The 144,179-nt window shown below is 39.3% G+C and overlaps 6 protein-coding genes across 24 annotated transcripts in view; 4 read left to right on the top strand and 2 right to left on the bottom strand.

Annotated features, from left to right (window-relative positions):
* The first annotated feature begins 9,925 nt into the window (after window positions 1–9,925).
* LOC111271260 (uncharacterized) lies at window positions 9,926–18,056 on the top strand. 6 transcript variants are annotated; one of them, XM_022851941.2, is made up of 14 exons: window positions 9,926–10,006; window positions 11,469–11,600; window positions 11,822–11,956; window positions 12,243–12,406; window positions 12,531–12,678; window positions 12,904–13,023; window positions 13,287–13,376; window positions 13,623–13,758; window positions 14,116–14,285; window positions 14,497–14,544; window positions 14,755–14,892; window positions 15,139–15,324; window positions 17,153–17,278; window positions 17,512–18,056. In XM_022851941.2, the coding sequence occupies exons 1-14, from the start codon at window positions 9,941–9,943 to the stop codon at window positions 17,887–17,889; spliced, it is 2,037 nt and encodes a 678-aa protein (XP_022707676.1). In that variant the 5' UTR covers window positions 9,926–9,940; the 3' UTR covers window positions 17,890–18,056. The 6 variants fall into 6 exon arrangements, with proteins under 6 accessions (XP_022707676.1, XP_022707675.1, XP_086828973.1 ...); XM_022851940.2 differs by having other exon boundaries at window positions 17,150–17,278; XM_086972847.1 differs by lacking the exon at window positions 9,926–10,006 and adding an exon at window positions 10,468–10,484 and having other exon boundaries at window positions 17,150–17,278.
* A 3,292-nt stretch (window positions 18,057–21,348) lies between these two features.
* On the bottom strand, window positions 21,349–30,321 carry LOC111271261 (vacuolar protein sorting-associated protein 4B). 4 transcript variants are annotated; one of them, XM_022851946.2, is made up of 10 exons: window positions 30,234–30,321; window positions 29,882–29,952; window positions 29,067–29,244; window positions 28,636–28,696; window positions 24,438–24,843; window positions 24,020–24,147; window positions 23,447–23,534; window positions 22,799–23,070; window positions 22,073–22,324; window positions 21,349–21,546 (listed from the first exon to the last, which is right to left on the bottom strand). In XM_022851946.2, exons 4-10 carry the CDS (start codon window positions 28,684–28,686, stop codon window positions 21,436–21,438), a joined length of 1,308 nt encoding a protein of 435 aa, XP_022707681.1. In that variant the 5' UTR covers window positions 28,687–28,696; window positions 29,067–29,244; window positions 29,882–29,952; window positions 30,234–30,321; the 3' UTR covers window positions 21,349–21,435. The 4 variants fall into 4 exon arrangements, with proteins under 4 accessions (XP_022707681.1, XP_022707683.1, XP_022707680.1 ...); XM_022851948.2 differs by lacking the exon at window positions 29,067–29,244; XM_022851945.2 differs by lacking the exons at window positions 29,882–29,952; window positions 30,234–30,321 and having other exon boundaries at window positions 29,067–29,368.
* Window positions 30,322–40,271: 9,950 nt separating this feature from the next.
* Window positions 40,272–63,463, top strand: LOC111271266 (very long chain fatty acid elongase 7). Of its 7 annotated transcripts, none has more exons than XM_022851969.2 (4): window positions 40,272–40,585; window positions 57,704–57,846; window positions 58,596–58,758; window positions 61,550–63,463. In XM_022851969.2, the coding sequence occupies exons 2-4, from the start codon at window positions 57,718–57,720 to the stop codon at window positions 62,029–62,031; spliced, it is 774 nt and encodes a 257-aa protein (XP_022707704.1). In that variant the 5' UTR covers window positions 40,272–40,585; window positions 57,704–57,717; the 3' UTR covers window positions 62,032–63,463. The 7 variants fall into 7 exon arrangements, with proteins under 7 accessions (XP_022707704.1, XP_022707703.1, XP_022707701.1 ...); XM_022851968.2 differs by having other exon boundaries at window positions 40,272–40,599; XM_022851966.2 differs by having other exon boundaries at window positions 40,272–40,706.
* Window positions 63,464–77,745: 14,282 nt separating this feature from the next.
* On the top strand, window positions 77,746–112,421 carry LOC111271264 (uncharacterized). 2 transcript variants are annotated; one of them, XM_022851958.2, is made up of 6 exons: window positions 77,746–78,438; window positions 107,789–107,918; window positions 110,432–110,574; window positions 110,837–110,949; window positions 111,175–111,260; window positions 111,621–112,421. In XM_022851958.2, exons 1-6 carry the CDS (start codon window positions 78,369–78,371, stop codon window positions 111,892–111,894), a joined length of 816 nt encoding a protein of 271 aa, XP_022707693.1. In that variant the 5' UTR covers window positions 77,746–78,368; the 3' UTR covers window positions 111,895–112,421. The 2 variants fall into 2 exon arrangements, with proteins under 2 accessions (XP_022707693.1, XP_022707695.1); XM_022851960.2 differs by lacking the exon at window positions 77,746–78,438 and adding an exon at window positions 103,725–104,303.
* Window positions 112,422–123,786: 11,365 nt separating this feature from the next.
* LOC111271265 (uncharacterized) lies at window positions 123,787–127,869 on the top strand. Of its 2 annotated transcripts, none has more exons than XM_022851962.2 (4): window positions 123,787–124,001; window positions 124,323–124,889; window positions 125,646–125,871; window positions 126,473–127,869. In XM_022851962.2, the coding sequence occupies exons 2-4, from the start codon at window positions 124,433–124,435 to the stop codon at window positions 126,579–126,581; spliced, it is 792 nt and encodes a 263-aa protein (XP_022707697.1). In that variant the 5' UTR covers window positions 123,787–124,001; window positions 124,323–124,432; the 3' UTR covers window positions 126,582–127,869. The 2 variants fall into 2 exon arrangements, with proteins under 2 accessions (XP_022707697.1, XP_022707696.1); XM_022851961.2 differs by having other exon boundaries at window positions 124,273–124,889.
* Window positions 127,870–134,313: 6,444 nt separating this feature from the next.
* Window positions 134,314–144,179, bottom strand: part of NUCB1 (Nucleobindin 1) — a 15,196-nt gene continuing 5,330 nt past the window's right edge. The window contains exons 5-11 of one of the 3 annotated variants that reach the window (XM_022851954.2): window positions 144,142–144,179; window positions 142,715–142,806; window positions 141,627–141,815; window positions 140,342–140,530; window positions 138,137–138,358; window positions 137,681–137,776; window positions 134,314–137,522 (exon numbers count right to left, since the gene is read on the bottom strand). The exon at window positions 144,142–144,179 is cut by the window's right edge and continues 7 nt beyond it. In XM_022851954.2, coding sequence (XP_022707689.1) covers window positions 136,860–137,522; window positions 137,681–137,776; window positions 138,137–138,358; window positions 140,342–140,530; window positions 141,627–141,815; window positions 142,715–142,806; window positions 144,142–144,179 — 1,489 coding nt within the window. In that variant the 3' untranslated portion in view covers window positions 134,314–136,859. The remainder of the gene's footprint in view (window positions 137,523–137,680; window positions 137,777–138,136; window positions 138,359–140,341; window positions 140,531–141,626; window positions 141,816–142,714; window positions 142,807–144,141) is intronic. The other 2 variants (XM_086972848.1, XM_022851956.2) reach the window with 2 other exon arrangements.

Raw genomic sequence — 144,179 nt, 5'->3', positions numbered from 1 at the left:
CGCTGTCGATACGCTTCAATATATAAAACGAAGAAAAGAATAATTGCCGATCTAACGATCAATTGATCGGTCTGAAACTGATATGCTAAAGAGTATATACAGATGCTTTAAAAGTGATAATGATTTTTAAATGAGGATCGCTGTTTAATCCGCGTGTGTTGTCATGCTTAGTGAGATGTTGCGATCTTCACAGCATCATATAAGCCCATCTACAGAGCTTCGCGATCGAGGGCGGAAGATCATGCATACAATAGTAACCCTACTGGAACTAGATACGGTCAAACAGAATCTGTTGTTGGGCGTCAAGTACGAAACGGTCACGTCCAACCATTGCATTAATTAGCATCGTCTCGTTAACGAACACGAAATATCCATTCTATTGAACTATGTTCAGAGTGGTGTTTGATAGAATTCGCAAAATATTAGAAATATTGTCAAGCGAAACACTCATTGTGCTCGCTTGCTAACGGTTGGGAGATAGCAATTTCATGCAACAGATCTGCATTATGGATAATGAGAATGGACGCATGATAACATGTATTAGTTTACATGCTCGTACAGCAGGATGTGATAAAGGGCTGCCTGTCTGGACTTTCTGCACAAAAATCATCGTTCACAAAAATAAGCCGGCACTTTTTTAAAACGCTTTATTTTTTCGCACATGTACAACCCAGCTAAAGCTAGATTTCTTGTGCATCAAATCGGCAAACATGGCTTCGAAAGTCCTTTCATCCGCTGTCGACGGTCGCGCATTTCGGGGTGACAACGGGTGTTTTCACCAGAAAAAAATAGCCGCCGGCATCAAAGACAAGCTCGGCTCGTCCGTCCATCAGTACGTTAAATAAAACGGGACATCAACAATTAGAAGCGAAATTCGGGCGGCCAAGCAAGCGATTGTGCTACAACATCGACAATCTATTCAGCAAACGCGTCGGAAACAGCCGCCTGCGTCCACTGTCAAGATTAGACCAGATCAGCGTTAGCAAATAGAAGCTTCGATGCTTCGCCAAGCAGAAGACTCTACCAGCACCATGTCGTCGTTGCTTCAGAGCTCCGGATTTTCGTCACTGGCGTCTCTACAAGACCACGGCGCGAGTAGCGACTATCTTCAATCTTCGCGCAATGTAATTATCGTGATCGGTTATTGACCCCTGTTTGGTCTTGTTTCTAATTTGCTTACGACCAGGCCTTGCGACTAGCAATGACGAAGGCGCAGATTGTTAATACGGTGATCACTATCGTAGGGGTTGAATTCTGTTTTGGAGACGTTACTAGAAGATTCTCCGACTTTACGCAAGCGCTTGCGTATAAGATTTTCAAAAACCCGTGCAATTAAGGCATAAACATAAGTATGTGCATACAGAAATCATCAGCTTTCAAAACCACCCAGTAATGGGAGTTCCGAACCGCCACATATATATAAACAACGTGAGCGGTTTTCCCACAAGATTTGTAAGATCCGTCGTTCAACTCTGCCGCAGAATCACATGGTACAGTGGTACGTACAACTGTTGACCGATACGCTGACTGATATCGGATGGACGCATCCATTATATTGATAAATCATTCTATGATCTGGTTAAGATGACCGCTTTTTCTAGCCATGTAATTACACAAAAGGCATATTTTAGATCCGAGCATCAAAAGCAATCGACGTTTGTTTCCTGCAATCTAGGTACTTTTCACCCTATGGAAATTTGCACCTTTGCCGAATGCACGTAATTGATGATTGTCTTTCTACAGCCCTTCAGAACAGCTTCTACGAAGCATTGCGACATTTAACTAGGTTTTCACGCCCTCGGGGCACAGAGGGCGTCTAGGTTCGCACAACGCCGTAGACATTCGGCAAGAAGAATGCTGTAGAAAAGGAAAAGTATATTGAATAGTCTAACATGATGCAAAATGGAACACCACTTGTTCCGCATAGTAATTCTAGTTGTACGGACGAATGCACCATAGGGACGTTACTGAGAATAGAAATACGTTTACAGCTCTTCACAGAAACGGAAAACGCCAGTAAGCATCAAACATACTGACATCATTACGTATAACGTACATAAAATACTTACTGTCATAATAACCATAATACGGTCGTAAAACAAATTCGTAAACGGACCATTGTAACAAGGCCAAAAAAAGATCAACTTTGCTTCTTAAAACGTATACACGACAGCTTCAAACAGCGTAAATTGAAACGTGTGCTGAATAGTATGCGTGAAGGTAGATTTCTGCTTGGTGGAAGGGAAGAGAAGGCCCATGACTACATTGCTGACATTATCAGGACCCTGCCAGGTTTTCATGGGTGGCCTTTTTGTTGGACGAAGTGAATAGCGGTCGCTGGGTGTCACCGTATACAGTTGGATTAAGCTGCTATAATCTATCAGAAAACATAACAATTTAACAAAGAAATCGTGAAGTTATTAACCGTGATATGCGAAATTTGACAGAAAAAAGAAAGGGTTTAATAGTGGATATTTCGACAATAGAATGAATAATCGGTCTCGTTTTTAAACGACCCTACATGGAATATATATATTTTTTCGCTACAAATCCCTTTCGAAGCAACGTACACATAAATGCAAAGTTCGTCAATCTTGCCATAAATGAATATTCTGTCAATACGAACCCCGGCACGGTCAGCGCGGACATAACTATAAGCCAACGATACACTCGAATTTTAATAAGCAGCTATACAGACCGATAAGATTTCCGTTGGCGAAACGCCACGTCTAAGTTTCGTGCTAACATGACTCTGCTTTTTATGTGCTCGTACTCGGCAGCATATGGACGGGAAGTCAGACCCAAGCTATTGCATAAACAATGAACTTATGCTTATGAAAATAACCTTACATTTTACACTGAAGACCATTACAGAGATTAGTTACATAACGCCAACTTTTTTCAGTGTAAGTACAAATATTCGAATATGTCCTGCAAGCGAGTATCGCGTCATGTCGCGTCGCCGTCTACAGCTCGAGCAACGATGCTACCATACGATCCACGTCGTCAGCAACACGATTGTTCTCTTATTGTTAAAGAAATAAACACTCGAATGGCGGTAAAGGACCGTCTACATTACCTTAGCAACCTCTCAATGTTCGCTATAAACTCTTTACGTCTATAGCCAAGTGTGACGTCGACCAGATGGCTGTTGGCCGTGACGACAGGCCACGAAGCTTGCGCGCCAATTATCACCTACTGACAATCCGTCAGTCTGTCGCACTGAGTCTTTTCGGTGAGGTCGTACGGCCAGAATGGCTTCAGGCAATCGACGTCTTCAACAGTTGATAGGACAGCTGCAAAGGCAGCAGGTACCTACTTCTGATAAGCTTCACCCCCGTATAGGAAAGTGTCGTTACAAGATGTATTCCATAATATAGAAATAATTTCTAAAAAAAATACTAGCTTGAGACCCGTAAAGCACAATTAATATGTAAGATTAAATGCGCGTCATTTTATTGCTTCTGTTGTTCTCTTCTTTCGCAAGAGATGCCGTTTCCTAAAGGTGGCAAAGCAAAGGTTACTGTATTATGAAAACTATACCGTAGAATCTAACAAGTACGCTCAATTAGAAATGCAGCAGATTGTAAACCTACATTTATGGAGAACATCTATGTAACGTTTGGTAGACAAGGCTTCGCACCGCTGAAGTTAGCTATAATTTTAGGTGGGTGTTTCGATATGGGAGTGGAATATGGGAGTGTTTACTATACGATTAAAACAGACTATCTAGCCTATAATAGCTAGTTAGGTCAGTCTAGTAGTACAGATTGAACATCAGAAATCAATCGAGAAATTCTTTTCAACGTCTATTAGACTGTCTTAAATTTTATGACACGATGATATGGTTCTCTAAGCATTTCTCTAAATACTGTCTATGTAAGAAACGATTTTATTGAGTTCAAAAAAGTTTCATTAAGCTTTTTTTTTTGAGAGAGAGAAAGCCGGTATCTACTAATAAAAGCAATACGTTATTAAAGTATATATGTGTTAAAAGCGGAATATACGGATTGACATTTTAGTGATATCTCTCTAAATGCATTCGTATTGTAAGAGTTGGAATAGCAGAATTGGTTTTTTTTGTGACGTTCCATAGAACATCGCCCTTACGTTTGGCCATGCCTACATAAATACGTGTCAATAAATAATGAATAAATAAAATGAGTTACTCTTTTTCGATGGAATAAATATTTTCTATGACGAACGTGGTTAGTGTTTGTATATGGTGCGTGCAGCCTGACTAGGCCGAACTCTATGGGACTACGAAGACCTACATTGAAGATGGTGGTAGAACAACGGCACTGAAGTTGAGTCTGGCGAAGCATGGTGATTTCTTAGCTCTGTGTAGCGGACCCGCTTCAACATTGCGATATTATTTCTACTTTTGCGGCGAAACAACTCCGATATAGGAGGGTAATCGAAGCTAGGCTGGCGGTTGTTGTCCTAATAGACAATAGAAGTTTACTACACTGCTACACTGCTAGATAGAGAAGTATTGCCCCATAGCCTGTTGATTATGTTCGAGTTTTAATAATGAATTTCGTTATGGTCCATGTTCAACTGCAGTTCAGTTGAAAAAAAATATTCCGTTTTTAAATTGCCTGATTTTGAACCATCTCATTAGACATAAGGCATCGCTATTACATTTCTACTCTTGCAGTGAAAAGCAACGGTATTGGTGCGTCCTAATCGCTACGCAGCTACTGGCTGCCTTGGCTCAAGATCCAAAAATCAATCCTGCACGCTCTGAAGGAAAGGCTAAATCTGTGTCGAAGTATGCCTCTATTCGCGATGTAGCAAGGAAGCTAGGAACAGCCGCACACATCGTTGTCCACTAGACGCTGTTTTATCCGACAACGGCCGCCTGACATCGACACAACAAGAACTAGCCCATCTAATCTAGGAAACCTTTTCATGCCTTATTTTCCATGGCACATATGCTTCCAATATCTTCGCGCTAGAACGCCCTCCCCGCCAAGATTTAAACACCTTGGATTATCCTAAGCTTACAGTCCATGATGTTTCAAATGCATATATAAATCTATATATGTGTTTGTAGAATCATTAACAATGCCCAACGAAGTAATATAACGAATTGAAGAGAGAAAAAACATTGCCAACCCATAAATTACGCCGACTCAAAATACATTTCTTATTGTCCCTTTGCTTTCATGGGGCCTTAACGAAAAAAACGGATTTGAGTAGAAACGCTATTTTACGGATTGACCGTGAAGTCAAGTGGATACAAGTGGTTTGTTTGATTGGCATACGCAGAGCAATATCCCTATTCAATATTCTAACGAAAAGAATCGGACCCGAAATAGATCGGCGGCTTAGGATTATACTGACCATTACGGACCGTTCTGAGAACCACTTTGGCTTTAGGAAACAAAGTCTGTACGTATAGCTATTGACACTGTATTACAGCGAAGATACGATTGCCGGTCCGTATAAAACAATAGGGGTTTCTATTACCCGTCTTGTTTATCGTAAAAATGCTTCTAATAGCTTGTCTTAGCGCACGGTTTTCGGATGTTTAGATTAATACCATAATGCTTAGTTAAACTACTGTCGTACATTTTTTACATAAGTAAAGTGTAGTAAACATAGTCTTTGCTATGACGGGTGAGGCTTTTAAGGTATCTATTCCGTAGTTGATACTCTTAGGCTAAAAGACCGTTTTCGGTAGATAGGGTCAATCGCTTATGTCGACAACTTCGCTCTCACAAAACGAGCGCGAACTGCTGAAGTGTTACAACGCAGCATAAGCCACACACCCCCTAGAAATCTATCACTGAGTGAACGGACAGGGCCAATTCTATCTTTCTTTCTCAATACTAGTTAGAAGAAGGAGGACCATCACAGTAAATACGGCAGCGTATCTTCGAGTATAACTGGACCAAAGCATTAGAGGAAACTATTACATGAGGCAGGCCGTGGTAGAAGTCAGCTAGGCTTTTGCGGAAATCGCCAGGATTGGCCAGTCATCTCTAAACTTGGTCTAAAAAAAGGATTTCTAATGGTGGTTACGTAACCCATAGAGCTTTTTCGGGTACTAAAACGGATTTCTTTGAAACCTTCGATCAGCACCACTGAAAAGGTATTTTGAGGCACACAAAGGATGGCGGTTCTCAAAATCACTCAAGCGTACCGCACTGTTCGCATTAACACTTTATTTTCCGGGACCGTAAGGCAAAAAGGGGAAGAAAGCTTTGGCACTTATATGTGGAAAAACTACCCTTAGAACATGACAAGACAGGTGACCTGAATTCACATTGTTGTATTAGAGGCAGCAATCAGGCATTTTGCGGATCAAGAACAATACTACCCTCCGAACCCAGGCGCACTACAATGCTAGAGCTGATGTCAGGCTGTCTTCATAAATGATAACTCGATAAAGGTATACAGAAAAGGAGTGATGGGTTTCGTAAAGTATATCTATGGCTTTACAGAAAATTGGAAGAAGGATGGGGTCTGGGCGCAAGAAGTCTTATAGAAAAAGGAAAGCCAGCAGAGTGTTGGCTGATCAGATTGGGGCGACGTAGACGAGGCTTTGAAGTCGGGTTTGCAGAAAAACAGGGGGGCTAATGCCTTCCGGCTGGGACTAAGCTTCTCTGCGAAGAGAAGAGCTCGACCACAATGATATCGAAACAAAAATACGCTAGCACTTGCCACTCCCTTCTGTGTGCTTGAAATACGATTGATGGAAGAACGAATCGGGGTTGTTTAAAGTGAAGCTTAAACGCAGCCAGTGCCTTAGTTAACAACCATCTCGAATGACTAAGTACAACGCTTGAGAAAACCACCTTTCGTACAGATGTATCATTCGTGTTCACGTACCTCTCCAGCCCAAATTTTAATTCGCTAGGTTACTATGTACTGAGTGTTAGTTAAGGAAAATCAAACGAGTGTCGCCATGACAACGTCAAGTCGTTTACTCGTGTTACCGCCAAAAAGCTATTCGTCTGCATCTGCAAAAGGAACAGCCTCTGGCCGGTTTTAGCCCCTAATTGAAGTTCTAATGACAGTGAATGATAATTATATTAAGTAAAACGGTACCGTACAAAAGTGGTACCTTTACCATATGCAAAAAGTGTCATTTCGCTGGAGTATTTGTCTGTACAGCCAAAATGCAACACGAAAGTTCCTGTACTATATGAAACCACTGTATAAAGTTGTCAATCAGATGAACGTCTAATAATAAAATTGATTCAATCAGTTTTATGTTTTATTCGAATTTGTCGCATGCCAAGCGGTAGCGAACGCGTTTGTAACTTGTTCTTTTCCAAGTTGTTCTAATATCAAAGTTAACATTTTTAATGGGATAAAAAATAGAAGAAAGGAAATTACACAAAAATTCATTTTCGTTAAGTCATTCTTTTGATTTATCAGCCACTCCGCTAATTTTAAAATTCAATATATTGCTTACTATACCACTTGTCTCTATTACTACTGCATGTGCATTGATACATACTACATGCAAGTGGAACACACAAAAACAAACAAAACAAAAAAAGGAATACCACACAGAACGGTACGTCGCTGAGTAAATCTTACCAGTAGATAGATAATATTGTTAAAATTGTCGGCAACCTACAGACCAAGCAATCCTTCGCAGTACAATGCTCGCTGAATACTGCGTATCTAGCTATTTTGGTTTCTCACGACGTTTCCTACGATCTACCCTTTTTTTACGAGTTTTGTAGAAGATGTCGCTCCGTCATGGTAATAAATAAATTATGAAATAAAAAAAAAGGTCAGAAATAGATGATAACGGATAATTAAGTGAAATTCAAAGAAATAGCCTACTAAGTCACCTATTTGAATCACCGCAAAATGTACCCTACTCATGTATCACTATCGATCCCACCCAATATGATTTCACTTAGTATGGAATACGAGATAGTAAATTTTAACTTTCCAATTTTGTGTTTTGTCACCATGATAATTTTATTCTCGACGGAAATATGTACCATTATAACGTAGATGTCGAGTTATTTATTCCGCTGTTGTAGACGTCTGGAATACGAGAGTTTTCTGAAGTTTCGAAAGGCGACCCCGGCTTCAGGTCGAGATTTGAAAACCTTTTTTTCTTAGTTAAAAAATATATCATCGTTCTTTTTTCATAGCTTTCAACATATACACTACATACGCTGATATTACGCCCTAAAATATTCTGCTAGGATAGTGTTATGGGAATTATTTGGGATGCTATTATGCATGCTCCTGTTATAAGCGTGTAGCACCGTTAAATCTGTCTTAAACAGTCCGCTACCCTAACATATGTACAATGAATACTCTTCAACTGTAAAGAAACCTGTTTTCAATTTGCCGAAAGACATTTGGGCCACCCTGTGGCCGCAGTTTACAAATATTAACTTTCCAAACTCATAATAGTATTTCAACTATACTTTGGTAGACAATAGCCTGGCACATAAGTGCTATTAAAGCCATTAGATTGGTTTTTAGCTTTTAAATCTGAGAATTGGTTTACCCGAACATAAGTTTTTTTTACCGCCCAAGCTTTCTCGTCCGGACAGATGTACACAGCAGAACTAGTTGACATCGCAGACACTGTTTTCGAGATTAAAAACAATTATATGTTGACAACGTATAATTATTGTGAAGTGAAAAATACGCTGAAGGTTTCCCTATTTCACAATGGAATATAAACAAATACTGGTCACAAAACAATCGCCAATAAAATATACATAAAAAAAAATGTATGATATACGTGTAACGAACCTGCATACCTAATGATATTATGCTACCTACTGACACGTTATTGGCAGACTCGCGAGAAGTTGAAGCTATCTAGAAAAGGGGACCTATTTCCTTGCTCTCCGAAGTTCCCGAAGTAATGGGTACATCTATGCAGCAACTTATTAGGTAAACGGAAAATCGTGATTTAGCTTGTATCAGCTCAGCTAGCTAAAATCGATAAGACTTTCTCTTATAGCTATGTTCACTGCGAAATTAGAGTTGTGCATGGCGCCGCCCATGCCCTTCTCATATTCCCAGTTTTGAAGGAGGCGGAATCCTGCAAAACAAAAAAAAAAAACAAGACAAGAAGAAAAATTTCGCACTTTATCTTCACTTCTTAAGAAGCGTATAAAGCAATTTGTGAGCCTTTTTCATTAACTTTACAGGATGACGGCTTCTAAAATAGATTTCAGCGGCAGCTATTCTGCTGCTGAGATCAATATCGAATTATTATAAATTTGCGTTAGTTTTCGGTTTCTGTCCCAGGCATGTTGAGTCACCCCGGACATTAACGCTAAGGTACGTGCTTATTCAGGAGGACGTTCACAGCATAACTGGGCCCATTTTAGTCCGCAACGGAACCTACAAGAAGCAGACTCACATTGCGATTTCGATGTAAAGTTATTATGTTCCTTCCTATCGATTGTTCTATTTGCGAGTTGTGTTGGAATTATGTTGATTTTTCGTCAGCAGATCTATGAAGCAACAATATGTGGTAGTTACCAGTTACCAACGCATACCTTTGAATCAGCAATGCTTACATGCTCACTATTACCATAGCAAAGGACTTAAAGAGATACGCCTTAGTCACTAAGACAACGCTGCCCTCAAGGAAAGCTTGGTCGCTCGATGAACACGGAAAGCGTATATACTCTCGATTTAGGAGCGACGGAGCAAGAACTGGCAGATACGAACAATGACGTACATCAACCTAATTTATCGAATCCACGATAAGCGCAAATCCGTCGTGATGGTCTTGGGTGATTTGGAACAGAGAGTAACTTTATGAATGACAGCTGCGATCAGCACTCGCTACTTTCCCTAATTAATGTTAACTAGATGTTGACTAGAGATCCAAGCTAACAGACATTAAAGCTTAAAAACGTTTTAAATTGAAGAATTAGTCGAAAGCCATCTCCGTGTAAACAACTACACCTATGGAAATTCAACCCTACACATGACCTCCGTCAACGTGTTTGCTAAATGTGTGTGTCCAAATCGTTTAGGTAAAGAAAGAGAAAAGGTGAGATTTAGACTGCCACCGATAATGAACGTGGCAAATTACGGAGCCATTAATTGGCTACGAATGCAATGTATGTTTGATTCCGTGAAGCCATTAACTTTCGCTGTTGTGAATCCATATATCTTTTACCTCCTTTTTTTGTTAAGTCTCAACTTCAGCCCATGGGCGCAAACTTAACCTATAGGCCACTTGAGCTATTAGTCATCTGTAATATAATATAATTATTATCCATTAGCCGTACAAGAATTTCGTAAAATATTAGATATTTTCTTTTGTCGTGTTGCTAGATATTACGCCACTACTATTTTAGATCCCACCTCTGACATTACATTTTTAGTACTTCAGTGCGCGCTTAGATTCGAGGCTAGATGTAGCACGGTGTCTTACAACTAAATGACACAACGATGAGTTAGAAATTGTTTTTCGTAATTGAAAGGACTGTGTTCGAAATCGCGCCCACTCGGCCTGACCTGCTGAGGTGTTCAATGTTTTGTTTACCCAAAAAGATAATCAGAGTAAACTAGTGCACAATTTCGAATTTTTGTAAATTGATGATCTGATCTCATCTCCGTTTCTATGAGGTGATACGTGACAGGAACGGAAAATTTGAAGGATTGCAAACAAGTTAATGAATGTCTGAAACAAGAATCCTTTTAAAACTCAAGTGCAAATGATGTGTCTTATACTTTCCAGTATACAGTTGGTGTAAAGCACAGTGTTAAGCTCCATGGAAGATGTTTAATTCTAACAAAGCTGGCCTAGGGGAAGTCGATAAGGCAATGATAATCAAATAATTATGATCGCTTGCGAATGAGGCTTCTCTATGTTAAGTTGGTCAACGAATAGTAAAGAAGAACATATAAACATTTTTAAAGATTTGTGACGGAAATCTGAAGCTCTGCACTTTCTCTTATCCATTTTGACTGTTTCTAATGTATTTTGCCTATCTGGGAACTGGTTATCAATTTTACAATCTTAGAAACAGAACAGCGACATTATCTAGTTATCATAAACAATTACGAACTCTGTGGTGATAGTGAAAATCGTAATTCGTTATTATAATTAATCTTTTCATTTTTGTTTCAATCAGCAGTATACTTGCCTACATCAGCGTCGTTCATAGTAAACTTGAAGAAAGCAGACAATCTTGTAATTCGTAAAATATATCGCGACAAAAAATAAAAAGAAAGCAACTACAACAACTGTTTATTATGCGTGAAATTTTCTAAATGGGTATAGCGGGACAAATGCACGGGTCGTTTTTTTCCTTCTTTTTTTCTTTGTCAGATGCACAGAGAGGAGATGTCGTTGGCGTTCTTTGGCACGATGGTCACTTGAAAAAAAACGAGTAACTGACCCATAAAAGTCCCTGGTTTTTAATCGTCTCCGTATAACCCAACTCAGCCGTTTTTGTTACGCTAATAGAAATATTAACAGCCAAAGATGGTGGATTATATGATAGGCTAATGTGAATCGTATCATCGAAGAGGCATCGCGAGGAACTCCGTTTTGGGAGCATCAGAAACGACGAGATGAACGGCACACAGAGCGCATTCGGAAGACGTTGCAGAAGCTCGCAGCAGCATCTCCAAAGGTAGACGGTGAACGGAAAATTCAGTTATTTTTTTGAGTATAAATATTTTTAAGGATGTGTTTATCTAAACATTCTGCAGTTTGTAGCTGTGATTCAGACAGCCGAGCTTAGTTTGAAAACCCAAAGATATTTTGCGCTCTGTCTCAAGACATATATGCTACACATCTTGCGTAAAAGGAATCTTTCGTTTACAACATCTTGTCTTTACTTGATGTCGGTAGGAATTAGCAGACGCCAAGCAATGGACTGTGTCAACTCTTCAGCGTTTAGATGCTGCTTTCCAAAAAAGTGGAGACAAGGAGAGCCTTCGCCATGTGGTGCATGTCGATATGGATGCTTTCTATGCCAGCGTCGAAGTAAGCAAACTCAGACTAGGATACTTGCTAAATTCAAGTAAAAATGGAGAGATTTGGGTACGGCACAAACAAAAGACACAAAAAACCATTTTGTCCTTTCTTTATCAAGCGAAGATAATTTATTACACACATCTATTATTTCTGTTACTCTAAGTCATATCGGTGCAATTACATAGCGTACTAAATAAACCGAAAATGCAACCATTCGAAGTTCTTTACCGTTATATGGACGTCTGTACTTCATCACGTGTATCTGTTCTCATATATATTAATGCAACGGTGCTAGGAACGTGACGACCCCCGGCTCCGCGGGCTTCCAATGGCGGTAGGGAGCACTTCAATGCTGTCAACATCGAACTACGTTGCACGAAAGTTTGGCGTTCGTGCTGGCCTGCCAGGATTTATAGCGAGGAAACTTTGTCCCCAGCTCGTTATTGTGCCGATTAATCCGTGAGTCTTTAGCCGAAAGCACTACCTAACAACATTTTTTAGTCATTACAATTAAATGACCTTGCAGACAGCTTTATAGGTAGAAGTGTATCGTTAACTATTTGCTTCTATTGTGCTGTTTAAGGGACAAATACGAGCAGGCAAGTTTCGAAGTCATGAACATTTTATCCAAATTTGATCCCAGCCTAACTGTGTTCGGTCTGGATGAAGCTGCCCTAGATATCACCGACTACTGTCAATCGGTTTCAGAAACCGGAATTTCACCAGATGAGGTACCTAATTACATCGATTTATATATCCCAATTTACTTAGCCAAACTAGATTCTACAGGTGTAGCGTTGATTTTTTTTGTTATTTATCTATGCTATGGCTATTAGGCACTCCTAAACGTGAACACAAGCAACAGTCAGCGTTGTTTTACGTTTGTTTGTAATAATGTATAAAAGCTATCTACGACCAGATTCGAACTCTAAGAGTATATTTTATATTGGTTACAGGCTGTCAATAGGCTGCGGGCTGCGGTGCGCGAAAAGACGGGACTGACCTGTAGTGCAGGAATTGCACCGAATGGATTACTCGCCAAAATCTGTGCTGATGTCAACAAACCTGATGGACAGGTATGTATTTATACGTTCGCTATATTTTCTGTACAAAAAATTTTCATTAGTGTAAATTATTGCACTAAATAACCGATACTTCTGACCGATCTAAGTCAAATTGCTGACACGAATTGGATTTACTTGAGCCAATTTTTGCTTTATATCAAAAACGAGATAAAATTGCGCATGCTTTATTTATGTATATTATAGGGCCTTGTGTTATTTTTATAAATTCAGACATTTCTAATACTTAACCCCGTAAACGTTTTCGGGTTTTTCAGTTCCGCTTGGATACACTGGAAAATATTAACAAATTTTTAACTCCTTTGAAAGTCCGCAAAATACCGGGGATCGGCCAAGTGCAAGAAAAGGTGACTCTTCGTTGTATCTGCAGTTGCAGATTGCTTTATATAATATATGTGAACCTTTATGTTCAATCCATCTATATTGCACTTAAATAGTAGTCATTCGAGTTATTAGATGAGGCACTTCACGACCAATGTCTATTGGAACAACGAGGGCACAGCTCTACTTCGCAATGTACCACACATCCAGTCTTGCTAAAAATGCTAAACATAGGTACGTTGCACTAATAATGTACCTTTTCTATGTTCCAGATCTTGTCAGCCCTTGGCATTGAATCATGTGGAGACCTGCTGGAAAATGGCGAGCGACTTTTACTTGCGCTTGGGGAACGTTCAGCTGAAGCGTATCTCAGGGCTGCCAAGGGAATTGGTTCCAGTTATAGACAAGGTATAAGTCAAATCTGAAGAAAAGTGTCATGGGTTTTTTTGTACTACATCACCGACGGCAGTTGGGCGAACGTATGGCCATTTTCTTCTCTAGGAAATGTATTATAGTGTAATCCGTCGTGCATGCTGATTCCGTAAAAGGGAAACGCTTAATGTTCCGGTTGTGTTTATTTCACCGCTGGCTGTTGGAACGTTCTGCTTTTGATCTAATTTGAACTACTAATATAGAATTGAAAATGCACGCCGACTTTTTGGACCTATATTTGATCGAAATGATAATCAAGTGGCATTACTTGCTCAGCAGTATGTCATTTGCAGTGGATTACCCAGTATTCGATTTTGGTAATATATTTTGTAGATGAGAGAGCTTCTGGCCATGGTCGCAGTCGAAAATCGAAAAGTGCTGAAGCAACGTTTCATGACACTGCAGACCCGGAATATCTTGCTGATGTGGTCAGGCAATTATGTGTACGACTTTCGGAAGAATTGATTACAGCAAATCTTCGTGGACGACTTGTGACAGTCAAGGTTGGTGGAGTAAATTCTGTGTGCAAGTAAACACAATTCCTTCTTTCAACTGGTTGTTCTTAGTTGACAAAAATCATATCGATTGTAGTTGTACTATCAGCGTGGATAAGCCAAGTACTTTTGTACTAAGTGACATATTAATTTTCAAAAAAATATTCACTACATCATCTGTATGGTTACGATTTGATGATGCCTTGTCTTTGTATTTCAGCTAAAGACGGCGTCATTTGATTTGTTCAGCCACTCTGTCGCACTTGAGGTGAGACAAAATGTGATATGCCTTACATAAAAATGAACCTTAGCCGCTGCATTGAAAAAAATAAGGTCTTAATTTAGGCAGAATCTAGGTATAGGGAGATTAACTGCATCTGGTTCGTGAGCGTAGGAATCAACATGACACAGCGAATTATGAAACGTTTACCTTTCACTGTTATGTTAAAATCAGCCTTATCTGTTTATGTTAATTTAGATTGCAACAAATAGCGAATCAGCGATAACGAACCACTCTCTGCGAATTCTCCGATACGCACTCGATCGGCGGAAAGGCCAGGCGCTGCGTCTGCTTGGCGTAAAAATGTCAAATTTTGAAGATGAGCGCCGTGATTTTGTAGGTTCCACTCACACATTACGAATTCATCTGTGCCGTAGACTTCAAAACATGTTCAAAATAATTTGCTGGGTCCAGTCTTTATCGAAAGGTGGCAAAGCTGCATCTCGAGCAGCTTTAATAACTAGCAATAGCTATCGAAATATATCAGCTGTCTATTATTTGGTTGCTTATAGGTTTAAGTTAACAATCAGTATTTTAACTACGTGTGTACTTCATGTGTGTATATGTGGCTATTACATGCAGTATTCGACTGGACGTCAGACAACATTGAGTCAAATTCTGGCAAAAGACGGGTTGATTTCTAAAACCAACAATTCCAGTAATGCGTATGCTGGAGCCCGTACGAGTGATCGTTCTATAGACGAGGAAAATAGCCGTTCTTCTATCAGCGTTATTTCGGAGTCGAATGAAAAGCATGGACATAATACCGTAAGAATTTACCATGAAATTGTACCACAAACATATCGAGAAATAATTGCCTGTATGGACAAGCGCTAGCCCTTGCTGAATGGTTCATTGCGCCATATTTACTGAATACACGTTGCCATAAGTTGTGTTAAGTATTCTGTGGCTAAGTTAAACTTTAATGAATTTAATTATTTGAATAGAAAAAGATCTTTAGTTTTCATAATACTTGTGGCCCATGTGATGACAATCGGGAACCCTTAACGTCTTTTCAGGTGTCCTAAATAGAAAGCAAATGAATAATTAATGAAACTAAATGTGTTGTATACATAATACCTGTTTGTCTAAGTTCTGAAGTAGATATCAAGACTGGAAATATCAATAATGTTAAAGTTATCTTTGAACACAACTTTGCTTCAATTGACTGACAAAGTCATTTTCGGTTGGTGACTCTAAGTAAAAATTGTTACTGACTAAGATCATCTCACTTTTTAAAACTTTTCTTTTTGAGCACTGAAATGTCGAAAAAGTATTGATCCTTTTAAACCAGTATTGAACCAAATATGTTTTTTTTTTAATATTAAAATAACCAACTACGCGCCATTTTAAGCTATGACCTTTTGCCGTTTGTCCCGATGGTTACCCGGTAATAAATCGTGACAAATGATTTTTGCGTTCTTTCGTTTAAACTGTAAATTAACGCGATTAAGGGACTTTTCTAGAAACTTAGACAGATAATACAAGATTCGGGCTATACGTATAGTAATACTAAAGAAATATTAAATATAGTAGAATTGGCCATCTAAGTTTTCTCAATTTTTCCGGGTAGCTAAAGGTGTATATGGTCTGGCATTGCCATGGTGTAAGACGACGCTTTTCCTATTCATTGCTTTCGGTTAGTTGTTGCTAGTTGTTGGCAGTAGGGTCTCGAATCAATCGTCTTGCCTTATTATACGCAATTACTTTCCGATCCCACCAAAGACATAGCTACCTCCTTTAGTGTCAGTCTCGGCTTTGCGACCGATTATAGAGTACGTTTTTTTAATTTGCATGATATATTGTGGTGTGTGTGTGTATGACCAATTTTTCCAATCCGTGATCAATTTTTCTAGGCACAGCTTGATTTCGTCCAATTTTTTTGGGTTTTATAGAATTTTGAAGATGGAAATACAACCGAGTAAACTCCTTTATGTAGACTTACTTAAGCATCGAGCTTCTTTTTTTCTAGTCAGTTTTCTTCAAATGGTGTAAAACTATTTGGTGTTGAATGTCTGATTTTTTAGAATTACAATGACTCCTCAAATATAGGTCTTGCTCAGTTTTGGCAATAATTTAATTAACTTATCTTGTTAGCCATTACGAATAGCATACTTTGTATGTAACAAAACTCTTAACCGTATCTTTCAATAACGCGTTAACTGTTTATAAACATTTTTATGGGCCTTGGCGCTATTTGTGCTCTTATCGTAACGAAATTTCACCTTCAACGTGCTCTACCTTAGGTTATAATAAAGATATTCTTCTAAAAATTGTAATCTTAACACTGTTATTGTGTCTTTAACATAAGTGACAGATGACACCCGACGCGTGATATATACGATATAGATATAGGTGACTGTGGTCAACAGTTTCTTGTTCGGTTGTGTGCTTTTTATCATTTTGATAAAGTTATTGATAATCTATTATAATCTAATTATACGAAAATTGATAAATTTTTATAACAAATTGAAGTTTTCGCAACACTTAAATCTCAATAGCTGAATTTCATTAACAAACACTGTACATAGACTCAATTCAGTTATTCGTATACCTAGATACGACGTATCACTCACTTTGTTAATACTTTTAGCAGCCTTCGGGGTCGGACAACAAAATACATTTGAAGAACAGTTCGAAATCCACCGACGTGATACCTTTGACAAGTCAATCGAATATCAATGATCGGAGTAGATGCACTGACGTTCCTAGTACAGATGAGGTAAGAAACACCGGTAAAAAAATTCGGTATTTGTTCTTTTTGCAGATATAAGATAAATAGTTAATCTTTTTCTCCAAGATTATATTTTGGAGCTTGTCATAAACCAAGAAAAATCCACAGCCTATTCAAGCTATTTTGTTGTATCAAGTAAATGCATTTCCTTCCTAACTAATACTTGAGAAACATGCATAGTTGTATTTTAACAAGCAGTGCCTATTGCTAATTATTCTCAGTGCCAAACGTATGTTAAATCTGGCGAAGTTGTCGAAAATCGACCTGAAACAGTTCCTAGCCAAAGGTCTAAATCAACCAATACTGAAACCCTCATCGAAGAAACCTATTGTCCGATTTGTGCTGTCATCATGCGTGGCGTATCCGAGCGGCACGTAAATCGGCACGTCGATGAATGCTTGCAGCGTGAACAGAAACACGAACGTGACATGAATTTTAGCTGTAAAGTTAATTGCGCAGGAGTCCGCAAAACAAACAACAAGAAATCCGGTTCCAAAGGCCCAACTAAGCGAAAAGGAACCGCAGACAGGACAAAAAGTCCAGCTCGAGGGGCTAAGCAACTGACTAACGGTTCTATTACAGCGTTTCTCAAACGTTAATTCAAATGTTTGTATGGAAGCGCCAAATCTTTCAATGAACCTATATCATATATGTATTTACACTATTTGTATAACATTCATAGAGTTATACAGAGTATAATGTTGGCATCTTTTAAATATGTACATATCGTGACAAGTTCATAATAAACTTCAATGCACATTGATAAGTTTTTGATAAAGTTGATGAAATTGGTAAATTAGGTGTCAGGCGATGCTATGTGTGACTTACTAACCCTTTGATATGATTTTGTTACATTAACCTATGAAATATTTACTAATGCTAGCCTTACAGTGTTTACAAACGCAACTGTCCTCTAGCTGATGATATCCTAATAACCCAGAGAACTAGTGCCATGTACTACAAACCTAGCAGTAATGTGGCAATGCGCTTATCTACTCTATTGGTCTGTTTTTGGCTGCTGTCAGTTACAGCAAGGGTTATAAAGAACTTTTTTTTTCGTTTACTTCCCAGCTGTGGTCACTTTCTGGAAAATAAAACGTTTGGCAGATTTCTTTTACGATCAATAAGCAGCCGGGCAGCAGACACAAAAGATTGGTTCCGTCGCGTGAAGACCGAACACGGATCTCATAAATGCCGACCTGATCTTGATAAAATTCGTTAGATCTAGGCTGGTAACGTTTTTCCTGATAATCTAAGTTCCTGGCTAAGTGGTCATTGGAGCAATTCTTAGAGCCAATAATTTAAGAGCATTGTCGACTAGTGCTTTGTGTGGTTGTTGAATCATGGCTACCGCGATAATTTTCTGACTCTTTTGTTAACGTGCAATAGCAAAAAATCTGTTGTCGTTGTTGTGGTTAATGCGGGGTATGTAAAAGACTTAACTGTTTCGAGAGTTTCACAGTCCACGCGAAACGAGTCACTTTCGCGAAGCCTTCCCCTCCAGAATTTCGTGGCTTCCGCCGGCCCGTTATCCATTTAGAGCTCAATGTCCACGACGTAGCCCTTCAGACTTAATAACGCCTACTTAAGATAAAATCTCTTCTTGCTATTAATTGTCATAAAATACCAGTTTTAGGAAGGCGTGTCAATGCTTGATGTGGAGGGCTAGGGTATTCATCGGAAGCGAGAAATGCATGGGATCAAGGTAGTCCCCTTGGTCAAGTCCAGCCGGCTGGTAACGTGTAATCGTAATTCAGGCGTCGTATTAGAGTGCTCTACACGCGGCTACAGATGCAGCTCTTTTTGTAAATCCTCTCTAAGGTTTGTGATTTTTCGAGTCATCCTTGGCTTTGCTAATTACAGCTATCATGCACTCTCTCCAGATTTCTGGGGTTTTCCGTGCCGCCAACCATGCACTAAATAGGTTTACCCAATAAGGTGAGAACGCTATGGCTTTTTTATATGCTCATTAAACATCCCGTGAGATACGCACGTTTTCTTGTTGGCAAGTTGTCTGAGACTAAGGTCGCCCTGCAGGGCTGCGATATTTTCGAGATCTTCGATTAGTCAACATGAGTGGTAGTGTGATACTTCGACTGAAATCGTGTTGCTTGAGCTTAAAATATCATAGAAATGCGTTTGAAGTCTCTTCGGGTTGACGGGGTGTCGTACAACGAAGTTGCGAAGCCACATGCGTGAGGATTGGGCAGTATCTTGTAGAAGTTCCATTTCACGCTTCATTTCGAAATTCTGATTCGCATCGTTGAGTACCGAGTGATCTTTGCGACGAATGGTTTGGGACCGGCCAAAAGGCTATGGCCCAGAATATAAAATCTTCTTTTCGCCAACGAGCATCCTGTATTTCAGAATGGCCTGGTGTCTGGACCTTTTAGGGGGGCACACACTTTATTAAACTTCGTGCTTAGACACCTATAATGCGTATTGACATTTAGATTTACCATGTAACGAAAGATAGCGCTGTCGAGTGTAATGGCGTCTCATTTCTCCTCCCCAACTTGTTTTTCCAACAAGTTTTTCCTTGATGTTGAGAGTTACTTCCACTCTGACCCATAGATGTCGTTTCAAAAAACGATCTTTCATAAGATTCCCTTTCGGCCCACCATGCCGCATGTCCTCCTATTAATATCGGTGGCAAATGAACTAATTACAGGCGCTTGTACTGATCGAATAAAGGTTAGTCATTTTGAGTCAATCGTCGCCCACTAGCCGAAACCTCTCTAGACTTGCAGAGATGCGACCAACCTTTCGTTGGTCGGCTCTAACGGTCAAGTCGCCGGCGAATACGGTCGGCTTTCCAGTTTCTTCGGCAGCTTGTGATACGTTTTTTTTTCTTTTTATATGTGCCTATCTTCAGGTCCGAAGGCGCAACGTGGGCCTCTGGCAGCGTGCATGGTACGACGGCTTATGTGTCCGCCACTATTACGCACCACTTGCCCTATTTAGTGGTTTACGCCTAGTTAAGCTCTTCACTGCGCACGATCACCATATAAATATTTATTTCGAAGTTGACCGAAGTTGAGCGGCAGATTCGCATCGTGTTTTTCAACTGTGCGAGTGCTCAGTGTACGACCTTTTTTCTAAAGCAAAATTTTCAATTTGAATTGTTGACGAAGGCTAGTAATATTAATCACAGCCATCGTCAGATGACATATTTCAGGGCATACTCGGTTTTGGAGCAACTGTGCGATGAATCGAGAGTGTTTCAAATTGTTCGATGTTGCCGATGCTACGCCAAAGTCGCCGCCTGGTTTCGGAGAGAAACTTAGCGCTCTGCCACAACGGCTACAGATCTCTGTTCTCCCTGGGGGGATAAAAGTACTGATTATACGTAGTTGTCAAATAAGGTGGGATTGCTTAATATATAATGATTGTGGTTGGTAATAAATTTGGTAAAAATATTTCTTTCATCAGGTTTGTGATAAAATTCAACCGAAGACTGTATTCGGCAAACGACTAGGTTTCGTCAAAAAAGAAATTTTCTTCCAGACTGGTGACTGGCCGCAGTAAAAATAATCTATTTGTTTTGAATTTGCAAAATGCAAATTAAAAACGGAAGTCCAATTAGATCCATACACCCATAGACCCAACTTTATCCAGTATCAAGATTATTTATATGATAGAGTAGCGTACGTTATTTGTACTTGCAAATCTGACTTCTACACCCCGTTAATTATACGTTGACATTGTCCAGTTGCTTTAGTTTTAGTAATAGCCATTAATGATAATCATTACAAACAGTTCAGGGATTGCCGCGTTGTACATATTTGTAGAGACGAAGATAAAAATTGTACTAAAATGTAGGAGACTAGGCAATTTTTTGTAGAAAGTTGGGTGCATATGCTTAGTAGTTCCTGTATAGCTACCTCGTATGGTGTATATAACGTTAGATCGAATAAATAACAATTTAAAGAAAATTATTAAACGAAACGATTACGTAAAGTCTTTAAACCCCACCCAATTTATTAGCTAAATACATAATAATAAAATAAAAAATTTAGTGCTTCTATAGATAGCCCTGAAAATGTAGCACGGAAAAATGAGCATAATAATATTATAATTATTTATTCATTTTACCAACGATATGAACATGGATTCCAGTGCACTCCATTTGTCACAGGCGCGTGCTAACCCGCCTGACCAAACTTATCCATGAATTGTCTATACTTCTTAATATCTGATGCATCCACCGATGGCTTGGATTTATTGAAACATAACTGCATGTCTGCCATTGTGAGCTGCAACAAAAAAGTATTTTTTATTTTACATTTTTTAGTGCTACGTTCGATATGGATCGGATCGTTGTGTTTTTCCTTCGCAACATTAGTTTTAACATATATATATTGTTGTTAGCATTTATTAGATATGAAATATACTTGCAGAACAGATTTGGCGTTAATTAAATAAAGCTAAATAATATGTAGCGTGTAAAACAACAAGTTTTGTCGTACTTTAAGCGGAAACGCGTGTCCATAGGTCTCCACCAACAATACAGGTATCATAAGGTAAAATAACGAAATGCGCATGCTCAAACAGAACTATAGCATGGCCGAATGCAACGTCTCGCCTACTATTCTTTGAAAATTCAATGATTCGCGATGCCAGTGCACTATTTAGTTATATTCATTAATATCTTGAAAACACTTTAGGTTACTTTCAGTGATACATTGGCTGGCTATTTATTTTCCACAATGTTAACTATTTGGCGGTGATCTAAACGAGAGAATCAAAAACAAGCGCACATGTTTTCTATATCGCACTTACTACTGGAGGCAGCAACTTATTCTTCGGTACATCCATAAAGGTCATTTTTATAGCTCCCCTGCTGCAGGAGCTGCATGGGGTGAACAGGTCGTTTGCGATCACGGTGCATTCCATTCGAGATGGTCCGCTAACCTTTTTAAAATGTGTTGCCGCTTGCACTTTCTTAATGGGCTGTAATAAGGCGTCTGCCACTACTACCGATATGTCGTCACCTGAGTAGTCTTTAGACATCCTTCCAAGTGCCTTAAAGTCCTAAAAAGTATCATTATATGTCATAAATGAGGCGTTCCGGTAAAGCAGTGTTTCTCGGGTGCTAGCGTGAAATCTAACAATGGTGTTGTTAGCATAAGTACAGTTTTAATATTGAATTACGAAGCGAATCTTCAATTAATAGTGAGGTTCAATAGGGTACGGTGAATATACTTGCCAACCATCTTATAACAAACGAACTTCTGAAAATATAATAGTTGAGAGCTTTCCATAGCTCAAAGGTAAAATCTACTAGTACAAGTGAGAATAGGAAGGGTACGCGTCCACTGGAAATTACAGGCTCGCATGAACACATTTATCAAAGCAGAAGCAACTGAATAGTATTATTAAATCTTTTTCGTTTGCCTTGTTCGTTAGTACAGTATTATAACGAATAATAGGTATATTTAAAACAGATAATTATAATATCATACTGAAAATGTCTAAGCGATATAATAAAAATCGAACCCTGCTTACATCTTTAGTGAGCGTATGCTTGACAGTGCCGACGTGAATCTCAAACAGAGCTGTTCGTGCAGCCGCATCGGGCAGAGGTATGTATATTCGCTTCTGGAAGCGTCTGCGAATGGCTGGGTCGAGAGCCCAGGGTATGTTGGTGGCGGCCAGAACAAGGACGTCATCGTTGTTATTGTTAACACCCTGCATTTGAATTAGCAACTCCGTTTTGATGCGTTTTGTCGGTTCCGCCTCGTTCTCTGAACGTGATGAGGCCAATGAGTCTATTTCGTCTAAAAGCACAGCACAACATACATATAAGAAACTACACACTAGAATGATATATAAAGAAAAAAAAAGTGATTCAAGCATATAAAATATTAACAAATCTGCTTACTAGCAATATAACCTTTCACGAAATAGATTTTATTGTTGTTTTGTAAGTACATGGTCGAATGACCGCATTTAGCTTTGGCAACAAAAAAACGAATCAAAAAAATAATTAGTTAATATAGTTAAATGACGCTGAACTTCGATTAACGCGCTCACAAACAACGGGTTTTATCTACCAACACTCAGGCTTATTCAAATTATAATATTATATATACAGGAATATGAGGTTTAATTGTGGACGACGAAGCCAATGGGACGAATTATTCTATGTCTTACCGATGAAAATAATAGCTGGCTTCAGTTTGCGCGCTAGCTCAAAGAGACTTCGTACAAGTTTCTCGGATTCTCCTAGCCATTTACTTACCTGTAATTTCAGTATTCCTTCATTCAATAAACCGTTAAATTTTGAACATTGTGACGAAGAGAGTAGACAAATTAAAGGTCAGAGAAAGTATGTAGATATGATTTCAGGATTTTTCAAAAAGACTGCAAAGACGACCATATATATATATATATATATATATGTTTTGAATCTAAATTTACACGAGATGAGATATCGATATACTCTTTCGTAAAAATGATATTTCGATTCTAAAACGTGTATCGAACGCTAAGTCCCATTTGAACATAGACAGTTCTTCGAAAGCCATGGTTAGCCCACGTTCAGTGACTCGATGAAACAAAGCCAGTATGTCATTTAGCTGTAAAACCTGCCTTTCAAAGGCTTGATATATATTCGAACGAAGCCAATATTAGGGCAGATATAAAATTAAACAGTAATAATAATACTAACGCTTATTGTGGACTTGGTTTTCGTAAAATTATTGAATTGCTTATCTTGAAACGTACAAGGTCAGAGCCAGAGACTGATATCATGATTGATTCGCGTGCCTCGGTGGCTACAGCTTTCGCCAAATAAGATTTGCCCGTACCGGGTGGACCAAACAACAAGATTCCCTTCCAGGGCTTGACACTACCTAAAAAAAAAAATCTTTGCTTATATTTTTTTTTATTGATTGTTAGCTTGAGACATAGTAGCAATGTAGTATTCTATAGTTACAACAAGTAATGCTTGATGAAAACAATAGGAATATGTCCTGTCACCTGATAAGCAGTACTGTTTACGATCGATAAGATGTTTACTTTATCCTTTCTTAACCGGCCCTAATGGCCCATAACGCATTGAGAAAACTCCGAAGCTGAGTATAATATAGACGAGCTGATTGGCGGGGTATGGTCAGTGCCTAATAACTAGAATACAAAGTACCTGTGAATAGTTCAGGGAAAAGCTTCGGCATAATCACAGCTTCTTTGAGCGCTTCTTTGGCTGCTTCTAGGCCAGCTACATCACTCCACTTCACATTTAGCCTTTCAGTGACTATAGCTCCTTCAAGCTGGGCCATTAGTTTGTTTATCTCCGGATTGTTGCTCTTCACGACCCTACTATCGCCTTCACCGTTCATTCTTTCAGGCATTCTACTACCCCGTGTACCTCGAAGGTGCTTCTTTAGCTGCTCTGCTCGACCAAGATACTCCGTGATTTTAACACGAAGAATTTTTCTCTCATTCTCGTTTGATGGTTCGTATCGAAGCGCGTGCATGAAATATTCCAAGCTCTGCGTATACAAGCGGAAAGCTTCGGCGTAATTTTTGGCATGATCCTCTCTCACAGCCTAAAACCACAGATCAAAGATGATATTCGCGAGTCAAAAATGATTTTCTGCAATATTACTGAAGGCCTTGGTTCTTCTTAAAATGTGTCAATAGTAAGGACGCGAAGAATCCAAAAACAGATTAAAGAAAACAACAACAAACAGCTCGATTCCGAAAGAGAAATGAGATGAAGCTTCCTGAAAACCGAAGAACATGTTCAGGCTTGTCGAACTGGAAATATACGACATAAATATCAATACTAAGGTATGGGCAATATAATAAAGCATAGAGGAGAAGCCTCTATTCTGTACAACTTTTTTACCGAGGAAGCCACAAACAGTAAATATGCCTATAGATTATTTATTAAACATATAATATATCCTGTATCGTTGCTGAAGCAAACGCAAATGTTGTTTGTTTACTTTGAAGCTCATTTTGAATATTAAAATATGTTAAGTACCTTCTCGAAATCCCGTACTCAATCAAAACTCCAATTCACTGTACTGTGTTTGAGATCACACTTAATAGATACATCGCCCCAATATCTCGTTAAATTTAGAATTAAAAGTAAAATATTGAGAACATAGACGAAAATGAGGCTACGCGGGTCAGAGACTGCTGCATTTCTTCTAGTAAGAAAACAATATCTTTGAATTGTCAAGCATTCAGAATTATTTAGGTGTCCGCAACTCAGGACGTTACTGCAGTGTGCTCCACGTAATTCCACTCTTTAAGCGATATTTTCGAAGGGTAAGGCTATATATAGGACATTTTAACAAACTTTTTTTTTAGTGATTTAAAGTTATCAACTCTTCTTCTACCTTTTTAAAAGTAAATGAAAGCAAGTTACGTTTAAGGAAAATTATTACATCGAGTTATAGTCCCAAGCACTATAAGGACAGAATGGGGTGGGGTCATGTAGGCCTCTATACTTTGAGCATGTTGCGTCGATGCTAATTTCATAGAGAAATTCGAATAAATAATTTTAAAGTAAAACATAGCTTGTAAATGTCTCCTTGACAGATTACCGGCCTGAAGAGCGGCTTATATCTTTCCTGGAGCATTTTGGGCGCTATAACTACCATCAAAACTATGAGATTCGTTCGGTTTAGCTAGATTTAACCTGGATGGAGTGCGTATTTATGTAGAGATATGTCAAGCTAAAGGCATCATATTTTTGTTGTACTGCGTACAATTTTTGTTCACGACGCGTCACGTAAGGTCACTTTTAAAAAAGATTTAATGGCGTGACACATCGTTCAAAAAAAAACAATATTGTCGACATACGCATCACGTTGATAATAATCACGATTATGGATCTGAGTCACAGTCACGACAGTTACATCTGCATTGGCTTCAATGGATGGTACGCGCATTACCACTATTCCTCACCGCTTCTCAAAGAAAATGCAATTCGTGGATGTGTCAGTATTTAGGCCATTGAAAACATGGCTTTATATGGTACAGTAGAACTTCAGGTGAGCCTATGTTGAACGAACAATAATAATAAAAACAAACTTTGGCCTGCTTAATTTAACAGTAAATGATTGTACAAGAGTATCGTTTTTTCTAGCCATAGTCGCAGCCCTCTCTAAGAAGAAAAGTATGTCCTTTTTAATGACCGACTTCTTTGCAGGGAGTCATTAATCCTTCATATAGCCGCACCCCCTCCTAAAATCCAACGCATCTGTGTCATATATGATGAGCGAACTTTTCATTAGAACGGTCATAAGATTGGCTCGACCAACACTTGCGATCCTTTCCATTTTCTTCAGCACTTGGTAGGCTGTATAGCCTTATGCCATCTACGTATATTTTCTAAGTGATTACCTTTGGTATTGCAATAAATGACTATGCCCAAGTTTTTGGAAACCATTATTAATCGGTACGCGAAAGTAACAATCTTATTATCTAGCCAAGAGAACGTAAACCGATTTATGAATGTTTTCATAAATATCAATTTATATATACATACGCACCGGACATGTACATTCGAGAGAAATGGAGATGATTTACGTCGCTTCCTAATGGGCTAGAAAACATTTGTATTAAGTTTTTTTTTGCATGTCTACAAGGTGATTCCTCACGGGTGTGTTTATTATAATGTAATTGTATTACGCTTTCACCATGACTTCGGGTCTAGGCTAAAACGCTCATAAGTTCTACTTTCTTTTCCAAACTATGAGTAACTTTTTAACACTTACTGTGAGTAGAGTGGTATTGACCCGTGTGTTCTTGTAAAAAATACTCTCGAATACGGTCGATAAAAAGAACGTTAGCGGCTTTGGCTTGCGGAATAATAACACCGAAATTTCGAAATATTCAAAGCTTCCGCAAGCGAAAAATTTCAAAAGATACAAAAGTGTAAAAACAATCAATTGCTGGGGCTTATTTAGGCGCCTAACTGGCAATGAACAACTCTCTTTCGCAATCAACTGTCAAGTTCTATATAAACATTTTTGAATTATCAATTAAAATGAGAATTTTTTTTTCTAAATCCTGATTTCATTCGAGTTTTTACCATAAATAGTTCGAATTTTACGTCCACCGCCATTAGACCGTCCAATAAATGGCCGGCTCCCACCGCAAAACGAAGTTTGTCCGTGCTCGGATTTGTACCCACTCTCTGAAGTGACGTTACCCGCTACGTCATCACCAAAACATCACCAGCAGTTTTCTTCTGTATCAGATCAAGTATAATACTATAAATCAAATATATCCTGACTACAATATGCTAGATATGCAACGAATTACCGACATTAACCGTTGACTCTTTTTGTATACAAGCTTAGAGAATGATACAATTCTCAAATTTTACGGTTTTTTGAATTTACAGTATTTTGAGGAACTGGGGTGTTATGTTGTACCTATCTAGTGGCAGTAAACTTCACTTAAGGCTCCGTATCCTGTTTATTTTTTTAATATATGTAAATACTATTTGGATATCAGGCTGCACCTTAAACTTCACATGTAATAAAACTATGAAAGCGCCATTTTTAAGATGATTATGACATATGAACTTTGTAACTAACAAAAATCAGAAATGAAGCAAATCCTGGAGAAAAAGTAGTCAGGGCAGAGAGAACTGAACTCCCGACTTTCTAACTCCAAACCATATGCGCTACCACACTGCATTATGCCCTGTGTCTTTCAATAACCGTTCTATATAATTTAATATAATCTTTCAAGTATAAAATATAGCTAAACATTAGATTCTTTTCTCTCTATTTAATATCTAAAACGTGAAGAAGAAATAAAGATTAAAAGATAACTCACCGTTATTGCTATGTCCTGTTTTCTTATCATTAGCTATTTTTTTAAAGCGTAGTCTGAGAAGCGGTCACGTAATTATTCAGTTCAGAAATTGTTATTGTCGTTGTAAAAAAAAATGCTGTCAAAAATATACAAACGATATCAGCGTGGGAATTAATAGAGAGAATAATTAATAAAAGCGATGGTAAACAAGGTAGGTTTAGCTTTTGGGAAAATGGTTATCGGGATTCGGGTTTTTTGATCAACGTAGCGCCTGATAAATAGAAAGGCACTATAGATCATGGTGACATTTACTTGATAATAATAAACTGAAGTCTTACTTCATGACAGTCTATAATAATATTTCCGAAATGATACATTATCGGAACTACTACATCTTACAGCACTAGCGTTCATATATTTCTAAATCTACGTAGTTAACAACAATTTCAGTTAAAGTGAATGCATATAAACGATCTTAGCTGCAAGTCATAATTTCATTCAATTCATTATAGATATGAAATGAAGAAAACTACTTTAGGAAAGAAGGCGGAACTTGCCTTTGAGACCACGCTTGCCGCCTTATTTAGGGCAGTGCGGCTGGGTACCATGGCGTGATTGCTGAAAGAAAGTATAGATACAGGGCAATTTATCTTGTTTCGCATATCCGTATGACCTATATTTACGCCTTTTAAAAAAACTTGTATTAAGATGCCCTTACGATAAGGCCATACTGCACCTCATGTTCCTAATGCTTTATGCAGCTCAGATAGCTGGCGCTACCGAAACAGCGAAAAGCATTGCTTTAATCAAGTAATAATAATAATAATAATAATAAAATTAAGTAATTCATTTTTTACCTGACACAAGCTCTGTAATAACTGATAAATGGAAAATAGGCAGTAACCTTGCAAATGGTTTCCTATGCCCCGAAGTGCGTTCATCATACTAGAAAATTTACAGGTTATTCAGCCTGATAATAGATGATTACCTAGTGGCTTGTTGTACGCGTTCGGTTTTTTATTTGACCGTCGTTTAATATCTCAATGGTGGTCAATCGAACACGATGCTTCGAAGATGGTGGTCAATTCTTCTCACTTAGGCGATGATGCCTACTTCTTGATTTTTTGCTGTAGCCATATCGTACAGTGCTTCACGATGCCAATTTCCTTTCATTGTGTAGAATTTTTACAACTTAACTTAGTGGATGATACTAAATTCTAGCACGCCATCACGCACTCATCTGTCCAACAAATTGTGTTGTTATTGTATTCGATGGCACCTCTATTTTGGCCCTGTTTCTAGATTGGCTGTTATAGTTTGCGCTGTCAACACAAGCAGCCCGCCATTCCCTTTCCACTCTTTCTCTTTCCACCAACAGAACTTCAGTTTTAGAGCCGCCCTGTGAGTTCTCCTTTAAATTTCATGATTCGTAAATACTGCGATGTGCAGTATTAGAGGGCGATACGTGAGGATCTGGAATGAATTCTCGTTCCATTCCAAATCCTCACAAGCGGTCGGTGACGTTACCCACACAAATGAAGCACAGCGACGAAATAGAAACTCCGGAGCCATTTGTTCCGTGTACGCTAACCTAACACGTTATACAATACTAATGTTGTAATAATGTCCTCTAGTAATACTTCAGAGTCAGCCTGCGGCTACAAGTAATTGTACTCAGATAGGCCAAAGTAAAGATACACATTTATTATTTATACTTTTTTCCACCAGATGTAATTTACACACTATGTTCAATTAAAGTATTTGTGACAGTGCCACGGAGGAAAATTAGAAACTTCAACTTACTTTACTGCTTGGCCCCGTGTTTTCGAAGCGGTGTGAATGACTAAGTAGACCTCTGCTCGAACACTACAGATCTAGAATAGATACACTTTATTTAAAAAATGTGTAATGTATTTATCTGCTCTATTGAAAATAGCACATATCAGAAGATATGGATGGGATGCATTAGTCAGATCGAAAGGTCTCTGCGTAGCAACAAGATTTGCTTTGAACGACAATTTACCAGTGCGTTATTGACTTTTAATACTTGGTTTACGTATTTCTCTTTATTGAATCTCAATCTATATGTGTTCATCAAATCAGGTTGCAGCATACACAGAAATCTTAACTAACATAAACCCGTCTCTATTACTACCAGGGCAAAGAAGAAACCACATTATTTAAGCCATTACTTCCGAGTATCCTAATCACTGTGATCACGCAACGTTATTAAAGGTTATCGTATAGACGCCGTGTGTACGTCGTCCTCCTCACGGGTAAACATTTGTTGTTGTAGTCAAGTTATAGCAGACAGCTTTCATCGTTTTAGGGAAAATGTCATTTAGGGAAGATATATATAGCGAAGCTTTCAAAAAATCAACAGGGTTCGGCTCTTTTTGCTGTCACAACGAATGGTCAAAAAAAAAGATCAAATAGATCCAAGGAAGCGAGGCAAAACATGTCCACTGACATGAAAAGTGAAAGCGGTGCGAGAGTCTTTGGCGGAATACATCATCCTATATTCTAAGCACACTTGTACTTAAACTATACCGCCTTGTTTGCATGGGACTTTGGGCTGATGAAACTCAGTTGCGATGAGCTGTTCAATAGCGAAGACGGCATAAAACTTTGTGTATTACTTCACAAACTAACCATATAACGAAGTATTAGGTTTTCTACGAAGGATGAAGTGTTGACCTATACCCTAGTTAACAGTTCCCTTTAAGCTGGATGTAAAACATTAATGAATTGAAATACTCTAACTGATCAAAAGCAAAACTAGCGCGGGACGAAATTTACGGTTCCAAGATCTACATCTACACTATATTGTGTTGATTTCGGAAAGGACCATATTCAAATGTTCGAAAGCGTTAACGAATGAGTAGAAGACTGAGATCTGTAGAAAACTGTTTTTATACCTTCGTAGTTTTGAGCAATCTTGCCCTATAATAGTGCATACCATTGACGATGGATTACCTTAGAGTCAGCGTGTTTTGTCGACAATCTAGTCCTAATTACCGCTATTATGAAGCTTTTCGCGTACGCTTCGCAGGCACTCGAAATCTATCAAAAAAAGGTTATGAGGAAGATATTATCCATTCGGCCATAGTCAGACTTAGTCACCGGGACGAAGACTCATTTTCGTTATCCTGGAACCGATATGTAGAACTAGCCGCTGCTATGGAAACGGGTAACGTATTTACCGTCTGTTCAAGTCGCAACAGTTAGCGTTTCTTTCTTCATGGATTCGAACGTCTTTTTGATATTTTAATAGCGTAAATTCATTGTTATTGATCTATCTACATAAGGCGTACGTAAGCGAAACATAAGCATTTTTCGTCAAGGTATACCATACTGCTATTAAAAATAGCCTGTGAATTTTTAAAAAGAACTGCCAAACCAGATTTCAGTGATTTTAAACTGAGATAATTAACGCGAATAACGCCTACGGAGAACAATAAAATTAGCCTGTTTTAGGATAGAACGGTCAGCGCCTGTAATATTTCAGTGTGCATTTGACGCCAGGTGCCTCATGTCGCAGAGTTACCTTGTACTGTAAATATGAGGGGCGCAGTTTTCGCAGCCATCCTTTTCTTGCAACGGGTGTACAATGACCGAAAAAAGGCCTCATACATCGAGAAAAACTGCATTCAAGTTTTGTTTGATGACTTCAATAGACGCAACGTTCGAGAGTCAAATTAAGCTACGAAAAATGGCCATGCTTCGTTTATTGAACAATGGCCATATTCAGCTCATTGGACACGTTAAATACATTACTAGAATTGCATACTATTGCAGCTACAATTTAAATACCTACAAATAAAAAAATACAGTCGTTAAGTGCCCTCTAAAGGGAGCATTTTCGATGTAATATTTAAATGTGATCCTCGCAATGCTTTGAATCCTCTACGATTTTTGAAGCAAGGGATACCGCAGCATATAAATATTATAGATAGGACCCCTCCCGACCCCCTCAGAACGAATACTGACCCATTTCGGGCGGCGAAAGCGAAGTAAAGATCATGGTGTGTCCCTAAAACGTTTAAAACACATGCCCAACTAAAGATGCATCCTCGATCTGTCAACTTGTCAACATTCGACCACAAGTTGCTTTTCTTGCTAATCATAATTTTTGTGGCCATAACAATTGGTCTCACAAGCATCATAGTTTACCAAAAACTCGGCTAAAGATAATTTAATAGCTCACTGAACATACGCGAGTAGTGTGAAACTTCACAAACACCTCATTAGTTCCTCTCCAGCTTCACTGGATAAACAAGACAATTGGATTCCTTATAAACAGTAAACAACATGCACAGACCTGATACACTCTCTACAAACGAGGTATGCAACAGTTCACTCGGTGCTCCATGGTAACAAAAATACGCTGTTTCGGTTTTGGACTCCATTGACATGCCGTGGATTCGCTGTTTATTAGATGATTAAATTTTGCATTGAAAGTAGGAATGCACTAAAAAGGCCTGTAATAGTTTTTGGATACAGCGCAGCATGGGCATACGACCGTTTCCCCCGGAGCCATAGCCCCTCGAAAGTCGCGAATAGGAAGTTCCTGGTGGGCATTACACGACCCCTCAAATAGTCCAAAGCGCTTCATCGTGAACATCGCAGAAGCTATGAAAAATCCAGCCCCTACAACCAGGGGCCCTACAACAATTGCCCACTCCTCCGGCGCTGTAGGTTCCACCAGCGCACGCAGCACCCGCATTTCGAGGGAAAACCGTTTAGGGGGCTGCGTGAGTCCTTTGTTAGCTTTTGCGACTCGAGTGATACCACGCGGTGAACTCTTCCGTTTTTGTTTCGTACAACACTTCGTTTCTCCTTACATCTAAATCGTTTGATTTTCCTAAGATCTATTTTTCACCCATCTATTGTATTATAATAGTTACCAATCTGTATTGTGACACGAATACTTGTTTTTTTTTTCTCGTAGCACGTACAAAGTTGCCCATTATTGGATGCAAACGGCCTGATATTTCTTTAACCGAGTAAAAAAATCAGGTCTGGCTTTATCTACGTCTCTACAAGCTTTAGCTTGCATTTTATCAGAAAATGGTATTACTTAAACAAGAATAAATAAATAAAGAACTTTTTTAGATTTTCTTACTGAACAGGCTTCATATAAAAAGCAAACACAAAGTTTAATGGAGTTGAGTGTATAGCTCTTTCTTTATTATACAAGCCCTCAATCCAATGTAGCAGTAAAGATTTAGGATTAGCACCCAGTAGAAATATAGAATGTAGAAATGTAAGAAATACTGCCCTGAAAGCTGACATTATTGGCAACCGATGTAAATGAACGACAAATATTAAAGAATCCTATAATTGAGGAAGATGCGATTACGTATAATTAGAATACTCGTGATTTACCAATTAAAATATTTTTTCAAACGAATAAGTGACTATTACGATATCTGTGCGACAAGCTGGTTGAATGATAATTTGTCGGAAAGTACGTAAGACACCCATAGATCCAATTACTTTTTATGTTAGATTTGTCTTTAAGTATAAACTACTTTACATACTTAGCTGAAAAAATGTGGACTAGAATTTATGGCGGGTTAGCATCTATAAAATGAAATTAAATGCTACACACTTTGCACGTCAAGTTGGTGCCTTTCGGATACTCCAGCAGCGCATACAGCATGCAATTATACTCCCATTAGTATTCACGAAAATAACACAAGACGCTCTTTTTACAACGTTGCACAGTTCTTCTAGGGTCTCTTAAGATAGGATCAATAATTTTGCAAGGTTTTTTCTTTATATATTTTATTACGGCTGCACAATGGATCGTTTGCATCCGCTCTCATACCTGAATGATCTTCTTTTCCATAATTTTTACATTTAAATAAACTATTCAATTCTAGATATGTTTTACACATTAAGACAAGCGTCGCAAAAGAAACTAATCAAAATAATTGCTTGCCTAATTATTGCCCAACAACACGTATACTTGTACTACAAAAAAAAATATTGTATGCGTATGCAATTTAAATGATTGTGTATAATGAGTAATTTCCAAGAGCGTATTCCAATATTCATTACAGTTTTTTGCACCTAAAATAATCGGTACAAACCTAGATAAGGCACCAAAGCTACATACGACAAAACGAAGCTATTTTGATCTTCGTTTTTAATACAAACTGTCTTAAGCCTAAAATAATGTATATAAGGCATATAAATGGCTTTGAACTTTTACGCGAATTTACAGCTGCATTAGCGCGACATAAAAACGTATCTCGCAAGGATTGCGTTTTTAAAAACATTTCGCCAACTTTTTCTAGTCACTAAATCGTGCCTCAAAAAAACCTCTAACGAATGGCCGAATGAGTCGTTTCTTGGTGCTACCTACAAAACATTGAGAGCCACCGAGACCAACACATAATTGTAAAACAGGCCAAAATCAAAATTCATACTAGCATAGAGTTTAGTAAAACGCAACAATTTTATGTATCAATTTTGCGCTCGCTTTTTCTAACTACCGTATCCTGACCATTTCGGTACTTCCTGATACGAAGTGCTAAGCTTGATTCTGTTCGCGCGTGAATTGGGTCAGTCACCGAAGCTTTGCTCCGAAATTTGTTTAAAGTAACCTTTGATTTTGAGCATTTGGCAAGCTGTAATACCACTGCTTCTCTCTAGCCTTCATCAGACAATAATGGCACCGAGGCGATTTTATCCCCTTAAAGCCGCTACCACGAATTAGGCGGAAGGCTGAGTAGAACATGTACAGAAAACCTGTTGTAAATACGGTGCTTGCAACGAATTCGGCTGGGGTAGGATAGACATAAAATATATCTTCCGGATCACGCTGACTCAAAATCTGCTGTCTCTGGGCCATATCCTTGTAATTTTGTCGACTCACAATAGATATTCTCTAATCTAGCGTTCAACAGTCCTCGAAAGCTTCGTTTTCACTTACAGCTTTATAAATTGTTATCTCATCCGGTATATACGGAATTTTTGTGTTTGATGTGCCACTATAGGGAAGTGTCGCATTTTTATTTGCATATATAATAATAATAAGCAACTAAGTACCCATCAAAGCAGTGCATATATCGATTTCGGAACCGATTTCCGTTGCCATAAGCATTATATAAAAATAGCACCCTGCGCTTTATGATCTTTTCCTTGCACAGTTTATTATTCAGCGTCAATTTTATTACCCCATCTAGGTAACTGCCCAAATCGATAATTGCTTATCTTTCGGCAGTTTAATAATGTTAGCATTAACGTAAATTGTTGATTTGAGAAAAATGCGCAAAGTTGAGACGACGATGGAAACACGTCGTGCTTTCGAAGAGAAAGAAACGAATTATATCTTTTTGAAAATTCGTTTCTTTCCTTCTCCTGCAGTTCGGCAAAGATTGCTTTTTGCAGATTTTAGGGTACACAACAAACAGAGTCACTTTTAGTATTTGGTTCATAATGAATGAACTGTCTGTTTATTACGAGGAAACGACATCATGCCTAAAAAATATAATTAATTTTGGCGGCATAACCCTATTCCTGCGAAGATATACGGTGTAATAGATAAAGAAAAATATTAGAAACTAGCCCGTTGTTTTCTGATAATGGGGAAGACAGCATTCTAGTGTACAGTATATTTTGTGACACGTGTGTTTGCATAATATAAGAATGGGGAAAAAGCTAGAGCGCCGCTTAAGTCCTGCCGTTTAATAGGCTACAGCAATAAAAAAATGCAAATTTGCTTTCATTAGGTTACACAATGTTGGTTTATGTTAACAGGTCACTCCGATGAGGACACCCGCTATTTACGTCGTTATCCGACCTTGTCCAGGTTGAATCGCACACACAGAACCTAGAGCTGTATTTTGGCAACTGCTCTCAGAGTTCACTTGTCAAAGTCAAACGGTGGTCCATAACAGACGCTCTTCTAGATCTTCAGCGATACTTAAGTTTGCTAGACCTATAAATTTGAAGTTTATAACGGGCGCACAATTAATTTTACGCTAAGTTTGCGTTAAGGCACAATAGATCTAAAGAGCTACCTGGACTGATCGATAAGCTTTAGGGAGACGAGGCGAAATAGCAGAGTGGAGACGAGGGTGCAGGAAATTTCGAATTATAGATTCTGGCAATAGCATCCATTTGAGAAATATCAGGTCCAAAAGCAACAGAAACTAGATAGCCACGCGTCCCGAACGATAGTAACTAGCGAGGTAACTAAATGAGAACTCACCCGATATACCATTCAATCATGGCTTAATTACTGCTAAACGTTAACTAGTTTATGTTGCGGATGAAACATAGGGTATGCGCTAGGAAAACATCGATCTTAACCAACTGGTGATGAAATTACGCTGAAGCAACCATTTTGAGTTTTCGACTTCAGTATTGCAGTTAATCAATGCCTCACATAACCGGCCCCACAGTACGAAACGAAGTGTCGTCTCGCCCGGTTACATTGGGTGTCACCGTAATACCGTATTGCTTGAAATAAAATATATTATGTACATGCAAAAGCTATTTGTCAACCGAACCTTTGAATTGAACATACGAACTATTGCAACAATAACAAAAACTAAATATTTAGTAACTAATTTTAGTTCACAAAGTTGCCAAAGTGTGAAAGTTGCCAAAAAAAAAAAAAGTCGAAAGTACTGCGGATAGCTTCGATCTCAGAACCGTGGATTGTTCTCTTCGCCTTACTGTGTTACTGCAAGGGTGGAGCGCCCTACGATTGAATATCTTGTCCACTACGGTGAGACGCCACGGCTATCGAGTAGTACCTGGTTGTAATGGACAGTTAGCCCGCCGCCGGCGCCGTTAAGATTTGTTGTTGTTGTTGTTGTTCGATACTGTTGGTACCACGCACCTGATCAAAGAAGGTTTCAAGCTGTGACATAATGGCCACGGAACCTCTCGTTCTGTTTCACCTTGTCAGCATGAAAATACTGTGAGAGACTGGAACGTAAACATAAAAAAAAGAAAGGCGCAACTACTTCATATATGATTACACAAGTATTTATACAAATCTTAGTAAACGATGCTATCTTATACTAAGTAGGAATCACTCACTGTTTCCCTCAGTCGTTCAGTTTCTGTGAACCATATTGTGGTAAATGCCAACTCGTTGCCCAATCTGCCCCGTATACCCCGCGCCTCATGCTGCGGACATGTTCGAGCGCTTTTACATTACTGCGCACTTATCCAGCGTAAGGTTAGTTAGGTAGGACATCTATTTCGCCTTGTATCGTTCATTCTTCACTGTTTCAGACATCAGATTTACAAGCATCGCCAGTCTCATGTGTATAAATTAAATTGAAATTAGAGAAAATAAAGTGTGGTTAGGTGAGAGGCAATAAGAAAATGTCCAAAGCATATTACTATATGCTATTAAAAAGGCGTAGAAGGCACATATTTTAATGACGGAAAAGCCTTGTGCTTCCTCGAAGATCTGGCACAATGCTGGCGCACAAATATGGTGTTCGTAAAGAATATAATACGATTATAGCGATTTAGAGGTTAATTAATAGCAAAAATTGGCACCTTATTAGGGAATGCGGCAACACTAGATTTGAAGCCCACACTGCAGTGAGGTTACGTCGACGTAATTTTATTTCTTATCTGTTAATCTCTACCTGTAGCAGAATAAATCGAAAGGAAATACAAATTAAATATTCGTACACTGAGGCAACCCTATGAAATACAACGAAAAGGAAAGCGTCATGCTTTGCTTCTACTTTCAGCCTGTAATATTAGAAATTACTTCAAATATTAATAAATTCAACTATTCAAAATGATTAAAATCTGTAAAGAGGTTGAAAGCACGCACACAGTCGTCAGCAATTAATAGCAGTCACCCACAAATCGGAAGGTCCTAGCAAACATATCTTAATCTTTATATAAATTTAGATAAAATATTGGTTTACTTATGGCTGATATATATGGTAATTGGCTAATACTTCTATAGCCGACTCGCAGTTGACAAGTCTGGATACTGATTTTTAGCATCGCTCTACCAGGCAACAGTACAAACGGTTTATCAGGCTGTAGTGGAGAGAGCTATATTTTCAGCTGTTCCGGATCAATCAGATCTCTTCAAAAATCCCCCAACATATCTAACAGATACGCGGTCCTGTACACTCGTTCAAGCTATTCTAGTAGAGGAATACCTAGTAGATCGCGCTAGTTTTTTCGCGCTGCGAAGGCTGCCTCTTAAAGCCTATTAGGACGAATGATACAAGATATATCTTAATGTCTATATATCTAACTGATTTAATTAAGTGATCTGAACAATCTATCCTAAAATAATTGTGTAGCACTTTAGAATATCCATTTCAATACTCATACTGATATATGTGGCATGTATCGTGATACTTAAGCGTGTGTTTAGGCCTTCGCTTGTAAGTTTCAATACGTATCTCAAAATTTCCTTTATCAAGCTGATGTTCTGCTGCATGTTAGGAAATTAATCCGCATCTGGCTTCCGTGCAAAATGCACGCATATTGTTATATGATAATGCGTATTACCACCAGTATATTTATATAGTTGCTTCACTTGGGCCTATTAAACATATCTGATTGTCGTCGATTTTTTACATACCAAAATCAAAATGGCGGCATTCAGCGAAACTCTAGATAACAACTATAAATAGAGAATATATGAAGCGCCAAACCGGCGATCCATGGCTGCTTGCTGGTACCGCTCCCGTGCTTCCAGCTCCGTGTCCGGGCGAATCATACCATGTTGAATATCTTTATGGCTAGTAACGACTGTGCGCGAAGCTGAACCAAATGCTGGCAGAAGAAGCGATCTCATGAGCTGGTACGCAGCCTTCTTTGAAGAACTGTACTATTTGGTTCGAAACACTCGTGTATACCTTCGACGTCAGTCGAAACGATCTGTGTGTCGGTGTGCGGTGCTGCGCTTCTTTTCGTAAGAAGTCCGTGGCTGACGTAAATGGGTCAATGCGGGAGAAGGGAGGATCGTCCAGAACGCAATACAACTAATAGAAATATCTCGGTGCCTCCGGAACGCTACTAATTTGGCAACACTTTTTGTTTTCATCGTGCAAGGTTACAACCCGAATCGGGATTCTGCGTCACGGCAATTACTAGAATCAGACAATTTACTAACGTTGTATCGACGTCTTTTGAAAGCGAAGCGAACTACTAACGTACGGCATTCTAGCTCGTCTACTGATGAATGCACAGCGTGGCTTCTACAACTTATGCCCACATGTGAAAATGACTGCCTATACATACGTGTGGTTCGTAGCACGAACCAGGGAACTATTCCTGATTCATACTAAATGCTTTGGACGAAGACCGGTCAAACTAGCTAACAGGGAATTTGTCCTAAGACGCTAATCCTGTGAGCGTGCCTAAATCAATTCCAATTATATTAATAAAACTCATCACGCTGCGTGTACCTTACACAGATAATTGCTTGCCAAAGCAAAATTTTCTTTTTTTTTTTTCTAATCTTTCGAGTTAATTGTTTGCACTGTCGGCGACATCAACTAAATCGAAATGTTTTTCGTACGGATGCAGGAATCGTTATTGTTTGACAGGGCTCAGCCGAGGATTCGATAAGTAGAACAGGAAAGAGTATAGGGCCTAAAAAGTAGAACAGGACACGTAATGAAAATTCAAATATATCGTTGCATTATTGAAATGATCCTCACTTTCACACTTTTTCATGCTTTTGACTAAGGTCGTATAAAAGTGGTCGTTTTTTCCTATGCGTTTTCAAAGTACTGCTGACAGACTATTAAAGTGGAAAGTCCGGCCTCGATAAATTGCTTTTCAACGAGACAACTAGATAAATTTAAAATCGATCGATATCCGTTGCTTTCGGTTCAGAGACTTTAGATAGTTTATCCATTGATTCTTGTTCGTGATGTTTAAAAACCGTACTGCCGGAATATCACAGGCGCTACTTTGTGCATGTTTCCAAGTGCTTGTATAGTTGTTACTTAACGTTATCTGTTCTTTAAGAATACTGTGTGTATTGAAGTAATAATTTCATATCAACATAAGCGACATATTTCCTGCGCATGTCTGCGTAACACACGACTGTCGCTCTATATCTGTGTCTTCTATAACATAGTCTTCTCGCGCTCCGGACCCTCCCGGCTACGTCGAGCGGAGCAGAAGGATGGTTGTGAATCGGCTCGAATCTTTTCTATGCTAAATTTTGCTTCGGTGGCACTTCGTCTAAGAAGCGTTCCTAGGTCCTATTTAGTCTTCACGTGTTCCGATGCTTGTCTAGCTTCTTCAGCTTGGTCGTAATAGTGTTAAGCTCAACATAGTGAAGGAAATAAAGACGGGATTGTCTGGTCTTCTTAGCCGCTAGAGTTGCAGCTAGATGATAACGGTGCGCCCTGTGTTGTCGTCTGTGATCGGCTGATGACCGGACTGCAGAGCGAACCGACCCCAGTCAACAGCCACGTCAGGCTCCTACTGGTTGCGTTCAACTGGTTTTTCCGCTAGTCAAGGGAACCCGCTGAAGAGGATGTAAGAGGCCCTTTGTAAGATATCTGAAAAACTTCCTACGACTGGAGAATCGGGTTGCTAGGCCAGGCCGGACCTACACAAACGTTTCGCAGGCTCGTTTTTACGTGCAATTGATCATACAGTGGGTTTACATGTCTTTGTGTTTGTGCGCTTAAGTGAGTGATGCAGTGAAGTAAGAAAAAAAAACGATAGAAATATAAGTATTCGAAAACACTGCTTACCTGACCATCTGGATCTAGATCTGTATTTCCGCTACATAACAGTGAACAACGCTTTCTCCCACGTATAGGTTCGAGCAAAATTTTACGGCATACATGATTACTAAGTGTTTGTATGTGTATTATGCAAAAGGTAAAGTCACATAATATTGCATATACTGTACATGCAGAACTGATTCGCGCAACTTACTTCATTTCAATTGCATAGTAACGTGCGATACCGTAGACAACAAATGGCGAGCACGATCTTTGCGAACGAAGAAGCCAAGAAGTGCTCAAACATGGGGCTAAGTATTTGGAAATGGATCAAGCGAAATCATTGCGAGGTGTGCTGTTAATCTTTGGTTATTTCTGATGGTGCTTTCCGCGACTATCGTCCATGTGCATGCATGGGCCGTGTCGGAACAGTGATCAGCTTTCCGCTACTGCTCAGCTGATTCCTAACTACATACATATGTGAAATTGAAACAAAACGTGTTGTTGGGAGCATACTATAGCTGAGTAGATTTCTAATATCCCTGTGATAGCTTGGTGGGTAACGAGTCTGGTTGATAGTCGTAGGGACGGTTGTGGTTTAGGTTCGAATCCGGTCATTGACTGCCGATTTCCTTCATCCAGCCGTGTGATGGAATGCTAAATGGATTAAGTAAACTAAAAAGAAAAATCGAACAGTAGAGAGTACATATAAGTTGAAAGATTGCCTTGAACCGTTGAAGTTCTACCTATCTTAGAAGGGAGCGTTTGTCTTTGCGGAAGTTCGAACCTGACGTTCCATTATTGTCGTGTGAGCACTGGTTAAATTAAAGCAAGTTAGAAGAGAATAGTTAAAACTAATAGCTCTGCTAGTTCTGGAAAAAAAATATCCAAATCTTTGATACAATTATGTCAAACACTACGATTGGGATTTAGATTAATAATAAATTTATTGAAAACGCATATGAACAAGGTACCACTAAATGTATATATGAGATTGCATTAATGCAACGGCCGGTTGTACAGCGAAAGGAAGTGCGACTTAATAACTTTGCTAGGCAAAGTCCATCTTGGATTATAAGTTTACTAAAGTAAAGCCCAGTTAATTAATACTCCTCCATACGATAAAACAACCCTTTACGGTAAGATCTAGGTAGGTAGATGTTATTATATCTATATATATATATATCGTGGGCTATGTTTTAATGCTTAGTTGGCCCATGCGTATTTCGTACGACCACAAAACAGAGTAGCTATCAGATGCAAATATATATATATGTATCTATGTTTTATGTATATATATATACATATATCTATAGCTGCATCCGCAAATGTTGTCATTTTTCAGGAGGCGGCACAGTAGCAGTCTATGCTGGTTATTACGGCTAAAATTTCAGAATTCATAAACATTACTTCTATCTATATGGCTATTCCTTCTGAACCATGAATTTTACACAAATCTATGAAAAATGTGTCTAAAATTTTGACAAGCCGTGCAGGAACGGAAGTTTCTGTACAGCATATGTTTATTCACTCTTCCATACGCAAACCTAATTATATCGATTAACGACAGATCTGCAGGATTCGATAGGGTTCGTTGTCTCGTGCCACCTTACTTAACAAGCTGGTAAAATTTGTCATAAAATTCAACTTATTGATTTTTCAGAATTAGTTAGTGCTATTATTAGTATTATTTTTTACTGTGCATACGAATTTCGAGTACGCTAAATGCGATAATAAGTTGGTTGCATCAAAGCTGCGCGCTGGCTGATAACTTCATCATAAGTTGTAAGCGGCCTTACAAATGGGTTTCGGTAAAAAGATCAATGTTGCCTAGTTTAATCGAGTCGCTGGCCACGTTTTTTCGCCTTTTATGTTCCCTTCCTCACGTAATGAAATACGCTTACGCAACCGCCGGGCTGGACCAACGCCAGTGGTCTGACAAGCGCTGGGCCTGCTGCACCTATGACATGTGCTAATTGAAAGCCGTACTAAACTTCGTTTATTAAAAATTAATGATCCGAATCATATCACCATCATCCGGTTGTTTTCACTGTATATACGTACGCACAGCCATCTCAGATGCACCAAAACAATTTTATATGCCAAAAGTATAAATAAGTGAAGAGAATATTTTTGTGAAACTTGCTGTACTGGCTCACATCCAAAAATTATAACAAAAAAATAAATAAATATTTACACCAGCTTTACGGAACGCGGTAGTTACGAAATGGACATAACCAATGGAACCTACTCTCGGAACGTAAATAAACCTCGATCAACGCCGCACGTCTATTTACCGTTCGATACTATTCGTGATCCTTTTGCTTGAATGACGCGAGATAGAGGTGTTGATTGAATTACTAGTACGGCACGTACACATTTTCGGGTTCTGCATTATTGGTATTTCTTGAGACGATGGCGCTACCATGATGATTATGCAGGCTAAAATTTCCTTAGGTTCAAAAGAGGATACGTGGAATAAGGACAAACATTTGAGGCTCATTTCTACCGTACGACGACCTACAACGAATCGATACTGATTATCGAGCAAATTATAAAACATAATTGCATATGGACGTTTATACGACGCAAATAGTTTGGACTGTTCCTTTCGTGAATTTGATCGTAGTAGCTCTATTTTTTTATAGATGGCAGACGACGCAACGATGTTTCAAAAGAAACATAACACAATCGCAAAATGAATGTACATAAAAGAAACAAACAGCTAATACGCGATATCAGGCTGTATCTCACTGCTCGAATAACCTCCTTTTTGAACAAATCTTTGTACAAAAAACGTTTAATTCTTGTCTAAATCAGCTATTCACCGAATTCAGATGTTACCGTCTGATATGGAAATATCTTTACTCTTTACATCAATAAGTAGGATATTATTGCTTATCGTATTTATAATGGAATGAGATATGCGCAGATCGTTTATAATATGTCCACCTCCAAGCTAAGGCCGATTTTCAGGGATTCTCGGGTTTGTAGGTAGTACGACAATGTGGGCTTGGGCAAACTACAACGCTACAAAAATACACACAACTTCATATACTGCTACAATGATTTTTCTGTGACTTCTCTGTAGGTCTGATACTAGTACTCGTTTTGTAAAGTCTGCTTCTATCTGTGCAAGCTTGATATTCAGCACTCGTTTCAAATGTACGATAACGGTAATGATAATCTGAATAAATAAAACGTTACTAGATTTTACAGTCTTTGTCTACCACATTGGCTTTTGCTCTTGACCCGAAACAGCTGGCTGTCGGAGCCCACGTTTATTTGTCAGTTAAATAAGTCCAAAATGCAACGACATCCAATACTTTAAGCTTTTTCTTCACGCCAAACAACGTATTGTTTACTGAAATATACACTAATATACGGCAGGCGTTTCATTACTTTGCATATAAATGAGAGCTACTATTGTAAAGCAGGGAACCATTTATCTTGACAAGATGGGGTGAAATGTTACTGTGTCCGCATGAACCGGTCCATATGTCTATCTGAATCCAGAGTAATTTATTTATTATGCACAATAAGAGTAAACTTGTTTCGTCAGCACGAAGTACGTGAACGAAGAGTCTGTTAGGCTGTAATTACAAAGCTTGCCGACCTTATTTTATAATTAGGCTTTCGGCAGTAATATATATAACGGAGAACTATGCTTTCTGAGCGAAAAAATTGTGACAAGTAATTTCTGTAGCCCATCATTGAAGCTAAATTAACAGAAGTTCTACAGAAACCTAAGTGACGGTATAAGATTTAGGCTATACGGCAGATGCATTGAAATTTCCTATTCAAGATTCCTTAACTTGTGGGGAGTAACTATATATACATGGTCTGACAGTTTGCCGTGGCAAAAAACACACCTCTTGCGTTCGCTAATTGATTCTTTTCAATGGCTTGTTGCAATTTTATAGACAGTAAAAGTCCGTATCCATCGTTTTGGTAGGCTATAGCAACAACTCACAATTCACGAACACCTAGTACCATCTTTTTGGCGGTAGTCCGAAATTTGCCATAAATTTTACAGCCTATCTGTTAGTTTTTTTTTTTTTTACTTACGTTTGTGATTCACTGTTCATCATCAATGAACAAGAAATTCAATGTTAGAAGTAATTTGGTTTCGTTATATTTCTGTAGGGTTCCGCAGATGAAAATGCAACCAAGCATATTTGTTCGTGTGGCACCCAATCAACGAGCTTTTTTGCAGCTGACCTTCTTCAAAGCACTTAAAAGCTGTTCGCTTGCGGATGCTTAGCTTCTAGGCGATATCGCGACCACTCACGTGTTACTCTTGCCTAACTTTTGTAAGAACTTCATTGATTTTTCCCGATGAAGTTCCCAGAATAAAAGCAACAGAACCGTCTTTGGGCCGGTTCTTCCGATAAGCCGTTTTGATTATAAATAGCACAGATTTTTTTCTACGGGTCCGGACAGTATTTGCGCCATTATCGTAAGAAACTTGTGGAACGTAACGAAAGTCTACTCATCTTCATGGTGCTTTATCTTAAAGAAGATATTCAAACAAATTAAACACTCTACTAAAACGTCAGCTTTCACATGATAGTAATGTCAATTTACCGAAATTCACACTACCTGAGATACGTCAGAAAAACGGTCAACGTTTTCCCGAAACACCATTATATTATTCTTGTTATTAATATTACCTCTGCTATTATTAATACTAATTATAGTATGATTTTCCATAGAATAGAGGACTCGCGTTTGTTCCTTGGCCGTTTTATGGTATAAGCAAAAGTTAGAATATTATAGGAAACGAAGGCACTTGCCAAGTTGTATAATTACTTTGCTATCACTTGAACCTTTCGTTTTCTAATTTTTCTTCATAAGCTGCACTTCTCTAGTTTTACCACGCCTTTGACGACCAGCGCATATCATTATTACCGACGAGATGTCCGAACTTTTAAAAGACAGGGTATCCAATTCGGTGTTAAAAATAGTTACATTTTGTAAATATGGCAACTTTGAACAAAGCTAACATATATGCTCACTAAATAGTGGATTCGTTCACTTCCAAAAGATGCATTCACAACTTAAATAATCACTGATGTTCTGCTTACAGTTACTTTACATTACTTCAATTTTATGTAATTAAGTTAAAAGTTCGAGATGCACTTCTATCATAACCTGCTGAATTTGCTAAACAATTATTTATTGTTTCATCTATAATGTCAGACTTTCCCAAGTGAATTGTCTTTGATACTTGACTTGTTGGTTCATTAAAGGAGACGAGGGACTTCCTCTGAACAACGAGCGAATATAGCTCTCGGAAAGTAAATCCATTATCTTTTAATTAATCCAAATTAAATCCATTCTAAATGTTAATAGATAGAAGCTTTGATGTACAAAAATTTTACATTATTAAATTTTTATAACTGCAGCGTAACAATCGACACCTCTGAGAAGTGTGCTTTGTGGGTTCAATAGAGATTTTATTTTATTATTTAATATAATATGCTAGAAAATTAACCCGAATTTACCAACGATTACAGTCGATACAAGTAAAGGCAAGATAAAAATGTTCCCTTTACATAGGCCATATCTTGTACACACACAGTAAAGCGATGTGGAGAGAATAACCATTCCGCTACAAAGCAAAGGCATTAGACTGATAGAAACTGGAAGTGACTCGTAGTTATTTTTCAGTGCAGCTCGGTTTGTACCGTCCTTCTTATATGGTCTTAAGCCACTCGTTTCATAGCTGCCATCATCACCATAAGTAACGCCACTTTCTTGACCCTCTTTCAACGCGTATTCGCTTCAGACCGTCGATCAGCGCCTAGCGCCAAGGAGCATCAAAGACAGCGGCCACAGACTGGCTACTAGACGAATGCGACTATCCTTGGAAAATCATCAATCCGATGTTGTAGCAGTGTTAACAAAGCACAAGATCTGTAGCGACAATCACTTAAGAGCCCAGAAGCAACAGCTGAACTAGCGTCACTTCCGTTCTGAAGCAGACTGGTGTGCGCATTGATCTAAATCCTAGATCCGTTCTTTTAACCGCCAGCTGTGCACATTTGGGGTTGCAAAAAGTTTCGTTGTAGTTGGCTCCCCTGTCCCTGGGTCTCTATTGAAGGATCCTAGTGCGACCGGGTGTTGGTCGTCGTGATGGTCTGTCCCATTTGCTGATTTGTTCTTTCTTCAACTTGAATCTGGCACTAGTGCCCGTGTGCCTTAGGACTACTAGTAATTCACCTGCTCGTTGCATTTAGGACTTCACGCCTCGTCGCGTGAAGTCACGTTAAGTGTTCGAGTGTGAGCGTAAGTCACAAGCGAATGTCAGAGCACGTATAGAAAGAGACTCAGTGTAGTGGCAATACTTTGTTTGGTCATAGCGGAATAGTGAGGCTGATCAAACCCTTCTACGTAGCAAGGTGAGATGGAACCTATACACTTCGTTTAACCGTGAGCGACAGACTATTATGATCTTTCAACAATCTGTGTTTGTTTTCTTTAATTGTGAAACATCGAGAGGTTTGAGAACGAGCAATATTGAATGTACTTATTCTGCTATAACAGTCAACTAGCTTACGCAGGCATTGTGAGACGAGGCCCCGAAGTTTTGCAAGACGTATTAAAAGTGTCACTAATTATTGCCTTAAATTAAATGGGGCTCTATTGTTTCGAGTTAAGTTATTATTATATATTAATTAATTTTTATTATTAATTAACTAATATTTATTAATTAATTCAAATAAAAATATTATGCAGTGCTACTATTCTAATATATAAGCACTACGCGTTTGTTGGCCAAAGCGCTTGTATATTCTGTGCAATAAAGACAATCAATACCATTTTCAATCGGCCTCGTATTCTCAAAAGGCTTAATATTTTCACCAGAATCTTAAAATGTTCCAGTTTGGTAATAAATTTTGGTAACCGCGTATCTGTAGGTATCCATTCTCGTACGGAAAATACTTCATCAACTTAGCCCAAAAACCCTGGGACTCATTTGTTCTTCAAGTGGGGACCATCAAAAGTAATTTTATATAGCGACTTAAGTACTGCAAATACGTTTGAAAGCAGATATTAGACCATTTTATACAGCGGCGCGCAGCTTTAAGTTACCGTTTCCAGAAAGATTTTGTAGATTTTGAACGAACAAAACTTGGACATATATATATATATATATATATATAGGTGTTTCAAGATAATTGGCTAGCATCTATGGTTCCAACGTTAAGCGATGACTTCAAATCTTTACCTCTACTGTTTTTAAGATAGTGTAATTTCCATTGTGTCTATTTATATATTGTGAAAAATCATAATAATAATAATAATAATATGATTAATGGCTTACGTTATATGGATGTCGATTTTATCAGAGAAGCAGTAGTTAAGCGAATTAGGCTTGGTAACGATAATTTTCTCAATTATCCCTCTCCTACGGCACTGTAACAGTTATAACAGGTTCCATCTGTTTGTTATTATTTTTACTCCGAAAGATATGGACATCTGTGAGATCACGATGGAGTGCCTGTAATTATCTAATTTATGTTATAGCAAACAGCAACATACGTGTACAGCATCAGCCCACTTTCATCCGGAGACACCCAGAATTTTTGTCTATTCCTTGTTATATTTTTCATCCTTGATTCGCATTGAACATAAATACCGGACACTCTAACTGAACGCTGTTATTTCCGTAGCCTAACTTCAAGTGGGTTCAGACCCGCATGTCCTGAATCTACACTTGAAAGCAATGATGTAGTTACCATGCCGAAATTATCCTTGTGGTTCCAAAGCAATTTTCTTTATTCAGCTCTCCCATCACCCTGTTTCAGTAAGCTCATTACATAATTCTTGTAAGAATTGCATGAAACGTCACGTTGACTGCTCGCGCGGTCACTTGATTCAGATATTTCACCGTAACGTACTAGGTACTCCATAATCTTATAAGAAATGTTTTCCCTTAGGTCAATAAACTTATTCTTTTATTGCAACTAGCCGTCCGTCACTCTGCTCGTGGTCACATTGACTCGTTATCTCGAGGTGAAACTTTCACGACTATATAAGAAGAAGTAGATTGATAGGTAAAAACCAAACAAGTGAAATTTCCTTGGTTTCGATTTCTTCGTCGTTACCTGGAGAAACACCATACATAGATCTTAAAGCGTACCGCTCTGAAAATTAAGCATATTTAGAAGTTTTACAAGCTTTAAGTCATTGCTGAAAAAAAAAAATGTCCGAATATGTGCCACTTCAACACCGTCTATATCAGAGTGTGGAAAAAAGATCCATAAAATTCTTAGCCTAAGCATTTTTTGATGGGCTATTTATTTTCCCATAACGTCTCCTCGTTGATCTGAAAAATCGTTCGAATCGTTTTCGAGATCAACTGAACATAACCGTACGTGCCAGTTATCTCAAAGATGCTTCTAATGATATTTTTATAACATAAGCATATTTGCGTATCTTTGTCGCCGATCAACGTGAACGGAAATACGTCTGTCTCGAATAAATTTTCAATTTAGCTTTGATTTAATGACTAATATGGTCATGATAAAAAAGAAAAGACATGTTTGAGAACAATCTCAACAATTACTACTGGACAACAATTTGAAAAAATTAACGATTCGCTCTATATTGGAGTGCAGGGAAGACTATCGTGAACTAGGAGGGATTAAGAACTACATGGCTTGTTGAAGAAGTTTCTGAGAAAGGATCGGTCTTTTCACGTACGTTGCTTGCTTTCTCGACCGGTCTAATAATTACCTAGAAGCTTAAAAAAATTAAACTGCTAACAGTTAGAGACAACTGACCGATGGGAGCGTATCGGATGTTAACACGAGGATCAAAAGACGATTCAAACACACGATCGTAAACTATCTTACTAGATATATATCTAGTACGAATATCCAGTACAATAATGATGGTCGAACTGATTACATAGCTTTATGCAGTTACGCCATAAACGAATCTAACATCGAACCCACTTTAGCTGATATCGGAAAAGGTAGCAAGATAATACCAGATAGATAGTATTTGTTGCGTACACATTCCTAGCGCTATATAAAAATAATGCCTCCGTTATGTTTTATCCTATTTACTATTCAGCTCAGTTCAAACGAACCGCTAAATAGTCTGCTAATAATGCGAGCCCGCTAAGCTAACAATAAGAGTTCAACGTTGGAGATTACCATCATACTGAACATGTTATTGATTCCATAATCTAGGTGCCATAAATAATAATAAACACACTGAGAGGCTGTCCGTCTCTTGATTTAGAGCGTAGCGAGCAGCCCACGCGTGTGACGACATTTGCGTACCTTTACCACCGATTAACATAAACGCAAATACTTCTAAAAAAAATATCTCAATTATGCTGGACAAATCCCTCGCATAATCGGTATTATCTAACGTCAGCTTGCCACGTTCACGCTACACATACATACACACACAAACACATATATCCAAGTAATTTTCTTATAACTGCCTATTAGTACTGTGAATGGGATGACTGTAACACTAAAAAAAAAAAAAAAAAAACGGCCTTCGTGACGAGCCTATTCTACCGCAATCTAATAAACTTGCACAAACTGTTAGGAAACTATTTTACAAGGCAAGGGCCGCTAGCTAACTCAAAGCTTTTATTGTTCTATCTTTTTTTTTTTTTTCGGTCATTTTCCTTCTGTACACACTTTGACATCTCTTTTGTGGTATTTTCTGGTTTCGTGTCGCTGACAATGTCTGATCAGTGAGAAAAACCCCACAGCACCAATAGTTTATGATTAGTTATGATGGACTGAGCTGCATTGTGTGAGATGAGAGGGACAGCGAGGTCATCTTTTAACCTTCAATGGCGTCAATTTTTATTAGATATTTAGCTTCCACTCGTTATATATATATGGTTAAATAACCGTAGATATTTTTTTTTTGCAACAATATCGAGCAAAATGTATTGAAAAATTCATTCCTCGACTATAACTACAAAATATATTATGGTACGAAGGATCTTGTGTAGAAGTGACAACCAAATATAATATTAACCAAAACACACCACAACTAGTAGAATCTTCAAACATTTAAAAACAGGCAGAACACTCATAACCTATATCAATCTTCTTGACAATGTTCAGAGGCTTTTTAAGACCTCACTAGCCTGTGTACTGGAGAAAACGCAGCAACCCCTCTCTTCCATTACCCCACTTTTGAGCGACCGAATCCATATCGAAAATTTCGAATAGCACTTATGAACACTAAGCCGGATAACTGTAATGTTGGATGTTCTTTTTGTTCAAAGAAATGTAATTATTATTATTATTATTATTATTATTATAGTTCGAATTGAACGTATAATGTTATTCAGCAAAGGATTAGAACCGCAGACATCGTGGCCTAAGGCCCCAACCATACGGCCCCATAAGTAGGGATCAAAGAAAACTCGCTTCTAACTATACTAAGCCCCAACTATTTCAAGTACCCCAATTATAAAAATTATAGTAAAAGTGTGTTGAACACTAAGCGTACCATAACCTGTCGAACTGATCCTTGTTCACATATTCCAGTATTAGGTTAAAGTGAATTTTTGTGAAACATAGACCAATCGTGTTTGATAGAAATCGATCTCATTTTATTAAGGCCGATAGCTAAATTTGCAGCCGGGAGACAGGTTTAGAGAAGACTTAGGTTTACAAGAAGTATACGATTCATTAAGCGACATTGGAAATATACGAATAGTGACAATGATTTTTGACGCCTTTACTATCAACGGCACAGTTATAGCTGTACTCGGGTGTGCGTCTTGAAAATGTAAGTCACTGTACTCTTGGAGAGAGAGAGAGAGAGAGAGAGAGACCCGGGGTGTAGACACACTTCGTTTCATGCTGGAAGCCGCCATCTATCATGTCTATATCTATATATTCCACATGTAATAGATATCATATGTAAGATATAATACTAAATTTAGAACTTGGAATATAACCCAACAGTGAAATTATTTTATTCTCAAGCGTAATTTGGCGGTGATTATGGGCACAAGCGGTTCCACAAGGTATTGAGGAGACTTGAGCTTCATATGAAAAAGTGTCGTATGAGAAAGGAAAAGGGTCGATGTGCGAATGTGCCTTCTATAAATAGGTTTGATTTTTGTTGTTGCAGCTCAGTGTTCAGTATAGAACTAGACAGGCGGTTGCTAACTTGAAGTTGCGCGTTCCATTCAGAAGTACTCTTCGAGCAGCCTACAAATTGAGATATCAATTAAGACAATTAGGAAAAATATAAACTAAAATTAAAAGAGACGCTTATGGTACAGACCAGACTTGATGATGATCAGACACGGAATTTGGATATCTGTGCCATATTAACGCTTCGATATGCGCAACTGCAGCAGAGAAAAAATATGACTCTGTTTTCGTTCCATGAAATAATGTTGGATCTGCAGTCATGGCGATTTACTGATCCTAATTGGTATAACCAGAGATACTATTACCCACAACGTAATATTGCAACATAGAAACTCATCAAGACAACCCATAATAATAGATGAGAAAATTTGTCTCGTCAGCGATAAATACGTCCGCCATTTTCTAACTATCCTTTACCCATTACGTAATGCTCAATCTTCGATACTATATAGCCACCATGAGTTATACACAGCGTCGTACTAACCGTGTTGCATCGTGGCTGGATTCGTAACATTCGATTGCATTAATATATTGCATATGGGCTCGTCCCTACATGTACAACAAAGGCCGAGTGACACCTAAAATGGGAACTACCAACTGACATGGGTTAATATTCAGATCAATATGCGAAAGTTACATCTGGTCTGAATTCAAGTCTAAGCAAGGCGAATCCATAAGAACGTCGGGAAGGGCCTACGAGACATTTTTACATGCGACATAGATTGGTAGAAACAATAAGGTTACGCCAAGGCCATTATACCAAGCAACCGCGGGCTGCTCCGGGTAAACGGTTAGTCTCTTCAAGCCTCGATAACTAAGTGATTGTTTTGGAACCAGTTTGTGAAGACGCCAGCATCGAGAAGCACATAAACTGCAACTAAATGCTTCAGAAACAAGGAAATTTGAGAAAAATTTCAATCCATGAATCCCGAGCTTGTGAAAGATCCTGTCGTAACCTTACGAAAGCAGACTTTCAGTAAACATGATCCAATCAACTTGAAAAGTACATAGGGATCATTATGAGTTTCCATCGTAATTCTGCTGCCGGCAACGGCGCTGTCAATGATGCCGGAAATCTAGGGGATTTGGAAATTTAGCCTTTGAAATCTAAGCAGTTTCAATATGCATGCGCTCGTGAGCTTTCAAGAAGACAGCAGCGCCTCTCACTCGCGGTAATATTTAAAACCTTTCAGCATTGTGGCGGCAAACTCTGTCACAAGGCCTGGACATGTAAGGTGACCTAACGGTTGATGCCATTTTGCATATCACATAGCATTGTTACTCCATGTATTATATCATACACATGGAAATCCAACGAATTTCCGTCATAAATTTGATATTTGAGGCTCGACAACGCGCATAGCGTCATTGACATCGTTTCAAGATGATGCCGTACTGTATATTTAATCTTATTGCGTGCCCTTTTAAGAGCTTTGGCAGGGTATTTGGAAACTACCAGGTAACAATTTTTAAGGACAAAGCTCCGTGGCTAGGTTATGTATTCAGTGCACATTTATATGCTTGCCCTGCCAACATCCAGTTAGTGCTACTACTGCAAAACTCGATAATAACAATTGTGTGAGGTGTCAAATCTTACCTTCATATGCCATCTTTTTAAAGGGTATATGCGTCAAGCGACTTTACTTTTATAGCATAAATTTAAAAAAGTATCTGCTCGAACAACAATATATCTAGAAATGCCTCGCGCATTGAAAAGATTCCCCAATAACTCGCTTATAGCGCGTCCATAAACAGAAGTAATATATATTGCCACAACGATTATAGGTTCTCAACCTCAGGGCCAGTAACAAGTCCAACTATTAAAAGTCTACCATTGTATAATTTCTATGACGAACAATATCCATGCTAGCACCCGCGACATCTCCACTTGAAACAACTGCTTCGGGGTTGCCATAGCGACCGCATGTTTCTGAATTGGCGCCATTGTTTTCAAATCGAGCTTTACGTCAGCGCTACATACGTGCAACAAAAACGCAAAGCATCCTGCTTTCAGCGCCAGGACCGAGCTTTGCGAGATCATTTCTTAGCATGAGGCGCCGAACTGTGCCGTCGTCCGATTCGCCATTACCACAGTTCTTCATGTTCTTCCTATGCGAAATCGCTATCTGGCATATTATGCTTACAAACGGTCTACCGAAATTTTTTAACTAAGCAGCTCATATGCTATGCAGTTTGAAGATAGATAAGATAATTACTTCAATTTGTGTCAGGCGTCACTGTGTTGACTCAGATATTCAGGTATTCAGAAATGCTTGAAAAATACATTGTGCTGATACGGAGACTAATATGAGTTAACGAATAAATATGTGTCTGTGATGATATTGACGCTCACTGATGTTAGCCGACGGCAACGTTGAGCCAACGTGTTTCGCCAGAAAAAAAAAATAACCATGTTCGCCCCCCAACCAAACACCCCTCATTATCCGTATAACAATTGTTCAATGTCAACCCCAACGTCATTCTAAACGACTATCCCTCCCAGCTGTATAACCGTTTAAACCTGCGTGTAAGCGTCTAGAGAAAATTTCTAATAGCCGTAAATATAATCCTGAATCAGCATTACCAACAGTAGAGCTCTGTTTAGGCGCTGCTGATGAAGTGATAGGGTTTTAGCTTGAGTTTCTTTTCGAATCTGGGAGCCAATTACACAGGTGGCGCAAGTGAACTTCTTATTTGCTATCAGTTCGGGTATGAAGAAGAAGAAAGTTGTATTCTAGCACCACTTGTTGTGGTTCACAAAGTAATTTAGGTCTTTACATGTTATCGGACAGCTCTGTACATTGGCCTTTTAATATAGCCTGTCCTTAGCGCTTGTAAATCGTTATTTGCCTCTGTCATTTTTGATTACTTTATGATTTTGGATACAAGGTCCAATTTCTCAATTTGGCTGTTTTAGGTTCTCTTAGATGATACTCCTTGTCGAGTATTCGAAGCGGCATCTTTAACACAGCTGCAGTCGATCACCAGTAGTTTAATATGTCCTAAAATTGATTTGTATAGATAAAAATTTGGTTATAATAGGTTTCGAGGCAATAGAAATGTTTGCCTAAACTTTTCTACAAATTTCAGAGACATGACCCTCATACGTTTGAAACTAAAAATGCATTTTAAAACCCCCGATAAAGGCCTACCTCTGACTACCGATCTAAGATGGAGCCTCCTGTTAAACATTTGACCCCTGGAACCAATTCATAATACAATAAATGTTATTAATTACTTTTTACTTACATACGTTTTCTATCGCCATGTCGATGTTATTCTCTTGTTCAACTTAGAAGCTTTTGGAAAAAATTAAACCACATCAATGAAATATGTATGCATACAATAGCTAAGGCTACCTGCAGCGTCCCCATTCGAGAAACAAACAAATAGCGATCTTACCATACGCGTCACTGTTGCCATTAAAATGAATTAAATTTCGGGTATCAGTCATCTATTCAAGGACCGCGCCTATTTCATTCAAATGTGTCAAACGCTTTGTATGAATTACAGGGAAAGATAACACGAGGGAAACTTCCTGCTTGTGAGACTGAATCACTTATTCGATTAATTGACATAATGGCTTTAAACATTTTGCTAACACATAGGTAAAGCTTTCCCAAAAACAGTCGACTTTTCAAAGATTTGAAAGCCTCTCATGCAATAAGAATAATGGCAGGCAGAAGCGCTGAGCTCTCCTCTATTTGACTACGACATCTTGCGCAACCAGAAATAGAGTAACTTACAGATTTGACATAATTATATACTTATTTATAGCCACTATAAAGCAACTTGATACGAGATGAACGCAAATGTCATAGGTGGACTGCAAGTAGTTCTTCTTTCTTCTTCTAGGCATGTCATGGAGCTCTTTGAAAATGGCTTTGCATCCGTGCCTTGCCGATCTCCGTAACCATTATAGCATCTACATAATCTACAACTCATACTGGCTATCACACGTTTCGTGTTCCACTATAAATTACCGTTACGACTAGCTTTTAGCCCGGTCTTGTAGAAAGCTTGAATCATTAGGGAGCAGATGGAATTGATGAGATGTCACAGGCGGGAAAAGGTCTAAAATAGACAGTAGGATTGGGGTCTGCAGGTGGAATTAAAGTATGCAGTTCGTCGGATTAGGAGCAAGTGTGCAAAAGGCCAGACATTGCCGCCAGGAAGGCGTATATAGCAAATATAATTATTTAATTTTATGCAAGAGGCCTAAAATGACAAAACATAAAAAGGACGCACTACCAAAACAATGTGGTCCTTCAGTGATCAGTTTCGCACCCCAGAACCGCCAGATTTACGATCTAAGGATTTGGAAAGGACACTGTCGTTATTCATCCAGATCGGATGCTACGCTAGACGTATGAAAAGCCAACAGACTCGCAATCGATTCTCGTTAGGCCTCTTGGTTACTACCGGAATAAAACAAATGCCTAGTTCGAAGGTTTTATTTGCTCCGTATATTAGTGCTAGATTATCTAGGTGATTCTCCATTTTCTATCTTACATTCTTCATCGCCTTGCATGCAGACTTCTGTAGAACGGCACTGGGGATCGCAAGCATGACGATAGCCGAGTTTACCGTGCTATCGTCCGCCATGGATTGCCAGTTGCTTTGTACAGAATGCCGTTAGCATGACACGATACGCGCAAGCTCACGTCGGCGTTGAGCATACACAGCCCCAGCGTACCGACTGCTAGCTGTCGCCACAGGAACACTTTTAAACAAGAACACACGGAACAGTTTTAAACAAGTTAGACGTATGCGTGACGATATCCATTTTCCTAACTATTGAACCGTCCACGATGATCTACGGAGAGATTTCATTAAGGATCCGCTCAGGCACAGCTGATCCTCACTCCTAAACTGTGTTAATAACGACGAAAATAATTCTATCGATTGTTGTAGCAACTAATGTTGTAGCCGCCGCCGTTGTTGCTAGTGGTGATGCTATGCCTCGTCGTATCTGAAGATCGCATTAAATTTATTCTCATTTTCACGGGCTCGTCACGTAAAACACTTGAAAATGCTGGAATATTTTTTCCTCACAATGATATGTTCAGATACACAGTTGCCCACAGTGGCATCTCTAAGCTTCGAGCCGCTTATAAATCCAACTTCTTCACTAATACCTGCTTCACCGTACATACGCACATACAAGTTAGTCTTTATTCTACTATCGATCTGCAGCATAACATATTGATACAGTCATCAATAATATTGCTGCAGAAAATAATGTGCTGCACAGGGTTCTACTCCGACGTATATGTCTCTATACATTATCATATTAGAAAAGATAGCTAAGGCTCAAACAGATAAGATTCCTAGGCAGCTGTTTGTTCTGCGACATAGGAAATTTTTCCGGAATTCTCGGGTGTTCCCGAGGCTTGCGTTTTATTTAGAGCCTCTCAAAAAATTGGTCATGCTTCTAATACCTGAAGCCAGTTTTAGTCATCCTACACAGGCCTACATCATAACTATGTCCGCAGTGTTAAAAGCAATCTATTATTTTAGATAACGCGGACTTGGACTTAATATTCTACTGGCACAGCCAAATACATTTTTTAGAAGCACCATGTACATGCTTTAAGTTCGTCAGCATTGGCTTATGATACCCTTATACGGGCAGGTTTTCCACGCAACTTAGATTAAGTTAATAGTTCTAGTTTAGATGTAATTACGAGATGTTGAAAGGGGTCGTTTTGAATGCGTCGACCAAAGTGGCATGAACTTAAATTTCTCTATCGTTATATTTATTGCAGCACAAACAGCAAAAATGTCGTCCGAGGTGCTAGGCCCGATTCAAAGTCCCTTCTTTTCCAGCAAGGATCAACGGACGGAAGGATGGCTAATGCTTGACGATCCGAAATTACTTATTACCATACTCGCTTGCTACGTTTATCTGGTAAGAGACTACTATTCGCACAAGCCAGGGGGTCTGTTTCGCTTCTCAACCGCTTGATGGATATCAAAATTGAATGAATTATACAGGGTCCCAAACAATCACTGTAGATAACGTTTGCAAAATGAGTTCACCGTTTAAAATACAGCACAGTTACTACTCCGATTATAGTAAAACTGCGTAAAGCGTTCTGTCCTATGTCTGTATAGCGGTAATCAGTAATCCTTCTTAAGATAATCTTCTTTCTAACTAATAGCAATGCTTATTATTAGCAATTTTATACAGTTGAAATACGTGCATGGCTGCGTGCACTGTCAGTTCGAAAATGCCAAAGCTTGATCCTCCCGAAGCTTTATTTATTTATTTATTTCGAAACGACTTGATCACGCGCTCTAATTAACCCTCAAATAGACCTACATACACAATGTAGTAAGTACCGTGTCAAGTGGTTGTAGCTCATTTGAAATGAATTTTACCATATTCTTTATAGTGTTTGATACATCTGTTATTATACAATGCTAGGCCACCACTTGAAACGAAAAGAAGATCCTTTACCGTATTTTGCCCTCACGTTCGTTAGCGCCTGTTGGAACTGGCTATTTTTATTGCTAGAAACTTGGTAGGTACGAACTATGATCTAAACAAAGAAACTCTCTATTGAAACTCTATAGCCAAATAGATATTCATTTAGATGGTCGAGTTGAAGTTCCTATATGTTCGGCGACATTTTCCCTGCAAATGTGCTAAACCAGGTAAAACGTGCCATCCCGTCCGTGATGGCGAACCGGAAACCGTTCGAGTTGGTGTGGTCTACAAGGCTCTATTCGTTAATTATGGTGGCCTCAAATGTATATTTCTTGTGCAGGACGCTACCTTTAACGTACTTCGGTGGAGGCTACAGCTTCCTGTGCCAAGGTAAGTTGACTTTCGAACTGTCATGCTGTCCCTTCGGTCGTACCGTTCCGCGAATGGCTTTTTTGTTGTGGTTATAAAAAGAGTTCTATGATTCGTTGTGTCCTTTTGTCTTGGATATTTATCTGCCTTATTTTATAAGTTATCTCTTAACTTTAAGTTTGCCTTAATATTAGTTTGTTTCGTTATAGCAAAAGCCTTTGTATTAATTACGCTTAGAAATGCCTCGTAACATGTGAAGGGTGGAACGCATTGAATTCGATCAAGTACGTATATGGCATCCTGAGTGCTGGCTTTCTAGCCAATAGGCCAATATTTTGAAAGGAAACTATTACGTTACAGAGCTAATACTCTAGCTTTCCGGGTCGGGTCGGCATTAACTTATTCATTCAATTCCTGGACGTTACTACAGAATACATTTGTGCAAAAACATTAACTCAGTTTCCGATAAATGTGTGTTCCGTTAATAGTAAACAAGGCATTTTGCAGAGCAGGTATCGTTTACCCGGTATTATCAAGAATTATCTAAAACGAACCTATAATATTCATTCGCGAGATAGATACGTTTTGGCCAGAATAAATACCGGCTCAGTTTTAATTAGGTACAGTATTTTTATATAGAAATTTGTGTCTTTTAAATATTAAAAATCGTTCTAGTTAAAAGTGGGAATTTGTCTGTCACGCGTCGATTTCTATTTGTTCAAATCACTTACTTTTAGCCATCACGAGCCTGGTAGTTTCTACAATTCACATACTTACACAGGCTAGCCCCGGCTCCTTCGGTCGTGGAAACGTTTCCTGTTTTAGCACGAAATACTTATTTACGCAAAAGGCTAGGGCAATTAAATGCACGACTGTTTATCAGATAGCATATGTACGCATACAGGACCACAAATGTGGGCCATCCTAACGCCGGTCTCATTTTACGATTTTAGCTGCTGTAACGTCAACAGTATACAGACATCGCCAACGACTAGTCAGATTTAGTAGCTTTACGCAATGATCGGTACATATCATTGTGGCAGTACATCTTGGATATCGTTGGTAAAAGGTAACGAAGTTCAGATGTCAAATGGCCGTCTACCTATTTCCAAGAAATGAGTACCATGTATGAATTGACTCAATTGCAGTAACCTGCTGTGCACTTCTCGCGCGCTCTCTACTGTGAAGTACTCTGGGAGAGCGGGAAGTTTTTGTCAGTTGAAACCTTGAAGGATCTAGCCGTTTAGTCAGGCGGCAAAAAGAACTGTGTTTTTTTCTAACCGGATCGTTTTTGGTTACACTCAAAGTAAACCATTTTTGGATACGAATTCCTCGTTTAGTTCAAGTTCTAACGTGGAGATAGTGACCGCTTATGATTGCCACTATTTCTGCTATTTTTGAGGGTTACGTCATAGCAGTGGATGCTTAACCCGAGAATTTTGCGCAGAAAATTAGATTTTAAAAATCGTTTTTCTCAAAAAATTTCATCTACTCGAATTAGTTCGAATGGAAAGAAAATTCTATTAACTAGGAGTGTAAACAGTGGCTGTACCAGGTTCCACCTGCACTCGACAAGATAATCTATGAATTTGAGAAATGGACCACTGCATAAAAATGCGTAGGGCTGTTTACCTGCTGTTTGCTGCTGCAGCGCCAATCCTAATCTGATATCACATTTTAGGTCGAATGGTAAAAACGAAGGTGCGAGACCACGATCGAGCAGGGTAACACTATTATACGACGCGAAGTCAGGCCGTCCTGACACAAGCTATTGTTTATGATAACTTTCTAAAATCTAGCGGATTGATCATAAAAAGTTTCTGTTTTTCGTACAATTTTTAGCTACGCTGCGTAGAATATAATTTAACCGCATCAAGCGAAGGTGTGTTATTCTTCAGTACCAGAGCGAGCGTTCAGTCAGAAATCATTAAGGTGACTAGTCATACTATCACAAGACTGCGGTAAGAACGTTTCGCATACGTACCAAACTTACTTGATTTGTACCACACGACCCCTGAATGTTTATAACACTCTTAAGTAAAAAGCTTTACTATAAAGTAACAAATGAAAAATGCCGCATTTGAGTTTCGATTCTCTATCCTTCCCCCAAAGAAAATACATATTATATTCGGCAAGAGAAACCGTTTGATCGGAAAAAGTTAACCCTTCTACTTTATATGTGTAATCGATTGTAAACGCGGAAAATGTCTCGTCACCACTAACGCATGCGTAACATCTTCTTTTTTCTTCTTCTTCCTTTACTGCCAAAATGTACAAAACACATACTCATTCGCTCATGTATGTCGACACAAACACGTATCTGAACGCGTTCTTCGGGATATAGCGAAGCTTAGCTTACGTTAAATCGGAGCAGAGTGATGAAAATTTATCTCGGGTCATATATAATGGCATAGTGTACAGATCCATTGAATACTTTCGTTAATCATGATTCCAGGATTGACTTTACCGATGATGAGGGTTTACTAAACCACCCTGTAATAATATGCAAGGGACGAAAAAATAGTACGTGGGTTTAAAATATATTAGCGTTCAGAAGACTGCTAAATAGGCTGTTTACCAGTAATCGCCCATAGCATAATATACGAAATTTTGCGCCTCGCCGAACACATATCAACTAAAAAGGTGCAGGCTCCTAGCAAATCAGAATTGAAAATTCACCTGCGCCTAGCGGGACGACTATAAAATCTACAACTCAGACTCGACGGTTATGGTTGGACAAAAGCCTTAAAAAGCATTGAACTATGTTTTAACTAACTGCACTTTTCTAATGTCTGTAAATGTTTTCTTTCAGGAGTGGATTATGATGACCGGTCGTCTCGCACAATGGAAGTTATTGGGCTAATGCACTCTTATCTATTTGTTCGTATTTTCGACTTCGTTGGCACAATTATATACGCGCTACAAAAGAAATTCTATCGAATTTCGTTGTTCCACGTTTACCATCATTGCGCTTCGGTGACTATTGGGGTGTACGGGTTGACTTACGGTGTTGAGGGTCAGGCCGTGTTTGGGGTGTGCGTTAATATGTGTGTGCATATCATATTGTATACGTATATATTTTTAGCAACATTTGGACCCCGTCTAACCCCCTATCTGACCTGGAAGCGCTATCTAGATAAGATTGAACTGGCACAATTCCTTATTATTACATTGCACATCTTGATGCCGGTATTCGTTCGTACCTGCAGCTATCCCGTACAACATTCGCTTTCAGGAATCTCAATGATCGCTCTGATGACCGTTCTTTTCATGTACAACCGAAGACTAGCTTGAGGGGATTACAGGGCGATGTTCGAAATACTACCGCCTCAATGTTTAATGTTGTATGGGCTATTTTTAGTTAAAAAAAAAACAAATTATCTAGCCACAAGTATAATTACCGTAATAGCACGATGTACAAGACTCTGTACACTCACGCCGAAGTTTGAAAGACATCCGAACTCACGTGCAAGCACCGTGTGTGTGCGAATCTTAGGGTAATATACGAAGCTTGATATTATCGTGTTTATTTCGTGCTTTGCTCTGGCCGTCTACTATATTATTAGTTTTGGGGGTTTTGAAGATAAAATTCAAAACGTATAATAAAGCAGTAAAAACTGGACGATAAGTGTATGGTCGAGTGGTGGAGAAAGATCGAGTACGTTCAAATTCGCTGTGCAGCTCTAAACAGTCATTCTTTGTTTAGTATACTACACAATTTAGACAACGAAAGTTATATTATCAGGCTGATATTTGACACAGAGATTCTAAAAGTTTTTTTTTTTTAGATAAAAAAAAATCAAGTATCGGGTTAACTTAAAAAATAGAACTTAACTTACATGCAATTTAGCTCAAAAACATCAAACTATATGACTGTAGAAAACGCTTTGTATACAGTAAGTAATCAGACGCAATTAACCTGAACATTCAGACTGTCTATACAATGCGGTATGGCCAGCCGTAATCTGCACGGATTGTGTGAATGCTATGTCTTTACTTTCCTCGGCTTTCGAATACAGTTTCATAGCTAAAACCAGGCAGCCAGCACGACTATAATAGGTGATAAGGGAAACCATCAGAATACAAATTAGCTATGAGTCTGAGAAAAAAAAAAAAACTGTTAATGTTTTATAGCGTAAACGTACGTTTTTTCACAATATTATGATGATAATGATGGAAGTGTTAATATGCGATTACTTGTAGAACGTGCCCTGACTTGTTCGTTCGATGACCCCCCAAGAGTACGATGTATATCGCCTAGGTAGTAGATTTCCACTGACCTATTCTCAATGTCCTGTCTATATAGGTATAAGGATTAGCGACAAATAAACTGTTAGCCGATGCACGGATATGTGTAAGCAAGGCACCTTTTGTTTTTTTACAAACAATACCCGTTGTTAGGGTGACGCTTTCTTTACGTATGGCGTAACGATCGTTCCCACTGCTTCTTTAGCTGTCCTTAAGAAAGAATTGTGTGAAGTATCATTGCCAACCAAAATATGTCGTCGCCAACTTCATACTTATATTAAAAAATGTTTACAATGCAAAGTAAAAAGCAGTTTTGTGGCAGTTTGATACAATTGAGGATGCTTTTATATGCGGTTATCGTGGAAATGTTGCGGTCGCCATCCTCGATGACGTGCAAAGATGACTGTTCTTTGGTTTTTAATGGAAGGAGTTAAATCGTTCCATTTATGTCCCACCAAATAAATGATCCCATCCAGAATTTTTTTTCGTTCTTGAAGACGATAATTATTACTCTTAAATAGCATCTTTAGCATGGAACAGGTATCCTGTAGGTACAATCGATGTGCGAAATCTCTGCTTCTCTCTGCAACCTTCAGCCTAAGGTTTTGTTAAAACACAAGTTGGAAATACAGGTAAGAAGGCCTCTTGAGCGGCCGCACAATGCCAACATGGTCCGACATACACCTTCGGAAACGCCCATGGACGCAGCAGGCACTCTAGCTCGCAGAAAGGCCTGCGATAAAGCCGGACGAAAATCACCAAAGCCAAGAAGAAGAAACGACGACGCAGAGGAATTGAATATTATTTTAAGCAGAGAAATATGAATTCGCAAAACACAAAGATAAGAGCTAGAAAGAATTGCTTAAATAAGTGGAGGACAGCGCAAGAGGGAAGAAGTAAAAAGTAGTCACCGGATTCCAAACCTTGATGGACAAAATAATTAATAATAATAATAAATGCATTATTCCCTTTTACTTTCGAAAGAAAACTGAGTCAGTGACTAGAAGATTCTTTAAATGCAACGCACCTGGATCGGGCGGGATGTGAAAGAAAATGATGGAAAAGAGCCATTCTGGTCCGCATCAGAGAACCAGAGAAACCTTACAGAGAGCCTAAAGCATACCGCCTAATCTACTTACTAGACACAATTAACAAGGGTCTTGAATAGGTAAGAGACTAACAGTGTCACCAAAGAATAGATTTGCGGTCTTGGATACTTAATACAAATTCCGTAGGAGTCGGTCTAGCTAAACGGCAGTCAAAACAGGTTTTACAAGACACCCGAAATTCAAACGAACAAAACCAGAGGTCCAGGAAAATGTGCATGGTTATTTACCTATACACATGCTATGCGGTTAAGTCGTTTAGGTCATAGGTCATAATAGACACAATAAGGTAAAAAAACCGCTCATAGCCTTAAAAGCTTAAGGCTTCCCACTTTTGTAAAAAAGCCGTTAATCATCAGCTGAAAGACTTCTACATGACCACCAGCGTATCAACGAAGGCCAATACAAGCATGTTAAGAAATAAATAAAAATTCTGAAGCTCTAAAGAGCTCAAACGATACCATACGCGGATCACATGGACATTCTAGTCACAGCGCGTAACTAAGATAGTTTACAACACAGAACGCAAACTGTTCTGAAGAAAATAGGTATATGGATAAAGGCATACGAGTATACGGCCCAAGGAAACAATGAAACGCCGCAAGTAATTGTAAACAAAACATATTCATCCATTTTTTTCCATTAAGGATAGAAATAGAGATTAGGAAGGCTGATACGTAGAGGTGGCAGTGGGTCGAATTTTTATAGGGATCCATATGTCGGCAGAACACCTAAGAGGGTAGTAGACCTGGTGAATAGCCTAACGAAAATACTGTAAGAGGAGCCACAAAACAAAAAAGAAGGCCTTCAAGAATATGTGACGCTACGCGCAGCGTCCACGTAGAAAATGACCGTGATCGAACAGAAGTGATACAGGGCGAAACATTGCGGAGGGAAGAAGCGCTTGGTAAAAAGAACGATGAAAGTCTATGAAATATGGGAAACATAGGCAGTAATCACCGTAGTATAGCTCGTAATCTGGCCCCAGATCATCGAAGAGACAATCAAGCTAGAAAAGGAAAAGACAAAACAGCGAATTAGAAGGGAATGACAGCAGTGGCGAAGCGCCCCGTTAGACAACTCCTTAGAAGTACAGACTGATTGTTAGAATTTTAGTCAAGTGACTCAAGAGAAATGGTCGTGTCACAACGTACTATATGATGCCCAGGTACAATAAATAAGACTGAAATCACCATTTGTATGATATGCAACGCAAGCATGACAGCCGATGTCACGGATGCTAGCGTTGGAAAATGATTACCATGCCAGGTCGGTTTATAAGTCTGTTTGAGGAAAACTCGGATAAGCCCTGCAAGACCAGTCCAAAATTATGCCTTAGATCCTAAATAGCAACCATAAAATATCAACGGTGACGGAGAGAAACAAAGAGCTTGAACGACTGCCCGGGACGACGACAAACCCATCAAGGGTTGGAACGTTTACTGACGGTCCTACAATCATTATATCGTAGTACCAGTTCTCGGTTATTGGCTCGACCAAAATAATGTGTGATTGGCTTAGGTGAGGATAAGCACATGGCTGATGTTTAGTGAGAGCGGGTCTCACACTTCCGGGCCAGTGCCCATGTGTGAAGTTCGGAACTAGTCCACGAGCCATTTTACAGTTAATCCTCTAGAAAAAAATATTATTATTATTATTTAGGAAAAGTCAACAAACAACAGTTCTATCTCTACTGACGTGTAACACAGATTAAAAATGCCGGGGGCGTTAGGACATACAATATTATTATTCTTCATAAATTCAATATTATTTTATATTCAATGTTATTACTCTATTATACAACAGTATACATTATTATTCTTGTAATTTTATAAATTGTTGATAACATAGAGGAAAAATTATAGTTCATTCTCAGTTCGATAATTGTCCAAAAGCCAGAACAACTGTGACAGAAGCGGGATGTCTAGTAACTCTCAACAATCATCCGTCTTTTTTGTATGTGTTTGCATATGGGACCCTTCGGAGGTTACCTCAGAGTTCTATTTACGACATGAAGAAGTTTATATACTCTGGTATTCTTTAAATGAACCTCCTGCTCTTGCCAAAACGACCTGACGGCATCGGTCGCCTAGGGGCTGTTCGGAACTAAGCCTAAAACAAAAAGAACCAGCTGTTAAGCTATTCACCAATAGCGGATGGAATTTGAAAACACCTTGAATTGCTAAACTTTGGCTGTCTTCTATCATAAGCTGATCGGGCGTTATCAGAGAATACTGAGTTCGGGTGAAAAGGTATCGCGTAAATCTGAAAATGAACGCTCAGTGATTGAGTTTCCGTTTCCTGAAGGTGCCGGGTATATTCAGCAGCGGGAATTAGGAGACTGTATGCACTCGAGCTGACCATCTCAGGACCCTTAACGGGTTGCGCAATCATGGAAGCTTCTGAACAGATAAGGCAAGAACAATGTGTGCCCTGTCTTTACTAACAACGAGTTATAACGTACGTTACAGCGAATTATGAAATTATAGTAACTGAGAAAATCGAAGATAAAGAAACATGCAATAATTTATGCAACTATTAGCAACAAAAGACCCAGCTGCAGAGTATTGTTGCCATAAACCAGAAGCTTCTAATCACGACAATTAGATTGACGTCTTAGGCTTTAAACATCTTACCCATGCTTACCTCACATCATCATTAGCCAGCTTGATTGCGTGTCCCAATAATAAACTATTGTTTCTCTAGGGGACTTCTAACTCTACGTTCTCATTTCCCTAGACTCGACTAGCATTTTCATTTTTAAGAAGCAGGAGCTTCATTGATGAGCATTGATCTACAACGCCTCACAATATTTTCGTCTCTAGGTTAATGATTCTCTGAGGGTACTAAATCAACCTATAGTAGTGTAGAGGCAATAACTTATTGTAAATACTTACCAATATGGTTCACTAGCTTGAAAGCTGTTCAAGTTTTGCAATCCTCTAGACACTTCCAGATAGCTTAATAAAAAGAATTGACTGTTTAGTACCAATAACAGCTGACGAACGCATGCTTCGTACAAAAACAACTTGTTTCAGTTTATCAACAATCCTTACTATGAAATTTTTTAATGTGATGAATACGTAAGCTTTGAGAAAAACTACGAAGGATGTACGTTATGGTAGAAGAAAAATAAGACGAAAATCTAGCTTATATTTTCGAAGAGATATCGAAGCTTGACGAAAGGAAAGGCTTTGTAAAACTCATGGCGACTAAAGAATGGACAGTATGATGGACGTTTGTTTGAAGTTTGGATAATTGTGGAAATGTTGAGCGATTAGTGATTTAGTCCAAAAATGAGTACTTCCCTAAAAGCTGCCCAGTAGTACCAAAAAACGATTTCCTTCCTATATAGAAGAAAGCTACTATATAGCTAATAGAAGTGCTAGCTTAAACCTAATATGGAATCCTACTACAAAAAGTAGGTACGTAATGGTAATCCAAATGTTATTATTATTTGTCACCTTAGGTATATCTTCTTACCTTTCCAGGATATCTTACAGAATTCCATGTCCTGTTATTCCTTTACCCTACACATTAAGGTTCAGGGTTCTAGCAAAATGCTCTTCCTTCATAAAAACCTGTCAAAAACTAATTTTTTTGAAAACAAAACATTTTTTGAGGCATCTATACCCGATACTCTTACTTTTCAGTCGAAAAAAGTTGAACTAAAAGATAGCATGCCAATGGAACTATTTAAACTGCGGAAATAGTTGTAACTTGCCAAGAAATTACTCGTACAATGATTCTCTTTTACAGGACCCAGGCTAGACGCTTGTGGGAAATGGTTTTTTTTTGCCACAAAAAATCCTGTTGACGCTTTATCGCATTTTAATATTATCTATCATGGATATATTTAAACGTGCTAAATACTGTGATAACGGTTACGTCTAAACAGAGCTACTATAACTGGAACGGGAAGTTTACTGTTTCTCTATTTCTTGCCACAGCTACGTGACAACTCGAGAGAGCATCGTCATTGCCGTTGCCATGGCAAAAAGGTCTACTGCCGCCGCGTTCTACACAACAGGTCTTTCTTTCTTTTGCTATTGTTATGCGAACGCAAGCCTCTTTCGTTGGGCACGGTTGGCCCACAACCTCGTTGAGAATCATAATAGCACAAGCCTCGATCGAGGAGCGATGCTCTCGCCTAACTCGCAATTCAAATTCGAATAATACTTGCTGCTGCAACAGCTACTGGAGCCACTGTTACCATGACTGCCTCACCTCCTCAGTCAATTTCGACACCCCAGTAAAATGAATGCTGTCAAGCGGCCCTCTTCTGCTGACACTGCCCCATTCGGGGTTGACTATTGCTCGTCCATTTAAACACAGGAACAAACGTCGCAGATTGCTGGGGCCTGCTTGCAAACGGCAAAGGAGCAATTCAACCAGCTGGACGTCTTTTTGGCTGTCAGAGCTGAAGTTTCGTCCGATAGGTTACAATCTTACAGATTACAGGAAATCAAGTGCACGTTTTAAGGAAAGAATTGTTTTAATGACTGTTTATTACTATAAAGTTTTCACAGAGTTATTGCAAAATGAATTTCATATTTTTTTTTCTTTTAGTTGATTTCACCAAAAAATTGTCTAAGAGGTTGAAAATCTTTAGGTTTTTGCTCATTTTTGTGCTTTTTTCGTATTACCTCGATCGCATGTTTACGACATGGAGACGTTGTTTTTGAACGACCTTCAAAGATAACGTTCACAGCTGCTCTCACAGCGACGATTCAGAACAATCCAGACGTCATATTATGATGCAAAGACTTTATAAAAGACTAAGCAGTTTCTAACTTTATCAATCCAAAAATTATCGCATTGATGGATTTTAGACTGCAGTTAAAACTAATTATAGTTTAGATCAGTAATCCAGTAGTCAGTCCTTTTACTGGGACCTAAGTACATCTGCATTAAATACACTTGTGGCGCAGGTACAGCTTAGTTTAGGCGCAGCTTTTAACGTCCTTAAAAAACAACAGAGAATTTATGAAGCCTTGGTGAAAAACAGGACCAGAATAGTTTGTCATATCAATAGAAGATAAACATAAACGAACACACTACGTTAAGTTAAACGCTACCATCGCCGATCCTTCAGATGTCTTAAAAATAAGAGACCATCATCACCAGCTATTTTGGGAAATGTTTCTGCACGCAACATCTTTACCAGACTTGTGTGCCACTTATATAAACAAATTTAAAGTATATTAGCCGGAACACAAAAACCGATTTCCGATTATTTTGACTGTAAAACAGACTTTAACTTGAGATGGTCCGCACACTACCATACGAATACATAAGGACCATAAATCATCATGCCAATAATTTTCTTAAAGCAATTGGAAGACAAACAGATATTTAAATGAAGAAGCGGACAACTTGTTTGCGCACTGGACATCGAAATAAGCATTGATTAAAAAAATTAAGGTGATCTTGATCTAAAAAAATAACAAAAAATACGCCTGCACATGTCATTTTTCGTATGTTTCTCGAATTTTTTTACTTCATAGGGGCTTAGTGGCTTAGCTTTCTGTTAAAACGTATGGTATAGACCGCATATACCATTTTATTCAACAAATTTCAACAACTGGACGTCCCCGTTTACGAAACGAAAAACAATTCAACAAAGGCAACCTTTGTTCTGAGAGGTTTTTTTTTTTTTAGCCCTTTTTAGTCAATCATTAATGAATCATTTCCGCCAACTTGAAACGTTTACAAGAAAAAATATTCCCGCAGTATATACTTAGCTTAATATAAATAATTCGTGCATAATTATACTAATGATAAATTAAAACAAGGCCCACAAACATGATCATTGCGATGAATCCAGCTCTTCCTCAACCTGAAACGAACGGCAGGCAACAACCATTCCTATTGATGATATTACATCTTCAGGAAGCCACAGTAGAATTATAAGAACGCATCAATAGAGTACGTGACGATAACCAGGTGACGACATCATAATAAAGGGGAAAACCGACCGAACGGTGCTGCTGACAAAAGCTATCGCGAATAACTCCATCCACTAGCAGGCTAGTGAAAGTGGAGCTCGCTCGACTACCAGCCAATAAGAGCATCAATCTCGTATTGTCATGCAGATGGCCCGTTTCCCCTGAACCCGCTTCCAGTGTTCGAGAACATCTTCTTTGAGATCAGCTCACAACAACAAGCTCAACAGAGCATGCTCCTTTCCACCATTTCAATGAAACCTGCTATAACCAACTATCTGCAGGTGGTGACTGGGCTGGCAACTCCAGCATTTCACGACCCACATTAGGGTAGCTTGCGTTTCTATACATTGATACATTTTAAAAAGAAGATATGTTCAGCTGGTTTCAACGACCTAGTCTTTTGCCGATTTTTTTAATACGCATGTAAAACACAGGGATTAACTTATGTTTCGTGATCGTTTTGTACATTTTTTTTTTTTTTTTCGCAGTGCTGAAACCAGCTTTGCCAGCATCGTCGCAAAAGCCTATTTTCATATATGTAACATAAGGAACTGTAACGATGTAACTACAATGTTCAAGTTAATTTGTCATTAAGATACATGGTCTTAACAAAGAGAAAAATAACCGCTAAAAACCACCCTGGCGCCAATGATTTATTCAACGAGCGCAAGTTATCGAAAGTTTAGATCGTTAACTACATTTATAAATAAAAATTAGCTTCTTGGTTTACTAAATTTTGTAGCGTTGTGGGAAGAAAAAGAGAAGAAAAACCCTGACACTTAATAATCTGCCGAATGCTTATATAGCTAACTGGTGTCTCCCTTGGGTTGTACCTAATATTTCTATTCACCACATTAACGATTAATAAAGGACCACGTCAATCTTCAAAAAAAAAACTCTACTATGGAAATCCGAACGAAAATGATTTAACCCTTTAGGCCATGCATTCCTATGCTCTAAATAACCGCATGCTTATTCGGTACCTTCTCATCGACAAGCTGACACTGGTCCTTTTTCTACTACCGTTTTGTAAACATTCTTTCCTCGATGATTGCAAGAAGTTTCGTTAGTACTCGATATGTCTTAGTACTCGATGTAGCTATATTTTTGTCACTTTTCTCAACTCAATGTATTTTTAGTGCTTTTTTGGGTTTTGCATTGCTTAGCCTTTTCTGATGTCCTTGTCTTTGCATTCCTCTAGTTCAACGGACTGCCTGATCAATTGCGCGATGGTACCCTACAACTTTGCCTTCGTATAGTTTGTGTTTAGGTCCTGTCATTGTCTCGCGCATCTATTGGCACAGAAATTTTTGCACGTTCTCCTAAGCTGTACCTACCTAGTTACAACTGCTTAGCCACCCTCAGTAGGACGGACTTCCTGTAATTGCTGGATTACCCTGCCCAACCGAAATATATTTTGCTATATGGCGACGTGACATGCTTTGCTATCCCTAAAGTTAGTCTTTTTCTTTTGAGAGGGATGTGGTAAGTGGCAATTCAACTGGTAGAGACAACAATGGTGTTGATGTGGCCCCATCGAGGAGTATCTGATCTGCTCATTCGTTTCTCGCATGCCATGGTTCACTGCTATCGTTTACCATACGGTGAACCACTAAATATTGTTTGCTGCAGTTGCGCAGTCTAGAGCCACTCCTCAACTGTCTACGTTACATTAGGGAGCCGCACGTGGGGTTTTCTGTAGAAGCAAAGAAGATCTTTGGTGGCCGAGACGATAGCTTGGTGGGATGATGGGGTAACGCAAAGAGCACAGTCAGGGTTCGACGCAAACATAGCACATAGTTGCAATAGTTTCGCCACTAATCTCTGACGAAAAAAGCAAAGGTTTCGTTGCCCCGAGCTGATGCAATCGAATCAAGAAAGCCGGAGTTGTAATCGAGAATTTGTTTAGTCCTCGATGCTAGCACTTAAGTGAGCACCGTCATATACAGATAGAAATAATAATGTAGTAGTTTATTACACTTCAATCGAGCTAGTTTAAAATTTAATTTAATTATTAACACACGTTAGCTAGACCTGGCGACACGTACTTCACTTCCCTACACAGAGGCATGATCGTGTCATAATGTGAAGTTTCGTCGATTATTTTTTTCTAATGACTATTATATAAACAATCATTTTTATTAAAGTTTTATTTGAAATTCGGTTCACTCATTTTAGAATCAGCATGTATAAAATTAATAATAATTGTCGCAATTTGTTTGTACAATAAGAGCGATGTTACAAACGATTATCTCAATAGCCTAAAGACCCGGCTATGTTAAACTCCACTTCCACTAATCACGCCTGCCCAGCGAAAACTCTCAGTTTCCAATTTATTTACGTAGATATAAATGTAAAAGCAACGGGACCAAAATGCACATGAGTCCATTATATCCTACAAAGAAAAGCCAGACCAGCCAGTCAGGGGCGTACATTCCGAGTTGAACTTCTACTCGTGATCGAGGGAGACCACTCGCTAGACTCAAATTCGCGGATCTTAGTGCGATTTAGCAGCCCCCTTGCCTTTCCTTTTTCTCGCGCGTCCGCTAAATCGTACTATCCTAACCGAAAGGCTAAATTTATATTAATACAAGCTCAGAAATCGCAATACGACGATGAAGACAGCGGCGCGGTTTCTTCTCATTTGGATCACACGCTCCCTACGGCCGAATCCTCGTTCCATTCCCCACAGTAACCCTTCGTACGTATTCGCTCCCCACACTGGAAATCTAGGAAATCTCTGGCTCTGACAAGCTCCAACAAGTACCATTTCCCTTTTGCGCCGAGATCGAAGAGATCCTGCCTGCGTTCTTCGCTAGTATAAGAGCCTTCCCGTTCATGTATATCCTGGTAAGAACTATTTCGATAGACGTGTACCATTACTGTGGATATGGTCAGTGCATAATAATTTCGGAAATGTTGAAGAAACCACTCTAGTTTAACTATATGGTAACGGGGGATAGAAAATCTAGGGCTCCGTTTGCTAGAGTAGGCAGAGTAGAGAAAAGAATTAAAGGAGGAGAGGGTAGGTCTCGGTGAAAGGCATACGATGCAGACGAGTCTCTGCCGTCGAGACAACGGGGCCAACATGAATTTAAATTTACCTCCCTCGCTAATTTACTAGTCACGATTGCCCTAAAAGGAAAGAAGCAGATAGGGAGTATAGAAATTGTAGAGCGGCTAAGTACATGTTTTGAGTTAAAAGAAGTGGTACCACGTGGAATAGATGTGTGTGTCTGCTACCCACGTGTGTGTTATATGTTGAGACATTCTCTCTCTTCCTCTCTCTTTCTTTTTGGGTGTCTAGTAAGCACAAGACTGGCTGGCGGGCGGGGGGGGAATAACGTGGGATGGTCGAATCACAAGACTTGGGGGTCACATAAGAGACGATACTCGAAGGATGAACGGGCTTATGGCGCAGCCGCCATGGAATGAGCAAAGGCGTCGCACTTCGAAGGAGAGAAAGAAGACGTTTGGCGGAAATCCCACCGGAAGTCAAGTAGGATTGATTGGCGGCCAATTTCAAAACTCAATGACGATGGTAGCATCGCTCTTTTAGTTCTTGATTTCTTGCTGCCGTAATCTACACGAGATAGAAGTCCTGTTCGTCCCATCGTTAGCACACGATTTGCTCCCCCATAGTAGGAAAGGGGTAAAAAGAAAAACAAGCAAAGAATATTAACTTGGTGGGAAAGCTAAAAGATGTTGGTAACGGGCTTTGCTATAAAAAAGCGGTAGAGAACACTATCATAGAGTTGTATGATTTAGCAAAAATATTGTGTTACTAAAACTTAAAAAATCTTCGTTAATCAGTGAGCTAATGCTCATCCTTAGGTAGAGACACGGCCAGCCAATCCAGAAATTAAGTGGTTCATGTACTTTTCTAGTATATATAACTTTGATTCTGCCATGTTTTTTCTAAACACATGTTATAGGGGATGAGAAGAGATGTAATGAATGAAGTAAGAGTATATATCATGTTATATTAGTTTGCTCTACGAGTTTAGCTAATGCTATCTGGTGCCATATTGGCAGAGAAACGGTCAATGCAGAGCGACATCGCAGGTCTTCGGCAGCAAGAATCACTCGCTTTAAAAAAACAACGTCGGCTGCGCGCTCAATTTCACTAGTCTTTCCAAAATGCCCCAGAATGCTTCAAAATGATTATTTTTGCTCTTCTTGTTCTTAAATAGGCGAATACAGTTTTTCTTATTACTTCACTTGCGTGTTTGCGTTAACCCAATCGTGAGTCATCAGCTATGCCAGCGAAACGTCTGAATTGAATTTATATTATTAAATACCTTTAGAAAAATAACAAGAACTTCCATTGGCACGGTATTTACCATACAATTTTTTAGTTCTATGTCTGATCTTTACCCGAAAGTTCGTTTGTATGGAGAAGGATTTCACATGAGATATTAAATTACTATTATACTTCCGCAGCAGCTTGATAAAAGAGTCCACATTCTGACATTGGATTGCCTCTACCTACAGCTACAGGCTCGTATCATACTATGTTATTGTATAATGCAGTTAAGATAGAGATGTAGATCCAAATTCACTCTAGACGTCTGCTTTTTTAGTAGCGGTGCTAATTTTCTCCTATCCCATATAATTCGTCCCTACTCGTTTTCATCGGCGACCCAGTTTGCCTTTGCGCGAGATGGTGGGCTGGTGCCTGGGGTCCATCCCCATTTGAATACAATTAGGAAGCTGAGAGGCCAGCTGGTCCCAAAGAGTCTCTCGCATCCTTTATACTTAGCGTTGCCGTGCACCGAGGATCCATAAGATGGCAAGCCCTCATTCTACTCTTTTCCGTTGAGTTGCATACGACTCAGGAAACTGCTCAGGTACTACTTCTACGCTGATGGCCGACCATTTTCTTAGTCAAGACAATTCGCGTTTGTTGGCGGTCTTCTTAAAACGCGTACCTTTACTTCGGTCTCAATTAGAAAAAAATGTAGCGTAGATTGAAGGGCAGAAATTTTTCTCAAAGGCACCTAAGCAGTCTTGATGATTTAGCGGTGGTTCGAAAGCTTCCAAGTGAGTCATAGCAATCAATAACAAAAACGACAATAAAAAGCTGTATGCCTTAATGGGGCATCCGTGTTACTAACAACGATGCTTTAGCTTGATCAACATAAGACTAAACTAGTCATCAGTGTTCTTCGATATTCGCTGCCGCTTTCACTAGCTCGGGTTTAAAAGACGCTAGTATATTGTCCTTATTTTAATCACTATTTGACTTTTCGAAGTTCTTAGCTACGTATGCAGATATACGCTATTATCTAGAGGCAGTTGAGGACTTGGTCCTCTTTTTGACAGTTAAGTAGAGCCTCGAAATAACTTGGAACATACGTAATGATCATAGCAAGATGTATGAACTGACTTTGTCTTCCTAATCATAGTGTAGTTTCTTCATTTTAAAGAGGCGAAGAAATGGATCTTTCTGAAGGCTGAGAAGCATTTATATTTATAATAATAAATCTACTGTACTAGTGTTAAATCGGTGTGGCCAATTAGAAACGACAGTCGTATATAAAAGTAATATAGCAATTTCGGAATCGTACAAAGGATACGCAGTTGCACACAAACACGACCTGAAACGTTAGAGGCGCCTGGTGAGTATAAGAGAAATGTGCCCTATGCTTAGCTGATTCGATCTATCAGTTATGATTCAGTGTTCGTGATCTAATATTGGACGGGTGTTTATCAAGTCCTTGTTTATTTAAGGCCAGCTCGTTGCTGAAATTCGCTAGAAATTTGAGGACTGTAAAAATAATCGGCCTTCATTAAAATTCGTAGTGTAAATTTACCATCGGGGACACGAATAGAGGAACGTTGATACCGAAGGGATCAACGAGAGAACCCCACATGAGGTACCCGAAATGAGTCAATTTTCTAAATCAGAATAAGTTTTTAATTAAACTGAAGTCTGGACCCTGATATTTCTATCTTCTTCTTTTTTTTTTTTTGTCTATTTTTGATCTTCAGATCGTTAGTTGTACAATTGGCGCATCACATTTCATCGTTAATGACCAACATAAAGATCGCTCGATACAAGTTTTTCAAGAATCAGTTGAGAAGATAGTGCCTTCCAGCTCAATGCTGATGACAGATACGTTCGGGCCTAATGGAAGCGTGACATGAAAAAACAAAACGTGTTTCTCGATATTAAACGTTTTCTAAGAACTCATGGATTAATCCAATTGCTGTGGCTATTTGATGACATTAAAAGACCGCGTCTAACTGCTACAGTTGTTGCCAAGATTGAGGGCCCTCACATTAACCTCTAACAGTTCCCGTATTGCTAAGTTAGCTCATGTAATTGCGGTTGCTTCAACGTACCGCTGAAGTCTGTTGACGCCACCCTTTGCATAAGCACTGATTTGCTCTTGAAAACAACGAAACTGGGCATTGTAACGCCAATGGTAAGCATGCCTGTAATTGAGAAGCCCCCAATAGGCTAGCTCAAATATGCACCTTAACCTCGAAGTTATACTGAAAAATTACCACTCTCATTCCTTAAGTTGTAAAATTATAAATATTTGAAATCGTGTAACTATAAGTCAAGCAATTTACTATCAGAGAGCTTAAGTCTTTGAAGCACGATATTTAAGGAGCGATTGTTCACACATTGTTTGCCACAGTCTTCCCCGAACCCCCGAAATTTTTGGGCCTTTATTCCAGCTTTTGCACTTCATCGAATATTTCTGCAAGTTCCTAGAAAAGTACTCACGCTTCGTCCTAAAGTTCCTGCAACCGCTGAGAAGCGTAGTATTATTTTAACGTGTCGTCCTAAGAATAATTACAGTGTTTTTTTTTTTTTTTAAATAGCGGACATATGTACGCGCACGTATATTGAATACTTTGGCTGTCTTAAAGGCGCCTCAGCCAAATTCCGCAAGCTTTACGGCTTTCACGCTATTACAGTCATATTCTGTATTCTTAGTTGCTAAAATGTTATCATACACACTGTTTATTAATACATTTTCAAGAAATATCAGCCAGACAAACATGTTTATTACTCTAGATACCTGAAAGCGATCTATAAATGCAGGAAGGTCGAGCATGAGCTCTCGATCAATGAAGGACAATAGTACACTACATGTTGATTTATTGAACAGAGACTGAGTTGATTATTATAGGCCTACGCATTTCTCTAACAGCTGTGCACAAAGGTCTCCATATTTGGAATACTTTTGAATGTACGCCGACCCCACATTGACCGTCTGCGCATACCGTCTTCTTGACAACTGAGCGTCAAAAGGAAAAGCAGATACTATTATCATATACAGACCCATTCAAAAGTAAAACTTTGGATGGAATAAAATTAAATTAATTGTCGGTATCAACCTTTGCTCAAACCAACCTCTGTGCCTGCCTGCTTAAAGCATGCTGATTGTGTTTCGCTGTGCCACACTCTGTTCGGTATGTTCCAGCGTCTATTTGTGTACGTCTGTATATGTGCTGTCAGAGTACGTACGACACATCAAAGCATACGTTTTTCGTTTTGCCGGTTTTCATCTAGTTGGATTTTGCTTTCTTACTCTACAATAAAGGGGCCCCGGAGGTTGCTATCAGGCCAGCCTAAGCGCCGAAGGCGGGCCTATAGGCGGGGACTATGAAGCGCATGCGCTCCGCGCCGCTCGGGCCCCCAACTGCACGCAGTTCACTAAGAAAGTTTACCCCGACCGGCCAAGACCCCCATCCGTGTGTGTTGGCATCCGTGGTAATATTGCTACTGTTGGTATGGTTGTATGTTTTCGTTGGCAGCCCTTGACCGTGGTTGCGGCTTAAAGAAGTTGCTCTTTTCTTGTTGGGTAAGTCTTATATCGTTACCATACAGGCCAGTGTGTCATTGAGAGACGAGCGCTTGTTTTGGGGGTTGCCACTGTTGCTATTGGCAAGGCCCAAGAAATTGAAGAATAAACTGTTACCAAGTTACAAAGTGGTAGAGGTAGGTACCTTGAACGCCTACGCTGATGGGCGGCAGCGGCTATGATTCTTCTACGCGTGTTTAGTGTCTGTGTGCTGCTATCTTTAATCCGAACCTCTGTAAAGGGTTAATAGCAGAAACCAAAAAGCGCACAACTGTTTCCGTTAGTGTGCCAGTAATCTCCTCATCAAAGTGATCCGTCTCCGAAACAATCTTCTGATTATAAACGGATCTACGAGATCTCAGGTATACAGTGTTGTCGACGCCACAAACAATCGATTCCCTAAGGAAATTATAAACGAAAATCATTTGGTAGGACGTATTCATTGCAGGAAATAATAGGCCTACGTTTAAAATTTTACTGATAGACAAGTGGTAGTGTTGTACGTGATGCCCGGAAAAACTGTATTATTCATCATTGCCTGGACTTTCCTCGGTGTTGGTTCGACTCCAACCAATGGTAAGATAGTCTGGCTGAAGTTTGAGGATAGGTACGTGTAAATCGACTATCTATAAGTCTATGTAATCATCTATATAAGTTAGCTATAAGTCTGTATGAATGTATCTTATTATCCTAACAAATGTGTAGAATCATCAATTGCAATATGTTGCACGGTTCGATCGAAGCCAAAACATAAAGTATGTCTCGGAGTTTCTGCTCCTGTTATCAATCAAATAGTTAACTGAGTAATTTTCCATACATAATCATCTACCTAACGCTCGTAATTAATTCGTGTCTTAAAAGATTGTCTTTTAGCGTCATTTTTATGCTGTACGTAAGTTTAGACTTTGCTACAGAAGTAACTAAACTAGAAAGTCTTTGTGAAGCAAAATCATCAACCGGGTCTGTGGGTAGGTAAACTTTAATGTCACTTGTTTGTCTAGCGCTTCCAGCCAACAACTGTTCTTAGACCACTCTCGAACGGCGGCCTTTTTTGAACCACTACGAGTCTATAAGAATTAGTAAATGTTAGATAGTTTTGAAGGTAGAGTTAGTTGTGTGCTGTTTTTAGCTTTCTCTATATACAGAGATATCATTTCTAATTTGGGTTTCATTTAAAAAGGGACAACTGTTTACCCAAGGACAGTGTTTGAATCTAGTGAAACTGGTACCACTATACGAAAAAGAAAAAAACATCTTGAAAAACATATTTACTATCTAAATATTGTCCAGTTCGAACATTTTTGTATCGTTCGTTGTGAGCGTGATTACATCACAGACACCGTCCGTGATCAGTTCCAACGGTAAAGTTTCTGACGAAATACAGCTATCCGAAATTGAATGCACACCCAGTTTATCTGGCCAAATTATCGATTTGTTAAGCAACCCAATGTCGGATAACTTGGATCACCATTAAGTTTAATCGTAAAGAGCCGCTAGTTACGAACTTATCCATAGTTTTAGCGGAGAATAATCTAGTTAATGCATGCTCTCACAGTGAGTCGAATGATTACACCAGCCGATCAGGTGGGCCTTTGATGGTGATCTTTGATCTTTTCAACGCGACCCAAAGTTTAATGAAAGGCGATTGTTGGTCTACGTTGTAACGTACGCGTTCTTCAACCTCGTGTGACCACAGCGTTCAAGTTCTTTTGAAGGTAATCTAGAGTTAGAACTTTTTGCCGATTTAATGGTACCTTTAGGGAAAAATGATGTATTCTCTATTTGTCTGTTTCTTTTGTGACACAAATTACGGTATATACGCTCGGTATAAATGGAAAATTATTTGAACGTGTCCATTCGAAGAAAATGCATCGTTCTCCAAGCACTTAAGCTGTTTTTCGGCGCAGCTAGTAAGGATATGAGGGTAAAACATTTCAGATTCCCCATGTGTTCCTGAATCGCTATATAGCACTCACCACAGTCATATTTCCTAGAATGTACAAACCCGACGCGAAAAGTCTACTAAATATATATATATAACCGTATATACTAATTTATAAATAATTAAAAAGGAGGAGCACAAATTGCTAATTCGGAAAAAACATGTTGTTCTTGGTTGGCTTAAGTAGTGCTAATAAAAATAAACAAGCTAACCGTCACGACGTTTACGACGCTGTGTATTTTCTTGGAAGCGAAACCGAAACATAACTTCTGCAGGTCCTCCTTAACGACGCGTTCCCTCTGTTATTTGTAGAGGCTATGCTGTCGAGTCAGGTAGCCAACGGGGAGTTCCGTTTCCGGAGTAAGAGTCAGTTGTAGACTAAATGGAGTATGTCAGGAGAGCGGCAAAGATAGGCGAACCTACTGAGAAACCAGTTGCAGGTGCGTTGCGAAACCCCAAACGAAGCAAGCGGGCAGCAAAGTTAAAATGTATCGTAGCCTTAAGGCCATCAAGAGAGCAAGCTAGCAATTAATCTGTCTTATCTACAGGCCAAGACAATGCGTCCTTTCTGCTGTTCCCCCATTTCGCCTGTCGTTGTCGTTATCACGCATTCGGCTTGCAATCTCATTTGGCATTGCAAATTGATCTTACCAATGTACTAACATTTCTTTGTGTAATATTTTACACATAGGGACAACAATAAATCTGTCTCTCTTCAACTCATGTTGGTCCTATACACGTTGCTCTTATACGGGATGTTATGGAACATATATACCTACATACGGTTCTGTAAAAGTTATTTCGTTGGAACATGAGTATAAGAAATCGTCTTACCCCACTCCTAGTAATAAGTTACGTAGTTTCTGTTACTATCAACGATTCACTCTGATATTACAGCTAATTTATCCATTTTTTTCCTACCAAGAAATGTTCAATTAAACTAGCTCGGTTAGGTTTTGAGATTTTTCTGCTGTTAAATGAAGATAATCCGAAAAGGTGAAATGTGTCGGAGCACGGTCGCGAATATGATGGTTGCAAAAAGCTCGACACAATCGGGCAATATACAGACCTTTGTTAAGCGTCTTATACTTCTCAAGCATTTTCTAGTATTTGAGACTCTTCCATCTCTGCCAAACGTAAATTATCTTTTTGGTATGGAGGTCGTGTTTAGCTTTAAACCTCGGCATATGTCCTAGAGCTACCTATTTCTTTCTCAGCTATATGCCGATGTAGAGGCACTACAAACATGGCAAAAAAGCCATCGTTGTCCTTTCGCATCATTTGGGTATGGACGAAATGTTGAGGATCGGTGAAAAGGCTTGCTTTCTTGTAAGCTTGAGCCGTTTCACAATTCCAAATGTATGATGAAACACATTCGAAACACCTGACAAAATTGTGGGCTTGTGTGCTATTTGGACCCATCGATCCCATATGACCAACCGGGATAGTGTGCACTCTCAAGGTCTAACATTTCTTCTTTAAACTTAAAATGGCAAAGTTCTATGCATGACGTAGTTTGATGCTGTGATTCCATATATACAGCATGAACGACCCGTCCGCTAGGAATATAGCCCGAGTAGGTCTTGCTGAAATTTTCTTTGGTTTCTTCGGCTAACCTATGAAACGGCATGGCAATTATACAAGCAGCATTACTTAACTTCCTGTATATCATAATCTAACTTTTATAATCCTTGTTGTTCGTGTTTTTGTTGCGTTAACCCTTTTTTTCAACGTTGACGTTTGAACTAACGATGGCTGCGTGCGTGCCTGCTTGCTTGCTTACGATGTTTGTAGCGATTCACCCAAAAAGGATACCCTTTCCTTTCGACCGTTTAACCTCGGTTAGGTAAGATGATGAAAATATTTTGTGTCACTTGAAACCTTCATCTCTGATTCCATTTACGCTATCACGAAATTACAGCAGACTTACAAACGAAAACAGCATCTTCAAATGCTACATATAAATAAGTAAACTGGAAAGTCGCGCTAAAAACAAGCCGAAACATTTTTCTTCAATGTAATAGATAAGGCTGGATGATTCTCTTTTCATCGGGCTCATTTTTTTTCAGCATTAAAATGGCATATTGCTACCATAGCGCTACATAGATCTAATAACGTTATAGCTAATCGGTTTGTAAGTACTTCAATATAATAATAAAAATATAATTAATAATAATAAATAGTAATTAAAAAATAAATAATAATAAAAAAAATAATATATAATAAATAGTATACTCATAGACCAAAACATACGACGAACATCGAGAGAACTTCTCGATTTTAATTACTATGAATGTCTATTTTATAAAATGTTTATTTAAAGCACAAATGAAGATGCAAGATAAAAAAACATCAAATGTTGGAATCAAATTAGTTGCCATTTTGCATATACATTTAGTAATATATAACTATATAGGAGAGTTGTATACCTGTCAGTTACTGCTTAGTATATTACGTGATAGACTGCTACCGACTAGACCGGGTGAGGAGATGGCTTTAACGGACTACCATAGGTACAATATGCCTGTATGCTCAGTTAACCTAGGTTTACATTCATTATTATGGGTTATATTTACATAAGCCAATCAAACGAGTTCTTATTGTGACAGTATCCATCTCATAAAATTGGTGTTTTTTTTTTCCTTATTTGAAAATGTTTGCTCTATTTGTCTAGTATTGTAAGTTTGTCAATAACGTATGTTCTATTGAAAAATACTTTCTAATAAGGAACATTTGTCAGTTACTTGGATCCCAAAGTATAATTATATGTTTTAAGTATTTTCTATCGATATTGGAAATTTACTCATGATATATAGTACATTTGGCAGATATAATTATCGCATGGCTAGTTTACATGTAGAAATGTGCTCTTAAATAGAAAAATGGCAGTAAAAGATTTCTCTTTCAGTATTCATTGCTATTACTTCTCACTTAAGCATTAAAAGAGCTACTGAATAAGGCCTTAGCGGTAAAGGTTCTACGAGTATTAATAAGAAGCTCATTGATCAAACAATATCAAATACGTATACTCGGTTCAATTTCTAAGCTTCACTTATTTTATCTAAATTTACTAAATGACGGATATGCATTTAATCCTGCACGACTGTTCGACGAGTCGGCCAAGATTTGTATAGAGAGACACCTATTTCTCTCTGGCCTTGTTGGGTGGCAGACTATTACACTGGTTTATATAACCCTGTCTTGTGGAACTGACTGCATCATCCACATCATAATTGCCATTAATCGATATCTTCGCTGAAATCAATAACTAGTTATGAGCCGTTTTTAGGTAACAAGGTACTAGAAAGCGTACTTGTTTGTCTGGTAACAGGCTTCTCCATTGTCGCTTTAACCAAATGTTGAGCCGTATTTGCTACGATCCCCCAGACGTTGCCATCTTTCAACTAATTGGTCTTTAGGTTCGCCAGAATTTTTCAGGTCTCTTTTTCACGAAGCTAATTACCTACTTCCTAAGCTCAACGTCCGTGTCGAGTGTTAAGTCATGGAGATGTCCTTTCAGTGAACGGAAAAGACAGTGATTTGTATGTCCATTGCACCCTAATCTGGAAAACATGACCTTCCGATTATGGCAAAATGATCTCCTAATCAAGCTTTTAGTTATTCGATTATTTTAAAGAAATTCCTCCAAGAAAAAAAAAAGAAAGAAGATATTGAGAAAAAAGGAAAGTGTACTTTTCAAACGAGCACTAATGGCACCCGACGTGTTTATAAGACAGATTCAACCGATAACAGCATGTATTTAGGGTAGACGATATGATAAGGAAAAAATGCAATTTTGTTTAATTACACAAATTATGTGTGTGTGTGTGTGTGTGTGTGTGTGTTATTGGCGGAACTTGAAGCCGTAGGTCTTCAATTAGACGCTTGACAGTCCGAACACGTTATCCATTATTTCATCACGATGTTAGAACTACTTCATATAGACTCTTAACGACAAGGTTTTACATTTATAACGGCAGCGTGTTCAGCTGTTGTCGGGAACGCAGTACATTATGGTTAGTAAGCTCATCTTCTACGCTATGAGGAAGAATGAATTTCTCTCGTTTCAGACTTGTCGGTATATGCGCAGGTAGCGTATGCGTAAATGTTAAGTAGAGCTATATGAGTGCTTTGATAAAATCATGAAGTGAGAACTAACGAAAAGCGATATATTTATGTATATAACTAATTATCTAATTATTTCTAGCGAAAGAAAAAGTGGAGAAATAATGGCCAGTCGCGGCAACTGGTCGTCGGCTAATTTAGTCAACTCGATCTGAGATCTGATCTTGGTAATTTCTCGAAAGTCGACGCTTTGAAAACACCATGTAAATATGGGAGAATAGATGTACATATTTTCATTGTTACTGATAATTCAGGCGATCATAAAATTATTAGGATGTATGTAAGGTATCTTTTGCAAGGTGACACTTCTATTATACTTGTTTTCGTAAGAACTTGAGTGTTGATAGAGCTGAACTTCCGTAGATAAATGAAAAGTTTTGCATCTGAGCTCGAGCACTCTGAAGGAATAAATAAAGCCGAAGTAGACAAAAGGACTAGGCCTGTAGACGTTTGCTCTTTTCCTCGGCGTACGAATACAGCAATTTCGAATATTTTCAGTGGTCTTCTTCAAACTGCTTCTGAAGACAAGCTAGAGATGGTGTTTTGGAGCTGTTTTAGAACATGAAGCTTTTATTATGTGAACTAATAAGTAGCGGCAGGCTCGCGATCTCAGGTAGTAAACGTTTAACTGTATGTCAAGCTTATTATTTAGTTACAACTATTCACCAGCATTACGGAAGTCCGCTGGTTAGAGCAAGGGTTTCGTTGACGGGACGGTAGTGAACTCATATCAGTCCTAAGATTTTCTGAGGGGGATGTTTCATTACTTGTTTGAAATATCTCCAAAAGTCCCCATGTCGTGAGTGCGTATCGGTAATGCCGGTTATGGCGAACTCGCACTGCTTAAATCCGCGTCCTGCGAATGTGTTGGCAGATCAGCCGCAGAGCGACGATATAAGGCTGGCCGGCCGACCAACAAATAGGTCTAGCGTTATGAAAAACTCGAAACATTATTCAGATCTGTTACTTCTAATGGATTGGACGACTGAATAAAACTACGTATGTAACTTTTATAATTATCTTTATCTGAGTAAAGAAGACGGTGCGTTCCGGCCGAAATGCAGCTGCCAAAAGGTTTACCTTTATCGTCGGCGCTAATTTTGACACGTTTTATATTCAGCTAATGCGCTTCTCACTAACTTTTGAGCGCGATTTGCAGGGTACTTAGGGTATGTTAGCGCAGTGCAAAGATAATGCTCGTATGCAAACCTTTGACTGTGTGTTGATCCTAAGTAGTGTAACCGAATGGCCTTCTTCCGCAAGGACGATTGCGTATTTTTCGTCGAAAAAAAAAAGCTCGTCGATTTTTATCGTTCATAACGAACGAAGCTGCACGGAGCTAAGAAAGAACGCCATTCCGTCAAACAACTAGAATCTATTTCGAGGAGTTTTTGCAGTTTTCCGGAATCACGACAATAGTGGGACTTCGCTGTGTGACACAAATGAAGATCAGGCCCACTAAATCAAGCCCAGTTAGACGTACGAGAATGACCATCTCATTGCAGACCCTGATGCTCTTACGCCCATTGGCACAAACCTTACGACGAATACCTTAGTTGTTTTGTGTTGGGTCAGTTCGAGAAATACGCCGCCGCGGCCGCATCCGCTATAACATTCCAGTTGTTGTGAGCACTGAAGGTGAGACGAGCACCTAGAAACGACAGCTGAGGGGTATCAGTGAAAACTAGGGATAAAACTGTGAGGAAAATAGAGATGGACTTTACGCAGCTCGAATCTTAAAAAAAAACAGTTAGACTCGAGATTTGTTAAAGGCGGGTAATAACGAATAACATTTATTTACAGCATAACATAATTAGTGTTGTTACATCAGGACGGGACGAAGTTTAAGGACAATTTTTTTTTTATTTTCGTTATGAACGGACAAATGGGGCAGCCCCAGAAAGGTCTGATGATAAATTGAGCAGTTTTTAGAACGAGTTGATATATCCTTAACGGAAATGAATGGCACCGAACACGTCTACTGTGCGTGCTGACGGCGAACGTACATAATACGGATATATAGTATTTTGCAAACTATACTCAGATTAGCCTTTTCGTAGTAGCCCCATTATTATACGAAGTGAGTAATAAAATTCTAGGCTTTCAAAAGCTTTGTATATGAATCTGAATAATCTCTCTGTGAAGGGTTTGTCCCAGTTTACTTTCGCCTTATACCAATTCCGTAACAAGCTTCTAAAGCTAAAGGTTAATGACGAAATTAACCTGCTACCTACCCTGCCTTCAAAGAGAGGCATGATTTTACGTAGTTTTCGTGATCGGAATAGTTTATGGACCACTTTTTTTTTAGAGGCAACAAGCATGCGCGGAGCAATTCCATGAATAACGTAAATAGCTTGATGATCTTATTTGAAAAGGCTGCACATTCAGGATAAGGAATAAACCCATGTCCCATATATTCTATACGTTTAACACTGCAAGCAGAAACTGCAAATTAGCCCGAAATAGATAACCCTAACCTAAACCTTTTGTGTAAACGCTTTCGGATCGCTAAAATATCCAGGGTTCAAACACAGCAGTAACTAACGGAAACACTAAACGAAGACGTTTTCTCTGCTCAAAAGAGTCGGTATCTGACTTATTCGGCGATGCAATGTGGTTGAGCATATTGGTGAGATGAACTGGGCAACTGGGTTCGCAACGCCGTCCGCAACCCACTAGTTACATCACTTGTATTGTATTGTATAGACTTGACAGTGAGAAGCTCTATTTGTATATATATAAAATCAACTACATTAGGAATACCTTTAAGGACCGTTAGGAGCAAGCAATTTATCATTTCGCCTTTCTTGATCTATTATTCAGTGGTTCATTCTGAGAGGTCTCACAAAGTGTCAGCTTTAAAGTCTCGTTATCGCCTTGTGTCTCGGTGTCCTCTTTGGGCATAAGACTAACGCCCATAAAGGCTATTAAGGTATTGTGTCTCAAAAAAAAAAAGCCAGAGCAGTTTCCCGTTTAGTACGGAATAGACAGCGCTTGGGCTCGGATATGGAATATACTAGGAGCTAATATCGACTTTTACAGACGACACAGAGGATCGATGCGCAAGCCAATGCGGACCGCATGTGAGATCCAGATGCGACTTCGTTTTATCTAGAGATCATACCGATTTTTGGACAGCGTAAATGATACGTCCTCCAGATTTATCACCAGATGATTTTTGAGTTGAAGGTACGAAAGCGGGAAGCGTCGTTGTTCTCGTATCGTTGAACGCAATGTCAGTGATTCGCTCTGCAACGTGTGTGTGTCTCTCTGAAGAAAATTATGTAAAGCAATTGCACTAAGTAAAACATTTATTTTCACAATTAATGTTACCTGTTCACCCATCGACACCTGCATAAACATCAGCTGTAAGCTTTTATCCGCCGTGACATTGTCTTGTACTGTTCGATAGCTAGGGATCGCGAGAATCATGCCTACCGTCACAAAAGATATAATGGCTGTATATGTGCTGCGTATGATTGTACGAAGCAAGTGTTCTTTCTTAGCGTTGCTCTTTGAATATCACCAACTTCTAATTCAAACATGAGAATTCTCCAAACATGATTCTGAGCCTGTGGAAAAACTATCTGCCTTTTCCCTATATGTATAGCTTTTCATTTCTGCTTTGTAGTATGGGCAAAGCTAATAAAGTCCCTAGATTAATTTTCCCAAGTCCTTAATGCCAGCAGTGCTTTTACACTCATCGCTCACTCACTAGCTATCGGTGATCAGGCTGTTGAAACTTGTAGAAATTAGGAATGAACACTAATGTAGCATTCACAGTCTGGCCTAAGATGATTGTAACTGTTTCAATGGCTGTATGGTACCGAACAATACTGAACAGCTTTAACGTCTAAGTCGAACGCCGAGTATCGCCACTGTACGGCTAGTAAAGGCTTTCTGTTTGTTCAGGAATCTTTTATGTCGCTTAATGGCCGGGGCTCGAGAAACAACACAAATAATTTTTAAAGGTAATAAGCGATAGACTGTGTCGTATGTGGTCTATTGTCGACCATGCCATCCTATTTGGCTACCTCAAAGGTAGTCATCAGAGCCATAAACCCAGGAATCAATCGAAATATGATGACCCCGCACCATTTCGTTCAGCAAAATAGCACAGTCTAATCAGTCATAAATGGGCTTTCTGAGAAAGATCTCTGGGCAGGTGTGATAACACGAGCACCAGCGCAAAAATACCTTATTTTTATGAAAGAGAAAGAGCCTAATTTTTGTACGTTACATGTTCTGGCTTTACGTTCATACAATCTTGATCAGCGGCAACAACGAACCTCCAGAAATTCAATCATCTACTCAGTCCTTCAATAGATTGCGCTTATAAATGAAGCTTCATTGAGGTTAGTAAGAGGCGCGAAATCTGGGTGATGTGCAAGTAATGCTCAACTTGCACTCGGCATACTCGGACCAAATAAATAAGTAACTCATCTCGTAAAGGAGTTATCCATCAGCTCATAAAATCCATCATGTTAAATCAGTTCGTGGCCACCCACAAACAAAGTGGGACCCGTACGCCCTTGTACGAGAAACGGCCAAAAACAATATGGCCACTATTATTCACAATGAACATTTCAACGTGACAATATCGCAGACCCAGCTAAGCGGAAGAGAAGTAGCGGGCGACATAAGCCTCTGAATGTAATGACGGGCGTTACAGTGGTATAATTATTTTTATAGACAAATTTTCTATAAAGGATCCCGTTACGCCAGTAAATTTCCTAAAAGTGGAGGTAGTCAATCACTATAAGCAATCAGCGTACAGGCCTGGAGGCGTAAGCAGAACGCGTAAGCGTTTAGACAGGCTTATCAATCTCTTCCTTAATGAGCTCGACTCATCGTTGTTCTCCACTGGAATCTCGTACAACTAACAATTGTTTCCATGCACAGTTGATCTAGTAAATATTTCATGTCTCTATTTCGATACTACTTTAGCTGATAAGCGCTACAGGTTCTCAATGGGCTTCAAAACGATCTGCATCTTCTCACGCTAGTCGTATATAGCAATGGCTTCGATAACCGCATCTCATTTTTCGATTCTTACTTTTTGTGCTATTACCTAACTCTACCAAAATATGCAGGTTTCAGCCTAATGATACCCTCTCTGTCATTGTCTATCTAGCAAAGCAATACTACATCGGCACTTCTTCCTTACCAACAAGCACAAGATGCCAGAAGGATTAAAGAGACATAAAGGCAGCTTGTTTGCAGAGTCATGGAGTGGGGGAATTTAGATGTTGGCCAAAACAAGTTTCAACACTTGTGGCAACGACTCTTGCATCCTACTAAATTTGTCGAATTTTGAAAATGTGTCCAAATTTAGGGGACTCCGTGACCGGTATAAACGTAATCTTTAAAGAACCATCAACTGTCCTTAAATATCCTTATCGTAAGTTCTTCCCGTCACAAATAGTTACGAAATTGAAAATTAAAGCTTCGTTAAAGCTCTGTGCAATCTAAAATCAAGCGAAATTGCGCGAATGGCTGTAACATGTAAAAAATTTTGCATCGCGTCAAGCAAGTCAAAACGTCCGTTCCCTTAGCTCGAAAATGTATAGTCGGCGACGTTGTACTGACTCATCGTAGAACTCTTGTCAATGATTTTAATTGATACCTGCAAATTAGGTCTAAATTTTAGTGCCTATAGGATTTTTCGACTTAAACGTCACTAGGCTTTACGTGGTCTCGGCTCCAATTGACATCTCATTTTCATTAGGGTCGCGGGCAAAGCTCAGATCTGTGTCCTTGCTCGACTCCATTCGAAACCTTGGATAGAATAAGGGAACACGTAAGCCCGCAGCTTTCATTTGGGAAAGACATGATCGTTGCTACTTCAGAGCACGTAATAAACACAATTATCCCAGATTGCGTTTAGGCAAAACGGTCTCAAGCTAGCCCAGTAAGTGCCAATCCACAAGACGAAAGTTAGAGATGATTCAGAGTCCCGTTTACACTAAACGAAATAATAAACAAATATCCACGACGCATCTTGAAGACTTCGGCAGAACCAGCTCAGCTCGAAACGTTCCGTCCCAAAAACCATTCCAGAACTGGCAGAGACTGCGCGTTATATTGTTGCGTCCTGTGCTGACCTGATTGTCAACCTCAAGCGTGAATTTAATTGCGTGTACATTGTCATGGAAAACATGGCATCAAAGAAGTTCAACGCCAAGCTTTAATTTTTCCACGTTGATGGATTACACGGTCAGCCTTGTGATCCTTTACTGATTATCTAAACAAAAGGTTGTGAATCATTAATGCGAACCACAATACCTTCCAGGATTCTCTCCAGGATAGGATCTTCGCCCTCGAATAACACAGTGTCGCGCAAATAAAGTAGTTATCAAGCCGAATGAAACTTAAGTGTTATATATTGTGCGTACCGATGACAAGTTCCTTGTAGCGACGCTTTAAAAGATGCCTCCGCTACAAGGTTCTTTCGCGGCTTTCTTGGAAGCATACTAGATCACTAGTCTTGCTCAGTATTCTACAATGAGCGTTTTCTTCCACATCTTAACGCCTGAGTTCTGGCCACCTTGTTTCGATAAATGGATGAACCTTATTTAATCAATCTCGTTAGCTTCCAGGTAGTGGAAAATATACTTTTACGCATGTTGAGCGTAGATGTATAAAAACTAATTTGCTATAGTTGATCTTTCACTAATAAATAGATCTGATAATGATTCAAGAGCACACGCAAGATCAGCTGCCTTCTGCTCTCCTAACTACCTAAAGCATTCGGGAATGTTTAGAAAAAAATCTCAAAAATTAAGTTTCATCTGAGTGTGATCTATATCTGAACATTTGGCATGGACACAGCCGGAGAAACAGCTTCCTAGTTCGTGTCCGGGTAGTCCGATCCGCAATCCGGCGTTCCTCGAACTTCAACGTAGCAATCAAAAACTTAAACAACAAGAAAACTTACCTTTAACTTCTCTTCTTTTACAGCTAAAAGCGAGCACAGCTGGTGCTCTGAAAACAGCACTTCGCATTACTATAGCTTGTTTAGATCCTATACTATGAACAATACAAAGCTATCTGACAATGGGGTTGCTGGTCAAAAAACGAAAGCTTTGAGACACTAGAAGAGATTGACTCCTCTCAAGTTTTAAAAGCGCGAAGCAAAGGATCTGTAGTCTTGCAGATCATCACTCTAATGAGTATTTCCCAAGCCCTGCTAAAGCAGTTAAAGCGAAATTAGTCGGAGCTTTGGCGTCCATTAACACCCGTGCGTGAAACGTGGATGGCGCCTTACTCCTGAAAACAGGGCTCGGTGAAAACGGTGGCCTGCACAAGGTGAATTGGCTCCGATGAAAGTAATGGTTGTCTCATCGACTGCAAAAATGAAACGTTTCAGTATAGTCACAGACATAAATTAATCAACAATTCTGAAAACGGGAAGCTCTAGGGGAACATCAAGAGGATACGACCATATTTTATTAATAAAAAAAAGCATTGCCCTAGCGAGACAAGACACCATCTCACACTTCAGTTGTTGCCATCTTTAATTTTACGAATTGCCGAATTTACGAATAGAACTTCAACTTGATTGACTATCCACCATGTTTCTCCAGATTTAGCCCCATCGATATTTTCTATTGTATTGGCTTAAAATTTCGCTCAGATTTTCATTGAATTAGGAGGTTATCATATTCATAAACGCGCATTTTATAGGTTGAAGCGCCAACTGTCATTCAGACAGACTAAAGGCTTGCAAAAAAAAAACTACGTTTGACAAAAAAGGACTGAAAAACGAGCTCTTATTTAGATGAGGTTTAGACTTCAATCTCCGTTTAGGGAGATTATCAAATCATCATGATCGTCAAATTTTAATCTCGCGTGACAGATGCGGATTAAGTTAGTTTTTTCATACGCGCGTCTATAAACAAGCCAGTTATGTTAATATGTTTTTGCATTGGAGACATGTATTTCGACAATCATATCCCTGTTAGTTTTCTGAGTAACCTTTCAACCGCTTCAACTTGCTCAGTTAAAGTTGAGTCGCTTCCCATTATAGGATACAGTAATGCACAATACCACAGAATTTAACATAAGCTGATAAAAAAAAAATCCCAGTCCGACCATTTAATGCCAGATCGCTTTTTAAAGTATATAAATAAAAAACAAAAAAAAGCTAAGTGTCAGATATATCGAGCTTCGTGAGGTGGATAGTTTATTTAGGAGCACTGTCTGCACACTTCAGACTCTTGAGGACATGTTGCATCCATTCGAGTTATAAAATAAACGCGCACTTCATGCTCTCGAGGAGAACTATGGTGAAAATATCCTGTACATGCCTGTGTGTCAGCCGCAACACGCAACTCGCTATCACTAGACCATAGCGGTCTTGATTCAACAATAAGGCCTGCCGTAGTACCTGATGAATACTTAATGAAACGTTGTATAACTTGCGCAGATTTAGCTTTATATTGAGACATTTTTTTGTTAAATGAACAATGTGCGGGTATCGTTAATATGTGTGGTGTATATACGTTTATTACAAATTTACGAATGCAATTATCTCCTGATCGAGATATATACAGCACATTGTTATTCGTTCAGAGCTGATCATATGGTTCACCGAAGAGAGATGACACGCAAGCGATTGAACAATATTATCAAATTTACTGTTTGTACAAAACTCAAAAAGCTAAAGGCGATGCGATATGAGGTCGTGATATGACCTGTCACACCGAAGCTTCGACTTCGACGAAGCAAACAATAAGAGGGTTTCGAGGCATCCTCTGCAGATAGCCATGACTAGATACTACTGTGCGTTGATACGACTGTTGTACTCCAGACGGTCGAGGGGACAGCTACACAAGAGATATCCTACTGGTTTGAAGAGAGAGAGGAATACGCTACATTTCTCTCGTTTCTCCAGTTTTCCCCGCCTCCGTCCTTAGCTGCCTCCCTCACGTGAGTGTCTTGCCCTACGCTTCGATCCTGCCGCTAGGGATACGATCCACTTTGTAAAACACTGACAGGCAATCGGACAGGACACAGAAGGGCTTCCCTTCACTACTGGTATGCTTCGCCGATAAGAAGCGTAACCTAAAGTACATTGGGATTTTAGGCTTGGACGCGTGTTCGTAGCTTACGAGCCGATGGTGATGCTGTGGACATTTGCCTGCCCGCATCGGGTCCCAGTTCATTTGTCCATACCTATAAGCACCGATACGAAAGTTCCGATAATCGACTTCGGATAAAGATTAGATTAAGGACATCATTTGTTCCTAAACATAAAAAAAGCTGGATACACGAAAAACGCCGAGTATCGTAGGTGTATGTTTGTAGCAATGGTGGTAATTGCTAGATTAATTTTAGATTACTGCAGATCAGTTTGAAATATAGCTAACAAACGCGTTTAGGTTTTGTCCATTGCGTAGAATAGTTTGTACAGCATGTGTATGAATAAACATATCCTTACACGTATGACCGTCATACAAACACATCTATCTACATGATGGCGTTGACGCAAACAACTTTTAAGATGTTCATACGTTTTAGATGCATCTTTATAGATACTTCCGTTCATAGATTCGCTTCTTTATCTTTGAAAAACTATAACGGATGATTGCTTGGCGTAGATAGGTCGCATATACGTTGACAGAAGCAACTGATTCATAACCACCTATTAAAAGCATCAGTAAAATGTCAGACTTTTAGCCCTAGACTGGAGCAATTTCCAAATGAGTTGTGTCGTTTTCAAAATTTCGCGCACACTAACTTCAGCTAGATAAAATAACTTTTGAGTAACTAATATAAATTGAAATTACATTGAGCAGGTATTACTCTCAAGAAATAGCTATATTGATGTAATACTAAATAATTACACACGATTAATATAGTCCAGTATGGCTTAATGCGGATACGTAATGGAATTACGTAGGCAGTGATTGAGATTCCACTCTGATAGACGACACTGTATTCTTTTGATGAGCACCTTAAGAAACCTATCGTTTGATCCTAATACTTGCTTTAATTAAGCATTTATCTCATTGCTAAATCAACTCATGCAAATATTAGATCTGTTATTAGTTCTTCTTCAAGTCATCAGTTAGACTTTGAAATTGAAATTGAAAAAAAAATAAAGATGAAAGACATGCTCTGTGTTATGCTGACAAGGAGCCACTACTACCACTGCTGACGAACCTTGAGCCGCCAGCATGGCCAAAGTCGAACACCCCTTCCATTACTACTACTACTGCTCCGGAATCGGCCTTTTTGTTGGAAGGCTCCATTAGGTTGAGGGGGCAATGTTGGGCCGAGTCGGCCAGATCTGCGCAACAATTCTGCTTAGCTTTAGCTATAGTGCGTCAAAGCACCATTGTAGCTTATACATTATTGACGTTCACGTCCGACAGGTTAGCCCTTCGCTGGCTGCCTTGTTTGAGATCAAGAAAGATCAGGGCAATACAATCAATCCAGCAGCATAGAGCAGGAATCACTTTGGTCGCCCGTCCGTCCGTGCGTCCACCCAGTCAGTCAGCCTCTATAGATTTCGCCTGCTTTCGTGTCCTTCCGTTGAGGTATATTTAGACATTTGTATCCACCACACCCCGTTGCGCTACTACAAGGGCTCGCGTCGGTCTCGTTACAGGGCAAGAAGCAATAAGCGGCGGCCTTTCAGGTCACGGTTTCGAAGTGGCTTCGCTGACTGCCTGCCAGCCGCACAATAAAGGCCGATTATGCATAAGCAGTAAGTGACCACGGAATCGCCGGCGCTTGCGTTTGATGGTAGAACTCTGAATAGGAAGGTCATGGAAAAAGGAGGCCACCGAGAACGGGCGAGGAAGAGAGCGAGAGCAGGATGCGTTCAAGCATTATCAATAGAATTCTAACTGATGGTCTGCTCGCAGTAGTAGTAATAACGGTAGTAACATTATCGAGTCAATAGAATTACAAATCGCGTATGGTGGTTTTGACAGAACATCTCTCGCGGCCGTAACGCCATCGATAGAACGTTGAACGGAAGGGGAAAAAAGTAGAGCGAAGACAATTACACTTGTGGAAGCTGAGCGTCAGATAGAGCCACCAACTTCGCGAGAGTTTCCATGAATGCAAACACTCAGCATCAGGGTTTCTGTTACATTCTTGGACGATGTTATTCGTTCACCCAGCAAGAAGCAGAAAACAGAAATTTCACACGATTCAACTCCTCTCGTTGATCATTTGTCGCATACAAAATTGAGCGATCTTCATTCCTAATAGGGCATGAGAGGGGCACTATAAAATTATTTATCTTGATTAATTTGAAAAAGTACAAATTAATATTGTAGCTCGTCTGCTGAAATATAGCCTTTTTGAGGCAAACATCATGGGAAAATATTGGAACCTTTTAAACTTCTCATACTGCCTAATGGCCCTATATATAAATTCCGTTCGTATAAAGTTTAAGTTCATGCTATTAGTTGAACGCAAATCCGATATAATGAAAATGCCGGCTACTGCCACTTAGCCAAGGACGAGCTTTCAGCCTTCAGCAGCATATGAGTCGATATTGAAGAACGCGATGTAAAAGCTTCATCGAAGGCTCAGAATTCATTGTTCCAGTTATTTGCAGTGAAATGTTGCCCACACGAACGTTTTGCCTATCATCCAAACTATCTGACGATGCTATACAACAGCTGACGATTTATAGCACAACCAAGATCCTCCAGCTGGCCTACCCAGGACAAAATGGGACACTATGGACTATTTGCTTGTTCTGTTGATCACTTATTACAACCGCTCTACAGTCTTAAGGATTTACTCCTATCAGTGCACATGCATTTTGAAAATTATTTTAGCTGATCCACTTATTAACTTTAACGGAGGTACTGTCGTTGAAGGCTTCGAGGAAGCAGGACTTCGAGAAATAAAGAAGTATTCCATGGCACTGTATTCAAGAAATAGGTGAAGCGGCTTGTAGTTACCCGTAGCATGACGATGGAACCGATGCTTGGTTGTCCATATACGTTTGTTGCATCGCTGCGTGTTTTTCAAAACTATGTAATGTTTATTTTTTCAGTTATACTTTTGTAAGTATCCAAATGGGTTTCGCAAAGATTTGTAATTACACAAGGAGCGTATAATTACGTTTTCAATAAAGCTGTTTAGTTATTCTAACGAAAACGATTAAAAAAAACAAGAAAAAACAATATGCTCATCATTATTAATCTAATCACGAAAATTACTTTATTGTTTTCAAAGTCTTTAAAGTTGGCGGGCATTGTCTGTTGACTAAATCAATTTAAAACAGTGGGAGACTACTCTTACCGATGTTGTCCGTCCTATATAAAAGCGAAACCTGTTTAAGGGAGTTCAACGGAAACGAGACAGAGACGGTAGGAGACAATGGTAGTCACGGTTCGTTCACCTCGAGAATGGGGTGGGGGTTGTCTCGAAAGCTTGCTTTCGGACACAGCCTATGGCCGGCAGTTTAGAAGATCGGCTTCCAAGCATGCTCTGAGCTGTAAGTACACGAACCAATTCAAATTCGAACATCTTGATTCAAAAATAACACAAAAAGCCATAGTAACATACACCTAGTATATAGATTTTAACGGATGCGTTTCATCATACGTTTTCAGTCGAAACAAAGCTACTCCTCTACGATTAGCCCCGCTCTGCCAATCAATTGCTCCGATAATAACACTGACGTAGCAAAACCAATGTAGGCTAGAACACATGGGCAAATATCAAACCAGATCTTGAATTTCAAATTCAGAATAGAAAAACGGAGTATATCACGGACATATCGCCCTTATTCCTCTCAATACGCTCTCTCCTCTGTTCAGCTGTCCAATTTACCTAAGAAGATTTTCTAAGGCAAAAATAAATGAAAGATAATGAATCTCATATCGGATTCGAACTATTTCATATGATCTGCGCGATTAACACCATACTATCCACGTGTTAGATATTTCGTCATTAAATGTATTCCTATATATTCCTATATATCAAATGTATTCTTATATATTAAGCAATATAGTTCCATAATTTTGCACAGTGGTGCCGCTAAGGCACTGCACTGCAGCACTTTGGTGGGGATATCCATGTCAGCAGAAGTTAGTCCGTATAGAAAATTCAGATGAAATCTGTGAATTTTGTATCGGTGATCGTCATATCATTTCGTACTCTTCTTGTTTCCGTAAACAAGAACTAGATTACGAACCAGGTATGTCGGCAACCATGACAACAGCACGAACCGACCCGTATTAAGCACAAGACACCCCTAGAAGGACAACTCCAGTAAACACGGTAAGTAAAGAGCAACAGAATTAGCGAGCGGGCTTGTCGATGTGTATAAAGTTCGTAGACAGCATGGGCCTGCGTGGCTTGCCTACAAGCCTATCAATTAACAGCAGAGGGCCTGGTTACGTTAAAACCCACTGCGAGCGTTTTAGTGAGTTCCAGTTAACCGTCTCCATTACAAAAGGGGCAGGGGAATCGGAGGGCAAATTTCAGTGGCCGACGTCTGTCCTAGGTACATAGTGTATGGCGTCCCGTATCTGTCAACTCTCGAGAGTGCAAAAGAACAATCGATTTCGATAAGGAATTGTTCTATACAAATGTCTGTAAGTGTTTTTGGATTAAAATTCTGCTTTAATGTAAAGCTAATGCAGTACTTGATTTTTCCACGAAAACGTATATTTTGTTTTGTATTGTAACAATAAGGCCTGCATAGAACATTGGGTCTCGTCACTGAAAGTGCATCAACCTGTACCGATCGGCCCAAATGCATGACATAATAGCATATACAAAACCCACGTTTTTAACTATTGCGAGTGAATTTCTACCACTATGCTAAAGACACCAAGAATCTCCAATATGTAATATAAATTTAAGTTAGTATTAACTTCATTGCTATCACGCGTTAAAAACGTTCGACCAGAGCCTACCTGTTAACATGACGATCATACGCTGACCAGCTTGGGTAACATGGGGTAAACTCTGTTGATGTCGAATTAACAGTGTCAAGCGTGTTCCATGGCTACCGGCGTTCTGAGCGTGCCTCTGGATTATTGGTTCGTTATTGGCTAAACCTACCTTAATCTTATCTGCTCCGAAGCGTGCTGAAGCATACGATAAATAATCATAGATAAAGTCAGTCTCCTAAATCGCAAACCCTGATTTTATCCTGCCAGAATTTATTCGTTGATACATGATAACTATACCAAAGAATAGAGTAATGAAACTTTTCGAGAGGAATTCCGCCTATTAATAAAAACCCCTATTCCATATCTTAGAAAGCCCTTTGGCTTTTCTCAGCCAATCACTGCATTCCTCCTGCTGAACGTCATCCTCTATGGAAAAATATGTAGTTCGCGTCTAGCAGAGTACATCCGTCACAGAACCTGTTGCTTGTCTGTAGTGTACATGATAGAGGAAGGTTAGGGGTGTGGGACGCCGACCTGGGATCGACCCATCATAGTGGCAACTCCAGATCGTGCGGTCGGGCGAAAGAAAGTTGGTGAGGAGTCGAGATTCGTTACCCGTCGTAAGTATTGCCTTTTCGGGTCACATGGACCGAGCTTTACGAGCAAGCGTCTTTCTCCACGGCCGGATGGAGCTACTTTGAATGCAAGCCTCGTTTGCCAGTACCAAGTTAGAGGCTACTGGATGCTGTTAGTCCGTATGTTTGAATCGGTAGCGAGTAACAACAAGTGACAACGGCCAAGAGTGACAAATCGTTCCCGAGGCTGAAATTCGCTGCTTCTATTGCTAGTCAATTGTCGAACGAGTATTATTAAATAGCTTGAACTAGGCCAGTACTGAAATAAATTTCAAGCCTCTTTTTCTTATTAGTCGGCCGAAAAAATCGCTAATTATTCAGAGCTCTCTTGTAACATCCCGTTACCTATCAGTGTCATGGTATCCAACAAAGCTATAGTAAATTTGAAGCTTCAAAATCCATTAGGTAAGCGATGATCGCCTGGCCGGCGTCAGAAATCACTTCCTTTATCGGAGTAGGTCGGCAACAAAACAATACGCGATGGAATTTCCGTAAGAACCAATCGACATACAGAGAGTCGTAATGCTTTTGTAGCAATAATCCATTATAAATCATTATAAACATTCCACCAATGGAATTTGCTGTGGCATCATGTTATCACTCCATATTTCTATGTATGAATCTCGAATAAGGAATTTGTCATCTAAGGCCAAGTCGTCTAAGTCACAGTAGGTATCGAATCCCGGATACGTACACACGTTCAGTGCCTATCGATACGCATGGAACGAAATTTGACTTTAGACAACTATCAGACTCTATTTGTTTGTTTGTCTAATTGATTGCGTTCGAAAACCAGCAGAAGGCCATTCCGCCATAGCGTTTCCGTATCATCACAGAATAGGCCGCTCCTCTTTTGGCTAGCTGGGACCATTAACAGTGTTTATTGTAAATGGACCAAGCTCTTCGACTCAACGACGGTTCAATACTGTACTAGTACAAGCTTGAGCGAACGCTGTAACCCTGTCGTTCGGTGTATCCGGCTCTCCATCCGCAAACGGCCACAGATCTTTAGGGGCAAATATAAAGACGGACACGGTATCTGCTAATCTTATCCTACTTGCAGCTCAAGTCCCTACTGACCCTTTCTCGTTCGTAGCGCGGTCCCAATCAAACGAAAAGGGTATCGCCGAGTGGGTACCATCCAGCATTGACTCGATCTGTGCAAACAGCAATTTTGTCAACTAATTTACTCAGAGTCCCGAGGGCGACGCGGTTGACACCAGCAGTGCATCTGACACTACTGACTTCCCTCGCATGCATCTCGCTCCGTCTATGTGCTGATGCCAGCCATTTTGGAAAACACAGACGTAGTTAGGGCAATGTCATATATAAAAAGAAAAATAGAGAGGGGTGTGCCAGAAGAGATGTGTAACTGACCATCCTCTATCATGTCATTTGCTTTTCGGCACTGCGTAATATGGAAGAGCTATCGTCATCCGACAACGATAGCTTATTCCCATATGGTTAGCTTAAATTGACACCCCGCTGTCTTAATTCTTCTTATCCACTGCGGCAATGCGAGACGTGTACGAGTCAGTTACTCGATCTGTACGATGAGTCCTATAGGAATGAATTTGTTTCGTCTATCAGTAGTCCCGATATAAATCGAAAGCCGCATGCGGTACGCTGCACTCCGAACGGCAAAGGCCAAACACGGCAATGTTGTCTCTACCACAGAAAAGCAAATTAATCCCAATTGAGCTTGGATCTCTCTAGGGAAGGTTACGTTCCTTTCGATGAACTCTGTCCTATAAGATTCAGTTAGTAGTATAGATAGTAAGATGTTCAAACATATGTTATCTATATATACTTAGATACAAAGTAGCCTAGCATAGAGGCAACGGTGAGCTAAATCACATGGTATGTTTTCTAAATACGATTCTCATATGCCCGCCCACTTGACGACTGGATATAAAAGCAATACTATCACGGGCCATCTAAATACGGAAAACATTGCATCGGGGCAGAGACTGAATGTCCTCCGATGCGAACGCCGATGTGCTATTTTTCGTCACGGGTTTGTTCGAATACATCTACCGTAGAAAAGTTTCAGCTAAATTATTATCTAGGATCGGCTGTTCAGAAGCAAGTTCTAATACGGTTAAGTAGAGTACGAAGTTCAAAACTTATCACAGCAAATGCACTATTCATCCGTCAGATCTTGAATCAAATCTTTTTTGTGAAAACAGACGATTTTTAAAAAGTCAGTGGTATTCTATACAGTTGAGTGGGTCTAGTTTTAACAAGCCGAGGAACGATCGTCCAATTTAAAAGAAATGACATATAAATATATACAAATTTGTGTAGGACTGTTATGTATAAACAGTGTAAGAGGTGTACAAAAAAAAATTTCCCAACAATGTCAGAGTCTGTCAAATAACAAACAATAACGAAACCAGTAAGCATTATTGGATCAAAGAAGTATCGGAAATTGACCCTTCTCTTAATCGCGTATTCTTTAATCGTTCAGATCGTTGCAGAAATCTCTGTTGACTCAATAAACGTGCGCTATCGTTTGTTTCAATCACTCAAATGATTTCCAAACTAAATTGAGGGAATAAAGTTTTTTTTAGGTTCGTTCGACCGTGTCCGTGCCTTTTTCCTTCAGGCGTTTGCTGTAAAAATTACCTATAGGCATATGTACATGCTGGTGCAATAGAGAAATCAAGCTTTTCTATGAAAAACGCAAATCAACGGGCGGCGCTCCAGTCGTTACATTATCGTGATGGAAAATCCTTACTTTCCAGGAGCTCTGACCTATTTCGTCACTCTTTTAAAATAATCTTAAAAATCCTTAGAATTACTCGTCAATGGCAATGTAACGACTAGGCACGAACTCAAATGCGCAACGCCCTAGTGTTGAGAAAGACGGTAAGAGAAGATTTGACTTCAGACCTGGATCTGCTGGCTTTCGTTGGTTGGGATTCGTCTTTAGAGTAATATACAGATGACTGAGTTTTTGTCTCCCCATCAGATAAGTTTAGGTCTTATCACCTATAGTGACACCGTGAAGGAAATCCTGCTCCTCCTTACGTCCGTTCATATTCTCTTCAGGTTCTCAATCTGGATTTGTTTGAAATTTTCAGCACAACCTGAAACCGTTCGACATGACTCGTGTGAAATGTCTAGCTCTTGTTTGCATGAGTTATGTTGCACTCGCAACTGGCTCCCAGGAGGACTCTGTACCATTAGCACCACTTGTGAACATAATACGGAACATAATGGACGGTTTTTGGCACTTTATCCGCGTTTTTTGTAAAAAGCAAAATACGGATGAAAATGACGTTTTTCCAAACGTCAACATCGCCGTCAAATAATGAATGCGAAATAATATATAAATGCACTTCATGTAGGGACTCAAGCTCATTACGCTGATAACCACTAAACGTTATAATTTCTCAACAGACGTTATAATTCCGTAATGACAAAAGGTTTTTTTTGGTCTCCAAAGAGCCAACATGCCAAGAATTGCATTAGAGTAACAGCAGTGCGTGGCTGCCTTAATGATACCCACATAAATGAAAATGGGTCGATGTGAATGTGAAATTAGCTCTGTGGATGGCAGACAGGTCGAAAAATATAATACCATAAGTCGGATCATAGGCCAATCTTTGGTTGGCAAAAGCCGGCGGTTTACAGATACTTTCTTGATCCGGTTCTACATATATATAAGCTATTATTTCTCTTCACTTACTGTTTGGATTATCTATACCTATGCCACTTTTAGCACAATTCACTTAATAAGGCCTAGAGACGTAATTGCAGGCTGCCGACCTAATCTAATGTCTAAGGCTTTAGAATACGTTCACCATGTACAGTGCTTAAAATGTTTACAGCCATCATTACAAATTTGTCATTCTTACCCAGTTTTCAGATGACTGATATGCACAAATGCAGAAAATAGCACTCTCAAGTCGATCACACTTTTAAGTACAAGCATTTCGGTAACATTGACGAGACTTTCAAGTTTAGATTTAACAAAGAGGGTGACACATTTTGATTACCTTATATTGTAAGTTGATAGCAAAAAAATTTCATAAACGGATAGTGATTTTTCGGCAAAAACAAATTTGAAAACAAACCCCTAGCATCCTAACTCTTCCAGATGATTTATAATAGTCCTTGCGCCATAGCACAACGATTTTACCTTACCTTATTTCACCGAAGTTTTAAAGCGTACGCTCAGGCAATTGTTAGGCCAGTGGATTATTTTGAAGCTGTATGCTATATGTATTTATCCTTACTAGTTAGGGCTATGTTTTGCCCAATTGAACATCAGAAATTGGATCAGAGAAACGTCTAATTTCAATGTATATGACGTTTGTCGTGGTAATGCCATTACCAATTGACGTTCATGTCCCAATTTCTGAGAAGATATCAGGTCGCATCTTCAGGCTGCATCTGCTCTGTACTGAAATGAGCCAAGCTTTCCAGTCCGCTGTAAAAACTATTTTGTGTTAGTCACATATAGCCACGAAACCTTCCACTAAATAAGTGATATTGCATTAGTCCTTAACTGGGCCTTTGGTGGCTCTCTTCTATATAAGTCTTAGGACTAGATACAACATATGATAAGGGCACTAGCATCGAAGGGGACTTTTTGCATTCAGTAACTAAAAATACCTCTAGCTATTTTATGACAGCAGAATGTTAAAACATCGTGTTAGCAAAGGGTGCGTTTTCAATAATAATAATAACTGAGGACCCGCAAACATAGACTCCGTGCTAATGGCAGGTTGTAAACAAAACCACAATTGCGCATATTTGCAAGAAATCGCCCAGTATTGGTTCCCATAATATTCATATGTAATCGAGCTACAATATAGACAAATGTTCCTATTTCTAATGTGATCACCGCGTTTTAAGTATTGCGTATGGCCAGTTTCCGAAAGCATAATACGCCGATCAAGTTTGGCTGGCGACGCGGCTCAAAAGAAAGCGAAGTAGTACGGTGATTTACTTGGACATGGGTCGAAATGGACACCCTATGAGGTTCGTTGACCCCACTCCCCCTATGTGCCGTAGCGCATTCAAGTGGAACTGTCGTTTGTAGACAGGTCACGCGAGCGTCTCGTTTACACCTCCTTCTAGACTCGCGTAAGCTAGCTATATTTCCTCTCTCTTCTCCTCAAGTTGCATACCACCACAGCTCTCAAGGTATAGGACACTCCAAACCGTAACGTCCAGTGCTTTTGCTACTGCTTCTCGCCGATGTCATTCCCTCTACTTTCTGGGCTAGCTGTTAGCATTTCAAGCTACGCCGAATTAGACAGTGAAGAGAAGCAGTGTAAACGGTTACGTTTACAATGGGATGACAAGCGCCCTCCGACCCCCGCCGTTTGCCCTATTATCTAGGCTCCATCATGTCGTACGAGAATCACACAGCCCAGAAGACCATTCACCAAAGTAGAGTGACGAGAACGGGCAATACGGGACTTCAAATGAAACAGCTGAGAACTTAAGTGGTGAAAGTAGGGATTGTTGACACAATCGTATGCAGAAACAACGACAAGCAGCCCCCCAAAATGCTGCAGCATCGTCGGCTAGCTACGAGGAGCTCGGTGGTAATGTTCTACCCGCAAAGTGCAGAAATTGTATTGTTTGAATGGCAACGGATGTACAGGCCATGAGAAACATATACTGGCAGCAGCTAGTTACTATTAATCAATGCGGAGTTCGCAATTCAGCGGCATGCGCTATTTTTCTTGTTGTTAAGCTAAAGAGGCCGAGTCGATGGTCGTCACCGGTTGCAGCTTGTGCACTGAAATTAGCACGAACTCGGAGGAGTGACCAGGGTTCAGCTATGGATTTTTAAGGACATCATCTGATAAGCTAACGGGGCCCTTAATACTTTGAGGCTTAGTGAGTATAACACAGAAGAAGTCATAGGAATCAGTACGTGAAGTTTTTTGATTGCAAATGGACCGTGGGAGGCAAATCGATCTATTAATAGTGCTTATATCTGCATAGTAAGGTGATCGAAATAGATCAGTATACAAGCATTGTACACGATTTTCTATTCAAACACATATTACATGTGGACATAATGATTTCTTGCCATCCAGAGAGGCAGATGCCCGTGCCGGAATGGGGCAACCTTTTGGCTATTTAAACGTACAAAATCCAAGGGTGTTTATGTTCGGTTGAATGTAAAGCAAAATTATTTTCTGCATCATCTTTTTTTAATTAACTATTATTAACTGTTGTTTAAAGCGGCTCGGGGTGAACATGTAGTGCTATGCTTTGACCTTGTTCTTTCACTTTTGATTACTGCTTTCTCTGGTACGTTAGGTATGTTTCAAGATGATCTTTTTTCTGTATTGATCAAAAAATTATATTCTACCATTATAATGGATAAAGCCTTTTTGAACTGCGTGTTCTGTTCTATATGTTTTGACAGAGTTTTTGCCAATTTCTAAGCAGCCTTTAACTCTCAGGTATATCTTAGCTTAGCATCGAGTTGCTTACCTTGAGTTAGTAATCAGTTTCAGTTAATATGCCGGTAAAGCGAGCTTCAGATTTGTCTCAATATCTCTGTGCGATAGGTTTGCACGTGTCATCTGCAAATTGTGAGACGTTCTCTTTAACAGAGAAATCGGATTGCTCATTGGTATATCTCTATTGAAAAGGATCAGATCCAACACTGACCCTCGTATACTCCATGCTCTATATTTGTAAGCGTACTATATTTATTTAGCACTTTCGCTTTTTGTATCGAAAAGTCTGACTCGTCACAAGCTGCTTCGCTGAAGCCAATCGAGATTAGTTTGCTTGTCAGTCTTTGCGGATACACACTATCGAAAGTTTTTCTTAGACCAAAAAAAGCTTATAAAAAATCTGGAGTGTATAAAATAGTCGACTGGTTGAAGAGTCGTCAATTGTTTGTATACGATTCATTTTTAACTTTTTTACCGTTGCGGTTTTAGCAAAGGTAAAGCTTTAGACACGTAACCGGTAACTATAGTATAAGACTAGGTCTTATTTAACAGCAAATGAAAATGCTGGATTGTATATGCTTGGATTTTTCAAAGGCATGCTGTACGCCCTAGGCTAAAAGATGAATTAATTTAGATTAGTATTGAAATTGTCTCGCGCGACAAGTGTTTCAATAGATCTACGTCGCAGAGTTTCAGACAAATCTTATTTCCTATCGTGAACAGAAAAACAAAATCCTATAAAGCACAAATGTTATGTCATCGATGCTATATTATACAGAACCTCTAGTGTACCTCAGATGCCGAAGAAATGATAACGGTACGCAACATGGATCTTTACTGTACACAAACAGCTTAGTCCGTTACTCAGGTAACGATGTGCTCTGTTGTTTGATCATTAAAAAGCACGAACGTTACAGTTTTCCTCTTAAAAGGATACCTTCAATGACCTATACATAGCGCTTTAAGATCTGGTTGCCTCATTCAACATGTCGCGTTAGGTTCTGCATACGTACAATATAAATTTACTGGGCACGATACGACACTTACTTTTACATCGATGAGAAATCTATCACCTCTGCTTCTGTTTTAGTGCTGCGGGAGGATGGATATATGCGACGCGGTATTGAAAATGATATTGAAATCTAATCAAATACTCTCGGCAGTGTCTTGACCATAGCATCTATTGAAAGAGCGGGCACAAATAATAGATTTACGTGAAAAATTGTAGAGTACGATCAGTAAATTAATTGTAGAGGTCCCTAGATATACGATGTGAATTATATTTGTTTCTCCTTGACAGAATGGAGGTGGTTTGACAAATCAGGATTGTATACCGTAGTGGGTGGGTGGGTTGGTTTCTGAAAGATTACTGACTGTTACTACCGGGCTTGATTTGTAGATGTCATACGTTGGACATTACAATTTCTCAAAAAAATGTAATACATTATAATGATTACATGTGCAATACTTTTGCCAACATCGTATCGAACTCAATGTCGCCCTATTTCGTCCGAGTTGTCAGAGCTAATCGTGCCTCGATTAGCTAAGAATCGATACTTCAGCAATTAACCCACTTTGGGCAACAAAATGGGCTACGCATTAACTGCTATAATGTCCTCCCGTTATATCCGCGACTAGCAAAAAAATCTTTCTAAAAAAAAGTTCGCATCGACCGATATGTCAAGTCCCGCATGGGTAAGAGCAAATGTCGTAGTGGGAAACAGAGTACGCAGTTGTTGATTTCTTTCTCTCAACCCATGGATTCGAGATATTTCCTATTTCCTTTAACAGTAGTATTTCCTTTTGGTGTATCTCCTAAGGCTTGGTGCGTAGCGGTGGATTCGTTTGGTCATTTCGGATTCAATGCTGATATTAACAGCCCTATATTAATGCAATATATTAACATACTTTTTAAATAATAAGCGTTTTTGCTTAATTGCATCCTTTACGTTACAAGAGGTTCGGTGTGGTCGCAGTTTTGGTAGCGAAAGTATATGCAATGGCCAACCGATATCTTCGACGCTCATTGATCGTAAAAAAAACTGAAGTTCCTCTACAGGCTCCTATACTTTGGTTCGACCATTTTTTTTGTTTTCGCCTTCAGTTATGTATTGTAAATTCATTTGTCTGCATAAGACCTAAATCGTATTCTAGACCCAGGTGGGTATTGAAGCTTAACAGTTAGAAGCAATTTTCTCTAAATAGAGTTCACTGACTAAATAATTCGGTTGATCTACTGTAAAAGCTTCACTTGAGTTTACCAAATGGTACCCATAAAAAGTACTTTATCGTAAATCGAGCGATAAGTGCAGTACCCATTTATAGTATACACAGAACAGTCATGTCAGTACGCCTTACTATTCTATGAAGAATCTGCCCCGAAATGAATTATCTCAAAAGATATATATACAGCGAAACTTCAAAGCGTTAGAAGCAATGCTGTATAATTAAAGAAAACATGAATTAATTATCGAAAACACAAACATTTATTGATCGCTTTTCCTTAGATATAGAATTTTATTAAAGGAATTAGCCTGCTAAATGTACTGTCGTTAAGTCATGCTTGCTTCAGTTACAAAGAATGAAAAAAACGTGTTATTAAGGAAGAGTGCCTACAAAGTAGGCAAAATGTTTTGAAAGTATCGCTTTCGCCAGTGTCCTAATATGTGTATGCACTTGGTCTAGGATTTAGCCAAGGCTTTAGTTCGTCTAACTTGGTAACTTGTGTGTTTATTAGGACAAAAAAAAAAACCCATTTTTAACCTATCGAAAAACTGGCAAGTAACTTGATTAGAACGCTGCAAATTGATTATTTTAGCAAAAATCTATTGAAGGTAGATACTTGGAAGCTCCAAACGCCAACAAACAGTAAACAAATAAAATTATATTATCTTTATCATGTCGTTTCAGTCAGTGGACGGCCAGGACGAAATTCAGAATGCTCCAATCGACATTATCAGCGCTGCATGAAGCTAATCTATCATCTTTCCGAGTCGAATATGAAGCAGACGACAGTGGAGGATCTCAACAGATTGTGCCGGTTACTGTCTAAAATACGTTCCTATAAGACATACTATGTTCAGGTGGTAACTCAACTATAAGTGAGCCCATATCTAGAAACTGCAAAAAGTTAGTTACTTTCGCAACACACGGTCAAAAACTCATGGGTTAGGTGACCGATTGCGTTGTGTACGTATCTAGGGGCAATGGAGCAGAAATTGGAAAATTTCATATATATTCAGAAGCGAATACTTCAGTATCGTAGTATTATTATACAAGCATGAAGGCATGTCGTCTTCAAAACGCTTTCCCCGATCATAATAATCTCGCTGTCAAAAATGATCATTGCTTTGTCGGTGGCGTGCAGTTCTTCATTGAAGTAAGGTTGTAGTGCAGCCGATCGGAAATTGATTATTACACCTTACCTGAACTTACGTCCACTTGTTGCGTTAAGCAAATACATTTAGACACATGTATGATATAGGATATAACTAGGTCCAGGAATAATTATTTAGGTAGTGTGGGCTATCGTTAGCGTTTTTTAACGCAGTGCCCACTAATTTCTCACCCTCGTAAATCGGTCTTTGTTGGCTTCTCAATTTCCTGGGTTGGAATTAGCTCTTGTTTTAATATCCAAGTATCTCAGCTGCAATTATTCGACCGTGACGTTTGCTCATCGCTGAACGTACAACTACTTTCAACTTAGAAGTTACGCGAAAAACATGATTGTACTGACTAGGGTCTGCCCAGTGTTGAACTTTTCTAGCGTTAAAAACCAACCTAGTAAGCCGTAGGATTAGGTACCTTTGTCTACTTCTCACGCTCAGCGAATATATGGCTTTATACGTAAGATAATATTCAGCTAAATTTAGAAGGAGCAGTTTACGAATCTTCTAATATTTTTTCTAATAATTTTATACCTTACGTGTTTCACTTTTTGAAACAACCTGTGCAAATAAACGGACGTGGTATTACGTTTAGATCAAAAGCGTTATGAAAAAAAGTCAATAAGTAGATGATTTTCTATCATAATTCTGACAATAGCAAAAAAATATACACTAATATATATATATATATATATATATATATATATATATACTGAAAACATACGTTAATATATTATAAAAATGTATGATAATAAACGAATTAAAAAATTTGCCTGTCGGTTTCAGTATGTAAAAGCTTGTTGTCATGTGAAGTACTTGTAACATTTGCCACTCTTCCACATTACCAATCGGCTACAGAAAGGGATAATGCTAAATGGTAAGTCAGCCCGGCACGGAAGGAAGTTCCGAATAAAACTGGAGCGGGGGGTTTCTTCGCGACTTCTGCAGAGTTCCATAGAAGAGATAGTGCATAAATCAGCTCTGCTATCAAAGCTGTTCATCGTACTAATCCAAACCATCTTTGATCTCCTCTGTGCAATCGCAGAAGTCTAAAGACAGCGTTAGATCAATTTCTAACGACTGACCTCATCGGCACCTATCTGAGCTAGCATATGCTAGTATCTGCCGAAATCGGCAACGCGTTGATTTGATTCCGCGGTTGAACAGAGGAGGGTACACAAAGATCATCTGAATGGTACCACGAGAAGCATCACCACGACCGACTGAATAGTATTCACAATTAAAGAATCTGCTAAGGATTTTCTGAATATAAGTTCATTAAATAAAAATGACTTCGTAGGCTATTTCTCTGTCGCCATAGTTATCGGTCGTACTTAAATCCTCGTCTAGCTGCGCGTAACTACACTACGAAGATGGTGGAAGAACCATAAACTGGGTTGCGCCACGGCCCCCTCACGTTTTTATAGCCGACCAAGCTCACAGTACCTGAAATAGACTACAATGGATCAAGTCAGAGGTACCCTACAGGAGGATCGTGGGTCGGGCTAGATAGCTGCAAGACTTTTTAGTTCGCAGAGACACGCGGCTACATTTCCTTCTAGAGGTAAAACATCGCACCGTCCACGGCGAGGCTTGCTGTTGCTTTCTCGCGCCGGGAATTGGCTGGGTACGCCGGTGTTAAGAAGGCGTTAAGGGCGGCTAGCCCGGGCAACCCCGGACTGTATCTGCAATGCAAGGCGCTAATAGCTAAGTTTAAAGTTCGTCGTAGTCTGGAGTCAAGTCCCCTACATGCCCCAACAAACTTATGGAGGGCAGATATCTGCGGCTTGTGACGTGACAACAAAAAGCGTCTGCGGATCCAACAACTACGAAAAGAGAAACGGTTTGTGACCAAAGGACAGACTTTGTACGATGCCGCGGGCTACGGAAAGCTTGCGGTAGCGATGAACCGACCTCGTTTTGTAACAAATTATGTGCGAGATCAAAACGGAAATGCGACCATTCTCTGAAGTAATCTTTAGCTATTCTTTCAGCGGCCGAAGTATATTCAACAAATTTTACCCAACTGTATTTCTTTGATTATTTGAAACATCCTAGTGTACATTTATACTCACTGAACTAGATATTAACTGAATTGAGACAAACATTTGGGGCAAGTGCTTTGTCTCGCCCAAGATTATATATTGGAACATTATAACTTCGACAGGAAATGGGAACAGACGGTTCTTTGCATCGATAACCATCAGGCGCGGTGTTTCAGTGAGGAGCAGTCGCGTCTATTTAACCAGGTGCTTGCTACTCCAAGACAATATCTTACCATGTTGTGTGGCAATCCTCAGCTTCAACAAGGTAAGAATTTCTATATGGGCTTGTAAATGTACGCATATCGGGACGAGCACTGACAAGCCTTCCGAAATACGTAAAAATGACGTTCCATAAGAACGAACTGCTTGGTACTACCAGTGCTCTATCGATTAAGAAAATGTATTAATTTCATTTTAGCTTCGAGCTATTTCATTATAGACACTCGTTAAAAGCACGCTTTCGAGTGCATATGTATTCTCTTAATTTCCATTATTTTACCTGTTATTTGTGTTGCTACTTTTTGCAGAGTATCTGAAATTTGCTCAATGTGACGCGAACATTACGAAAGACGAGGCGAAATGCGGCGGTGTTTTTCAAAGGGTGTTGCAGATTTCGCAGGAACAACCGGCGCCCCCGACGGTATAGCCTTCACAAGAAACACGTTTTGAACACTATTTCTCATTGAAAGAAAAAGAGAACGTGCCTACATTGTTGATTGGCCTCGACTGTATTTATGGTATTCACGCAACGATCTCTTAACCCAAACAGACCATAACGGAGACGTCGTGTATAATAATCAAATATATATAGGCGTCAAATATAATTAGACAATGGCGAAATGACTTGCAAGTGAGTACATTTCAGGACGGCGGTACAGACAGCGATAACCAGCGGCAACCTCAGCAACGACAACAGGAGAGCGTCGAACAAGTCCTAGCAAAAAACTGCTGGTAAATCAACTGTAGATGGCAGCACCTTAAATATTTCGAGGTTTCTTTCTCGTCCCTTTCTAACTTTGGCACTATCGGGAGGTGCATGTCACCCAAAGGGGAACCTGGAAGGCCGACATAAATTAGCTAATCATTGGAGTATCACTTAAGGTTAAAAGTAATACGAATGGGCATTTTGCCAGTACTTGTCTTGTCCGGTTTATTTGGATGACATTTATCCAGCCGATGCAAGCTTCTGGTCGGCAACGACCAGCGGTTACGTCTCGCGAAAAAACTACTATCAATAAATATAATTTTTATATTGCTGTGTTTCTACATGTTTATATGATTTAATTTTTTTCAACGTGTCCTTGTTCGCAGTACGTTCGACGAGTACCTGCGATGCAAGAAACGCTTTCTGACTCGCGACTGTGGAGACAACGCAAGCCAGTTCTTCGAGACGCATATCAAGCGAATCAGCGCTCCCTTTGCCGAAGAGCAATGTGGTGCCTTCGTCCAACGATGTGACCATGTGTCTTCTGCAATGACCGCGCCTTACCCTGCGTTATTACTTGTTAATATATGCCTCATTATTGCTGTTAATAATTGCGCCTCTGACACAATAGCATTAGCTCTAAAACTTGCCTTACAGTGAACAAAAAAAAAAAATAGAAGTTTACAGCCAGCGATGCTCTCTTCGAATAAATAACCCTTTGAATGAATATTATCTGTATCTTAGCTAGAACGAGACGTAATGTGGAGCTAAGCCGGAACACAAACGAGGCTGTTCAATCAATTGGGCCTTATTGTTTTTCCTAACCGCTTAGGATCAGGCTGATCAGCACCAGTGGTCTGAATCAACGAAACAATTGATTTGCTAGGAATTTTTGAAGGAGCCTGATGCTAGTTTTGGTTATGAATAATGGTATTATTACCGTAGCGTGTCAAAGTAATGGCGACGATTTTGTTGGATTCTCTCTCTACTAGCTACTATTTAAGAAGATTTACGTACCTCTATTATAACTAAATGGTGACATAAGACAGCGACGCTATAATTTTAGGGAGTGAAAATGCGAGAAAAAGCAATTTAAAAATAAAATACCTGTTGAGTCATGAGTCATAGTAGAACTAGGAGACATAACGCAATATTAGATCTGTGCGACAATATAAAGTGAAATACTAGTATCTTGTGTTTTCATTTACGCTATCATATAGATGCAAAACGTATAGGCGAGGCCTGATATTAGGCCTAAACGAATATCGGCAGCCTGTGATCTTTGAATGAATAGTAAGCATGCAAAAATGATTGTCTATCGACTATTTCCGCAAGAAGATGATCGATCTGAAGATGGTGTGTCAACGTCTCCTTCAATAGGGCACAGGCGATAATAGAGAGGCACGGAAAGAATAAAACTAAAATGACAGCCGTGACTGCGGATTGAGAGAATCAATCTGAAAGGTATTGACGTATTGATCGTTCGGTAGTGCTAAATTAAAAACCAACTTCGAAAAAGTCATGCTCATAGTCGTCTGTTCTCTTCATTATGAAACCGTTGTCTTTCTGATTGTTTGTAAGACATAAATTAAAATTACTCTAGAGGTTTCTGAAACAACTGGAGCTCATAGCTAGAATACTATTATTTATATACATGTATATTTATATATATAGAATACTACTGCTCAGAAATCGACAGAAACATGTAGAACCAGTTCAGTAGCTAATGTAATTAGACGCATCGGTTGGAAAACTAACACTTCTAAGTAATGCCGCGGCAGAACATTGAGCTTACATGCTTAAGATTAATAAATAATTATTTAGCTATGTTCATTCTTTCAGAATAGACCACGAAAAACCTCTAAGGACTCAACATTGTTATAGGTCGTAGAAACTATTTAAAACAAGACAGATGTCTGAACATCGCCACTAGGGCTACTCGTTCACCTGACCAACCTGGCTGACTAAATCCGTTAGTGACCGCTAGCATGTCCCGGGCTCGTTACTTTGAATCTCGCGCATTCACTCGCCTACATACCATGACTAGAACAATCTTTCAACATTTTCCCTACCAATAGCCTCGTCGTACGGTCAGCCAACAACCGAGATCCAAGAAGCTCTTATTGTCCTTAAAAGTAAGGAACAAGGAAACCGATCGAGGATATTCCGCCATATTGGCCGATATACGGTTTTTGGACTTGCGGAATAAGGACAAGGTAGCTAGTAGTGCATGATCGGCGCCCTCTCCTTTACCTTTTCGCGCTGTGAGAACCTAGCGTTGGTCTGTTATAAGCCCCTCTGATAGACGATGTACCCAAAGGGAAGAAGCAGCGAAGTGACCATCGGTCGTGGAAGCCGTACGGCACTCAAACGCTTCAAGTCAGGTCAAAGGACGCCAGCGCAGTGCGCTTGAGTCATTTGTTTGAATAATTTACAAACTAACAATCTCTAACATTTCCTTGTACCTATACATCTAGAGCAGATCACGATTGAGTTGATTATTTAATCGTTGCGAGTAGATGTTTATATATCAAAATCGATCTGTAGTTACTGCAGTTATTGACGATCCGATAGATAAGGGCAAATGTGGGGGAAAAACATTTATTAGAAAGAGCGAATCCGGACGCATATTGTACTGGCAGGCGTAACTATATATGTCTATATATATATATATATATATATATATATAGGGTCGTAGTCGTAATTTTCTTCTGTTTAGCTTAAGTTTCGAATTAACAATAATAGTTAAATCATGGACAATAGGCGTATTGAGCTCACATGATACGGTACAACATACAGTACGCGAAACATGTCTATGTACCACAGAAAATCATCGGCTAGTTTTGTGGGTATACAGAGTATACTAGTTTCGCTAGACATTGCTTATTTATTTAAACAGAAAACGGACGGAACGCGTCTCAAAATTGAATCCTGTTTTGTTGAACAGAGACTGCTAGCAGTAAAAAACATCGCGCCTCCTTGCTTCTTTTTTTTTTCGTATCCCACGGGACACTTTAGGCTAAACTAAAGCCAACGATACTTGATTGAGTCACAAAGAACGGAGCGGGTACGGTCGTATGCTGCCATCAGCGTTAGCCAAATGCAGTTCCAAAACTTTTGAGCGCGTAGAAAGTAGACTGTGAGGAAAGAGAAAAGAACTTGCTGCCCATCAAATGCGCTTGGGTGGCTATCGAATAGACATGGTAAAACAAACAATTTATCTATGTACAGGCTGCAACCACACCTACCACCGGCCCTAAACTCTGACTACTGACGACTGCTGTTACAATGGCGTTCCAACGACTGAATAGGGATAATAGCAATAAACGCAACTGGCTAAGCCTGTTCTGTGTGGCTGTAGCCTAAGGCCTTTCTTCCGGCTGTCGCTGTTGCTGGTGGTTATTTTACTGGCTATGCGTCTAAAAACCATCGAAGTAATCAATCGAAATTTTGGTTCAAATACGAATGCTTATGTCTTCACATAAAATCAAGAAAATCGACTGTATCTTCAGGAAGTGCATACCTCATAATAGCCGTTCGCTCGTTTAGCATATCAGGTCATTTTTGTGTTCAGCTGTTTAAGTGAGGGCCAGGACGTAAGGCTTCTTCTTACCCTAAAGAGCGCCGAGCGTGATGCTATTATAAAAAAAATTTCGCCAAATAAAAATAGGTTCTTGGAAATGCTAAGATTATTTCGGTATTTTATTGAACACTAACAAACACAGCTTTATTTGCCCGAGGCCGTAATATGGTCTGGGTGCCTCTTGATTGTTTCGATTGTGCCACTATCTACATGTTTAAAAAACACCATAAAAATATAGAAGCTATAAATAAACTGGGAGAAAGTTAAAGTTATGTGAGGTTAATGTAATCTGCTTTGGCAATTTTCCGCGTAGGGCATTTACTACATTGCAGACTTACATTGCCGTTATGAATCCGTCTTGCTTTGAGACCCAATTTCGCTATGTTGTTGTAACAACATGTTGCTACAGCCATTCCATACAGTGCCCATTTGAGATTGTTTATTATATTAGTAACTTGATTTTATTAAGGCATTTATTCAATTTAGTTGTCGTTTAGTCGTGTATAAAAGCTTCTATTCCCAAAATTAACGAAGGCATATACTGAAATAATTGAGTTTCGGGTTTAGAAATATTCCGTGAACGTATTTTGCCCCGATGCCAATTTGCTCCTACAATTCTCTTCTCAGTAAAACGTAACCATGCTGCATTTGCCCTATTTTTCGAAGAAGCAAATTATTTAAATTTGAAAATTTCACACTCAAATTTGCTTCAGCTCGACGTTTATGCATTTACCCTGAAAGCTGTTTCACGCCAACTGGCCACATACGTTCGAGTACTTCAAAAAATATTTTTTAATTATGTACGTCGCGCCAGCCACTTCAATTTCCGTTAACTTCAATTGTTACAGTACGTAATTTGTGAATGATTCATACAAATGCTTATAAAACGTTTAACGTGACGATTCAGTCAACATTATTCAACGGCAGTAATAAGTTTCCGCATATGTGCCATATGGTATGAATCTAGGTAGATGCTATAATAACATCATTTCCTTCACAACGAACGAATACTCTTGGAGTACTTTCCATTTTAGACAGATTCTCCTGTTGATGATCTTTATCGTAATATATAATAATTTCTCATTCAACACAGAAACCGCGCTATGGCTATACTACTAATAGTTAATGGCCATTTATATATAGGTGCGTGTAGTATCCTAAATCTAGCTCAGATTAGTATGTGAGCTTCTGTCTAACCGTATGGATAGCACTAAGCCAACTCTAGCTTTGTTGTCCACCAAGTTCGGTAGCGATCGCGCAGATTGGGCAGTGAGGATAAGCAAAGATAAATGGTCTACAATGTTCAACGCCTCGCAAACGGATTTTGGTAAACAATTATGGAATGAGCAAGACCACATGGGGACATCGAGGGGCGTGGTACCTGATACACTGTTCCCCTTATCTGGTACACACGTTTCTTTAAATCTATAGAGACCGCGGAAGGGAACACGGTTAATAGTAGAAAACCGTGTGACACGCACCTAATTCCAATGTGGCGATTCAAGCGATTCGATGTCAGTCATATTTAGGTTTCAAACTCGTAAAAGCCGGGTTTGGTGCCGCGAATATGCCCTCCCAGGCAGTGGGGCATTAGTGAAGGTCAGTAGGTGGTATATCCATCGTTTTAAGTCCCTAACGGACAAGGATGTCCAAGGGAGAAAATAAACGTGCCGTATGGTTGAACCTGAAAACATAAATAAAACACGCAGCTTTGAACCGATTTAGTGGTTGGATTTTCGAGATGGAAATGTAGCCCTAGGCAAACACTGGTTTTTGAGGTCGAATAGCCGGCGGTCAGAGACTGGAAATACTTGAAGATTTCACTACTACCGTTGCCTAGCTACTGTTGCCATTCTGCATCTACCTGTGACGTCCGCCAAGAAGCTTTTGCCGTGGAAGAAAAGATGTAGCCTAAGGTAGGGAAAATTGTTTACGTAGGCGAAAAGCAATTCCGTGATAGAGAGCACGTCGTAGGAAACAATCCGTCTTTCTTTCCTAAACTTCATCGCCATTGTTTTCATCGAATTCACAGTTAGACGGAGCTCCACTGAGATCATAGGGCTAGCTAATGCTTACTAGACTTACAAGTGGCTACTTCTATAAATAATTTAGTGGTATACACGATTATCCACAAGGTTTCCGGGCTCGTAGACTTTCCCTAGTAGATCCTTCAAAAACGCTAGAGAGTTGAGGCAAATTTCGTGTATGAGGAGCGATAAGTTCTCTCACGTTACTGTTGATCCTTTTCTGATTTTTATCAGAGATAGCCACTAAGCTTCAGAATTTGTGGAGACCCCGTCCGCTGCCAGGAACCTTAAAAGGACATTCCCTGAAATCAAGTCGGAGGCCGTCTTGAAGTTAACGATTACGACAAGTAGTCGCCGCGCTTCCTTCGCCAGTACATTTTTAATATCAGCCAACAGAGTCCTAAGAGCCGTTATGGTTGATCAATTACGTCGAAGCTTGCGCTGTTCGTCTGAGATGATACCAGCAATTTCCAGAAATCTATTTAGTGATGTCATTACCACGGCCACTAGTGGTTAACATACTTGCAATATCTCGCTACAAGGTCGGTAAGCCCGGGCCCTTCTGACTTTTATTGGCACCGGGGACTACTGGCTCTATGCTTTACTCTATGCCTTAGAAGCGTCCCATCAGACGGCTCACTGCCATCGCGAAGGTCTGGCTGGCAGTAGCCTAGACCACTTTTTATAGGTGCTTATTAAAGAGCGCCATTTAGCAGGATGCAGCAATGACGGTATTCTCTAGCTACTCATTTTTTTTTTTATCTAATCCGGAACCGCTACCTCATTGGAGTAAAGGCCTAGAGGAGCCTGGACGCATCAAAAAGGAGCCTGGAGAGCATCAAAAAGTCAGCCTCGATGATGCTTTTTCCTCATTGCTCATCTACTTCCAGAACACTTAAATAAGTCTCCTGGTATCGAACATTACGATCTAAACAGAGCGGCAAAGTAGTCTACAAAGTCGATGAGGTGCAAAGTCAAAATTCGCCGGGGGGTGCATATGGCTGGCGCTCAGCTTGACGGAACAGTTTGCGATGTGCTAGATAATTGTAAGGTATAAGTTTTACGATACACAGTTTCCAGGTGGAATTCAAAGGGCCTTATTATAAGCTGTAACTTCGCAAGGCATCTGTACTACTTCAAAGTCCGTTAAATCATTGGCGATTGTGATTCGCAAAACAATGATACTATAAGGACTGCTGTGGAAAAGCGATCAATCACTGCCCGTAAGTATGAATTGGTGGTTGACATAGCAAAGTCAGCTAAGCCTTCACGGTGGGCCCGCCCTACGAGGCGAGCCCTCCGGTTGTATTCCATGCACGTTGTCTATTTAACAATTATTTGACAAGTCCAGTCTCCGGCGAACGTAGACAGGCCTCTAAAGAAATGATATAAGTCTGTTTAGAGCAATTACAGTATCCTTCGCTAAGGCTTCTAAACCAGTGTCGGGCCAGTGCTTCTAAACAACTAAGACTCCACCACTAAACTCTTTTTCATCGGTTCCTCAAGTCAGTATAGTGCTCGAATGTGAATATCTAACTATATATGTATATATATTTACATTGTCCGTATCCCCTGAGCCGCATAGATCATAGGTGTTAACCAAGGTTTTCATAATCCCCACTACGTATGTCTGAAATTGCGCAAAAAAACCTGGGCAAGGTAGTGCGACGCCTTTTTTAAGGATCTATCATGCCATTCCGCCAAATCTGGGAGCCACTTAGTCCGCATGTGTCCTCTGTGGTCAGGAATTTAAGTAACCCAGTACGAGCTTTATTTGTTTAAAATAGATCCTTGTGTCGAGGCAAGAAGTCAGTCGTCATCTAGTGTTTTCTCTGCTCATCTGCTGGTAGATTCTTACAATTATTAGTGCTGTTTTCGTTGAAATCGTTTTCAAGACTATATCCTCACGTAGAGTAATCGCTTTGTGTGCCGATAGCGAGGTGTGTATTTGGCGCCAGAGCTCTGTCCGCCCATAAAGAGCCACAGATTCTGTTGCTGTAGCTACCACTCTTTTGGTGTGTTTCTAATTATTCCAATTCTCACCTCGATTCTTTTGCGAGTTTGGAGCCTGCCCGGCAAACTTTTGTTGGGGCACTCATAGCGCTAATGAGTTCTGTGTCTACAACCAAATATCATCCCTTTTTTCCTACGGAAAAAAGGAAGGTCCTCATTACGCGTCCTCACAATCAGCCACACCGTCAGCATACGCCACCGTCTTGATTTCGTCCGGTTAACCGGGCAGCTTCGAACTTCATCATAACCCATATTCCACAACCGGTCCAAAAACCAACCTCTGTAGGACCCGAGCAGTAATCCGCCTCTGTCGCCTCTTCGCCCATAGTGATCTCTTGTATGGATATGACGATAGTGTTTAGAGTAAGCAGAGCGGGATTTTCTATTGCATTGATGTATTGACTGTATTCTCGACACCTAGCATCATTAAAAGAAAGAAGTTCGCCGTCTGAAGAGTTTTGAATATTGCCTATATGCCAAACTAAGCACCCTTTTTGTAGCCTCTTTCATAGATTTCTCCTCGATACTAAGCGTTTGATAGTGTCTGTTTCTGTTAAACAAAGTTTTTCCGACAGAATTTTCTTCATTGCTTTTTCTGTCGTGTTAAACAGGAGCTTTGATTTATACGATAAATCACCTGACTAATACTTCCGTGCAGCTCTTCCAATCTTGAGCCCCTTATGCTTCTCTAAATCGATTTTGACTCTCACCAACGTTGATGTATAAGACTCTTCGGAAGCTCCCGAGTACCCGGTCGATTATATGCACGCCAGTAGTTTGTAATGACGCGGACACTTACGACTGCCCTACGGCTGTATTCAGTACATAGCTGGCATAGCTTAATTAACGCAACGTAAAACTTTTCAAATTCGAACCTTCATTTCAATTTCTTTTATCGTATGGAAAATTCTCTCTCATTTAATACATCTTTTTATTTCAAACCTAACCTTTCGAATTAACCATGCTCCTTCTTCATTAAATTCTCCTCTATTTCCCCTTTCCGCTCACGTTTTACTCTACTAACTCCATAGACTATGCTTCTCGGCCCTTGCCTCATAGCCTACCAGTCGGTTCATTCGAGGCCCCTCATACATCAGTCTTCTGGGTGTGATCATTCGGTCTGCCTGCAACGTTCTCGTTCACAGCTCACTCTTTTTACCGTTATTATTATTATATACTATTTTTCCAAAAATTCTCGTCGAGTTCCTGCGACTTTCCTAGTTATCTATATTATTAGACAATTATGGGTATAACAGCTTGGCTACCTCACTGCAGCAGCGTTATAAATAAAATAAATGTCCTTTGAATCTTTTCATAGGATGTGTTAATTTTGGAGCTTTTTTTCAGATTATATATAGTATATACCATTTTCTATATGGTTATTTTTCCAAGATGGTTCGATAATTTTCGAGTCACCTTGGATAGTTCCTTTGTTTTCGTTCCCAGTTGCCTACGCCCATGTCATCGAACAGTGACAAGGAAATTCGATCTGAGTTTCCGATGTCAGGATCGAGGCATAATGCCACTTCGAAAACGTGCATATTTTGTAGATCGAAGTCTCTCGATGGTGCATTCAAGGCTTCGCATTGAGTAAGTCTCGCCGCGGAAGCTATATAGTTATACTGATCCGATAGTAACATAGTAATAACATAGGTGCTATATGATAGAAAAAAAAAAGGGTACATCAAGTTCATGCTAACGGTTCCAGCAAGAGCACGCTTGCAAGCGCACCTATATGTATACGACCTCTCCGCACGTTTCTGTTGTAGTTTTTGGCAACGTTAGCACCGCAAAACAAACGAAACGCACAACAGCATCCTCGGTTGAAGCGCTACAGCCTGAGTGATATACGGGGGTGACACTGCTACGTGACTTGAGTAGCATTAGCATCTAAACAATGATATGGTCATAGCAGTTGGAGTAAAGCAAGCAACGGAGGAAAGTCTGTCTTTTTCAGACAGAGATAATCGTACAGCACTAAACAAAATGGATAAAAGCACACTGAATCAGACCCAACCACATAATACCATAAACGGAAAGTGGTAAAGCAACGCTAATAATACCAGACATCGTTGTCTCGCTTTCCTTGTCACCTGTGTCCTGCTGTGAACCAGTTCAAAGTCGCGCTGGTAGACAAACGCCGTAAGTTTACGCCACAGGATACAGACTAAGGGGAGAAGAAGGCGACGTCCTACCTTGGAACAAACCTGAAAGGACATTCTGTGAAATGTAGAAAGCAACACTGATTTGTTGGAACCGGCTCAAAACAAAGTCCAAAAGACGATTTCCTCCGTCCGTCTACAAACGGGATGATTACGCACATGATCTTTTTCGTTTAGTATATATTAGAAACGTTGTAACATAGCGCTGAAAGTGATATTCGCAGGACATCTGCTAGTAATACTTTACGTCCTGTTGTTTTCCAGATCCTGCACTAACCTCGATTGTTTTCTATGGGAAGAGAATCCAAAGTCCACTCGAAATTCTACGAATAAAGACAAACTAACGGTCCTTCATCTGCCCGCGCTGGTTCGAGGCAGATTCCAGAGAGCAAATGAACACGATAACAATATTTATTGATATATTTGGCCGCTTTATCTATCCACACTTATCTTGAGATATATGAATTTTGATTGTTTGATAAGTAGCACAATCTATACGAGTGTTTAGAAGTTCATGAAACATTCGCAAGTCTTTCTTCGAAACTTTTGGAAAATTCTTGAAGTTCAAAAGTGGTCGATTTTTAAAAGGTTCAAGATTTTAAAGATCTCTTTTCTCAAGTTTGCCAAACAAATCGTTTCCTATTATTTTTTTTCTGAGCAAAAGAAATGTGAAATAGCACGAATGGAAAGCTCAAAAGAAGGGTGATTGCTAGTATCGGCGTTCAGATAAATCCCTGCAACTACAATTTAACTTCCAGGGCTAATCTTTAGAATGTCAGGACCGCCATGATGGCTTACTCACTAAGCGATGATGACACGTTACGGTGTGATATTTACTACGAAACGAGTACCCGCAAGTGCATATACTAAGAGTTAGTTACCCATTATCCTCTCCTCCTTGATATCGTTCGTCCAATTTTTGTACCTGTTTTTTGCGATGGTTTTTATATTTCCATTATATAACTTAGCGCTGACTAGTTTTTTAGTAGGCAAATACAGAGTATCCAAAAATGATCATACCCAGGAAGACTGTTTTACCGTCACTTTCGATCCGACCTTTTCAGTAGATGAGAAATTCTTTTGAACTATAATAGACATTTGAGATCTGTGGCAAGCGTGAAAGTCCAAATGATCGCGACGTATTGAACGCAATAAAGCATACGTAAACCTGGAGAAAACTCATAAAGATCTGCAATAGTTTGCAAGGATTCCGCTAAGGCTACTAATAAAATCAGATGCCGTCAGGTTCCTAACGGCAGGTCCTTGACTGATCATAAAATCTCACAATATGTCCATCTGCATCTAGTGTAGTTACTGATATCTGGAGGATTATTTACCGTTAATCAAGAAACAGTGAACTGTACGTTTACCTCCAATCGTACCATCTAAAGCTTAGATATCAACTAGTAAGCTAGCTCTATGAAGTGTCTCACGTTCGAAGCTTTCGATTTCTTCCCAGAGGAGCAGACTTTGAAAAACACAAGATGATCTTATAAACATCGATATCCACAAAATTTCAATAATAAACATATATAGCAAACTCTGATACGGTTCGAGACCTTTGTAAACGTCAGAAAACTCTCTCTCTCTCTCTCTCTCTAAGGGAAGCGAATAATATTTAATAATAGTATTATCACCTATCCTTTATGCGACGCTCAAGCTCAGAAGGAAAACTTCAACACGGATCCAAATGCTATTAGTATCACTAAGGCATCAACCAATTGGCAAGGATCATACAATTGAAACTAATCTAGTCAAAGTATTAGATACATATATAGTTATCGGCTGAAGCTTACTCGCTTGAGTCAATAGTTATTATTAACTAACAACATTGAAAAATGGTAAAAAAATTATGTCTAATAATAGATATAATAATAAGTTCAAAACAAATAAGCTTGCTTTGCTAACGAGATTTAACTAGGGCTAAAGTGAGTTTCACAATATGACAAAGCCCAACGACATCCTAGAGAAATACATAGAAATAGCAAGATCAGCCGTATTTTCAAGAAAACAAACTCGTCAGTAATTCTAGCGAACGGTTTCATGAAAAATGATCATTCATAAAATAAAACTGTATAGAGCCCTCATCGAGCTAAGAACGAGGCTCTTCGCCGTTGTCCAAAGCCCTCGTCGGACAGCGTACATAATACTTCCACTAAGTAAATAAATTTGATATATATCACCGATTATGATATCTGCTATAGTAGGATAAACCGATCGAGAGACAGCTTCCCAAACTTAATGAGTACCGAAAGAATGATGTAAAATGACTCGTCACTAGTAGCGTCTAGATTATCCATGACTACAACAACGAAATACACTGATCTCAACTCTAGGCCACCCTTTGTGAGGTGGCTTAGCGTAAACCATACATTTATATATACGGCGAACATACAGATTGATCTGGGGATCAGGGAAACACATCCATGGTTATTAATGTGCAATGGTAGGTTCATTAGGCTTACGGTATTCAAGGAGATACACATGACGCTCATTCTACAAATAATCCGATCGATGCGCAAGCTATGCAGCGAGAAAAAAACCTATAAAGTGAACGTTGTATTGAACTCTACATGCAAATCTATTGATTGACTGAGGCCGTATGTTCCAATTGAAAAAATCCGACAATATTATTATAACTGCTATCTTCTTTTAATGTGGAAGTATTCAGGGTTAGCAGATTTCTGTTACCGTAAGGCTTCTGTTATGCTCCGAGTGTTCAAAAGTTCGCAGCGCGGTCTCCGCCCTTTCGTCTCCCGCTGTAGACTTCAGACCAACATGGCGGGGCCCTCGGAGTTCGACGATCCGCGCCCCGGCCTCGGACGGAGGTCTTGCGAATTCAATGAGCAGCATTAACAGCTGATCACATTGCACATGTGTTTCTATCCATAATCAGCCGGGTTATTAAACAAGTATAACCATGCCAAGCACAACCACTTAGCCTATCCTCTATCCTGAGGATGTTTACCTTCCACGAATCCGGTGAGTACATTGTATTTGGATGAAAACCTGTTCTTCTTCCTGTTGCAAAACAAGAAGTATTCGAATTCGTTTGCTGACTTCTAGAAGGATACTCATGTTCAGGTTTAGTAAACGCCAGGTTTTATAAGATGGGTAGTAAGTTCCGTTACTGGATATGCGGGGTATCTTTCCGCAATTAGTGGTCATTCGTAAAAACAATTTTCGAACTATTGAAGGTGTGACCGTCACAGATTTCCAGTAACCTATTTAACTGTTTATATTGATATTTGAGCTGCCGTTCACGCCGGACTCCTTTTGCAACTCGTTCCGGTTAACTATCAGGACCAACAGTTGTGCTACGCACAATGTCCTGTTAACTGCATAAAGGCTCCGGTAGGCACACCTCCAAATTTGAACATCCGGAGTAAACAGTGCTTTCAACGTGCCAATCTATGATGGGTACTACTAGTTCTATACTTCAATGGCACTGCTCCCACTGTCGCGCTATAAATACGACTGAAAACACCCGCTGCGTGGCCTGCCGGCAGCCTCGGGCACCTCGTGGGGATCACGAGCGACCTCCCCCAGCTGTTCCGTCGAGAAAAGAACGTCGCGATCGACCACCGCAGGGTAAAATTATCAGTAGGAGACGAATTTTGGCCGAAAGCAACAAAAACAAGCTGGGAACTGCTTTAGAAGAACGACACCTGTATGATGACGCGGAAGGTTGCGACCCGCCGCCGGTTCCGGCTCACAAAAAAGTCCAGGATCCGCAACATGTATATGCTGAAGTGGTAGAAGATGACGAACACGAATACGACGAGTACGTTAGTTATGCTATTCTTGAATATCCGGAACCACCACGATCGACCCAACAGACCGCAGCAGTAACAGACGAACCAATTTACGGTACGTTCTATTTTTTTGTTATTTGTTTTGTCAGTAGGTATTAAATAGTGTTTCAGACGTTCAGGGGGAGTTAGGCCCTAATGATTGGTTAGACAGACGTTAATTTACCTGTTCGTCGAAGATGAACTTCCATATGCGGCCAATAAGTATACGCCTTACATATAGTGTAGAACACTCCCATATTTATAGTTGCAACATAAATCTTCGCAAATATCGCATCTTCACTATCGTCAATGATTATTATGAATTAAGTATATTCTATCAGCATCTACCGTGCTTCCTCTGAAAGCATTGTAATTGGGGTACAATGCTAATATAGACAATCTACTTCCAGTTATTTATACATTTGGAGTCGAACTCAATTCTTTAGCATAACAGTGCCCGTAAAGTAAAATTGATACCTTTTTCCAGTGGATTATCCATTATATTTAGTAATTCTATCATTAAAAAGCAATAACTGCTGACCAAGCCGTAACATCATTTGTAGAACAAAAAAAATGATAGGCGAAACCTAGGCAAGCTGGCCGACTACGACTGTCATTACTAGGCTACGTATTAACCATCAGGTAACCTAGCCGTCGTATCCAGCTGCCTCAAAATTTGGACTCGCCGTATGCTGTTCACCTTTATGAAGTAGCTTTTTTCGACACGTATATGACCACGTCAGACTGGATCAGGTTGATCTGTTCAGGGGCATTGTTGGAAGACTTGCTAGGCGTGCATGTATCCAAAGCACATCTTCGCATTACCTTCCAGGCATTGTTAATAAAGTAGGAAAGAAGCCTCCCCCACCCCCGCCGCATCTTCACGCGGCAGCATCGGTGTGTATCAGTCTGAGAAATGAACCCGAAGCTGTGTACTATTCGCAAGTGGAAGATGGCGCGCTACCCTGTCCCGACCTGGATATCGACATCGACAATCTTCCACCACCTTTGCCCCCACACAAAGAGGAGCTCTCGCTTACAACGGATGCCCGCAAATGGTACGCCAGCTCAATTCATTTTTATAGACGATCTGAGGAGCGATTTTCGTCGAGCAGCTTCAAACGTATTCTCCCTCCTTTGGTGTTCAATGTTGGCGTGTTATGTCTGACAGTGTAACTAGCAGTTGTTAAATCTACAGAAACAGCAATGCAGTCAGGCTGTGTTTATATACGGAGCCAGACGATGACAGTGCGTGTTGAATCAATGGTTCGTACCAACTTCGAGTTGACTAGGCCATTTATGACACCTGCGCCATTCTGTGTATACTAATAATCAGTAACAGAGACATGGCGCCAACGTTTCCCCTTTGTGCTCGTATTGCTTCGCGGTTTGGGAGGAATACAGTACGTCATATGCATAGGATGCGTTTATTCCCCGTATGCCACAGTTAAAATCTTAGTCGCCATCTGTGTCTTGAGAACTACTAGAGGGCCAGTAATGAGAACGGTTAAGACACGAGCCTAGATAACGCACGCAAAGTACGGTGGCTTTTAGAACGACTATACTTTATTTTGGTAATTGATACTGAAAAAATTATGTCCGAGTTAGGTATCTGCAACGTTCATATGACGTCTGATTCCCCTGTTTTTCTCCATGCAGGTATTGTCTCAACTGTCGAATTTGGAATACGGCACAAGATTCTTCGTGCGTCTATTGTGCGATGCCATATAGCGACGATGTTGTTGCTACTGGAACGGGGCTGCATTAGCCTAAAACAGATCCCGACTCGTCATTGACGTGACTTCAAACTAGGAATTCAGCAAAAGGACTAAGAAAATAATCTATAACATAGCGGAAAGTCCGGTTATATATGTAACGAAACAAACCACCTGACCAAAACGGATTCAAAGAAAATAAACTATATTTGGTTCCAAAATGTGGCTGTTGTTTGGCATCGTATAACCCGTATAATATGAACAAATTCGACCATCTAGCCAAAGAAGAAACAACGATGTAAATAAATCAGTTAATAACGGATCAACAGAGAAGTACATCGTACATGATCATAACACTATCAACGCTTTTTTTTTGGGTACATAAAGTAATGAAATTTGTAAATTATCCACAACTTACAAACGATAAGTTAGTAGCCTGACGGAACGCATTGCTGTGCGCGAGAAAAGTTAAGGGACTGAGCATATGTTAAGCTGATTCTGAAGAAGAGCGGCTGGTTTAGTAAAATCGTGTGGTACTTCTGCTTCAGTTTCAGCATAACCTGAAACGCATTAGTTCGTCGAAGGCCAGTCTCTCATTCATGCACATTTATAGTCACTATCTATGTAAAACAAATGTTTGTTATTCCTTATAATATATTATATATCACACCGACCGACCGATTGAGTGGGTTTCTTTTATCTTCAAATGAAAAAACAAATGCCAAACATAGAATTCAATTGAAGTACGTGAGTACTTACAGAACAGATACTGTATTATTACAGTTAAATAAACGAAATTCATAACAAAGCCGCAAGATACTACCAATAAATTCAGCGATCTTTTAGTTGAAACAATCTTCTACTAATTGTGAAATAATAATCAATTAAAAAAAAATTAATATCAATATTACAACAAAAACTACGCGACGATATAAGACTATGCTTGTGTTTACTATAGATGTCTTTGCAAAAAGGATATCTTGTCAGGTATATATGGCAGAGCATTAGCGCAAGGAATAGAAGCCAGTCTATTATTAGTGGGCCTAATTTATTAGTTTTTAGAGACATCAGCTCTACTTAATCAAATCCATCGAAAAATGGGGAACCCGTCTGTAACGAGTTTGGGCTATGAGTGCACTGGATCACAGCAGGGTGACTACTGCTTAAGGATCCATGAACTGCCTAGGTCCTGGTACATCGATGCCTTTTCGTTCGAATAGGTGGAGCATTGATCTTGCCCATGATGAAAGATGGTGTCATCATCCGGCTTAATAATAAACGTAACAGGCCCTTTCAGAAAATATATTACAAGGAAAAACAGCATGCAGCATTAAGTAGGAGCTCTAGTGTATATACATGAATATACCTGGCTAGGAAAGCCTATTCCAAAGTCTATTTTTTTAGAAGCGTTAAGACACCTGGGAGCCTAACGAAGTTCTCAGTAGCGAGTAACAGCTACGCTTCAATCGACGCTTATCCTCTACATAATATTAGTATATTTCGGTGAAATATTACAAAAATAATATATTAAAAATAATAATTCAAAGACTACAACTTACTTCTCTGGCATGTATAGCGCTAAATATTAAAGGCATATATAGGAACTCGCAATGATATGTCTATGTTTGGAAGCAGCATTGACATACGCGTGTCTCATATAGTGAAAACGTTTGTTCTCAAGCGGCCATATCATTATGGCTAAATGCATTGAAATCTTGACTCTTCGAGAAGAGCACTCATCTAATAATTCCCATGGCATATTTCGAGGTTGAGGTCGAGGTGCTGCCTTCGTTTGTCTACAAAGAGTTTAAAAGCTCTACTTCAGTTGCGTCTAAGCGCCTATTGAACGTTCCTTTGGGCAAGACTTCGTGAACAGACAAAACAATTTGTCTTTCCATTTTGTCTGAAGTTGAAACATTTTCTCCAGACAGCTGGATCTAGCCAAAAAATAACTCGATTCGAAAGTATTTATTCTCATTGGTGGACCAAGCAATGACCTTTATCAGAGCACGTTGCACTTCCGACCAGAGCGCAAACGGTACAAGAAAACCAACTGATACTGAGCCACTCGTTAGAATCGTAGAATTGCAACAATTAAGATAACAGGATTAGTAACGGCAATGAAATAGTCGTACCATAGGTAGTGCAGTAATCAACGAAATGAACGTCGATACATGCACCAGTTTGCTGTACGGTACTCTCCGATGAGAGCTCGCAGACCCTCACCGAACGCGCAACTACCCGCAACGGACCAGGCGGCTCTTGGCCTATCCTAAATTCTTTCCTCTCTTCATCATCAATCAAATCAGTAGCCTTGGCTGTCTGTCGCATTAGGTTACGTGTACAGGACACGTGGGCTGACAACGACCGCTTACATATTGCAGGTCTCAGTGGTATTACTTTGTACATAGTAATCGCATCAAGGCCCACCATGCCATTCGATTCATTCTAGTTCGTCGTAGTCCACATGAACAATCAGAGTAAAAAAAAATCAATCTCGGTCACTCCTATATTAATCAGCGAGTTTATAACTTGACATTATGCTAAATTTCAACAGAGTGCCATATAATTTAATGCATTCTAGCGCAGTACTCTCAATGAATAATGATAGTGCCTAGTTTAATAAGGGTGCCCTATATAGACGGCTAAGCCCGTCGAAATCGCCAGCTTTTTTAGGTGTAAAGCCCACCATTGGGGGACCTCACAGGTTTAGAAGAGGGTCGTATCTCACTTTTTAGCTTTCAGCCTACCTAGCTTTCCCTTTCTCACTTTTCGTATCTTGCTTCTCCTGCATTAGCTGCCATACCTTTGTACAATCTTTGCACTTGATTTATAACGTTTATATAAAAAAAAATATTTATTTCTGATTAAAATATGTTTGCAGTCTAGTTAGAATATTATATCCTATTGCAAAAATTACATATACAACAACTGCAGCAACGATTTTTAAGGATTTTCTGTGATTGTGTATTTTACTGTTTTACGGTGGGGAGGTAAAGCTAACGTGGGCCAAGCTCACTTTTACCGTATATACGACGTTCCACTGTAATCAATGATTATTGTAACAGATAAGATTCCAACAACTGGACTGAATTAAAAAACACCTTTATTTACATAGAACATATGGATATTGTATAGTACGCATATGTGACTATAGCTATATATATGTTATTGTTGTATAAGTTATCTATACTTACTTAGGAAGACTGGCAATGCTGTTGATGAGTTTTTTTTTCAGTGACTTTGTAATTAATTATTTAGCTTTTGCAAGTATCTAAAGCTTGAATCAATTAAATTGGGTAATCATTGTTCAAGTAATGAGCTCCTAGTCAAATTAAACACTACGTAAATAGCGAAACATCATGACAACAGATTAGACTGTAACAGACTCATTCATCTCAGCCTCCTCTTATACTATCAAATCATAACACGATTATCAGATGAAACTTTTAGAAGGCAGATTTACTAGAGTCTGGCTTGTCCATTTGTCCAGAGATATCCATTTGAAGAATTTTCTAAGCTACATGTGAATCTATTCGTGTATGAAAGGTTTAGGCGAACTCATCGATTGAGATCGTAATTCAGACGTAAAGAGAAGATTGCAAAAATCAGAGAAACATCTAAAACCTTTGTGAAGAGAGAGCCGCCGGTGTATTTCAAAGGCGTAAAAGATTTTTACCCATGCACTGGTAGTAGGTCTAAAGGCTCAAAACTAACTGGATCACTTAAAGCTAGGACTTCTAATTCATTTAGACCTACATAAAGAAAATACTTGTTTGTGATTCCTTTCATTTCTGCAAACTTCCTCAACAATAACGCTGATTACATATCAATCCAACAGAAAAAAAAAACTCTAAAATACAAAATTGCAATAATCAAAGGCAGCGTAACCCCATAGCTTTCTAAAATTGAGCGGTACCTTATGTAAACCACTATTTTCTGTTTTTTTTTTTTCGAAACGCCTGATTGTTTTTAACTTATCGGTCATAATACCTGTATTCAATAAAGTGGCTAAGTTGAAGAGCTCAGAACTACTGAGGGTCAATAGTTTAGAGAAGTTTATTAGTGCTCATCTCTGTGAGGAACAAAGAGGACTTCGACTGTATATGTTTAGACTTTGGCGTATTCACTCATTAGCAGATTTCGCAATCTAAACATTGACTCACTTACATGCAACTTGATGTCAAATTATTTTCCAAGCAATACAAAACAAAGGCGTTCATGGCTGCCACCCATGAGATGACTCGTTTTTAATCTAGACATTAAAAATGCTACTTTATGAAGCATTTCTCCTTAATAATATGCTGATGAGCATACGAATGCGCTTAAAATTCGAACACTCTCGCTATACTATAGATAGATTGTTACATGATTCGTGGAAAAAACCGAAAAGCTGTGTTCTTTCCAATGTGTTGTACTCTAATCCAAATATTATTATTTGAAAGGACGCTTGACGTATAAAGCATTAGCGTCACCATCACCATTTTTTATACATATTACATATATTATTCTTATTATCGTCAGGCCAAACAACTTTAAGACTATTATTTTGTCTTACTACATTATTTTTAGTAGGACTTTGATAAAAAAAAAAAAAAAAAAAAGAAGCATAAATAATGGAACAAAACTTTCACCGATCTTTAAACCGTACGAAACAATAATTTTGCACCAGCACTAAAAATAAATAACGACGTAGTTTCTCTGGAATGAAATACATAGCTAGCTATGAGCGATAATATCTAAATATTATATTCTATATTTCACAATATAGTTAGTTGTCTAATAATCCTACAGTAACAAAGGTGAACGGGCTGCGCAAGTTGAAAGAACCCGATCTGTCTGTCCGTCATGACATGATCATTTTCCTTTGGTCCCATAGATTCGCTGCGTCCAGATGTCAGCACGTCCATATTTCGTTGCTGCAGAGCTGGTCTTCGTGTCGCACAGAGCCACACAGTATTTGCTATAGCCCGTCCACAGGTTGAATTTTCGCGCCCAACGAAACGTGAATGGCAATTTGCCAAGACACTTTATTTCCATCAGTTCGTCTACTGACTAATCAAAAACAAAGCATCACAACAAGCGATACTAGACTGCACATTTTATTAAGGCTGAAATATCCTGCACGTTACAGAGAAGTGTAAATTTTAAAGCTGGTCAATCCACAGCAAAATTGATCCCGCATTAGTTAGCAATGCCTGAGGCAATTTTCAAATTCGTATGGGTATCATCTTGGTGCAGGTCCAAGGAGCATGGCCATCTGACAAGCTATCTTTGCTTTTTAGTCGTGGAAAATACAGAGCGCAGCTATCTTTCTGTTGTTTTTGCAGTAAACAACGAAAACAGTCAGCTTTGGCTATTTCGGGCGATGTTGTCCCACAATACTGTTTCCAATATGGTACAATTTGGATATATCATCTTATTACGCTGACACGCCAAGTTACCAAGACGCTATTTTTCGCGATAGAATTTACAAAGCTTGCAACCCATGCCACTTGAATTATAGGCAGGCTGGATTTAATACTTCGTTAACATTTAACCGTTAAGTTTCACAAGAAAACGAAGCTCTCGCATGATTCTTTTCCTGTTTGTCCGGATAAGAATTAAGCATAAGAATATCCTATTTCTCCTTCTATAGCTTTACCTTAGAGCAGCTTCTACTAGGAATTGATCTGCTCAGGGTTTTAGGTCGGTATTTATAATGGCCAAGTTATGCGATGGTCAGGGTCGAACTCACCCCATGTATATCGTTTGGTATATTCATAGTGAAATACATCAGACATTTCGAGCAACAGCGTGACTTTCGCAAAAGGGGTATTAGTCTGCCCGTCTTTAACGTATATGGCACAACAGGTCTGTGGTAAAATGTTCAACGTGAACAGAACCAATAATTGACTGGTGTTTTGTAATTCGCTTACATCAAAAGGAATATATAAACCAGACCCCATATACTACGGAGTCGAATATTGTTAGACCTCGTATATCACACCTGTTTCGACACTGAGCAACACCCGCAATGCTCGAAGTGGGACAAGCCACTACGTACCATTACCGCCGCTGTCGTTTTTGTTTCTAATTATATAGTATCGTCGTGACGTCACTCAATTTCTATCTAAAAGCTACTATCCTATAGTCAAGCGTTGTTAAAAACTCTTCCATTTTAGAATAGTTGCCCAAAGTTGCAACCTGGTGGGAGCGGTCACCGCCCATTGTTGCAATATAACATGCTCATGTTAATGTACTGTTTGTAGCTTACCGAATTTCGTCACAAATTACAAAGAATGTTTACGAGCCCCTTTATCGACTCAGCCAGTCCGATGCTTTGGATTTTCCATCTTAGTACCCTCCGTATGTCAAACAAAGGGGCCAAGTCAATGAAAGCCAAAATGTCTGTGGGCAAATTTTATACTGCAGATGATCTTCTTGGAAGCCTTAGTCGCCTCGCAAAGCAGCTAACAACTGTGAACGATGACACTGAAACAATTGTCTTAAGCAAGATTTTTCTAAGGATGAAAATGAACTAGGAAATCACAGTAAGGTTGGGTAGTACGTGATCAATGCCAAGCTGGAGGTGCGAAAATACATTGAGAGCAGCTTCAAATTCGCGGCCGTTTAAAGGTCTGTGTTGACCTCGAAACAATAAAAATTATCATTTCAATGAAAGGTCTAATGGTAACTGCCAGACGTACAAAGTAACAGCTCGCGTATTCCCACGCGTATTCACAGTTCTTGGCTGCAGCCGCGATATTCCAGCAAGTAGGAACGCCGCCGGCCAATCAAGCTAATCTGTCCATCCGCCATCTTAGTTTAAAACCAATGCAATATGAAACGGCATTCGTCATGATCACGAGAGGATTGAGAGCGTATATATATGTATGTTATGGGTGTGTAGTACGTAGCAAATATGAGGCTATTTACGACATGTTGTTGCATTTAGTCATCCGCTTGGGCCAATATAAGTGCCCCTGTTTAGATGAGAACAGTTTGTGGCCTACAATATAGCCCAATCTACCACCTTTTTGGAGAATCGTAGAACAGTATATACGGAATTGATTTCTTTGCCTTGGGCCAAGAAAAAAAAATGAGCTTTGTGAAATAAATGGGTACTCTACTAAGCTATTATTTTCTCTATTATTGTAAAAAACGCCTTCCATTACTGTATCGATATATACGATGATAATAAGGATAAAAAGGAGTGTGATTATTAGGAAATCCTATTAGTTAGATAGATATGTTTGTGCGTCGGGTCGCTACAAGGTATTCGTCACATATTTCTGTCGAAAAAAACCTTTGCACGAAGCTATTGTAGTAAACAGCTTTAATGGACTATAAAGTATAAATATCATAAGTTTTGTTGACGGATTTGGAGGAAGTTCAATTATTGGAAGTCGAAGGTAAACCCCTAAAACTTCCATAAATGTTACACGGGAAATGCGAAATTTCATATTTTTCTTTATCGTACGCTCTCGTGGAGTCGTGTAGAGGAAATGTTTGTGTGTCTATTGATAGATTAAAAATTATTAGCGAATATGTTTATACCAATTCGATTAAAAAACCTGTTATTTCTACAGTTTTTTTTTTATTTGTTACGCTAAATATAAAAAAGAAACAATATATCGACTACAGAGCCACGTTGCCTCTAACAAAAATCTCCTTTCATCGGTACGAGCTATTTGTGTGGGCTGGGTCCGACCACGTACTTCGTGACTGATTGAGCTACTTAACTGATGAAGCTATGCCTGCACATAACACCACATAAAAAAAATAAGTAACGAGACATAAATGTATTGTGCAATATTTACAACCTTTTATTTATCGTAATCAGTAACTGACTCCACACGTAACATAGAATAGCTACGAGCTCGTGATCAGCTCTTAGAGAAAGTCAGTGTTGTGCCGATTGGTAAATGAGCGCTACTATCACGTTCGATTATTTTCTGTGCAGCATCTACGGAGGAGGTGTAAATACTCTTTTCGGGCATTGTTTTGTTTTTCTACTTTCTATAATCGGATTTGTTTTCGCACGTTGATATCCCTACCATCGAATCCAGCAGCACTCAGAACTGTGAAAATTATTCATGCTCGCCAACAACATCTAGATACCTGGTAATGGAATTTCAAATACTGGCTGGCTTCCTATGAGAGCCTATTATGGATATCAACGTCTGCGTCTTCATATGTAAATTACACTTCCTGATTGCTAATGTTTTTCATCCACAGTTCGTTCCGTGGTAAACTAATGCGATTATACATTTTTATTTGTAACTTCATATCGTTACCTATAACTTCAATATTATTAAAAAAGTACTGTCTGACCTTTTCGTCCGAGATGCCTCTCAACTAATTTTACTCATAACTATGTAGATCTTAGGCATCTTTGTTTTTTTCTTTATCATATCTAAATTTACCATATCCATACATTCCGTTTTCTTATTATTGTCCCATTGTTTGTTTACAATTATGCTCGCTCATGATCGAGCGTTATTCCTTAAGACATGGTATCTGGCCCAATGACCAGCGCAAAAACTTTCCACTCCTGACCACGGTGCATCCCGTACAGGTATATATATGGACTTGATAGAAAAAAACATCTTTATATGGCTTTTGTGTTATTATTAATACTTTTATGAATGTTCAATAAAATTTAAAATTACAACACACGAACCGTCATCAATAGTAATTCATTGCTACCATTAACATCATAATCATGTATGCATTTCTGTGCAGTCTTCGTTTGCGTATCGATAAATGCTACGTTATCGGTATCTAGTCCAACGCCTAGACAAGACACGCTCGAAAAAAGAACAATCTTTGTCACTAAAGGTAACACTATATTCACCGTAGGGATAATGGTTTTTTAACTCTACTTTCGATATCTATCCGACGAAACTAATCTCGTATGCTTCTAGTTTCTCGGTATATCAGATCCTTTCAAAAACCCTTAAGGCCTTAAAACCGTTTAATTGAACTTTCAAGCTTTGGCCCGCACTCTACTTATTCCGTTTTTTGCTTTTCTAGCAACAATTACAACAACAACAACAACAACAATAATAACCGCAACAGCTTCGGAGTCCCGTCGGCTCAACAATGATGCTGATGAGCACTCATGCTTGCGCCTAGGTGATGATTCTTACCTGTTGGTGATGTAGTGTGGCTAGACGTGGAAGGTCGATATACCGCTACTTCAACGACTGTGACGGTAATAACCTGATAAAGGTTGTCGCTACGGCTTTCAGCTAATCCTAGTTATTACATTGATACAATACCTTGTAAAATACCTCTATTTAAATCAGTCCCAGTTTGTTCTTGTAGCTGTTGCACATTGATCCATTTTTCTAGCTCTACTAAGTGCCTAATAAATGCTCATTTATAAAGATGAAAAAGCAGCGGATTCGACAAGTTAACATATCCGTTATAAATAAAAGTCTATAAAAATAACACTCTCAGAGGAAAGAGTTATCTCAATACAACGCATACTTGTAGACGAATATATGGCGTACCTCAGATAAACCATCTAGTTACTTCAGTTCTTTGTATATATATATATATATATATATATATATATATACATATTATATTGGACAGTTCCCGGTCAAAATGTGCCCTTTCGTATAGCTTTTAACGCAGTTGCTCAAGTTAATATATACGGAAAAGTCTTCCGAATGTGATTTTTACAAAAATGAGTAAAATATTTTGTTCGTATCCGCGTACACTACACCGCGAATAACACTACGTTCATAACAGAAAAACAAATAGCAACCTTAATTAGAAAATAACATTCGGGTTTTTTAAGTGAGCCCAATAAATCTAATCCAGCTAGAAACTGGTCTGACTGGACGTTAAGCCAATTATCTACCTCTATATCTCTCCCATTCTCCATCAGCGATAAAGCCCAACATCCATCCATAGCCCCTGCAGATATAGCAGCCTGATACAGTTGGGCGAAATCCGTAAAACGATAGGGCCACTAAGTGGTCATTGCCACTTTAACCCAACCAAAATGGCCCTGTCAGTGGTGCCAAATGATCGATTGTGCGTCGCTAATCAATCGAGTTGCTTTTTTTGCACGACCTCCTTTCTTTCCTTTTGTTTCACTCTCTCAGTAATAATTAGCCACTTGTTCGGATCAAGATGTTTTATCTGTTAATCGCGTTGACTTTGTAACTTAATGGCAGCATACAACATTACTATATCCATAATGATTCATCATTACAAACTAAAACAAGATCTATTAAATGTATATAACATATATTAAAGAACTAAAACAGAGATGTTTCAGAACCCAGTGCTACAACAACGATATGATTCTCTGCTGCACGCTAAAATCGTGCTTATGACCGAGCACTGACTTGATTTGGAAGAACTGGGGGATTCACCGGTTTAAACTGGGCCTGCTGCTGTTGCTGTTGTTGTATATTTGCATTTGCTTGAATATGAGGTTGCTGGAATGCTTGCTGTTGTGACGACGCTTGTTGATTTAGTTGCTGTTGTTGTTGTTGCCTCACTTGGTTTAACTGTCCTTGCTGCTGCTGCTGCTGCTGCTGTTGTTGATGCTGTCGAGATGAGCTTGCGGTATTGAATTGCTGCGAAGGAGCATTATAGTGCTGAGCTCCTCCCTGGTTATACTGCTGGGACTGGTGCTGAGTAGGAAGAAGCTGCTCGTTGATATTGTTTTGTACCTGGTTAGGCTGGGGTGCAGCAGCTAGCGCGTTGCCAACCGTCACTTTCGGAGGAGGGAGTCCCTGCGGCGGATGCTGCGGAAGTTGTTGGTACGAGTTGGGGTTCATCTGGTGCCCCACCGGAGCTGCAACGGGCATTTGCGGATTGATACCCTGATGTCCCATAGACGGTAGCGCTTGCGGTGGCTGGCCGTAATCGCCGTGTTGTTGATAAACCTGTTGTCCCATAGTTGGATTAACTTGTGCAACACCTTGGGGCATGTAAGCCACCCGTTGGCCTTGTGGGTAGCCCATTTGGGGTATTGCCTGCAATGGCTCCAGTCAAATTAATAAACCTCTTTATCAAAGCCCAGCAAGCATTACAGAATCAGTAGTGGGATGTTTATTGAGGCCCATCACCAAAACAATATGGCCGTTGTTCTAGTTCGCTCCAGACAGCGAATCTGAGAACAGGGAAGTGAAATATTCCTTACCTGTTGGTATCCATGCGGAGGGCCCTGAGGAGCCCCATATCCTGGGTGATACTGAACATTCGGAGGATCTCCTGGATGATAGCCGTAGCCCTGAGCCTAAAAATATATTAAACAAATGTTCAAGTGATACTTATTGACAAAATCATGTTACAGTTATAATCAGAACCCAATGGCTTGCGAAGTGTATTCTAAACATTTTTACGTTCAGATTTTTTTCTAAAGTTCATTTTACGTTTTAATATCTTTGATTTATCGTGCTCTCGGGCCCCGCAATATGATCCATAGCCCTCCGTGTTCAGGTCCACAGATTTAAAGTGCGCTGTTTAGGAAAATAATATGCAACGAAACATAATTATGTTACTCTTTTTGAAGAAATTATAGCGTAATTAGAATGGCTACGGAAGAAATGTGACATGAGCATGCACAATAGAGTATTACTGGTTCTTGTAAACTGACCATCGCCATTTGCATCTGCTGTTCCCGCATTTGCATAAATCTTTGTAGCTCTTCCTGTGTGTAAATTTGCTGCTCATCTAATCCTTTCCAGCCGTTGTCCTGTTCAAATTCCTGCGTTCGTGTCATGTCGAGAAATTCCTGCCTCGAAATCAGACCATCTTTGTCTTTGTCGACTTCTTTGAAGACGTGTTCACGCATTCTGTTTACCTCTTCCTCCATTTCCTGCAAAATGGCACATGGGCAAACGGCACACAACACCGTGCGATAGGTACAAGGCAAAGACTATAACAAACAGATCAAAAGCGGCCAAGCAAGCTCGAGGGAAAAATAAATAAAGGACATTTCACAAAAATAAATTGGGGGTCTTACTTATACTCATGTTCTAAAACAGCTTGGCAGAATTACATACTTTCCAACCAGTTTTCACACTGAATGATAACCATATTCAACACTGGCTATTATCAAGAGTGTTGTCCTTCACGAATAAAAACAGTTATCATCTATTCAATTAGATACTTCGGAATTTCTCCTTTTAATTTCCGTAATTAGAATGTAGCGTAATTTCTTTCGGGTGAGTAACAAAAGATATTGAATACATCGCATACTGATCTTCTTTCATGGAATTTTTATCCAGAGATTGACACCGAAAACGAAAAGGTCTTTCAAAAAAAGGAAACAGTTGATTTCGAAAGACGTGGGAAAGTTAATTATAACCATATTATGTGTCATTGTTTAGTGTCACTCTATTAAGCAACAGTTAACGTATTGACCAGCTGAAGCGTGGACAACGGGAGAAAAGGTTGGGAAATGACTGAAAAAAAAATAATAACAAAATTATAAGCACAGGTTAAACGTGCAACAACAGTTGTAGTCCGTGCAAAATGAATGTAACGCAAGGGATTATAACTTACCGTTTGCCTCTGAAAATTCAAAAAAAAAGAAAGGACAAAAGCAAAACACAACAGAAACCACAAGAACAATAATATAATCGTAACACCGCCTATACTAAGGCAACTACAGTCAATGATATCGACTTACAGAATATGCAGTTTCATACCATATATGTTAATAATTACCTATAAAGTCCTCGAAAATAGACAACCTATTTTATTATCACGGCGATCCAAGTTCACAAAAAACAGCAGAAACAATTTTCTTTATCAGCAGGGTTCTTCATAACGCGGAACTCGAGAATGTAAAGTTTACATATGAGAAAACTAATTTTCAGATGTAGAAATACATGAACGAATCCCAACCCCGGACAGCTCCCGATCTTAGTGTTCCGCCCGACAAGCAAAGCGTCGAGATAACGAAGTGCCTAGGTATCGCTCACGGATAGGATTTTTTTCTGGTTTTTATTTGTTTTTCATATTAATTTATGTCCTTCAAACTGATCCCAAATGTTTCAGGACACCTACATATTTATGTGTTTAATTAAATACTCTTAACGGAAATAAAATATAGTGAAATATCCTAAAAATGTAATTTACTTTTCTCTGACAAAACGATGTCCTGGGTAATCTTTTTTGGATAAAATTAGAAACCACTCAATACATATGAGAATCGGCTTTTAGAAACTTAGGTGACAGGTGTCAGAAGTGAAAAAAGCTAAATCGAATCTGGAATGTTTTGCCTTATACGGGGGCATTAACAAAACATTTGTTAGCTTCTCTAAAATAGTAAATAAATTATAATGCGAACATAAAAGTATTAGGGAGAACATATTGTATCCCAATTGCTTGTCTACTTTTGGGTTAGGTTTATAACCAAATTAAAGGATAAAGCATTTTTGATGTTCTTAAACCTTTTTACCAAGCCCAATATAATATTAGGGTAGCAGTGCAACCCATTTAAAGCGCTGATTCCACAATTACTTCCTAGAAACGGAAAATAGACAAGTAGTGATTTTTGCCGGCAAAGAAGCGAAATTGGAGGACCAAAATTAAATGACGAGATCGATCATAATAGAAAAATTCCAATAGGTGAACATGAGCTTAGTAACGCGAAGTCAACATCGCCGATGTATTCTGTGATAAGTCGATTCGATGCAAACATATTGAACTTTTAATGCAAAGGCGTTGCACAAAAATCCCGATCTAAAGCTTTAAAGTTTAACTGACACAACCAATTGTGCGACACAGACTTCATAGTAAGAAGAAAAATGTTTGTTTTTTCCGTGAACATGTTGCGAATGCCAATACTTACCCTGGGATCGCCAGGATTTTGAGGGTCAGACATGTACATCTTCTTGGCTTCGAGCTGAAGGATCGCTTCGACTTCCTGCTCGTCAAGCACACCATCGCCATTAAGGTCGTGCATTGCGAAGAACGTCTTCGGATCAAAATCTTGCTTTTCCATGTGATCCTCTTCCTCCCACACTTGCTCTAGTTGAGCCTGTATTTAATCAGTAGAAATCAGAACGTAGTGGACACTGGGTTAGTGACAGTAAAACGAACACATACGCAACAAAATGTGAGAGCTTTAATTCAAAAGTAAAGCCAAAATGGCTTCGATGTGCATATGTATATATAGAGTGTAGCACCTAAATTAGGACAAATCTTAACGTGTTGTTTATTATAATGGACATGCGTTCATCTGATACCGTCCCTCAGGTACCCGGCGAAAGCCAGCCCTTTCTGCTTCACAATAGCAAACTCATCCTGATAAAAAACAGAATGTTGTTTTCATAATTTGAGCTAAGATCAGCTATTATTCAGTCTACCACTCCCACCGAGATTATGAATTCTTTAGGCCTTTCCAAACTGATAGTGTTCTGCGTAAATAAATATGCGATTGCAGAAGAAGTTGAAAAAATTTCCAATATAGCACAATGAAAAATCCACGTCAAACAAAAAAAAGATATTACGGAAGTTGATTGCTGCCGCTAGAACGTGCATTTCTGATGATCCTTTTGTTTCGATAGAGGCATCAGTGGAACCAGATGTAAGGGGACGTACGATGTTGTGGATTGTTCACGAAGAACAATAATGTTTAGATTTGACGGGTGTAATTTGGCGCTCAGTCCCGTCAAGAAAAAAGTAGTAGGAAGATTTTTCTCTGAAAATACTTTTTTACACTGAATGCAAAAATAGTCACTACCAGGTTTACGATCCAAAGGACGTGCCTATTGTCGTTAGAAGCAAATTTTTGGGCGAACTTCAGCTTCTGAGTATCGTGTCCAGTGCCATCATATCTCTTTTAGAAAAACAAATGCTTTATTAAAGAAGTTAGTTCGCATCGATGTTTTTCGACCATCGATAGCTGAATTGTTTGAAGGAAGACAACACACGGCGTAAGCACTAAATTGAAGCTAAAATAGTGCTTATACTTACTAAGCAGAAATACTTCTAGCGCATATGAAACATTTTGTTAAAATATCTGTCTTTGTTTGAACACAGTCTTGGGCAATTAAGCAAGAAAACTCCAATTTAGGTGCCGAACTCTAAATGTATATATACAGTGGCCGGGGTATGTGATAGCAGCAACGTACCTTACTTCCAGGATGGTGTGCTTGGGGATGTTTCCGATGCTTTTCATCTTCGTGTTTTTTCTGCTCGATTTTTTTCTGATCTTCGGTCATATTCTTAAGACCCTGTTGAAATTCAAATTCCTTTTCCATCTCGTACTGTTTAAATTCAGCTTTACGAGCTTCATCTAGTTTTTCAAGGTCGCGTGTTGCCTTCGAAACAGATTCACAGTCATAGTTCATTGCTAACGGTATATTCTTAATCGATTCCATTTATAGGGTCGGATTTAGCGAAAGTACCGTCTATTATGCCCAATTCTATGACTATGAAACGGATAAAAACATTTCCATGGCATCAAGCAGAAATTTCGCCGTGGTACCATCGTAGCATCCATGGCATCGAGCAGAATTTTGCAACCTCGTATTTAGGCAGTCGGTGGCTTAGAACACCAATTTAAAGTAGATATAAAAAAAAAGTACTAACTGACACTGAAATATGTTATTAAGCCATTCGTTCCACCATTTATCATTCAATGAACAGTCTTTTGCTTTAAAAGTGATCTTTCTAACATACAACACGGTATATCCTGGCGGTAACTCCTGCTGACTGTATAGTAGGAACTGCGCATCTCTATAAACAGCTATATAAAACAGCTAGTGAACAAGCACCAAAAAAACGACGGTAATAAAAGGAGCATTGTCACTAAAAGTTCGTTTTACTTCATAAAAATGTTTTCAAGTCAACATGTTGTTGATTTCGAAAAATGCATTTGTCCAAACATTTTTCTAGCCGTATAGTGCTAACTACTGAGAAAGCGGCCTCAGACCTGATTGCTATCTCAAAATAATAGTGCTGGCAGTAAAATGAGGAACCTGTATGCCCGAATTACACTTACTTATTTTAGTACTTATAATTATACCTATGATAAGGTGATGGATCAGATTAACATTTACAACATTGGCAACCTTCCTTTGCTCGTTTGATTAAAAAATTCACTTCGGTAAGCCTCGACCCATCGCCTGAAACAAACTGTTTCTTAGAGCTCTCTCTTCACCGTTTCCTTCTGTCAGATTGGTAAGTGATTTCTTTGCCACCAGGAAAATACACTTACAGCGAGGATTAGCTTCTTCAGATCTTCAATTTCGAATGTGTGCTGATTGTCGTGATCCAGATGGTCGTTGATTAATTTGTCACGATCAAGACCTAAAATACAAAAGAATTTATTTCAATGTTTATTAAGTAAAGCACAATGACGTACGCTTAGACTGGCATCACGCAGTCACGGACCCAACTATTATCTTTTAGAGGTACCTGCACACGCCATCATTGTCCATAAACGTATGCCAACAAATGCCTGTTCGCTAGGAAATACGACATGTAAAATACGCGGGTGAATGCTAAATATAATATAAAAAAAAATTTCGCATAAAATATAATTACTGTTTGAATATATCACGATTAGTAACGAAATTGTCGTTAATGAAGGACAAAATCGCTAATTAAACAGGTACACAAGTTTATACAATTTCGGCATAATACACACAACTAAATAAAAAGATCACACAAAGGATATTCTACATTGCTTTTTCACCAACCCAGGAGAGCTAAATCATCGTGGATTTTGTTAGTATTCCATTCTAGTACCGAATCGGACATAAACGGTCGGAGACCGTGTGCTTAGAAACTGTTCGTTTAAAAGGGATTTAATGCCTCATTAAAAGGATTATTTTGATAAAATACAATATATTACTTTTATCATTTGAAACTAAGTCTAAGCTATCGGGCTTAAATCCAGAAAAATTAAATTTAGAGCAAAATGTAACTTTAATATACTTTTTTTATTGCTTTTTCATCTGAGAGCTAATTCTTTTTATAGGTTATATTAGAATTTAATTTAGTTTTTTTCGTAGAGTTCGTAGAGTTTTTCCGTTATGTGACAGGAAATTATAAGGCTAAAACTCGTATTGCTAAAAAATAGTTCAACGCCTATCATGAAATAGTTCGATTTCAACCCTTAGAGACAGCTGCCAACAAATTTCTTACTTTAATTTCCGGAAACTCTCCGGTACGTCGCGCATTAACAAGCAGTTATATATATATATATATTTTTTTTTAAATAATACTCAAATAACCAAAGCGAAGTGAGTAAACTTATACGAAAAAAAAGAACGGATAACACAGCCCTTCTTTCTATTTAAATTACCAACCAGCAAAACGCATATTGTAATAAACACAGAAATACTATACATTCATTCCAGTCATCTGGTAAAATTATCGATAATATTTGATGATGATATAAAATTAGTCTTTAGCGTATCTGCGGTTAAAGTTTCGAAAACCAATTCGCGAGAGAATGATCAAACAAATAAAAAAAAATATGAGAAATAGCTGCGGCAACAACCTCGACCGAGAAGTAAAGAATACAGAGTAGCGAACATCGTCAAAAAAGTAACTGCGGTACGTATTAAATAAAAGACATGATGAAAGACTTCTATTGACAATGCAACGAAGTTAGAAAGAAGTTCATTGTTAGGTTACCTTTTTTTGGCACCGACCTCCAGAGTCGGCCGTCTCGG

Source organism: Varroa jacobsoni, unplaced genomic scaffold, assembly GCF_002532875.2.
Source record: "Varroa jacobsoni isolate VJ856 unplaced genomic scaffold, vjacob_1.0 contig00460, whole genome shotgun sequence".
Classification (NCBI taxonomy): Eukaryota; Metazoa; Arthropoda; class Arachnida; order Mesostigmata; family Varroidae; genus Varroa; species Varroa jacobsoni.
Note: the sequence above shows the minus strand (reverse complement) of the source record. Positions and strands in the feature narration are given on the sequence as shown.

What these genes read in the sequence shown, in the direction of transcription:
- LOC111271265 (XM_022851962.2), top strand. Translation starts at nt 124,433, where the DNA reads ATGATGGGTACTACTAGTTCTATACTTCAATGGCACTGCTCCCACTGT. An exon ending in AACAGACGAACCAATTTACG is followed by an intron (nt 124,890 to 125,645) that starts GTACGTTCTATT and finishes ATTACCTTCCAG; the next exon opens with GCATTGTTAATAAAGTAGGA. An exon ending in ACAACGGATGCCCGCAAATG is followed by an intron (nt 125,872 to 126,472) that starts GTACGCCAGCTC and finishes TTCTCCATGCAG; the next exon opens with GTATTGTCTCAACTGTCGAA.
- LOC111271266 (XM_022851964.2), top strand. Translation starts at nt 41,105, where the DNA reads ATGGATCAAGCGAAATCATTGCGAG. An exon ending in TCAAGCGAAATCATTGCGAG is followed by an intron (nt 41,130 to 57,703) that starts GTGTGCTGTTAA and finishes TATTTATTGCAG; the next exon opens with CACAAACAGCAAAAATGTCG. An exon ending in CTACAGCTTCCTGTGCCAAG is followed by an intron (nt 58,759 to 61,549) that starts GTAAGTTGACTT and finishes GTTTTCTTTCAG; the next exon opens with GAGTGGATTATGATGACCGG.
- LOC111271261 (XM_022851946.2), bottom strand. Translation starts at nt 28,686, where the DNA reads ATGGTACCCAGCCGCACTGCCCTAAATAAGGCGGCAAGCGTGGTCTCA. An exon ending in CGGCAAGCGTGGTCTCAAAG is followed by an intron (nt 24,844 to 28,635) that starts GCAAGTTCCGCC and finishes CTGTGGTTTTAG; the next exon opens with GCTGTGAGAGAGGATCATGC. An exon ending in ATAAGTTGCTGCCTCCAGTA is followed by an intron (nt 21,547 to 22,072) that starts GTAAGTGCGATA and finishes TTTTTGTTGCAG; the next exon opens with CTCACAATGGCAGACATGCA.
- LOC111271260 (XM_022851940.2), top strand. Translation starts at nt 9,941, where the DNA reads ATGACCTCCGTCAACGTGTTTGCTAAATGTGTGTGTCCAAATCGTTTA. An exon ending in TCGGCCAAGTGCAAGAAAAG is followed by an intron (nt 13,377 to 13,622) that starts GTGACTCTTCGT and finishes TCTATGTTCCAG; the next exon opens with ATCTTGTCAGCCCTTGGCAT. An exon ending in AAAAGCATGGACATAATACC is followed by an intron (nt 15,325 to 17,149) that starts GTAAGAATTTAC and finishes TAATACTTTTAG; the next exon opens with CAGCCTTCGGGGTCGGACAA.
- LOC111271264 (XM_022851958.2), top strand. Translation starts at nt 78,369, where the DNA reads ATGCCCGGAAAAACTGTATTATTCATCATTGCCTGGACTTTCCTCGGT. An exon ending in GATCTCAACAGATTGTGCCG is followed by an intron (nt 107,919 to 110,431) that starts GTTACTGTCTAA and finishes TAACTTCGACAG; the next exon opens with GAAATGGGAACAGACGGTTC. An exon ending in GTCCTAGCAAAAAACTGCTG is followed by an intron (nt 111,261 to 111,620) that starts GTAAATCAACTG and finishes CCTTGTTCGCAG; the next exon opens with TACGTTCGACGAGTACCTGC.